At 34.4% G+C, this 144,179-nt stretch overlaps 10 protein-coding genes across 19 annotated transcripts; 8 read left to right on the forward strand and 2 right to left on the reverse strand.

Annotated features, from left to right (window-relative positions):
* Positions 1-12,869: 12,869 nt before the first annotated feature.
* Positions 12,870-13,704, forward strand: LOC125856730 (uncharacterized). Its single transcript, XM_049536354.1, has 2 exons — positions 12,870-13,344; positions 13,421-13,704. The coding sequence occupies exons 1-2, from the start codon at positions 12,901-12,903 to the stop codon at positions 13,574-13,576; spliced, it is 600 nt and encodes a 199-aa protein (XP_049392311.1). The 5' UTR covers positions 12,870-12,900; the 3' UTR covers positions 13,577-13,704.
* Positions 13,705-25,499: 11,795 nt separating this feature from the next.
* Positions 25,500-27,451, forward strand: LOC125856726 (uncharacterized). Its single transcript, XM_049536348.1, has 4 exons — positions 25,500-25,882; positions 26,721-26,855; positions 26,950-27,117; positions 27,234-27,451. Exons 1-4 carry the CDS (start codon positions 25,529-25,531, stop codon positions 27,258-27,260), a joined length of 684 nt encoding a protein of 227 aa, XP_049392305.1. The 5' UTR covers positions 25,500-25,528; the 3' UTR covers positions 27,261-27,451.
* A 4,512-nt stretch (positions 27,452-31,963) lies between these two features.
* On the forward strand, positions 31,964-32,654 carry LOC125856744 (uncharacterized). The gene is made up of 2 exons (XM_049536370.1): positions 31,964-32,221; positions 32,299-32,654. The coding sequence occupies exon 2, from the start codon at positions 32,411-32,413 to the stop codon at positions 32,555-32,557; it is 147 nt and encodes a 48-aa protein (XP_049392327.1). The 5' UTR covers positions 31,964-32,221; positions 32,299-32,410; the 3' UTR covers positions 32,558-32,654.
* A 2,823-nt stretch (positions 32,655-35,477) lies between these two features.
* LOC125856688 (putative disease resistance protein RGA1) lies at positions 35,478-38,442 on the forward strand. The gene has a single exon (XM_049536296.1). It carries the CDS (start codon positions 35,850-35,852, stop codon positions 38,319-38,321), a length of 2,472 nt encoding a protein of 823 aa, XP_049392253.1. The 5' UTR covers positions 35,478-35,849; the 3' UTR covers positions 38,322-38,442.
* A 176-nt stretch (positions 38,443-38,618) lies between these two features.
* Positions 38,619-40,640, reverse strand: LOC125856120 (sodium/calcium exchanger NCL1-like). Its single transcript, XM_049535683.1, has 6 exons — positions 40,627-40,640; positions 40,300-40,543; positions 40,000-40,151; positions 39,605-39,842; positions 39,049-39,372; positions 38,619-38,949 (listed from the first exon to the last, which is right to left on the reverse strand). The coding sequence occupies exons 1-6, from the start codon at positions 40,638-40,640 to the stop codon at positions 38,719-38,721; spliced, it is 1,203 nt and encodes a 400-aa protein (XP_049391640.1). The 3' UTR covers positions 38,619-38,718.
* A 478-nt stretch (positions 40,641-41,118) lies between these two features.
* LOC125856121 (sodium/calcium exchanger NCL2-like) lies at positions 41,119-42,328 on the reverse strand. Its single transcript, XM_049535684.1, has 3 exons — positions 41,926-42,328; positions 41,191-41,389; positions 41,119-41,122 (listed from the first exon to the last, which is right to left on the reverse strand). Exons 1-3 carry the CDS (start codon positions 42,326-42,328, stop codon positions 41,119-41,121), a joined length of 606 nt encoding a protein of 201 aa, XP_049391641.1.
* A 4,588-nt stretch (positions 42,329-46,916) lies between these two features.
* On the forward strand, positions 46,917-69,804 carry LOC125856679 (mediator of RNA polymerase II transcription subunit 13). 6 transcript variants are annotated; one of them, XM_049536279.1, is made up of 24 exons: positions 46,928-47,038; positions 47,533-47,680; positions 51,565-51,638; positions 51,731-51,870; positions 51,948-52,034; positions 53,297-53,384; positions 53,517-53,600; positions 54,058-54,135; positions 54,258-54,337; positions 55,647-55,725; positions 55,859-56,173; positions 57,786-57,845; positions 57,934-58,192; positions 59,482-59,733; positions 60,230-61,621; positions 62,272-62,545; positions 62,616-62,748; positions 63,787-63,874; positions 63,961-64,039; positions 64,523-64,818; positions 66,370-67,474; positions 67,824-67,952; positions 68,034-68,195; positions 68,697-69,804. In XM_049536279.1, the coding sequence occupies exons 2-24, from the start codon at positions 47,657-47,659 to the stop codon at positions 69,305-69,307; spliced, it is 5,889 nt and encodes a 1,962-aa protein (XP_049392236.1). In that variant the 5' UTR covers positions 46,928-47,038; positions 47,533-47,656; the 3' UTR covers positions 69,308-69,804. The 6 variants fall into 6 exon arrangements, with proteins under 6 accessions (XP_049392233.1, XP_049392236.1, XP_049392237.1 ...); XM_049536276.1 differs by having other exon boundaries at positions 46,917-47,038; positions 47,530-47,680; positions 67,824-68,195; XM_049536280.1 differs by having other exon boundaries at positions 51,941-52,034; positions 67,824-68,195.
* Positions 69,805-71,042: 1,238 nt separating this feature from the next.
* Positions 71,043-71,736, forward strand: LOC125856729 (uncharacterized). The gene has a single exon (XM_049536353.1). The coding sequence runs from the start codon at positions 71,119-71,121 to the stop codon at positions 71,734-71,736; it is 618 nt and encodes a 205-aa protein (XP_049392310.1). The 5' UTR covers positions 71,043-71,118.
* A 2,699-nt stretch (positions 71,737-74,435) lies between these two features.
* Positions 74,436-97,342, forward strand: LOC125856690 (12-oxophytodienoate reductase-like protein). 5 transcript variants are annotated; one of them, XM_049536303.1, is made up of 5 exons: positions 76,152-76,419; positions 78,096-78,236; positions 78,498-78,661; positions 78,944-79,054; positions 79,152-79,912. In XM_049536303.1, the coding sequence occupies exons 1-5, from the start codon at positions 76,406-76,408 to the stop codon at positions 79,718-79,720; spliced, it is 999 nt and encodes a 332-aa protein (XP_049392260.1). In that variant the 5' UTR covers positions 76,152-76,405; the 3' UTR covers positions 79,721-79,912. The 5 variants fall into 5 exon arrangements, with proteins under 5 accessions (XP_049392257.1, XP_049392256.1, XP_049392260.1 ...); XM_049536301.1 differs by lacking the exon at positions 76,152-76,419 and adding an exon at positions 77,675-77,806; XM_049536302.1 differs by lacking the exons at positions 76,152-76,419; positions 78,096-78,236; positions 78,498-78,661; positions 78,944-79,054; positions 79,152-79,912 and adding exons at positions 95,044-95,142; positions 95,228-95,368; positions 95,933-96,096; positions 96,365-96,475; positions 96,562-97,342.
* Positions 97,343-97,515: 173 nt separating this feature from the next.
* On the forward strand, positions 97,516-98,633 carry LOC125856712 (uncharacterized protein At5g39865-like). Its single transcript, XM_049536335.1, has one exon. It carries the CDS (start codon positions 97,572-97,574, stop codon positions 98,616-98,618), a length of 1,047 nt encoding a protein of 348 aa, XP_049392292.1. The 5' UTR covers positions 97,516-97,571; the 3' UTR covers positions 98,619-98,633.
* Positions 98,634-144,179: the final 45,546 nt, after the last annotated feature.

Consider the following 144,179-nt stretch of genomic DNA (forward strand, 5'->3'; position numbering starts at 1 on the left):
GATTGTCGGGTGGGGAGGTAGGTGGTGGAGTGGGGTGAGAAAAATATTTTAATTTTAATATTTTTTTTTGGAATAGTAATAGTTTAGTCTTTAGTTTTTAACTAATATTACTAGTTTATTTAATTTTTATCAAGGTAAAAATATTTTATTCATGTGAAATGTCAAGTGGCAAGGTTTTACAAATAAAAGAGAGTATATTACACACATCTATGATGTGTGTTTCTCAAACTATCAAGTGATAGTTTAAGTATGACACTCATGTTCCCTATAGTTTATGTATGAAATTAAAAAAATAAAATAGTTTAGGCGTGTTTTTGATACTTATCTAATTTATTAATAATATATTATCGATTTAATAATTTGATAACAAGTCAGATTTTATTTTTTATAAGGTTATCCATCTTATAACAATTTCAGGTTTTATTTTAACGATGACTTGGTAATAGCTATGGATAAATCTTATAGGTTTATTATGATTTACTACTTAGGTTGTGCAAATATCGCAAAAATGGATCTTGGTGTAATACTTATTCTAAATTGGTGGATTAATTCAATTTAAATATGCAACTTGATATCAGGCACAAATTACTTGATAAAAAAAAAATAGTGCTTGAGAGGGATAATTAGTAAATAATAAAAATTGAGATGGGATATAAGTAGAGGCGAATTCAGGATTTGAAGATTTTTGGTGCATCAATATTATCTTACCTCAAATATGAGCTCTAAGATAAACTTAAAATAAAAACAGTAAAATAACACTCTAGCTGGATTCAAACTCAGGTTTTGCGGGTGTATCCTCTAACTTGTACCAGCAGCACAAAGACACTCCTATGCTTGTCATGGGTGCATTGTCAATTATATCCTAATTTGTGTCAGTTTCTCAGAATAGATATACATATATACATGACTGTTTTCCCGAAGTTACTGGGTGCACGTGCACCCCCATCTAGAGGGTTGGTCCGCCTCTGGATACAAGCAAGGGAAAGAGATTTGTTTATGGCTTTATTGGAAGTTCGCTACTGATCGAAGTTCAAAATTTGAGTATCTTTCTATCAACTTTTTTAATATAACTTTCTAATGAAATTTTTTATTGTCCTAAGTTTGTTTGTGACTTTATTGAAAGTTCGCTATTGATCAAAGTTCAAAATTTATCGTTTATTGCTTAAAAGAAAGTACTAATTTTAAACATTAAAATATGTCCTTCATTTGGTATATCTTGTCACACATTTAAGATATATTTGTAATTTTTGTATTATATTATTCATTACATATGTTTTTATAGAATTTTTACCATTCTAATGAATGTTAAAAAAAATTATATGGAATACACGTTTTCAGAAACTAATAAACCAAAATTGAGATGTAATTGATTTTCGTTCTTTTACATATTATATACCCTCTCCCTGTTATTTTATTACTACCAAATGATGGTTTATGTGATATTTATTAAAGGGATATAAATATTATAATATGTATAATGCCACAAATTTATATATATATATATATATATATAATAAAGAAGAAATATAAACAAGGTCACGTGACACGTCTCTTTGGTCTTCATTGGCATTTTGTTCTCCTTTGTTGATATTTTTTCTTATTTAAATTAATTATTGTATTATAAAAATAAATATATTATAAATAAATATTTTATTAATGGAGAAACATTTACATCAAAAACTCTTCACATTCTTTTTTTTCTTTGTTTGCCTCACTTTTAAATTCTAATCATAAAATGATAATATTTTTTAATATTTGAAGTTTTTTTTCTCTTTTTATTTAATTTATTTACATGGAATAATTACCACGACTTACACCTCTTTTATTTCTTTTTTTAATAATGCTAGTATACGTTTCGCACATTGCGCGGATATTTTAAAATGAATAATTTTTTAATTTAACAATGACTAATATGAATTATTATTGAGCGTATATATATTATATATGTTTTTCTTAGTATTATTTTCTCTCTTTTTTTTTGGAACATTGTTTTAAATATAAAGATGCATAAAATCAACTGTATTTTAAACTAATAAAATCTTATCATATTTCTCATGGATTATTAGAATTTTGTCCACAATGAAATTTGTACATAGATTTTTAAAAGAAAAACCTTTAATGTTGAGATTAAAAGGATAGTTACAAACCACCTTATCTATAAAAAGAAGTGTAGTTGAACTAATCTTTACTTATCAATTAATTTATAGATGTTTTAAACCTGTTATACTTAGTAATAAATTAATTTTAAATGCATTCATTTTTAGAGATAATCTGATTTGCAATTGGAGGCTAGGGTATGTGCTTGAGAAAATAGGCAAATTAGTTTTACAAATTTAAATATTTTAAAAACAATTAATTATAATGCTTTTGGAAACGACACATCGTATAAAAAAGTCCTAATTTGCTATAATGGTCTACAATAATCAAATTCTTGACATAATGAAAATAATAATAATAATAATAATAATAATAATAATAATAATAATAATAATAATTATTATTATTATTATTATTATTATTATTATTATTATTATTATTATTATTATTATTATTACTAGTATACGTACCCGCGCGATGTGGATAATATAAAAGAAAATAATTATGTTGTATATTATTCTCGAACATATATTATACATTTGTCTATATGAAAAAATTAGTTTAAATTAGTATTTCTCAATATTATGCCTTGAAGAGGACTCGAATCTCTACGCTCTTTAATGAATGCCACATTTTCATTCATGAGCTACTCTTGTGTAATTGTTATGGCGATAAACATAGGAAGTTTCTCATCACTTCTTAACACATATTGAATACTTGAATGGTATATTTGTAATTTTCATGTCCATACAATAAAAAAATAATTTTTTCATTGACAACCATAATGTTATGTAGCCCGAAAATTATGAACAAATTTGTTAAGAGCATCAAATGTTATATAAATTATTTAATACAGAATTAAATGAATAATGGATACGAAATGCTAAAATACAATAATTAGATAGATTGTCTCAAAATGTATATTTTAGTCGCGTTATATATATATATATATATATTAGAATAGAAGAACTAAATAAAAAGATATGACTCAATTTTTATTATTATTATTATAGACGTACTTTAAAAATAAAGGAACAATAGAAAATCAATATTATTAATTACCTTGCTTTTGACGGGAATCTAATAATAAATAATACGTTACCACGTGATTTAAAAATTTGAGTAGTGTATAATTATTTTGGTAATATGCACGTTTTTTTTTTTGAGAAACTATATGCACGTTTTTATTAATTTCATCATCATCATTATCCTCGTAATTTCATTTTTCATCTTTTTAGTTTAACTTTGGCCCATAATATTGTATTCCCGTTTTTTCTTTCAAAACTGAAAATATTTTTAAAAATTTATCATTTAATTTTACCGCATATATAATCAGTTAAAAATAAAAATATAAATTAAAGATGGCCGCTAAGTGTGATTATATATATATATATGAATAAATCAAATATTTTAAAAAAATAATATTTATATCTTGATTTAAATGAATAAATCACTTTATAAAAAAATTATACAAATTAAGTGTTATAAGATTTATATAATATTGTTGTTCTTCTTTCTTGTACTTTCACTTATTCCTTTGCAAATATATTCAATTTTTCTTCTGGCATCAAATAATATACATATTCGCCCCCAAAGAAAAAGATGAAGAAAAAAAGAATTGAAACACAAATAACATTATACATTTAAAGAATAGATCCATTAATTTTTTTAGTTAAATTTATTTATGTATATATTAAAAATCTAGATAATGGATAGAGCAGTTTTAGATAACCACTTTAAATTTAAATTCAAATTTAAAAAGTAACTATTATGTCATAATTTTAAAAAAATAATATTACGTGGATCGGTTTGTTACATTTTTTTCAGTTTTTTTTTCATTTTATATTTGTTTATATTATTATCACTATTATTATTATTATTATTATAAAAATCTAGATAACGGACAAAACAAATACCACTTAACTACTCTGCCATGTTTCTTTTAAAAATAGTAGTACATGTTTTTTCAGTTTTTTTTTTCATTTTAAATTTTGTTATTTTTCTTTTTTTTATCGGATTTTAAACTTAATTTAATAAATTTATTATTATTATTATTATTTATTTTGCTATAAATAAGGAGGTTGTGGAGAAATAGTTAGAAGTACTTTTCCAAAAAAAAAAAGTTGGGTTGGTTACTTTTATGTTTTAAAAAATAGTATTACGTTTTCTCCAGTTATTTTTCCTTTTATATATTTGTAATTTTTGTTTTTATTTCGGATTTTAAAATTTGATAATTATTATTATTATTATTGTTATTATTATTATTATTATTATTATTATTATTATTATTATTATTATTATTTATTTTGCTATAAATAAGGAGGTTGTGGAAAGATAATTAAAATATTTTTACAAAAAAAAGTTGAGTTGGTTACTTTTATGGTTTAAAAAAATAATCTTACGTGTTTTCAATTTTTTTCCTTTTATATTTGTAATTTTTATTTTTTATTTTCGGGTTTTAAATTAATTTAGTTAATAGTTAATTTAATAATTAAGATACTTATTTTTATTATATTATAAATATTATTATTAATATTAATATTATCATTGTTTTGCTATAAATAAGGAGGTTGTGGAAAGATAGTTAAAAATATTTTTCCAAAAAAAATATCACACACGTTTAAATTTTAATGTTAGTATAGAAAGAAACAAAAGAAGTCATTACACTGTGTTTAAAATACGTCTCATAACACCAATATGTTCCAAATAGATTAGGATTTTTTCAAACTTGAATCTCCAAATAAGATGGTGAACAAAAATTACATGACGATCTAACAAACCACAATCAATATAGTTCTTTTACTACACATATGACACGACACGAAATTGTCAAGTTATTTGTTATTTTGTTCTTTAAATTTATATGCAAGATTTAATTGATATAACGATTTTTTAAAAAACAAAAAAATCCATTGATTAAGCTTTACTTAAATTGATTTACCAACATATAAGTATAGTGTTCAACATCCTTATATGTATCTTCTTCTTCTGGATTTGTGTTTTAATTAGTGATAATATCCAATCACATATTTAACTTCTTATTTTGTCAAAAAAAAATCGAATCACTGGTATATAATAATCATGCAAGACCACAAAACAATATATTATACATATTTGTATTTGAATAAGGAAATCAGCAAACTTAAAAAATTGTTTTTTTGTAAAAATTAAAAACACAATAGATAATTAAAATTATTTTTAAACTTCTCGTACTCTATTCAAACATATTTTGTGAATATAATACTTTCAAACTTCTCATGAGTTTCTTCTTCTAGTGAACTCTCATTTTAAATTAGTGATAACATTTCATCAAAATATATCAGTGGTACAGATCATATGAATGAATATCTTAAACTTGCAAACTAATCAATAAAATTAATATGAAAAATTGCAATGATTACATAATATATGTTGAGAAAGTGCAAGGAAAAATAAATTTATCACACTAAAATGATACGCCGAATAAATTCTCGAAATCTAGAAATCTAAAAATCTAAAAAATAATGTTAAGTCTCAAGAAATCTAAAATAAAAATCAAACTAAATATAAAATCAGCAAATGGATAAAAGCAATATCCATAAATGTACCTTTATCCAATTGTGCCGAATTATCAATCTGCATATCAATCTGAAAACATTGATGGATTTGACTTTCTGAAATTTCTTAATTGTGTATATATAGAGAAAAAAGAGGTAATAGATAGAGCAGTTTTAGATAACCACTTTAAATTCAAATACAAAAAAATTACTACTTTTTCATTTTAAAATAATAATAATTTAATAATATGTAAGTTGGTTACTTAATTTAAAGAATCGGTTATAATTTTTTTAAAATAAAATATATCTTTATAACCGTTTCTTTTAGTTAGTGGGCAGTTTTACTATTTATTTATTTAAAATGATTGATGCACAATGGTTTTTTTAAAAATAAAATTAATTGGAAAAATTTAGAGATATAATCAAAGTGACAATGTTTTTTTTCTCCTTTTATACTGTTAATTTAAGTAAGTTTTAGAATGTGTTAATTTGATGTTTGGTCTTCCTGCACTTGGCAAACGTGGGTGGTAATTATTTTTTTTTGAATTGGATGACATTTATCTAACTATACCACATTAATTTTAAAACCTCTTTTGTAGTTTTATTTTATTTCTAAAGATTATATATCTAAAAAAAGTACAGATAAGTAATTCTACAAAAAAAGAATTATGCATCCTATTTTTTCGAACTGTTTTAAAATTGTTTATCGTTTAGTTGTAAAAACTACTTTTAAATCATTTTAAAAAACAATAAAAAGTTAAGGTAAATTTAAATTTTTGAATTTAAAAAAAAAACTGTAAAAACTGCTTGTTGATTTTTTCTTTATTTTTGTAGTGTTTGTAATTTTTCTTTTTTATTTTTAGATTTTAGATCAATATAACAATTATTAAATTCTTTTTTTTTAAGCGCTGACACGTAGGCGTTTTTCCTTCTCCTTTTATATATAGATAGATTATTAGTATTATTATTATTATTATTATCATCATCATTATTATTATTATTATTATTTAATATTTAATTAAAAAATTATCAAATAATTATATGTCAATATCTTCAAACATCAGCAAGTGATATAAAATTCCTTTATGAAAAAAAAAAAATATGACGTATCAATTTGAGAGCATAAAAACTCAACTCAAATAAGTCGTTAAAAACAATTGTTTTTACTATCCAAAAAAAGTTTTTTCCTTTTAAATGAATCAATTAAATTGAAGGCAATAGTTAAGCACGTTTAGAGTACCTATAGAAGTTAATGATTAGATCTAAAGATAATTATAGTGGGTCTAATTAAATAATAACATATCTTAAAAAAATTAATTTAAAATGAATTAAAATAATTGTACATTCTTTATTTTCCCTGATTCACCAAGGTTTATTAGTTGTTTATGATAAGTACAAAACATAGTTTCGACTCTCCTTTAGCCAACTCAACAAAAGAACAAATTATGTCGTTAATTTCAAGTCATGACACCTTCTCAACCTATCAAACACATTTTTATACAGTTTAAGATATAAATTTAAAATCATATAGTGTTAGAAACTTTAAAATCCCATAAAATTCAAAGAATAAAGTTTCAACTAAAGTTATCCAATTTTTACCTATCTAGGTGCTAAATCTCCCGCTAATGGTGATCCTCTTGATATTGAATTTCTCATTGATAGGACTACACTCGATAGAGTATTAATTTACTCTATTTTGTCTATTATTACTTCGTGTTATACAAACCAACTGAAATTTTAATAACTTACTTATTGATAGAAATAGAATTTTTTTTTACTCAATAGATTTTGGTGCATCAAAAATTTAAGGAGAATTATACAAATAATAATAAGGAAGAGCATCTTGTGGGTCAGCAACATAAATCAGTTATAATATTTAAAAAAACCTTTGCAAATATTTTAAGCATCTGCCAACAAACTATATAAAATAAAATAAAGCAACTGAAGCAATATTTTTATTCTATATGAACAAAAAAAATGGAAGCATAGCATAACTATCAAGTTATATTGTATGACAATCACATACTTTACACCTGCAATAGCCACAATAACTATAGTGAATGTTAGAAAGTTGGAGCTCTTATATAAAACATGCATAGAAATAATGCAAGAGGAAATTAGTAAGCCTTATTAACAACGACTCCAAGTTGAACTTTTTCAATAAATCTAATTTTTTAAAAACATTATGATAATTATCATTTTCAAAAATGAAGTAAAAAAAAAGGAGACCTAAGATGGAGTTACGTAATTTTATTTTTTATTTTATATTGTATTATTTATTTATTTTTTGTAAAATTGTATCTTTTTGAGTGTTAACAATTTTTATTTTATTTTCAGATTTTTAAATTAATTTTAATAATTCCATAAATTTTGCATATTTTCTTAAAAGAATTGTAGATTATTTGTTTTTATATAATGCAAATATTAAAGAAAATAGGATGGCAATTCTTGTTTTCAGAATTTTTTTAAAAAAAATAAATAAATGAAAGAATTGATTAATATTTTTTTAAAAAAAATTCTTCAAATTTAATAAATGTTTTTTTTAAAATGTAATAATTGATTACTTAACTATTTTTTTGAAAAACAATGTTATTAGTATTTTATTATGTTAAAAGAAATACAGTTTGTGAAGTTTGTTTTATGTTTGACATATTTAAATAAAAAATATATATAAAAATGTAAAGTTTAAATAAAAGTTTGAACTAATTGAATATCCGAAACGGTGTATTTATTTAAAAATATTAAATCCTAATTTTTTTGTTGTTGACAGTTGGCTTTAACTGGAAAATTACATTTTAAAATCAAATTTTGAAGAACAGAAAGATGCAGTTTTCTTAGTAATTGCTGACATGTGGATTTCTTTTTAAAAAAAAACTTATTTTTTTTTTAAATTGACTTTTTAAATACTGAAATTTTGAGATTTATTGTGGCGCTGACATGTGGCATTTTTTCCTCTCCTTTAATATATAGATAGATTCATGACTCTCATAATTTTCATGTCCATAACTAGCTAGGGGTGTGCATCGGTCGGTTCAGTTTATTTTTATGTATTATTAGTTCGATTTATCGATTTTCGATTTTTTTAAAATGCACTAAATCAATAAGATATTTTTTATCGGTTTTCGATTTCTCGATTTTTGGTCATTAACGGTCCGGTTTTCGATTTACACTACAAGAAAATGGTGAATTACATGGGGATTTTCCTAGGGCTTAGTATGAAAATTTGCAGGAAAATAAATTTCCTGAAAATTTTCATACTAATCCCTAAGAAAATCCTCATGTAATTCACACTTTTCCTGTAGTGTTATCCAATAAGAAAATTAAATGTTCATAAAATAAATATATGATTTCTCACTTCCCTAACAATTTGGCACGAGATAGTGAGACAAGCAAATCAGCTGTAAATACTTTGATATAGTGAAACAAAAAATATAATGAGAAATTGCATCAATAAGAGTAGATCTGTAGATGTAGTACGAAGGCTACAATAACATGTTACAACCAAAACATACTATGAAATTTCTGATGTGAATTAGAAGTACTATGACGTGTGAAGTGTGTAGTCCGTAGTGTAGAGCACTGATATAGTGTCTAGTTATGTTAAATTATTAATAATTAATATTTATGAAGGGTATAGTAGTAACTTACTATCGTCTTAATGGATTATCGGTTTACCCAATAACCCAATACTAAAAACTGATACCAAACCAATAACCCAATAATTTTTTTAGGCAAAAGTACTCATTACCCCCCTAAACTTGAAGCTTTTTATACGGTGTACACCTAAACTAAATTCCGTTTTAATTATCCCCCCCGAACTTGTTTATTCCTCTGTCGCGTACACCTTTTCGTCCACCTGCTCCTATTGTGACTACACGCGTACGACAACTGGCAAAACTGATGATGTGGATTTTCACCTGGATAAATAATAGCCACCTAGATAAATTAATATTGCAAAAAATAAATTTCTTAAATTTAAAATTCATTGTTTAAAAGTTATATTTGAATAAGGGATTATTTCGCGGAACTCCTTTTGGATTTGAGTTTTTCTAGACGTGAAGTTGGTCGATTAAATTTCAAATTTGTATGAAATTCTTACCAAGGAAGTGTTAATCTTTGTTTCCTTTACTATTCATTTACATTTTGCCCTATTTTTTGTTTAAAATATGCCAAATATTAAAAGTCATTGTTTAAAAGTTATTTTTGAATAAGGGCTAATTTCGCGGAACTCCTTGAATTTCAAATTTGTCGAAAATTCTTACCAAGTAAATGTTAATCTTTGTTTCCTTTACTTTTCATTTACATTTTTCCTTATTTTTCATTTAAAATATGCCAAATATTAAAGAAAAAGGAAGACTTTACGTTTTTTTACCGTTGTAGCTTTGTGATGTGACAAAAAATCACTTCCTCACGCGCCTAGTAGAGTGTGTTGTCAATTTCTACGCCAGGTGGACAAAAAAGGTGTACACGACGGAGGAATAAACAAGTTCGGGGGTAATTAAAACGGAATTTAGTTTAGGTGTACACCGTATAAAAAGCTTCAAGTTCAGGGGGGTAATGAGTACTTTTGCCTTTTTTTTATAAAACCATTAAAACCTTGTTAACCCAATAACCCAATAGCATTGACCCAATAACATTTTTTCAGTTTGATTTTTGCACACATCTATCCATAACTATCAAACTTTAATTTGTAAGTTTATGATGTCTTATGACATTCATCTATTTTACCTATATAAATTCATATTTAGTTTCATGGAGATTCACATTCAAGATTATCATTTCTCTTCTTTATTATATTGGTTTGTAAATTAACTAACATGTACAAAAAAGAAATACATGAATGTAAGAAATTTTTCATTCTCAAGTCTTTCTTTTCATTTCCTATATTTTGCCTATATAAATTCACATTTAATTTCATGAAGATTCAAATTCAAGAATATATTTTCTTTCCTTCACTATATTAGTTTATGAATTAACTAATATGTAACAAAAAAAAGGTACATGACAAGATAAAATATATTTCATTCTCAAGTCTCTTTTTATTTTTATACATTTTTTTTTATGAGGAACTTGTTCCTATCACAATTTTGAATGAGTACTTTCTTTACTTTTTGTAAAATTATTTTCCTTATCAAGTTGAATGGATATTTTCTTTACATTTTATAGAAAAAAAATTCTCATCATGTTTTAGAGATGTATTTTTCTTTATATTTTGCAAAATTATTTTTCCTATCAGGTTGTCGAAAAGATATTTTCTTAACATTTTGTAAAAGTATTTTTTATCTTATCGTGTGTTAGAAAGGGTATTTCTTACTTTAGTTATATTTTCTAAATGTATTTTCTTATCATTAACTAACAAGATTACAATACATTTGTACAAAGTATACTACATAAATAATCTCGAATTAGTGCAGTGCTCGGATGCTAGGGCATGAAATATCGAAAATCGAATTATCGAATCAAATAAAAAAATGTTGTTAGTTGGTATTCGGTAATTGGGCATTTGAGTTTGGATTTGATATGAGACATTAATACCAGGGGCGTATACATGAGGGGGTCATCGGGTTCACGTGAAGCTATGGTCCCCTCCCGAAATCATATATAGTAGTGTTATATCTTTTAAAAATTATTTAAATATAAATGTGTGAACTCACACTCGAAGTATCATATAATGTCGTACGATGATGATTGAGTGCACCTCTGTAGGTGAGGTTAGAAATTTGAATCTTTTATCAACATGTCCATTACTCGTTAGTACAAGTCCAAAGAGAATGTTAAAGAATAAACATAAACAACCCAAATGCATGTCTTTTAGTTGTATCAATTTGTTTTGTTTTTATGTCTTCTCACTTATTGATGTTCTATTATATCGTGTATCCACATAAAAAATAGAAATAATTGGAGAAATAGTATTAACTTTGTAATACAATTGACTACAACTTCAATACGGTATTACCGAATACCATATCAAATAGAAATTTAATTTACGGATTATCGAATCGAAATTTAAAATTTTGATATTTGATATCTACTTTTAACTATCAATTACTGAATTACCGAACTCTAAATTTGATAATCCCGAACCGAATATGGAATACCCACTCCTCAATTGGGTCAAAACCGCCTTAATCGGGGCAATTTACGTAGTATAAAATAGGCGCGCAGTGTGAATTTCAAATTGAAGCTCAAACAGACAGTAGCAGTCAGGAAGAAGCAATTTTCTTGTATTCAAAGGTAAAATGGCGAAACCCAAAAGCCCTTTTCAATACAATTCACTCCGTAATCATTTGTTGGTTTCTCCTAATTCACTACTCAAACATTTTTCTTTATTGATTGAAATGTGATTACAATTCGATTGATATTACGTTTGTTGTGTGTTTTCTTATTCGGATCGGATTAATATTTCACAAATCACCATAATAATTTGAAAATTTTGGTGGTTTTCTCTCAATGTGAATACAATAATAACTGATTTTGAGATTTCGTTATATTTGTAAACTAGGTTAGGCTGGATCATAGACTGGGATAGAAGAAAGACCTAGATGTTAATATTACCTTTTTGATTGATCCAGATAATTTGATTCTTCTTCTTCTTCTGTGATTATTTTATTTTTTTCGAGTTTTGCTATGCTTCTTGAGGTTGTAATGGCATTAGTGGAAGGAAACATGAAAACAGTTGGCTTAAGAAAATTTGGTTTGATTGGAAAAATCTCATTCTTTTGTTGATTGAAGATTCAATGCAGGCTAGTAGCATTGTAGCAAAATCACATTGTTATAGTTATTTGGGGAATACAGAGTATTAGTAAGATCACTATATATCAGAAATTCGCGAAAATAGTCTCTATTTCTTTGTGAAGTGGGGGTAAGGTCTATGTACACTCTAACCGATCTAAACCCCACTTGTGGGATTATACTAGGTATGTTGTTGTTTTTGTACTATCAGAAATTCATGGAAAGGTGAGTTCTGATAGTCAAGTTTTTATGTTGGAACTGTTTTTTTCCCTTTCTGTTAATGAATAAATGTTGACATTATGGTATAATTCTCCCGCGAGTTGGCAATATGATATTTCATTTAGTATGTCGTTGTTCGACTGATATGGTAGTCTGAGGGATGATAATTTGGTTAAATAGCTTTTTACAGTGAGATGGTTAATTTGATTCACTTGCATTTGGATGATTTTCTGTGGCATCATGGAACCCTGATAATTGTTTTATCTGAAGGTGTTTGAATTGTTTATATTTTGGGAAAGTTTACTTTCTACATCTCATGGAAGCTGTATTTGAAGAGTATGCTGCCTTTGAGAAAAAAGTGAAACGAAGCGTCTATATTGACAATCTTTCACCTTTGGCTAAGGAGTCTGTTATCAAAGCTGCACTTGATCAGTTCGAAAATGTAATTCAAGTCACGTTAATTCGAACCTACCTTGAACTAAAAGGGATGGGACGAGCTGCTTTAGTTGAGATGCAGAATGCAGATGAGGCAAAAATAATCATCTCTGAGATACGAAATTCCCCTTTCATGATCTCGAGCATGCCAAGACCTGTTAGGGCACGTCCTGCTGTAGTTGAGATGTTTGATGATCGCCCAAGGAAACCTGATAGGACGATAATGTGCTACTGGTTGAAATCCAATGAACCTGATTTTGAAGTGGCCACGAAGATGAAGCGTACAGTTAGGAAACATGCAAAAGAAGCCAATTTCTTGCTCAAGGTGAATATTTGCTCATAAAATTGATTTCATGGTTATAATACATTGTTGTTCTAAATAGTTCCTTCTCTTCACGTAGGGTCAATTAGAGGAGGAAGAACAACTAGCAAAAGAGCAGTCAGAGTCCTTGAACGCAATCTACAATAAGTATGAACTCGTTCAGCATGTCTTTAACAGTGGAACTGCTACGCGATTGGCAAAGCATTATAAAATGCGTACTGATGTTCGCCAGTAATCAACATTCTCATCTATAAACTTGTAGAGATATAAAGATTCAACTGTTAAACCAAATGACATATTTGCCTTTTGTTAAGTACTTCATTTCCAGGCAGCACAAGGGCCTTTATATGTGCTATCATTCATGTGCTCTTGAATTGTAATTGTTAGCCTCAAACTTCGATAGTTTCAATGAACTCAAAAAGACAGCAACGAAATCACACACAGACACGATCGATCGATTTTGTTTTGTAAGAAATGTAAGCAGAAGAAGGGAAGAATTCGATTCAGAAAAATGAGAGAAAGTCTCTCTATTTATAGCCAACAAAAGGGTGAAGGTCACAACTCTTTGGAAAAAAGACAATCTTTCAGAAAGGTCACAATCCTTTGGAAAAGGCATAATCTTTCAAACGGTCACAACCCTTTAGAAAAGACACAACCTTTCATAAGGGTCACAACCCTTCGGCAAAGTCACAACACTTCATTTCCTATTCACACCTTTAAAATCCATCAATCCCCCACATGAATAGGGAATGACTATTGTTAAAACATATGCATGAAAAACTGTGTGATTCGAAGTAAGGATTGATTGCATATGGATAAGTGGTGTCCCTTTGAACTTTCCATAGTGAACATCTATCGGATATACTCGGTCAATCGGTAGATTTGATATCTTTGAACCGTCGAGCTTTGGTGTATATTCTTGAACTATTTTTGGTTCTCATTGTTTTGTTCATTTAATCCATGAACACGTCTTGGTTTATAAGTGCGTAGAGAACTAGCCTTACCGGATTCTCCTTGAAGCGGCTTACACTTCACACTTACATATGTGATTTCTAAATGTATTATTCTGTAGAGATACACCATTTGATATACCCTGTATCAAACTTAGAAACCATTAAAAAGTCCTAATGCTTTTATCTTTGTTACTGAACATTATCTTATCATGAGAATGGATCATAAAAAATATTTTGACAAGGTTGAACCATCATTAGTGACTTTGTTTGATCTCCTTGAACTTAGATCTTGGGATCTCCAGTCTCCTAGGTAGAGTTACCACCACAATAACTTGTCCTCAGCCATAGTCCAATTCTCTTTGATAATCTGTCAACTCTCTCTCTAGTCAGATCTTTTGTAAGTGGATCCGACACATTATCTTTTGACCTTACATAGTCAATTATGATAATTCCACTAGAGAGTAGTTCTCTAACGATATTATGTCTATGTCATATATGACGAGACTTTCCGTTATACATCATGCTCATGCCATACCTATTGCAACTTAACTCTCAATGTGTATGCATATTGGTGATTCAACTTTGAAGTCATTCAACTTCTTTCAAGAAATTTCGAAGTCATTCAACTTCTTCACTAGCCTTATTTAGAGTGATAAACTCAAATTTCATAGTAGAGCGAGCGATACATTTCTGTTTGAAAGATTTCTAAGAGATTGCTCCTCCACCAAGAGTAAGTACATATCCACTCATAAGTTTTACTTCATTTGACCTAGTGATTCAATTTGCATCACTATATTCTTCTAATGTTGTTGAATATTAGTTATAATGCAAAGCATAGTTTTTTAAAATATGTTTTAAATACTCTAAAACTTTTTTCATTGTTATCCAATAAGTTTGATTGAGATTACTTGTGAACCGACTCAGTTTACTAATAGCATATGCTATATCTGATCGCTTTCACTTCATGATATACATTATACTTCTCAATACTCTAACATAATTCAAGTGTGAGTCATTTTCTCCTTTATTATTTTGAAGTACAAACTCACATTTATTGGAGTCTTGACAATNAGTTTTACTTCATTTGACCTAGTGATTCAATTTGCATCACTATATTCTTCTAATGTTGTTGAATATTAGTTATAATGCAAAACATAGTTTTTTAAAATATGTTTTAAATACTCTAAAACTTTTTTCATTGTCATCCAATAAGTTTGATTGAGATTACTCGTGAACCGACTCAGTTTACTAATAACATATGTTATATTTGATCGCTTTCACTTCATGATATACATCATACTTCTCAATACTCTAGCATAATTCAAGTGTGAGTCACTTTCTCCTTTATTATTTTGAAGTACAAAACTCACATTTATTGGAGTCTTGACAATATTGAAATCCAAATACTTAACCTTGTCAAGTACCTTTTCAATCACAACAGCAACTTCAATGTCTTTCATATCGAAGTTACTTTCTAGCATATGTTTAGTAGCATTTGTGTCAGAAATGTCTCTTTTGATAATCAACATGTCATCAACATAAAACTAAACAATGACCTTGTGATATTAAGTGTTTTTAATGTAAAAACACTTATCACATTCATTAATCTTGAATTCATTTGCCAACATAGTTTGGTCAAACTTCGCATGTCATTATTTGAGCACTTGTTTTTAGTCCATGAAGTGACTTAACAAGTTAACACACTTTCTTTTCTTTACTAGGAACCACAAAGCCCTCGGGTTGTTCCATGTAAATTCCTTCCTCCAATTTTCCATTTAAGAAAGTTATTTCACATTCATTTGATGAATTTAAAGGCCATATACCACAACTACCGTAATTAACATCCGAATTGATGTAATCCTAGTTAGTGGTTATTATGTGTCAAAATAATCAATGTTCTTTATTGTCTAAAGCCTATGCCAACAAGTCTTGCTTAATATTTTTAATAGTTCCATCAACTTTCTTTTCATTTTGTAGATCCACTTTGAACCTAAAGGTTTATTTCCTGGAGGAAGATTAACCAACTCTCAAGTATGGTTGCTCAAGATTGAATCTATCATATTTGTAACACCCTGTATCCTAGACAGACCAGAATGCAGATTTCAAAAATTGCAGGTGCCACCGACGGGCACCACGCACGGACCGTAGGTGGGTTCCGTGGATGGCCACCTGCAGCTCCCTTCCCAGAACCCCAGAAATTTTCAGCCAAGTCTTGACCCACGCCAGGACCTACGGACCATAGGAGGGACTACAGTCCGTGGTTCAGACTCCCCAGATTCCAGTCTCTGAAGCCAACTAACGGTTGACCAGGACGGACCGTGGGTCAGTCCACGGATCGTTGGTGGTCCCGACAGCTTTTAAGTCGGGGGTCGTTTGGTCTTTTTCCTATGCGTTGGACCCCTAAACTACGTCGTTTGACCCCTAAACTACGTAGTTTTGCCATTTTTAGCCTAGCAACTAAATTAGAACCTACCCTAGTCAATTCATTCTCCAATATTCATCCAATTAGAACGAAAAGAGGAGAAAGCAGTTGAGCAACCCTAGTCCAAGAACGCAACAGGTTTTCATCAGTTTCATCCTCAAAATTGAAAGACTTCTCCATGAAATTCGTCACCAGGTATGTGGGATTTCACTAATGGGTTCCTTTCACCCATTAAGTCTCTAGAATTCAGTCAGATTCTTCATTCCCTTATCATGTTTAGACCTAGGGTTTCTAGAACTTCAGAATATTGTTGTGATTCTGCTGTTAGACTAATCCAAATCAGATTATCATGTTTTCATGAAATTATTGCTTAGTTCTTGCATGAAACTCAGAACCCTAGTTGTGTAGATTCGTTTAGTTCATTAATTACACTTGGTAGGCCAGTTTATTCAGATATACATGCCCCAGTTAAGAATATTTCATTATCAATATATTAATGTTGCATTTTCAGTTAGCATGTCAGTATCATGAGCTATTCAGTATTATAGATATTCAGTCATAATGTGTTAATTACATAATAAGTTGGAGTAGGCTTAATACCGAGTGGACTAAGGGTCAGTCATCCTCATAGTCCCAGAACTACGTTCCCCGTAGGTAAGTCCCCTCTGTGGCATTATACTTAGTGATCACGCCAGTCATGCCTCTTTACCCTTGGCAAGGTATATTAGGTCTTCTCGATGGGGTGTATACATTGGACTCCACATTTAGCTCATGTGGCTTTATGTCGGTTATTAATAGCTCCCACAGTCAGTGTATTGACCAGGTTATCAGTTACAATTCAGTATTCAGTTTCAATATGTTATAAACTTGGTCACTACATTCAGTTAGTTCATATTCAGCATGTTTGAATATTTTTCATGTTCATCTTATATCATTGATTAGTATGCTCTATTTCAGTTAAGTATATATTGTTCAGCTTTATCCTATCCTGCATGCTCAGTACCTTTCAAGTACTAACACATGCTCTGCGCTACATCTTCTCGTGATGTAGGTTCAGGTCCTCAGCATTCAGATCACACATAGATCAGTTTTCGATCTCCAGTTCAGCAGTATCAGTGGTGAGTCCTCATTCTTCGAGGACGATTGACATGTTATATTTCCATTTTCAGTCGTTAGTTTCAGTTTTACTAGAAGTTTGCTGGGGACATGTCCCAACAACTCTAGTCAGTTAGAGGCTTTATTTCAGACATAGTTAGATTCAGTTTAAGTTGAGCTTGATCTTTCAGTTGTCATTAAACTCAGTTATATATATTCAGATTTAGAATGGGTATTCCACATCATTTCCCCTTTATGTTATGTTTTAAGCTTCCGCACAAAACTGTCTATTTTTCAGTAAATATTTAAGTATGCTTATGATATGCTAGCTCAGGGTTAGCTTGGGGTCACTCGTGATCCTAGGTCCCGTGTCCACGTCCTGGGGGGTAGCCTCGGGGCGTGACAGTATTATTGACAACTTCTTTCCAAAAAAGGATGAGTCCATAGACGACATTGCTTCTTCGAATATATGGACTCATTTCCAAGAAGAAAGTTACAAAATCAAATCCAAAGGAAGTAAATGTACTTTGACATTTACTACGCCTTTGAATCTCTTTATTAAATACATTCTCATTTGGTTCATTCCAAGGTTGTTTTGACCCTTTACTTGACTATCCGACGGTTCGGACTTATGAACCATAAATCAACGTGCTTTACTATTTGTAGCATATCCAATGAACATAAAATTCACAATCTTAGGTCCTATTTTTGACCCTTTTGGAAATAGGAACTTGAATTTTTTCTGGACACCCCCACACTATGAAATATTTTAAGTTGAATTTCCCTCATTTCCATTTCTCATATGAAATAGATTGTATTGGAAATTGTTAGACCACTATCTTTCAAGAGTTATTGTTTGTATATACTTTAAGAGGCGACAAGAAATTCTCTATCAGGATACAACAAACCAAAACTTTTTGTTGCTCCCTTAACAAATAAAAGTTTTTTGTTGCTCCCTTTCTTAACAAATAAAATTTTTTGTTTCTCTCTTTCTGAACAGACAAACTTTTTGTTGTTCTCTTTTGCTATATTGATAGCATCCCCTACAAATTTTGTGGTAATCTTGAACTTATAAGTAGGACATTCAATATTTCCTTCAAAGTTCGGTCTTTTTCATGTCTGCAATTTCATTAGAGTGAGGTGAGTATGTGTAGTAATTTGATGGATGATTCCATTTTCCAAATATATTAATGCAAAAGAAGATTCATATTATCCACATCTACCACTTCTAATCATGACAATCTTTTTATACAACTGGTTTTTCAACAGTTTTATATTGCTTAGATGTTTCTATTGCTTCATCTTTACCATTCAGCAAATAGATATAACATTATCTAGTGCAATTGTCAATAAAAGTTATGAAACACTTTTCCCACCACGAGATGGTGTTGACTTCACATCACAAATGTCAGTGTGAATCAATTCTAAGGGATTAAAATTTCTTTCAACAAATTTATAAGAATACTTAACATACTTAGATTCAACACAAACTTGGCATTTTTATTTATTGCACTCAAAGTTAGGCAAAACTTCTAAGTTGATCAGTTTGACTCAAGCAAGTAAGAACAAACAGAAATACTGAGTTTGAAGAGACCTTCCGTGAGGTAACTTTTTCCCACAAATATTTTGTTCTATACTTTTCATAACTTTCTCAAATACAGGCACTGTTTTAGAGTCAACACCTTGTCAGATGTCCTTTTCAAAAGGACAACATTCAATTTGATTGTTATAGAATTATCCATGACCATAGTCTCATCGGTCCAATAAGGCAATATGACCCAAATGTTTATTTTACAACACAAACATGACAAATCACTTTTCACCAATTTTCATGTCTATACAAATAAATTTACTTTAATAGACATATCTTTTAATGAAAACAATATTTTAAGTGACACATTTTCATCAAAGAACACAATTTTTTTGAACGAGTAATATAATTTTGTGCTTTTATACTATATACTAGTAAAGAGAGACTCAACGACCACAATATTAAATATACTCCAATATTTTGTGGGTCTAACATAATACAAGTTTGTCATTAAATTTCATATCTTGTGATAAACAAGTAAAGAACCCCCCACATTTTAAATATGTTCTCAAAAATATTTTTCCACATATTTTTTCTCATACTTTCAAATTGTATACCATCAAAATACACATTGGCAACACAAAGCCTTCTTTTAGAGATTTAATCCATAGAAACACCTATTGCAGGCACAAAAATCACTAATTTTATTTCACTAGTGTTTTTTTTCCTTGTTGTCACAATTAGACAGACCACTTAGTATTTAGAATTCTAACAATAAAGATTCAATCTTTATATAACTTATTTCTAGTTTAACAATGAATTTTTTTTATTCTTCTAATCATTAACCGAATGAACCTTGAATTCTGATGAAGTTTATATATTCTTCGAATCAGTTTCACATTCAGACACAATGGTAAACCAAAAAGATTTTAATCTCTAGAAACCTCAAATACAACACCGTTTCTAGCTAACGGAGATGATTTTATATTTTTCAAATCATTTAATCTTAATATTCCTGATGAAGATTTTGTACTCTTCAAGTCAGAATATTCATTCAAACAGAGTATTTAATAAATTGGTGAAGTTTCTATATTCTTCAAACCAATGCACAATTTAATTTGTTCGATGAAGTTCTTATATTTTTCAAACCAAAGGAGTAAAAAATCAGATGATATGAGTCTCCAATAGTCATACACAATTAAATTTCACATTGACTAGAAAATTACAAAAAAAAAATTCCTCCTTTAAACAGAATACATATTAATAATAATAAAGATATATATTTTGAGATCATCACATAATGACCATCTATCCTAACATTTGTGAAATAAATCTCATAACTTATAAAGAATAGAAAAAAAAATAATCAAGGGAAATAAATATAGAAACTAATTTTTACTCCCATTGAATCATATTCTATTTGTCAGCAATGATTTCATGCAAGTCACTTTTCTTGCTATTTTTTTCTTTCTTTCCTAGTTTCTATCACATTCCAATTTTCCTTAGAAGACATTGAATTTCAACGAGAAACTAAACTCATGTTCAAATATTGTTAGGAGACAACATTTGTTCATTTACTTCTTCTCATAGTTATATAAACGAAGAGTATATGAGAAATAATTAAAGTGCACGTCTTAGCCTTTATGCACAAAATAGTTTTTTTCTCATTGAAAAGAAAACTAAAGGGGTGCAATGCTCGAATGCACTTGGGAAGAAAATAAAAATAATCTTACTCATCCAAGGAAAACTTACTATAGAAAATATACTCGAACATATTAAACTAGTACTAGCCATCTCAAATCTCTTTTATCATATGATAAAATAATTCTCTTTTTCTTCTTCTTCCTCCCCCCCCCCCCCCAACAAAAAGAGTATAGAAAATAAAAGTAATTTCCTTACCACAGAAAATACCAACAATAATAAAATTCTTAAGCTTGTGACCTCCTGTATTCAGATTAGCAAATTAGAAATAATAAAAGATGAAAAGAAAAAGAAAAGAACTATTTGAGTCCACAAAACCCATTGTGTCTCCTTAAGAAATTTAATCCCGTCAAGTACCCGAGGTTGTAGATTAATTCCTCCCAAGATAAAACGAATTAACCATTAAAGAAGTAGTGGTACCTCAAACTTTGATAATTTCAACGAACTCAAAAAGATAGCAACGAGATCATACACACAGACATGATCGATTGATTTTATTTTGTAATAAATGTATGCAGAAGAAGGGAAGAATTCAATTCAAAAATGAGAGAAAGTCTCTCTATTTATAGCCAACAAAGGGTTAAGGTCACAAATCTTTGGAAAAAAGATAACCTTTCAGAAAGGTCACAACCCTTTGGAAAAGGCACAACCTTTCGAACACTCACAACCCTTTAGAAAAGACACAACCTTTCATAAAGGTCACAACCCTTTGGCAAAGTCACAATCCTTCATTTCCTATTCACACCTTTAAAACCCAACAAAAATGCCCTTTAACTTGATCTCAACTGACATATATGCCCTCTGACTTTGAGTGTGCACAAACAGACACTCAAACTTGTATATAATTGAACAAGTAGACACACACGTCCTACGTGACATCCTACATGACAATTCGTGGTTCTACGTGTATTATGTCATGTAGGACATGCACGTCTATTGTTCAACTTTATACAAGTTCAAGTGTTTATTTGTGCACATTCAAAGTTAAAAGGGTACATATATCAGTTGAGTCCAAGTTAAAAGATATGTTTATGTTTTATGCCTATTGTTTTTTTATGGAAAAAGCTTATTGTAAGCAATGCAAAATTTGATGTGTCACAACAACTTAAACTTGATCATTGGTTTGAGCACAATGTGCATCTACTTTATATCAAAACCAACCTTGGAAATCAAGATTTAAATATCAACAAAGACAAAATTACTAGATAATTTCTTTCTCATACCTAAGCACAATATACAAAAACCTTTTGTTAAAAATAAAATATTTATAACATCAGTAAAATATAGTAATATCATTTAAGTGCACATAGTTTTTACAATCAGAATAAATAGTTATTAAAATGATTATTAATGAAGTCAGCAATATGGCAGAAAATTCATGTACTCTAATTGTATATGTGTTAGAAATAGAGGCCAGATTGGAAATTTAGCTATTTAGGTTCACATACACTTGTCTTTTTTGCCAACAACACTAGGCTTACAAATGGTTAACAAATCCATATCCTATTTATTGTACAAACAAAAAAAACTCATTCTTTAACTTAGGTATAGTTAACTATAAATATCCTCAATGTGCTTCTAACGACTATCAAGTCTTCTCCTTTCTATATATTTTTATTCAATGATATTTTCTCTCTCTTTCTTGTGAGGATCTTGAGTATAATAGTAACTTAGTTAAATTTCAAATTCTCTTATGATATGAACAGTTAAGAAAGAATAAACCCAACGAATTTATTAACTTATTTGGATATCAATGTAATATTTTATAATTTAAGAGTGAAATGTGCTTAAATAAAGTGAGATAAACAATAAATCATCTACAAATTTAAGAGGAAAGGTTTATTTTTAAATTACGGTAAGATGAAAGTTTTATTTTTAACGCACAACACAATCATGAGAATGCACACATAAAAATATTTAACGTAAATAATATGGAAGTTCTATTTTTAAGAATGAATAACTAACGCTTGCAAAGAAAATATGATTAAGCCATATGTAGCCCCTTAAAGTTGTCCGCATAATTCACTTAGATACCTCAACTAGGACTTGTACCTATTGAACACCTCTACCCTCTCAGATTTGAACCATTTGAGCATTTTTTTGAGAACAAGCTAAAAGTAGAAAATGTGTGAAATACACTCGCGATGACATGTCAATTAGACTAATAAAATAATGACATGTGTTATTTTTGAGTCCAAAAAAATATTTAAAAACTATATTATAAAGTAAAGAAAAAAAATTATTCTTAAGTAAAAACAAATGAAAAAAAGTTGCAACTTAAACCACCCCACTTCCCCTGCTATCCATGGCAGTCCAAAACTAGTCTTTCCCTCTTTAGTGTCATCTTCTTCACCACAACATTCCCTCTCCCTCAGCCTATTTTTCAATTATAACTTTCTTCTTTGTCCTGATTTAGGTAGAGAAAAATGAAAAAACACTCGTTGGAAAATTATTGATTTGATTGTCATTGTCGGGGAAAATAAAGTTATCTCGGATTTCTTTGTGTTTCATAACCGATTAATTTTTTTGGTTGAAGAACATCTTTACATTCTGCCAATTAATATACATCAATTTAAAGTAAAAACAACATATTCAGGACAAACAAAAAACTTTATTAAAAAATTTGAGCAAAGCAAATAATAACTAGAAAGATCCTCCAATAAAATTTACATAATTGGATAATTTAACACGAAATCACTACATTAACAGCAAAGAGACAAACTTCAAACTTAAAGTCCTCTACAATTAATATGATAAAAATGACGGTAATAATGGTGAAATGGTAGTGGCAATTAGTGATGGTGCTGCCAATTCTAATATGAATGGCAACGGAGCTAAAAGAAAAAAGCAGCAATGCAAGTAATCTGAAGTAACCGGTGAAAAAGAGGAAGAAGAAGGGTGTGTAGCGATGGAAACAACGATGAACTAGTGGTGTGGTGGAGGAAGGGATGACAAAGAAGATGAAGAACATGAAGAAGAAATAATATGTTTTTCCACAAAAAATGCCTAATCTAATACGTTTTCACGCACTTATAAAACGTGAATCACAAACAATGTGACACCTGGCAAAAAATGTTAAAATGGCTTAAATTTGGAAGGGTACATGTGTTCAATATGTACAAGTCCTAGTTGAGGTGTCTAAATGAATTATGTGGACAACTTCGAGAGGCTACAGATGACTTAAGCCAAGAAAATATAAAAAGTTAAGTAAGTTGGAATGTATTTTTTAAATAAACAACTTATTATTATAAATTAGGCAATGCATATTATTTTGAATACAACAATTTAAATAATTACTAAGAAATAATCCAGCATAACTTATTATTTATTATTGAGGAACTTTCACTTATAGACACTCAAAAATAGCCTAATTACTCTCCATAACTATAGTTTGATAATTACAATTCGTAGCTACATGTCATAGGGAGGAGAGAGGCGAGCGAGACTGGAGAGAGAGGAGAGAGGCGAGCGAAAGAGGGCAAAGAGTGGGAGAGAGGTGAATTGTATATGTATATCGGTTAGACAATTGTATATTATACATATGTNCGAGCGAGAGAGGGCAAAGAGTGGGAGAGGAGTGAATTGTATATGTATATCGGTTAGACAATTGTATAATATACATATGTATTTGTATATATGGCAAGCGAGATTGGGAGAGGGAGGAGAGAGGCGAGCGAGAGAGGGCAGAGACTGGGAGAGAGGTGAATTATATATATATATATCGGTTAGATAATTGTATATATGGCAAGTGAGATTAGGAGAGGGAGGAGAGAGGCGAGCAAGATTGGGAGAGGGAGGAGAGAGGCGAGCAAGATTGGGAGAGGGAGGAGAGAGGTGAGCGAGAGAGGGCAGAGAGTGGGAGAGAGGTGAATTTTATATGTATATCGGTTAGATAATTGCATATTATACATATGCATTTGTATATATGGCAAACGAGATTGGGAGAGAGAGGAGAGAGGTGAGCAAGATTGGGAGATGGAGGAGAGAGGTGAGCGAGAGAGGGCAGAGAGTGGGAGAGAGATGAATTGTATATGTATATCGATTAGATAATTGTATATTATACATATGTATTTGTATATTCTGGCAAATTATACATATACAAACGTGACTAATTATACAAACTCCAAGTCAGCCCACATAATTAATGTATAATGTTAGTCGCAATTGATAATTATAGCAAACTATAGTTATGATAAGTAATTAAGTGATATAAGTTTACTTAACTGCGTAATTTTCTCTTTAAATATAACATGTAACTATGAATTGTAATAATCAAACTATAGCTATAGAGAGTAAATATACTATTTTTAAGTGACTATATGTGAAAGTTCCTCTTTTAATAAATATACGTCAAGTTAAAATACTGTGAATTTAATTTTGAAAGTAAAGTTGGAGTGGGAAAAGGATTGTCAAAAACTATATAAATACGGTAATTACGTATAATAAACCAAAAGTTTAGTTTTGGGGTTTTGTCAATTCGTGGTCATGTCTCCACCGCCATCGCTGCTGCCATCTCCACCTCCACAGCTGCTGCTCCTGCCACCACCACAACCGTTGGTAACATCAGAAGATGAGAGCAGAAACGAATCGGATTTGGAAAATGTAGATGAATCGGATGAAGAATTGGATGAAGATGAAGAATCGGGAGAAGAATGGGTGGATGAGGAAGATAGTGACTCTGTATGTTCTGAGCCACTATCTCCTCGATCGGATGACAGCTATGACAACCCGAGTATAGAAGAACTAATTGAAGAATTGTATACCCCTATCCTTCCTGGTGAGGAAAAAAAGGATAGAGAGTTTTGGAAGAGGTACTTCCAACAGGTCCGTGAGAGTGAGGTATCGTCTTTTCTCTCCATCGCTAACTTCTGTTTGTTGCTATTCCCTGTTTTTCACTCCTGTTGTTGGCTTCTGTTCTGTTTTTCACTGATTGTTCACTTTCCTCCTTAACTTCAACCCTCCATTACACTAGATTCTCAATTCACAATTATCACAAATATGTACAAAAATAATATATGCAAATATTGGACTATTACATTCATCACAAGTTAAGTTCAAGCGGTAGAAACAGTAGATTCTTTGTGGTCTGGTCTTTCTCCAAATTACCTCCTGCATATATTCTTATTTCTAACATGACATTTCATGTTTCAATATCCAGTCTCACCTCTCCATTAGGTAAAATAGTATCTTATTCAACTGGCTAACTCTATAATTTGTTATGTCTTAGCTGGATTTTCAATGAAACTTGGCTGCTGGCAAGACTATGATAGTTAAAGGAACTCAAAAGGGGTTTAGGAAAGATAGTGAGGAAAGACATTAATGGATATATAGTAAAACATTCCTAACTTAAGGACTTCAAGAAAAGAGTTTATAATATGCCTGCTCATGTTTTCTAGCATAACTTCGTCGTGCTTTTTTGGAAGTTGTCATATGGATGCCAAGCGTGAGGTTGAAATGCTCAACTTTTCTGCTTCAATTGTTTTCGGCTTTCAACTGTTACCATCTTTAGGCCCTAATAGAAGAAAAAGGGGAGCTGGCCAAAAGTGAGAAAAAATTGGAGCATTCCGCACATCAGATTGTTTTTCCAGCTTTATATTTATATATACATGTGTCTTTCTTTTCGCTTTTTATTGTATAATTTTGGTCTAATTTATATATGTGACTTGTACTTTGATAGGGATTTGACATTAAAGATTATCCTGGTTTCTGTCGATTGGCTACCGTACACCCCAACTTTTTAAAAGGTCCTGCTAATTTTGAAATGTTGAAGGGATATGCTGGAGAGGCACTTGGGCAGTACAATGAGAAAAATGTATGCTCTAGTCACACTTCCCATTGTCTTTCTAGTTGTTTTTTTTCCTTGTTTTCTCTAGAAAGCTGAGAAAGTTTCTGTGGATTCATTTTAGGACACTAAATATGAGGTCAAGGATATTCTCAAGGTTAATGGATCTGGCTGTAAAGACATCAATTTCTTTATTACCTTTACGGTTACGAATGACGAGAAGGAATATTTTCAAGCTAAGGTGGTGTGGCATCTAGATCAATCTTTGGATTTCCCGATCGTTAGGCCAAGGGTAATGAGATCGGCTATGTATTCCTTTTTACTTTTCTTCAAGTTTCATAACTTTAAAGAATTAATGACTAAATTTCAGCATCTGCAAGTTATTAACTCTCTTGTGCTTTTATGTAGGTGAAGGAAGGTCGGGACATAGAGTAATATGTGAGGTGTGTGCATCATTTTGGCTGGGGTCAAGCTTTAGCTTTGCTGTTGTCAATGTTGTTAGTAATTGAAAGTGGATTATCTTAAGTCTATAGTGTAAATGTAAAAGGGAGGAAAAACAATTGTTAGAATTTATGGAATATTGTTGGTTTAAGCTTAAGACAATATAATTGTGATGTTTTATTATTCTATATCCTATTGTTTTGGTTGAAGCTCAAGGAAATAGTATTTGTATTCCTTGTATTGGTCGTCTCTTTTTTATATTATTACAGAGTAGAGATATGTTGTCTGGACTTGCCACTAAAGTTGGATCCTCCAGAATTGGTTCTGTTCTTGAGATCCTATACAGATGCTTTGGAGAGTCTGAACAACATAGAAGTAGAGTAGCATGAATAAGTTCTTTGATGGTTGTATTTGTTATCTAGTCTGAAATATAGACTTCATCTATTCCCAGAAATATACGGTCTTTGTGGAAGAATGAATTTAACCAAGTTAGACTGTGGCAAATTCTTTCACTACTTGGTAAGAATTATAGAAGGTGAGTTGTTTGGTCGGGTGTATAAGAATAGTAAGGGCTTGTTTGGAAAGCTACCCTGGTAATTGGATTTGGCTTTCGCGTAATTACACTGTATTCTCCAATTCACACGAAGAGGATAGGTGCACAGTGTGAATTTCAAATGGAAGCTCAAACAGACAATAGCAGTTAAGAAGAAGCAATTTTCTTGTATCCAGAGGTAAAATGGCGAAACCCAAAGCCCTTTTCCATTCAATTTACTACTCAATACATTTTTCTTTATTGATTGAAATGTGATAACAATTCGATTGATTTGACGTTTGTTGTGTGTTTTCTTGTTCGGATCGGATAGATATTTCACAAATCACCATAATAATCTGAAATTTTCGGGGGTTTTCTCTCAATGTGAATACAATAATTGCTGATTTTGAGATTTCGTTATATTTGTAAGCTAGGTTAGGTTGGATCATAGATTGGGATAGAAGAAAGACCAAGATGTTAATATTCCCATTTTGGTTAATCCAGATAATTTGATTCTTCTTCTTCTGTGATTATTTTATTTTTTTCGAGTTTTGCTATGCTTCTTGAGGTTGTAATGGCATTAGTTGAAGGAAACATGAAAACAGTTGGCTTAAGAAAATTTGGTTTGATTGGAAAAGTCTCATTCTTTTGTTAAGATTCAATGCAGGCTAGTAGCACAGTAGCAAAATCACATTGTTATAGTTATTTGGGGAATACAGAGTATTAGTTAGATTACTATATATCAGAAATTCTCGAAAATAGTGTCTATTTATTTGCAAGGTAGGGGTAAGGTCTATGTACACTCTAGCCGATCTAGACACCACTTGTGGGATTATACTGGGTATGTTGTTGTTGTACTATCAGAAATTCATGGAAAGGTGAGTTCTGATAGTCAAGCTATTATGTTGGAACTGTCTTTCCCCTTTCTGTTAATGAATAAATATTGACATTATTTTGTTCATTATGGTATAATCCTCCTGCGAGTTGGCAAATTGTTTGTCAAGATGATATTTCATTTAGTAATGTCGTTGTTCGACTGATGTGGTAGTCTGAGGGATGATAATTTGATTAAGTTTCGAGCTGATAGTTGTTTACAGTGAGATGGTTAATTTGCTTCACTTGCATTTGGATGATTTTCTGTGGCATCATGGAACCCTGATAATTGTTTTTTTCTGAAGGTGTTGGTGAATTGCTTGTATTTTGGGGAAATTTACTTTCTACATCTCATGGAAGCTGTATTTGAAGAGGAGTATGCTGCCTTTGAGAATAAAGTGAAACGTAGCGTCTATATTGACAATCTTTCACCTTTGGTTAAGGAGTCTGTTATGAAAGCTGCACTTGAACAGTTCGGAAATGTCATTCAGGTCAAGTTAATCCGAACCTACCTTGAACTAAAAGGGATGGGATGAGCTGCTTTAGTTGAGATGCAGAATGCAGATGAGGCAAGAACAATCATCTCTGAGATATGAAATTCCCCTTTCATGATCTCGAGCATGCCAAGACCTGTTAGGGCACGTCCTGCTGTAGTTGAGATGTNAGAACAATCATCTCTGAGATACGAAATTCCCCTTTCATGATCTCGGGCATGCCAAGACCTGTTAGGGCACGTCCTGCTGTAGTTGAGATGTTTGATGATCGCCCAAGGAAACCTGATAGGACGATAATGTGCTACTGGTTGAAATCCAATGAACCTGATTTTGAAGTGGCCACGAAGATGAAGCGTACAGTTAGGAAACATGCAAAAGAAGCCAATTTCTTGCTCAAGGTGAATATTTGCTCATAAAATTGATTTCATGGTTATAATACATTGTTGTCCTAAATGGTTCCTTCTCTTCACGTAGCGTCAATTGGAGGAGGAAGAACAACTAGCTAAAGAGCAGTGAGTGTCCTTGAACGCAATCTACAATAAGTATGAACTCGTTCAACATGTCTTTAACAATGGAACTGCTACGCGATTGGCAAAGCATTATAAAATGCATACTGATGTTCGCCAGTAATCAACATTCTCATCCATAAACTTGTAGAGATATAAAGATTCAACTGTTAAACCAAATGACATTTTTTGCCTTTTGTAAAGTACTTCATTTCCAGGCAGTAGAAGAGCCATTTTATGTGCTATCATTCATGTGCTCTTGAATTGTAATTAGCCTAAAATGTACCACTTTACAAGATGTCTTGTGACCCCGCAGTCAATTAACCTTTACTTTTTTGAGCTAGTATAATTTTTGCTAATATTGTATTGGCATAATACATAAAAATGTCTTTTGACTTAGCCTCAACTGTGTCCTCCGACTTTTGGTGTGCATAAGTAATTACTTAAATTTGCATATAATTGAACAAGTAGACACACGTGTCCTATGTGGCATCCTATATGACAATTTGTGGTCTTACGTGTATTATTTCACGTAGGATTGTTCAATTTTATACAGAGTTAAGTGTCTATTTATGAACATTCAAAGTAGGAGGGCCCTAGGGGTGGGCATGGTATGGTATGGTATTTTAAAGTTTTGATACTGAAATTTCGGTATTCGGTTTTTAAAACATTATATCATTACCATACCAATTCAATTCGGAATGGTTTGGTATTTGAAGTTCGGTTTCGATATTTTACGGTATGGTAAATCAATAACCATAGTTTGTGCAACTTCGACTAATATATACTTGTATAATAGAGTATTATGACTTTGACAATTAAAAAAAAATCTCAATTGTATCATACTAACACATTAAACATGTAGAAAGATATATTCAAAATAAAATACAAACAACTCCTTTTGTTGATCAATTAAATTTCGAATACATTTCCAACAAAATAACACATTACACATGTAGAAATATATATTCAAAACAAAATACAAACAACTCCTTTTGTCGATCAATTAAATTTCGAATACATTTCCAACAAAATAACACACTACACATGTAGAAATATATATTCAAAACAAAATACAAACAACTCCTTTTGTCGATCAATTAAATTTCGAATACATTTCCATCAAAATAGAGTAATCAAAGTTTCAACTTCTAAGCATTTAGTATATACTAATACTAGGTTGCATATTTGTTAGTATTTTAATTATATTTATGTGCGTGCGTGCGTGCATGTTATTTATGTAACTATATACTTCAGTATGGTATACGGTAGAGTTTTTGGCTAAAATCATCCCTGAAGAATGACCTAAACTTAAAGTACATCCTTGTGTTATATAAGTGAACAAAAAACATCCTTGAACTATCCAAAAGGTTACAAGATTCATTCTTCTGTCTATATTTTTAAGAAATTCACACCACCAACAAAAAATGTGTCAAGTCGAATGAATATATGTACACATGGTTAATCTAGTCAAGTTAAGTGAATTTTTTAATTTTTAGAAATTAAGGGTTTAAATCATATTCAGACAAAATATATTCAAATTCTAAATATTCTTTGTAAAAATATGGCCAAATACTACTCCAACTTCAAAATTTTCGAATAAAGTAATTATTTTTTTATTTTCATAACTAAACGCCTACGTAATTTCACTAAATTTTCAGCATTTCTGTACATTGTAGAAAATGTAAACTTCATTGTATATATAGTACATACACCCTAAATATTTTATTAAAGTAAACCTCTAAATAGTTGGACATAATATTTTTAAAATGAATTTTTTTTACATAATCTTTCTAATCATCGGAACCTACTGTATAAATATTTCAAAACTTATGTATTGTTGCAAGTCAATTTACTTGATGATGCAAAAAACATATAAACTAACAACACACAAAATTTAAATTTCGAGAATGAAAGATTCATTTCCTATCCATATCCTTATTCTTTTTAGGTAACTTTGATCTTCTCATCGTGGTCAAGACATGACCAAATTAATTTTTTTATTATTGGTTCAATAAGTTTTTTAACAAAAATAGATTGAAGGATGATTTTTGTTATTTTTTGGATAGTATAAAGATATTTTTTGCTCACTTAGATAATATAAGGATGTATATTAGATTTGAGTCATAGTTGAGGAATGATTTTAGCCAATAACTCGTATTCGATATCTCGACATATCGTTTCTAAATACCAAATACTCGAATACCAAAAAATAGGGGCCAAAGCGGAAATTTAGCTATTTAGGTGGAGACACTTGTCTTTTGCCGACAGCACTAGGCTTACAACTGGTTAACAAATCCATATCACAAAAAATGGCATTCTTTAAATGGTAAGTCAGTGAATAATATGATTGATACCCCTTTTGTGAAATCAAAGGATTTTCACAGGATCTTGATTCCCACTTTTTGTCTTATGTATGAACTTCTTTGCAGCTGTCGAAGCAGAAACCTGTTTTGAAAGTTTGGTGGTTGGTCAAGGACAAATCTTGGATCCCTTTTGGGTATGAACTGAGGATTTGGGGTTTTCTATATATGGATTTGGTGTGGAAAGGTGATTGCTTTTTGGGTTAAATTTATTTGATGAAGTGAGGATTTGGGGTCTTCTATGAATGGGTTTGGTGTAGAAAGGTGATTGCTTTTTGGGTCAAATTTATTTGATGAAGTGAGGATTTGGGGTTTTCTATAAATGGTTTTGGTGTAGAAAGGTGATTGCTTTTTTGGGTTTACTGAATCTTGGATCATGGCGGTTCCATGGAGTACAACACTGTGGATGGCTAAGATGGTGTGGATGGCATTGAGTGGTTGGGTAGTCTCTTGCTTGACTATTGCTGATGAGGTTGCTGCCTCTTTTCGAACTGGTGATATTGGTCCTTTTCATGTTGGTTGAGTTATATTGTACAGAAACATCATCTTCTCCTTTGTTTGTGAATTGTTGCTTGCTTCTTACAGATTTTGTAAATTTATGGATAAATATCATTTACAGTAAGTTTTGGCATCTGTTTTAGAAGAATATGGTTTTTCAGGTCACAGTGGCTTGATAGAGCTGAAGCTTCAAGTACCAATGTCTTTAGTACTTTATCTGCAAATATTTCTGTTTTGGCAGCAAAATGATTCAGTTCTTGATGATTTGTGGGCTAAATAGACTTCATGATAAGAATACTACTATGTATTTCCTCTTAGATAATTCATTTGTCGCAGCTACACCTGCATCATGTATGTAAAATGCAGCCATAATTCTGCTTTGGTGGTGCATTGAGTGGCTATAATACATATTGCAATTTGAGATTCTGGTGTGCGTCCCATATGGAGGAAAATGTTTTTCATGGAAAATATTGTTCTCCCTTAGGAAATTGATTATTCCGTGTTTGATTGGATGGCAAAACAAATACATGGCATAAGCTAATTGTACAAGGTGTAGGACACGTTATAAAGATAATGTTTCTGGTGATAGTTTTGGATGTTAACTGTCAATAGTGATGTTTATGTATTGATCATAACAAGTGAAATTTAGTAAGTGTGGGGATATTTGTAAAAGGAAAATGACTTCCACCTATAAGTGTCGGACGTCATTTTCCTCATTTTGACAGGGCATTTTTCTGGAATACCATTGTACATTTCAGTTTTCACATCCTACTAAGTACAGCCCAGATTTGTTTGCAGCTGCAATAAGGTTGACCTGTTACTAGTTGTCTAAATTAGTGATTGCAGTCTCACAGGTTCGAGCCGTGGAAACAGCCTCTTGCAGAAATGCAGGGTAAGGATGCGTACAATTGACCCTTGTGGTCTAACCCATCCTCGTACCCTGCACATAGCGGGAGCTTACTGCACCAGGCTGCCTTTTTTTGGCCTCTGATACTTGTTGGCAGCATTCTGGTTGCGCTGCGACTAGATTGCAGCCTTGAGTAACTGATTTGGCTAGGCTCATTATTGTCTACTTTGTGCTAAGAAGGTTCACTAAGTTTATTGTGGCCAAATAATGATTGTGTTAGTTTGGAACTGTGAGATGCCATTACCTTGTTTCTGTTAGTTATGGGAGGTGGCAGGTATCCCTTGGAAAGCTGGCCCGGACACCATAGTCATAAAAAAAAAACTGTGAGATGCCATTTTTTCAGTCTAAATCTAAATGAGCTAGTCAGATTATGTGGCTCTAGTATGAGAATCTGTGTATTATGAATGTGGTTGTCATAGGTGACAGAAGCTGCAATCAAAGAGGGATACATCCAATCTTAAACCAGTTTACCTTGTATATCACAAGTTAACGATTGTATGTAGAAAAAGTCCTGAAGGTATCAGTCTATGTACATAGAAAACTCTATGATCATTGAATTAACTGCACCCACTGGTTTCATACAGGTTAGATAAAATTCAACTCAAGATCCAATAATGGTAAGCTTAAATAATGCAATAGGTAGCTCTGTGTTCAATGAATATACATGCGCACGCACAATATCCGCTCCAACGGGGAAACGGAGAATGGTATGACAGATTAATAACTAAAACTGAAAATTATTCCAAGTGATTTGAGTAAAATTGACAGTCTGGTTCTGTTGGATGCTCAAATAAACCACTCATTCTTTGCTATTTTTAGTCTCCTTCAAAAAATGTCCAGTCTTTTTTCATCCAGGGGATGCAACCTGTACACATCAACCATCCACTATGACCTTAACCAAGTTAAGTCTTTTTTCATCAAAATGAAAATAAATGTGTATCTATCACCTCAAATCCAAAGACAGAAGGAAAACAAGAATATCATTCTAATAGAATTTCTTTCCATGAATTCGACTACACGTTATCTGCTCAGTGGGGAATTCATGATGCTATGATGGTTCTAAAATGGCGGTTAGATGTGTGTTTTATTCTGCTTGCATCTGCAGTCCTTATCATTCCATCTGGGCTTGCATTGCTTGATCTAAGATTGCAATGCATTAGGGGCACATGTTAAAGCTACATCTTTGGGAAATTTGATGATTTAGGAACCTCATTACTAAGCGATCCGTGATCCTTAGGTACATGTGATTTGAGTCAACTTAAAGGCTCACCAGGCAAAATCATCATGTTGAAGGTTTCTGGCTAGAGTATGTTGAAACTATAGCAGAAACAGTTGCTATACTACTTCAAACAATTGAAGGAAAAAGCATCAGAGAGGCGAATTGAGTTATTGCATCAACAGTTGGTCTAAAGAAATTGGCAACAACCTTAACATTATCTATTTTAGAATTTTCAATCGGGAAACATTGTTCAAATGTCATCAGAAAAGGAGTGCTCTAAAGAGTAATCTTGAATTCTGACTCGCTGTGTTAGCCTTTGGTCATTAGTCTCCCAGCTAAGGAATGCCCCGTTTAACCAGAATCATACTGGTGTGACACTACTAAGGAGCAACAACAACAACATACCCAGTGAAATCCCACAAAGTGGGGTCTGGGAAGGGTAGAGTGTACGCCCACTACCTCATGGAGGAGGACCCTACTATATCGAGCAAGAAGAAAAAATGAAAATAGGTATGTCCAGTAAGTCCATATTGATGTCTTTTCTAGTTAGCTCTCTTGCTATTTGTGTGGACCAAATAATGAGTGGAAATGGTAGGTACCAGACAATCAGATACTATAGTTTTTTTCTTCTCAGGCTGGTCCTACCTGTTTTGGTTACATTCTTGATTCTTCCAAGATTATCAGAATATATATATATATATATATATATATATATATATCAATTGATGACCTGAATTCTACTAAAACTCATAATTTATAGGTGTGACAATTCTTTATATTGGACGGTGTACATAACTTAAAACTCTATCCATGTGACACATGAAGCTATTTAATTTGCAAGAGTGGACGGCACCACTTTCTGGTTAATAAATTTCTGAGTCAACCCTTTGTTCATCATCACATATTTTCCTTAGTTGAATCATACTCCTCACTTGGCTCAAAACTAAGATTAACCTATAGTCCACCTACGGGATTGATCCGATCTCCCAACCAAGATAGATAGTCTCCCATCATTAATCTAGATTTACTTTTTTCTTATTACTGGAAATTATACAGTTGCAAAAGTAAAGACAGTAGTCTTAAAATGTTGTCTCTGTTAGTTGTTTGTGGTTCACAATCCTTTTATCAAAGCCTGCATGACTTTTCAAAGAGGTGTTGACTTGGAGAATGTAGATCCTACTCTTAGTATCGATGGCGGAATCTTTCTTGTTCAATATCATTGAACGAGTTTTGGCTAAAGTTTCTTCAATTGCTGTATATGAGATCACTCTAGCTTGGAATGTTAAGATAGAGCTAAGGAAACTCCAAAGTACTCTATCCACCATCAAAGCTGTACTTCTAGATGCAAACGAGCAACAGGCAAAGAACCATGAAGTGAGAGATTGGCTGGAAAAGCTCAGAGATGTTGTTTATGATGTCGATGATTTGATGGATGATTTATCAACACAACTGTTGCTGCAAATGCATTTCCAGAAAAGCTTTAGGAAGAAGGTAAGAAAATTCTTTTCAAGTTCAAACCCAATTATATATCGATTCAAGATTGGCAGAAAGGTAAAAGAAATCAGGGAGCTACTGAATGAGATTGCAGATGATAGGAGAAATTTCCACTTCACGGAACATACGTTTGTAATTCCAGCTGAGAATACGAGTAGAGAACAAACACACTCCTTTGTGAGGGCATCAGATATCATTGGTAGAGATGATGATCAAGAAAACATTGTAAAACAGCTGATAGATTCTCATGATGAGGAAAATATTTCTGTGATTCCTATTGTTGGACTTGGAGGGCTTGGAAAAACCACACTTGTTAAGTTGGTTTATAACAATAATAAGGTTGTTCAGAATTTTGACCTTAGAATGTGGGTTAGTATTTCAGAAGATTTTAATCTGAGCAAGGTAATTGAGAAAATTCTGAGGTCCGCAACGGGAGAGAGTTTTGACCACCTAGATATGGACCAATTACAAGGTTGTTTGGGAGAGGTGTTGCAACAGAAAAGGTATTTACTTGTGCTGGATGATGTGTGGAATGAAGATCAACACAAGTGGACGGATCTGAGGGAGTTGCTGATGAATTGTTCCAGAGGTAGTAAAATTGTTGTCACTACACGTAGTAAGATGGTTGCTTTGATTACTGGAACAGTTCCGCCTTATTATTTGGGAGGCCTTGCTGATGATGAATGCTTATCTTTATTTTTGAAATGTGCATTTGGAGGACAGGACAATTTGTTTCCTAATCTAGTAGAAATAGGAAAAGAAATTGTGAAAAAGTGTGGAGGAGTGTCTTTGGCTGTGAAAACCTTGGGAAGGTTGTTGTACATGAAAACAGACGAGAATGAATGGTTGCAAATAAGAGATAATGAGATATGGGAGATCGAACAGAATAAATCTGACATCTTACCAATATTGAGATTGAGCTATGAACAGATGCCATCACATCTAAGACAGTGCTTTGCCTATTGCTCCATGTTATCCAAAGGTCAAGAAATTCCGAGGGAGGATTTTATCAATCGGTGGATTGCTCAAGGATTTATACAGAGTTCAAACAGAAACAGGAAGTTGGAAGATATCGGTAATCAGTACTTTGATGAGTTGCTATCAAGGTTTTGCTTCCTAGATGTGGTACAAGCTTTTGATGGAGAAATATTGGCTTGTAAGATACACAATCTTGTGCATGATCTTGCACAGTCAGTAGCAGGTGCAGAATGCTTAAATGTAAAACCCAATGCTTTCGTGGTTTCTGAAAGAGTTCGCCACTTATTTTTCCATGCAGAAGATATGTCTAGGAAACACTTCCCCAGAATTTTGCTTCCTTTGCAAAAGTTAAGGTCTTTCTCTTATTCTTTTAACATTGGACCTGTAAACAAGTTCTTTGTCAAGACAATGTTGTCAAATTTCAAATGCCTTCGGATGTTAGTCTTGAACAATCTAGATCTTGAGGAGTTGCCAACTTCGATAGGTCACTTGAAGGAATTTAGATACCTTAACCTTAGCAACAGTGGTAATATCAAGTTTCTTCCAAGGTCTATGAGCAAATTAGTAAATCTGCACACCCTAAACCTCATTAACTGTGAGCAGCTTAAGGAGTTGCCAAGAGACTTTAGAAAGTTAATCAGCCTGAAGACCTTGTATTTGACTACACATCAGATATCAGCAGGGATCAAGAATCAACATGTTTTCACTTCTCTTCAATTTTTGCTTCTTTTCAAATGTTGTTTCCCAAAATTGCAGCCAGAACTGGTGCAGCATTTTACTGCACTTCGGGTTTTGCGTATCTATGAATGCCCAAGTTTATGTTCTCTTCCAAGCAGTATTAGATATCTGACTTCACTTGAAAAGTTATGGATCTGGAACTGTGAAGAACTTGATTTGATTGATGGAGAAGGAATGTCAGGCCTAACAAGTCTTCAATCCTTGCTTCTAATGGGGCTTCCTAAGTTGGTGACTCTACCATTGGAACTTAAAGATACTGCTCCTACAACATTAAAGTACTTCAGAATCGCCGATTGTCCCAACCTGATGGAGCTTCCAGAGTGGCTGCCGAATTGCTCCTCACTTCAGAGACTGTATATAGAGGACTGTCCTGTTTTGGCATCGATACCTCAAGGAATCTACAGCCACAATGCCAATCTCCATATAATCGACTGTCCATTGCTAGGTGGATGATGGTTATAACACAGGTGCAAGATTTATCCAACATTAATAAAAGCATGATAAATTCAAGAATCTTTGTTCATTCCCTTGCTTATATATTGCAAACAATTGAGTAACATGTCACATTTTTTTACTCTTTCTTCTCTTCTTTTGGTAATACTAACTAGAGATAGCTGCATTAGTTTGTTCTCCTTTGCTCACTTGTTGCTGTTCTTATGAGTTAGCTTGGACAAAAGCTGAAAGAAAGAGAACTTAAAAAATTACAAATACTAAAAAAGCATAAAAGAATCTGAGATTGATGAATCCAAATTATAGTAATTAGTGTAAAGCAGTAACATCACCACCATACATATGCAGCTATAAATGAGTAGAATAGAGGATTTTAATTACAAGAATAATTAGATTGTAACTATTGTAAAATATAAAGTAGTGCAAGTGCTATAGGATAAAACAAGAAAGCTACAATACAAGTCCAAAGTGGATAAGTGGTACGGGTGAATGCAAAAGAGCCAGTTACAGCACATATCACCATAGATACCAACACTTCAGGTGAGTACTCCCATCTCAAGTCTTTGGCATATAATACAGTTAACACAGTTGACATCCCCATAATGTTGTTCATGATCACCCCCACATAGATCTGCTTGTAAAACAAATTGAAGAACAGAATTGTCAAGAGTCTTAAGACAAAATTACAAAGAAAGAAAGTAAGTACTTTCGCGAGAAAAGATATGCAGACCTCGGAAAATGTCAAAGAAGAAGTTGTGCAACTCTGCTGATTTGCTGATGATAGTAAAGTTATTGCCGTTATTGCAGTTCTTGCATTGATAGCCAAAGGTCCTATGACAAATGATAGGAAGAAAGAAGGCACGCCAATTGCACTCGCCAGTCGTATAATGTTATCCATGATTGGATCTGCACACAGTGTCAATATAGCAATGCCCAAAATCACTTGTAACACAGACTTGCAGATGTCCCATTTTAACACCAAAGAGTGGTTGAAACGTCTATGGTTTCCTCTTTCTGCTTCATCCAAGAACTTGTCAACTTCTCCCCACATCACCTGTAGAAAATAAATTCCAACAAACCGTACCTGTCAAAATAACTAGTACAAGGATGGGAAACATTTCTGCTAATAGGGTTGGCAGAACTCAATAGCTTAATTTATCCAGAACCAGTAAGTTGATTTTTTCTTTTCTATAATTCAGAACCCATAAACTCAAAATCTAAACTCTGCCTCTACTAGTACATATATCACACACCATATAGGAGTATTTAGCCAGAATATATTTTACCTTATCATGATGTTCTTTAATAGTTTGTTTGGCATTACAAAGCCAATATGTCACACCACGGAGAAACTCATTTTCATCGATCATGTGATCATCATTTTGATCGAAGTCCTTCATGATTTCCTTTACAGAGGTTTTGTGGTTCAGGCGTGCCTGTCTGAATTTGACATTTTCCGTTAGCTTCTCCAGTTCTGACGGTATTAAATAACTGTTATGATCATCATCTAACTTATGGAAGAGCCTGTAACACAATCAGATGATAAAGATTAGTGAGATATTGATCCTTAGGAACCTGTGAAAAACTCTCATTTGGGACAGACTTCAGCTGGATGTACAGATCAAGATTCTGAGTTCTTTGAAAATATGGTTCAAAACTTGAGAGAATGAATATTGTATACCTTTTAATGGATTCGATGTTGGGGCTACCATCATCATTTCGAAGGCCTTCGGATTCAATTGTTTGGTTCTGAATTTGCTTCAAAGCTCGTGGTATGAGCTCCTCAATCTTAACTATATCTTTTTTGTGTCCCTCTGTGTATGCCTTAACTACCTGCATATATATGCAGTTGCAAAGTAAATCATTTTACTTGCTCAAACTAATCATGATCATATTCCAGCTTCTTTCTATCAACATTCTTCTAATTTGGCCAAGTAGAGTCTATATTAGTCACAAAGAGCAAAAGGAGGAGAAAATTTGCCTCATCAAGAAATTTCTTCGAGGTGGAATCGTCCTTAGCTTCCTGTATCAACTTCTTGGATCCCTCAATGAACTCTTCTTCATTTATCCTTCCATCTCTGTTTTGATCGAATATTCTTGACAGTGTTGACAGGGCAAAGTCACTGTCCACGTTAACCTTTCCAGATTCAAGCTGTTTTACCAGTTCTTCTAGTTCAGTGATTGTTATTGAATGGCTCCTATCTCTGTCTGTTTTGGTAAATAATCTGCAAAATGAAGTTATCTTGACTTACTTGCTTAACTTAGCATCAAAATGCTTCTACTTTAAATGAATCATAGTAGTATTAACTTGTAAGTCTTCATTGTATATGCAGATCACTTAAGAGTAAGAGTGGATAATTTAACTCATTATAAGGATGTCGAAAAATCTTATTACCTTTTAAGCGCGTTAATGTCAGGATGACCCCCTTTAAAGAGATTTCCTCTTGCTTGCCTTTGGATATGCTGCACAAATACTTGCACCAGATTTTGGTGTTTTATGTACTCTAAACTCTTTTGTTGAATCAATGGATTCCACATCTACACATATCAGAAACACAAACTTTAACATGACAGAAATGTAACATCAAAGCTAGTAGGTGAATCAAGATGTTTGTTGATCACCTGGTAAGTGAAATGTGACAGCAAAAATGTGACTGATACAATAAGAGCAACAAGAATGGTAATGCGCTTTCCTACAGATGAACTGATGATATCGCCGAATAGCATTATTGTGAATGGTGCAAGTGAGAGAAACATGATTCCAGCTATATAACCAGTAAGATTGTTTGTTATGACTCCTCTACCTGTAAGTAGCAAAAAAAAAGTTGTGATTCTCAAATCTTTGTTTTTCCTAAGTTCAAGGTAAATGAACATACCCTTCAAGTCCTCCAACTTCAAAGTAGAAGTGGAGGATTCTGCACTATTTGAATTTGTTGAGGTATTTTGTCTGCCAAGTATAACACATATGCCCCAGAGTACAGTAAGATTCAAAACACTAGAACCAACATTGGAACCAAGTGCAGAAGATACTGATACTTGAGCTTTCTCTCTAGTAACCAATAGTCCAGATGCTGCAAAAACCAAAGGCAAGTTAGAATTTTCATACAAAGGATTGTTTGATGACAGTATATGAATAAGAGCTTATGTTATCTGCATTGACAGCATTATTATGTTAGTTGAGCAACTCTGTCTTACTTTAAACTTTTGGTCTAATTTTACCCGAGACGTTAGGTTAAATTCTCATTTTCACTTTTCACCGCTAATGGATCTCTAATCTAAGCGTAATATATAACCATAGTAAAAAGATCAAGGGATAGAAATTAGGCACGTGAAGTCTAACCATTTCATGTTAGAATAATGTTAGAGGTAAGGCTAAATACGAAATGATTTACTAATTATAAGGGTATGCAAGGACTAACTGAGGAGATATTCAGCAAAAGAACAAAAATAGGATAATACTATATTACATAAATTGTATGAATTTAATTGTTAAGCAAAAACACTAGGTGATTTTTTGTCATATGTCCGAGTTTTGATGGACCTGATACCCTGTGGCCCGGACACCAAGATTATTAGAAAGGTAATTGAGTATTAGATGAGTAGTTACCAAAGGCCATAACAATTCTTGGCCAAGTTATAAGTGTGGGAAAGATACTTGCACCAAAAATACCAGTGTCAAGGATACTAAAGAGCCTGTTGCTTCCAATGGCCAATACTTTCTCACCAAGAATCAACAAGTACTGAAATGTGACAATCATGAATAAGTACCCTCCAATATTCTCTGCACATGGAAAAAAACCATATATATGATTACATTGATCCCCTGAAGGAAGTTCCTTCAAGTTGCCTAGACTTAGATAATTTGACTGATTCTTGAGTTTGTGTTCAACTCCATCTGAGATCCTTTCACTACTAATTTCTGAACCTTCATGTTCAAGAATTCGACCTTCGACAATGGGGAAAACCAAGATCAAGATTGTCACAAAGAAGAAAGAAAATGTAGCAGCCATTCTTGAGGGAAAAAAAAAGAAGAAGAATTGTACAAGTTTAAATCTTTTAAAGTTGACTAGAGAAATCAAGTTGCACAATAACACCTCATGCTCACAAAATGTTTTTCAATTTTTTTATTTTTTATTGCTTAAATGTTTTTCAAATCAAATTATTTTCCTCAAATTTGAGGAAAATGACTTACTTCAAAACAAAAACAAAAAAAAAACATTTTTGAAAACTCTTTTTCAACCTCATACCTCAACTTTTCACCCTAACTCAAGTTTTGAGTATCAATTTCCAAGACTAATCCGGGATTGAACTCCTAATTCTCGATTCGGGACCCAACTTCCGACCTCGATTAGAGACCCAACTCCCGATTCCCGAATCAAATTGGATCTCGTTTTGAGTGTCGGGTCCCGACTCAGGATTTGAAGTTAGATCCCAGATTTGGTCTCGAGTCAAGTGTGAGGTTGGGTTTCGAGTCGGATGTTGGAGTCGAGTTTTGAATCAAGAGTGAAGGTCGGGTTCTAGGTTAGATGTCAGGTTTGGATCCAATTCAGAAGTCGAGTCGCAAATTGGATGTCGAGGTCAGGTCTTGGTTTGGAAGTCAAGTTCCAGATCGAGAGATAGGGTCGCGTCCCAGGTTGGATGTCAGGGTTGAATCTTGATTCAAAAGTCAAATTTTGAATCGAGAGTCGGGGTCGGGGTTGGGTCCCACATTGGTTGTCGATATCGAGTCCCGAATCGAAAGTCAAGGTCGGATCCTACGTCAAGAATCAAGGTCGGGTCCCACATTGGGTGTCAGATCGAGTCCCGAGTCGGATATTAGGTGGAGTTCCAATTCAGATATTTTTTACTCTCTAGCAAAAGATAAAAGATATTTTTTATTCATCAATCAAACACTAGAAAACATTTTTCACTCACAAAACAAACCTGAGAAAATAAGTTAGAAACCAACTTATTTTCCAAGAAAACATTTTACTTCGTACAAAATATTAGGACCTATGGACAAAGAAGTACAATTTAATATACAAAAGCTAGCAGCCAAAAGGGATGTGACAGATGAATAATTCATTCAACCTTAACAAGAAATCTCGATTACGAGCCATATTAATATTTTGTCTGAAGGCTTTCCCCTTTGCTAAGTCACTATAAATACCCAACCCCATTGATTCGACATATATGAAAATCGAATTGATCCATTCATTCATAGAATTATTTACTTAGATGTACTTTACGATATATGTATCCAATTTAATTGGAATATTGTGTTACCCGGCTGATTATACAAGGTTTATATTTTGTTTATATACAGACTAATAAAATTGTAAGACTTTGATGAAAACATATTTAAGTAGGAAAAGTAAACAGGAAACTTATTATGATTTGAATTTTGAATAATATTGATATTGATCCTTGAATAATTCTTTATTACAAAAAGGAAATAATAAAATAGGTACAATTGGCAACTTGCAAATGTGGCTACAATTGCTAACATGGCTGGTGATAGTTGCCCATTGAATATTCACTTATTTGAAAATAATGCAACATGCCAATATATATCTTGAATAGACAAGAATATAGACAAATGGAATTTTATATAACTTAGATTTAAACTTATCTTATTATATTTGTAGTGTGATAAATAAATAAATATTTGGAACCTGTCCCAATTGGGTTTTGGAAAATGTCACAAAACACTTTTTGGTTTGACCTTTTTTTTAATATAATAATTTCATTTCCTAGATGTCCATATATTCTCAAATAAATTGTGGTCCCTCTTTTTTCAAGTTATATGATATTAACATGATATAGAGGTTCAAAAATAAATGAAGTTTGAATCTTGTGATCTTGATTAAAAATTGAGAAAAAGGATAAGTATACTCTCGAACTATCGTAAATAGTATGTAGATATCCTTCATCATACTTTTGAGATATTGGTGCCCCTGTTGTCCAAAAACTAGAGCATATATACCCTTTATACTAACGGACATACATGTGTCATAATCTTATCTACTGACCCGACATTTATTAAATATCATATCGATGGATAAGCTTGAGTCATGTGTCCCTATTTAGTCTTCTGTTAGAGTGAAGGGCATATATGTCTTAGTTCTTAGACGACAGGGGCACCAATGTCCCAAAAGTATGACGGAGGATATTTGTATACCATTTACAATAGTTCGAGGGGTATATTTGTCCTTTTTTCCTTAAAAATATGTATATCAAATTGCAAAGGGAAAAGGGACAAATATACCCCCGAACTTTCAAAAATGGTATGTCAATACCTTTCGTCATATTTTTCATCCATCAGAGCCCCTGCCGTCCAATAATCAGTGCACATTTGCCCCTCCCACTAACGGAAGAATAATTAGTGACACGTGGCGTAATCTTATGGCTCAACCCGATTTGACGAATCTTTTAACCCAAATCCTAAAAACCCGCCCATTATTTTCTTCTTCTCTATTTTCTCTTCTTCCTTCTCTTCCCCGTTGTTTTTTCCAACGAGCTTCAAACACCTCTATCCATCAAATCCTCTTTATCAAAGCCCACCATCAATGTATTCAAAAATTGGGAACCCAATACTCCTCTCAGTAAGTTCACTGCATCACTTGCAATTTCGATGGGTCAGTCATAGAAAATTAGAAATCGAGCTTTCGAGTTAAAGAATTTTTGGGTTTATTGTTCACTTAACTCACTGGAAAAGCTCTCTTTGGGTTACAATTCATTTTCTGGGCAAGTTACTGATGATTTGAACAAGTGTGTTAGCTTGAATTACTTGGATGTTGGTAATAATGAATTTACTAGGTCATTTCCGATTTAACCCATTTTTATGCAAATAACAGTGGGTTTATAGGAAAATTTTCATGGAATTCTGTGGTGAATATGAGTAATAAGTTAGTATTTGTGTGGGTAATGGGGGTATTGGGTGGGGTTAAACGTGTCATTGGGCAGATATTTAAATTTTGGATTTATTAATTGGTCAAACCGAATTGAGCCGTAGGATTGCGCCACATGTCACTAATTATTCTCCCATTAGTGGGAGGGGCAAATGTGCACTGATTGTTGAATGACAGGGGCTCTGATGGACGAAAAGTATGACGGAGGATATTGACATACCATTTTCGAAAGTTCGAGGTATATTTGTCCATTTTTCCAATTATAAAATAAAATGTATATCAAATTATTTTATTTTATGATTTTAAATGTGTGATCATATGAAAAGTTAGAATTAAAAATTTCTAAAAGAATATTCATTTTCAAACAAATTATAAAGAAAAATAATACAAACAAATAGAACTAGACAGAGCATCAAATCTCAATCATATGAAGAAATAACAATGAATTCCCTTTATAATTTATACTAGTCTATATTAGGAAAATCTATTATTTCATTCTTTTTTTTCTTTAATTGTTATGTACTAATTTTGTATTTAAATTGGGTTGATAAGACTCACCTTCCTTATTTTACTTTGTGTTAAAAAGAATAGCTCAGTGCCCTAAATTTCAGTGAATGCGAGTTGGCAGAAGGGACGCGGCTTTCTAGTCACATGACGATATCATTGTGTCAAGATTTTCTTTCATTCTTCGGATATAATTTGATCCTTTCACGATCAAATTTCAATTTATCGAAAGCCTTTAGTGACGTCCTTATGAGAACATCAAATTTTATTTGGATGTATAAACAATATTTCTTTATCCTTCATCATATAAACTACAATTTTTATTCATATTACAAGAAATTGTAGAAAATAGTATATTATATTTTTACTAATTGTTTGTTATCTCTAATAAATATGATTGAATCTCGTACTCTAGACAGATAAACCTATTAGCTTATAAAGAAATAACTTCATGAAAAAATCAAGAAGAGTGAGAATATTGAGAAGTAAATCTACGAAGAAGTAGTTAATTTTCTAGTTCTGAAATAAACAATCTTGATTTTAATCGTCAATTTTAAAAACACAGTTGTATATATATATTTATGGAATTACCTATATGATAATTGATGATAAGTAATTTTAAGCTTTATTAGTTGCCTATGAAACTGCAAACTCAATAGAGATATTTAGGTAAATTTTGAAAGTACCAATGAAAATCCTGATTGTTATTCTCTCTGAGACGAAAGACGATAGGTCTCTTCCTCGCAAATCTCAAACCCTACTTTTGGTTTTTAAAAGAGGTTCATCATTTCTATCTTCTAAAGATTACATCTGTGAGATTTTCTAGTAGCAAATCTCTATTTTGCAATTCTTTTAGTTGATTTATTACAATATTAAATAATTTATTCTACTTTATTTGTATAATATTTCGTATTTACTTTTAATTACAAAAACAGATCTAAATCATCAATATTGTAGTAATTATTATCTTAGAAGACATTCAAACTTAAAATAATAGATATTTTTTCAAATTTAATCATTTGATAATCTAACTTGTTCGATCGAAAAATGTCAATCAATATATCTCAAAAAATTAAAGATAATCTTACAAATTCATTATTAAAACATGAATTTATTCAAATTTAAGTGAATCAGACAAATTATAAAATTTCCATTAATAGTAATTATTTACATTCTACTTTGTATTTTTTATTTATTTTTGTATATTAAGGGGCTAGAATCAGCCGCCGGAGTATTTTGGGCGTTCATTCTGCTATTTGCTTACTACGGTGCTTCTCAGTTCTCACAATTAACATTTTACATCGCCTTCATCAGATCTGATTCTATGTATGTATCTCTCTGTTCTACTCGCTGCTTTTCGGTTGTGTTGTGTTTCTTCGTTTAATCGAATTTACTTCTTTTCTGTGCTTTCGATGTATATATATGTCATACGTGTTCGTTTTTGAACTGAATTTGGGGCTTTTTGGTTCTTTCGACTTTTTGGGATTTGTAATTATGAAGACCTTTTTTTAGGGTTGAACTGGTCTTACTATAATGCAAAGTGATAATTTTGTATTTTGGTGTTGCCCCTTTTGTTTGATTAATGGAATTTCGTGTTACTTGTAATGGATACTGGAAAGATTTGGAGTTAATGTTTCAATTGGGTTTGCTTGATTGCTCTAACATTAGCTAAAAGGAACCCTCAAGTAACATATGAATAGTTGTTTGCTCTGCACTTGTCCTAGAAAGACTAAAAATTACTTTTTTTTTGTTGATATTCATTGAGTTCCTTCAACTTTGGCTTACAAACACTAATCTATTGTTTTATGTTTTGTTAGAAGGAAGTGCAGCTCCTTTGTTGTGCAAGGAAATGCTTCGTGCCTTTGATACACGTCGTTTACTCTAAGATCCATATTGCAGAGAAGTGCACGTGTTTACTTCATTGGGCGTCTAAAGTATCTAGTGATGTGGACAAATGTGTTCAAGATCGTATGTTTCTTGCCTTCATATCGTTCTAACACCTGCCTTTGTTGTGATATTAGAATTTTTGTGAGGGTTAAGTTGAAAGTTTTTATGGTTGATTTACCATTTTGCTTGCTAAATTCTACAAGTTTGAAAACCCTAGTAATGAAATTGTGTTCATCTTATTAACCCATTTCTATGGAATTCACATAGCTAACTTAACATGCATTTTCTTATTTCCTTTCCTACTAGAGTGTTATTTTTCTTTGGGTAGAATGAACTACTCCTCCCAATATTAAAAAGAAAAAATAAAAAAGAAAAAAGAAAAGAAGAGAGAGAACAAGAAGCCCTCAGTTGCCTCCCTGACCTCTTCTTTCTCTAACACTTCTCTCCGACCTCACAACATGTACAAAATTTCTTCTTCAGTTAGCAATTGCTAGATGATAAAAGAACTTCATATTGCAGTCTCTTTCTCTTTACCATCGCACTCTCGTTTGCTTTCAGCTGATTTATTGAAAAACTTACTGCGTCCATGACTTCCATTTTCACCCTTTGTTTCTGATTTTCTCCTCCAGTAAAATCCTTCCCCTCCTTCCTCCATTCTGAGTTCCAGAACTTGTCCTATTCCATTTTCTAATATCAGTTTAAAGATTTTTAAATTTCTTTGACTGACGGCCCAAAAAGGCAGGAAACTCTCAACTCTCTTTTGTGGGAAATTTGACTATATATACACGTACCATGCACACCTAAGTTTTCATTGAGCTACCTGTTAATGCATCTTTTTTTTATTGCTTCTTTCTTGTATGTTAGATACGTGATTGTGTTATGCTGCCTATTGGTGCCTGGCTCCATCTTTTTTTCTCTGTATCACTATTGGAACTTTATAATGGCTCCTACCATTCATTTGGACTCTATGTAAAAGAATTAAAACTGACTGTAGGGACTGGTTAATAAATAGTAATAATAAGAGCCTTATTGCAAAATGGTTGTCGAGTTTTCTTTTTCTTCTTTCCCGGCAAAACCATAACAGTTAGTGGATATATCAATAAATAAAACAAAAGTCTTAGGTTGTCAAGGTTCAATGTTGTTCAGTAGGAAGAATTGTTGAAGAGAAACTGTAAAACCAAAAGTGTTAGCTGGGGAAAATGGTGCATCAAATCTGTTGCCATATTAGACACTTCTATAGTTGTACACAAGTACATCAGGGGCTTATAGGAGGAGTTCTATAATTTGGTACGATTGGAAGTTGGGGACAGAAGAAATATTAGATTTTGGAACTATGGATGGCTAGAACATGACCCCTCAATAGTTGGTTGATTGATGGAGTTGTCATTGCTCGTATATAAGTTTTAGAAGAAGCTTTGAAGATTCTTTTACCTGTTTCAAAAAAAGAAGAAGCTTTGAAGATTAGGACGTGGAAAGGTCATAGAGTTTATAAGGAACTGGAATATGTTGAAGGCTCAACTTCAGCAATAGATTCAGTGTTCTGGAAGAATGGGAAGAAGGGAAGTTCACAGTGAGCTCTGAATAAGATCTGCTGAACAATCCTTCTGAAGGGAGAACACAAAAGCCCTGGAAATCCTATGGAATAGCAAGGCTCCCCAAAAAGTAGCTTGTTCTGCACGGATCACAATACATGAGGCACGTCTAGACCGTGACAACCTACAAAAAGAACGGATAAATATGTAGCAGATGCTTTTTGTGGGTCAAAGCATGTGAAACCTATCAAACTTCTCTAATACACATTGGAAAAAGCTACTGGTATATCTGGTTCTTGCTCTTGAATATATTTGGGGTACAGTGTATTATGCCAAAATCAATGAATACTTTTGAAAACTGGCAGGTCAGAAGATTAACAAGGCAATGAAAACCTTTTGGAGTATGTTTCGGCATTCTATAGTATGAAGTGTGTAGAATGGTCATAATCTTAGATTTTTAAGGGCCAACTTGAGGCTGTACACAACTTAATGTATGTGTTCATATTTTTTGCTTCTTTGGTATAGGATGAATCCCTTCCTCAGACCCTACATGAACATGAGAAGCTTTGTGCACTGGGCTGCCCCTCTTTTTTTTTGTATATGATGAACAATGTATATGTTTTGGATTCACTTTGGACTTCATGGGCGTCTTTCTTTTTGTTTTTTTGCGGAAGGGTAACAATTGTATTATAGTAAAAAAGCTTAACACCCCCTATGGGGTAGCCCAGATGAGAAAAGGGAAGTGCTTCTAGTTTCTTGGGAGAAGTAGTGTATGCCAAAGAAATTTGGAGGGTTAAACATTAAAAGCTGCAGAAATTAGAATGTAGCTTCCGTTGGCAAACTAGTGTGGAAACTGGCTATGAGAAAGGAACTGCTATGGGTCAAATGGGTGGATGTTTTGTATGTGAAAGGTGGTCAAGATTTCTGAAACCATAAACCACCAGGAGGCTGTAGCTGGTACTCAAGGAAATTAAACTCACTCAAAGGTACAATGACCGGTTGGTATCAATGTGGTACATACTGCTTTAGAGCCCGTTTGGATTGGCTTAGAAAAGTAGCTTTTAAGTCAAAAATAAAAAGTCAAACTTAAATGACTTTCAAGTCGAAAAATAAAATGTAGGGTGAGGCCTACTTTTGGTTTTCAACTTATTTTAAGTTATTTTTAACTTATTTTAAGTTATTTTTAACCTTATCAATCACTTCCTAACTTATTGCAAGTTATTTTAAACTTATTTTAAGATATTTTTATATTTGCCAAGCACTTTTAGAAGTGAAAAACAAGCTGAAAAATAGGTTTGACCAACTTTTAAGCCAATCCAAATACCCTCTAACTCCAAATGCCAAGTATTCTGTTTCTAGTAGCTATAATGCTCTGTTAGGAGGCTTACCAAGGTTGTGGACTGCACAGTTAGTTTGGAGTTCTACTTTAGTACCTAGACACATATTCATACTGTGGATAGCCAATCAAAGGAAGCTACTCACAAAAGAAAGAATGACAAGAATGCATATGAACATAGATGATGATCACTGTTGCCTATGTGAGGAGGCACAGGTTGAATCTCAAACTTACATCTTCTCAGAATGCTGATGGTTCATCAGCTTGAAAGAGAATATTGAGCAATGGTCAGGGATTAGACTGCAAATAGGTGATCTTGAACAATTTTACTATCGATAAAAAGCAGGCACTGGAAACAACGAAGGAGACTGCAGTTGCAGTTTGGGATGCTATGATTTATCACACATCGAGGGGAAGGAGCTGGAAACAATTCCAGGTCAAAGTTGTAGATAAAAAGGCTCAAATATACAGATACAAAAAGAGATTAAAGAAAGGATTGAACATATGACGAACTCATAGATGTCTCTAATTTCTATTTGATTCAGCAGTTTTGTAGTTTGATAATGTTACTGTATTGTCAATAGAAATTTGTAACTAGATGTTTTTCTCTTGGAGGCCTTAGGGAGCTTGGTACCCTTCCTGGAAGGTGGTCTGTTTCTCTAGGGTGCTTATTAGGTGTATTTTTTGTTTGTTCAATGGTAATATTCAAAGTTTATTGCCATTTTTTTGGGAATCAATAGCTACCCAAGGTGCTGGTCTTGATCTTCTTCCTGGTGCTCTCTTAAAGGTGCTCCCAAAAGTTTGACCTCACAGATTGATCTAAAACCCAGTTCATATATAATGCATGCAGTACCAATGGAAATTCCCTATGCTGTTCGGGAAATTGATCAGTCCTCTAGATTTTTTACTTTTGAGGAACTCTCTGCTGCTTTGATGATATATCCTAACAAATATGTGGCTCTTAATGCATTTTTTTCATGCCATTTGTGCTGATTTTTCTGGAATTACTGGGTAGTATTGTAGTATTAAACTATACCTGAAGTTGTGATGCTTATTATGATTGAATATATTTCCTCTAAACTCATATTATTTCGCAGGGTGGCTTACATCAAATATCTTGGTTTCAGTTTCTTCCTCATGAATCTGATGTTAACTCTCTGGTGGACAAGAGGTTTTCTATTTGAGCAGTTTAAAGTCCATCTCCCTTGAAGGAACTACCTATGAATCATATTTAATTCTGTGTGTTCTTCAATCTGTTTAAAGGGTGAAGCTGGATAAGAAAGATGCTGCCACATGGCTCGTGCTCTCATCGCATCTACAATTGCAGAAGGAAGGATTTCTCAGCACATGGACCAATTCTTTTGTTGGACCTTGGGACCCATCTCAGGGTCTTTACAACCCTGGTATAGATGGTCATCAAAGTAGTAAAACTGTAAATCCCTTTTTAGTTGTTTAACTTCTGCTTGCTTTTAGTTTTCAGATGAGAAGATCAAGCTCTGGCTATTTTTCCCTGGGCAACATTCAGCTGTTGTTGAAAAGGCACAGTCAGCTATATCCAAATTAAGAGGTATGTTATCATTAAATGACACCATGAATATTGAAGGTTCTAAAGAGGGCGGGTCAGGTAGACCTAAAATTACATGAAGAAAATTGTCTTAAATAGCCCACAACTTTTAGGAATGAATGCAGGCTTTGCCTAGAATAGATAATACAATTGAAGCAAAGGATCCATGTAGGCACTGCCAACTCCTTTAGTTTAGATTAAGAATTTAATTGTTGTTGTTGCACTTGTGACTTGACTTAGGTCATGTTAGGCCAAGGGTAAAATTTGTTGGAATTGCACCAGGTATCTGCTTTGAGCACCCCCATTTAAAGCCTTCCCAAATTTTTCGAAGTATCTCAACTTTAGACTAAAGAGGAAAATTTTGACAAACTGCTCCTTCTTCTTATGATTATAATGCGTTGTGTTAGAGAGAGTCCCAAGTGTCAAAACATCAAGCCAATGAGCTGTGATAGTCCCACTACACCAAGGCTATCTGCTGTGAGTCCCAAAACTTAGGAATTCAAGATGAACCTTATACAATTCCTACACATATCTTGTAATATACGGAAGTATCAAGTAATCAAATGAATTTTAGGAGATGTCAAACAACTCTAACTCTCCTCTAATTAATGATTTTGTTTGTGGTAAGGGTCTTTTACTTCATCTTTTTTTTTTGGTTGCATAACTCTCCTCTATTTAGTGGTTTGTTTGTGGAAAGGATCTTCTAATTCATCTTTTTGGTGTAACTTCCTCTAATTAGTGGTGTATGACATGTATAAATATGGGACATATATGTAACAAAAAGCAATGTGAAAAATTAACAATTATTCTGCAGCAAATTGTTTCTCCCAATATTAATTTCTTCAGGTTTAAACTTCTTGTCTGAAGTTTTATAAAGCTCACTCACTAACTTCGGATTCGCGAGATTGAAGTTGATTATTTATGCGGTTAAACTTAAAAAAATTATATTACTCCAACTATTGCTTAGATGGGGGTCCTAGATGCGGCTGTGACTTACCCCCAAAATTTAGAGAACCTCCAATTTTAGAGAACTGGGGATTTGTGTCAAGAGACATGTTACTTGCCAATATTTATGGGCCTGAAATAGAGTGGAATACACAAACTACTCATATCACTGGTCCAACTGGTTTGGGATTGAGGCATTGTTGGTGGACTGATTGACCAGGTGTCATTGTTTGTTATTGAGTAGCCCTTGACTCTCAACCCCCTTTTTTGTTTTGTATTGTACTTTGCTTTTATAATCTTCAACTATCTTTCTGTTACAGTTCTGGCATCAGGTCTCTGGGTAGCTCCTGGAGATTCAGAAGAGGTTGCTGCTGCGCTATCTCAGGCCTTAAGGAATTGCATGGAAAGGTAATGATTATTATTTCACGTGCTTAGAGTTTTCCGCGATCTATTGTTGATTTACTTGTATATATGCTACTTGATATGACAGAACGCGATCTATTGTTGATTTACTTGTATATATGCTACTTGATATGACAGAACACTCAGGGGACTTTCATATGTTAGATATGGAGATGTATTTACAAAATACCGTCCATTTTCACAGAATGAAGAGTTGTTCAGGTATGTTTATCAATACTTACATTTTCTGTTGGCCTAAGTGGTTGAAGAACACGTAAATCAAGAAAAATGATTTTACTGTGAGTTCACAGCTTTCTTCGTTACTGTACTATCTTCCTAAACCAATATAGTCGTTCTATTTTATGTACTGTTACAAGTCTGAGAAAAAATTCTTTGCCAGTATTTTCTGGGTGTGGCACTTGTACCGGCTTAACATCTTTTTTCTTTGCCTAGTTCATTAGCTGCCTGGAATTCATTTTTTTAAAATTGGATACTTATCATAGTTTAAGTGTTATTTGTAGCATTGTTGGTCTCCTTAATGTACGCTAGTTGCTGAAGGTATTCTTCTGGCATCCCAAAAGGGAGATTGTATCTTATGTGGTAAATAAGCCAGGAATCCAGTTTTATTATGGTTGGCTCCTACATCTATCTAATTTGTAATCGGTGCGCTTTTTTTAAGGAAGGGGCAACCAGTGGTTGAGTTCGTATTTGCTGCTACCGAAGAGGCTATCTTTGTCCACGTTATTATATCTGCAAAGTAAGTTTGATTAGCCCGTGATTACATTCTAAATTTGAGGGAGGGGCTGCAATCTGTCCTTCTGTTTGACAATCTCTTATTGTCCCCTGTAATAAGTTTTTATTCTTTATGCTTTTCTATAGGCATATACGAGCACTTTCAAGTGGTGACATTGATAAAATATCAGAGAATACATCTAATGTCTCTGGCGAGGGGCTTCCAGGTTGGTTTCTTTGCAGAACTGAGTGCATTTACAAACAATTAAAGGCTTGGATGTGAATTTCGTTCATCACCCAATAGGTTCTTCCAGAACCTGTGCAATTCTTGCTATCAAAAACTGGTAACCTAATGGAATATAAGAGGAGCACCCAAGGGTGTGACCTAGTGGTCAATGAAGTGGTTGAGAACCCTAAGGACTTAGATTCAAAACTCATTGGAGACAAAAAACTAGGTGATTCTTCTCATCTGTCCTAGCCTTGGTGGACAGAGTTACCTAGTACCTGTTGCTGGTGGGAGGTGGCAGGTATCCCATGGAATTAGTCGAGGTGCGCGAAAGCTGGTCCGGACATCACTGTCATAAAAAAAAAGAGGAACTGAAGAAACAAACTGATTCTAAATATAGTTTCTTGTAGAAGTGCTAAACAATAAAGGAAATTGGGCATAAACCCAGTGGCAGAACATGCATATTGTTGTTGCACCCCATTATGTGATCTTACATAAAAATCAGTTTTAATGCCTTCAGTGTTGTGGAGAGTTGCACATTTTTGACTTTTTAATTTGTTATTTTGATTAATTTAATTTGCAAAGTCTGCATTTGTGTATTGAAATAATCCCTTGATTTATCTTGGTTTGTAGTCAATCTTTAGACTCTACAATAATGACCTCCAAATTGTCTTAAGGCTCTACAAAATTCTAAAAATTGATTCATGATGCACGAAAGGAGCAAAGATGTGGGGAGTGAGGTGGAGTGGGGTGGGGTTGTAACTTTCTCTTTTGTGAAGGTTGTGACACATATCATTTAGGATCAAATCTTCAGTACTCCCTCTATTCCATATTAACTGTATTTGTGAGGCAATGCACACCTATTAAGAAAAACATTCAAGGACATAATTTAAACCATATTTTCCACTAATATCCTTTTGTTTATCCCCCAAGTTATTCTTTAAAAGTAGTGCAATATATCTCCTAAAAAATATAAAACTTTATTAAAGGAAAGGGCAAATATGGAAAAAGTTTCAAACATTTATCTTGAACTTTGAATAATTCAATTATTTTGAACAATGAAAAAAGTCCCAAAAATTCAGTCAATATGGAATAGAGGGAGTATTGTTTATACGGGATGCTCTTTTCTGGTGTCGGCACAACTTTTATGGCTTGTGAGTTGTGAAAAGTGCTTGAAACCTATCAAGATAGATATCTTCTGTATGCCGGAATTTACTTAAATGATGCAATATGATTAAGCTATAAATTTTGCTTAAATGATACACAATATTCATGGTATGCTGATATTTTTATTTTATCCCCTTTTCCAGTTATTGTCTCACCTCATGGAATGCGTGGGAGGCTTACTGGATGTTGCCCAGCTGATCTTGTGAAGCAAGTGTATCTCAGGTCAAATTTTCCCCTCTATTTCCTTCCTTTCTGGGTTGTTTTTAATTCCTTTTGTAAACAAAATTCTTTCAAAGTGATAGAGCTCGTCATAATGTGGTGCCTTACTGTGATTCATATTTTACTTGCCATGCAGTTCTGGCAAGTTTAGTGCTTCAAACGGTATTGTTGGGCTACCATGCAATGTATCTCAATCTAGTTATCAGCTTAAGGGACAGAATTGCTATGTTGAAGTTAACCTTGGTTCCACTGCACCGGGAAACAACAATATACAAGAAAGTTTAAATGTACAGAATAATTCATCAAGGCCTACCATAACAGAAGCCTCTGCAATGGGCAATGTTGTTCAGAGTAAAATACCAGATAACTGTGGAAGAGTGCTTATTTACCCGCCCGAGGCTGTTCTTGTCCCAGTGGTGCAAACAGCGTGTGCTAGATCATCTCTGAAAAGGTAAATTTGTTAAATTCTTTTTCTCTCCTTCCCTTTTTTTTTTTGGGATTAAGTATGCATATAGCTGATGTGGGAAGGTTTTGATTTAACTAGTTACTGATTAAAAAACAGAGTACACTTTTATAAAAAAAGATATTAGTAAAACTAGTGTACTTTCAATCCTGTTGAAGGTCTGTCAATGGAGTGCTGGAAGACAAGTCACAAATCTGCGACCTTCCACATCAATGACAGAAAAATACTATATGTAATTTGACCTTTTCACCAAAGTAATGGCCAGATAACCACTCCATCCCCTACAATAGGTTCCGTCTCTTTATATTTGTTTTGAGACTAGTTTGAGTGGCTGATGGATTATGGTTACTAAGAGCCTCTTTGACATTGTTGCGAAAAACTATTTATTTCTAGAAACGCTTTTTTAAAATAGCTTTTCAGAGAAGTGCTTTTCAAAAAAAAAAACAATTTGTGTTTGGCAAATTCATTTGAAAAGTACTTTTGATAAGCAAATAGTGTTTGACTAATTTTTTTTTTAAAAAAGTGCTTTTGAGAGTCAAATTACGTAAAAGGACAAGTATCAATGTGCTTTTGATATTTTATAGGGAGAAACTATTTTAAATATCTAATACAAAAACTTTAATTAAATTTTTATTTTAATTGTTACTTTCATTATTTTTTAAAATTTTGCAAAACTATTGTTGGAAAATATTGAAAAGAAGAATCTTTTTGTTATTTGTTGTTACCTATTATTTTGGATTCAATCTTTAGCTATTTATCCTTTTTTTTGGTTATAATCCTTTAATTGAATTTTTTTTTCAAATTAAAATAAAATAATACCTAAATTAAGAAAAGAAAAATTTGTTATTTGTTACTTTTTTGGGAGGGCTGAAATCTTTAATTGTTACTTTTTATCTTTTTTTTAATCCTGCAAAAATATTGTTGTTACCTTTATTTCTAATTCTGTAAAATAATCCATAAAATAATATACAATATATAAACTATAAATACAAATAATTATATATGTTACATAAAATAAAAAATAAATTTTTTGAATGAAACTTAACCAAACTTATGAGACATGTTAATTAATTAATAAGAGATGTATTGGTAAATATGACTATATGTAAGGGATATTTTAGTCTTCAAAAAAATATTTTTCTGCTTGTACTTCTGCTTTTTTTAAGAAGCATAAATTTTTAGCTTCTTCCAAACAGCAGGAAGTTGCTTCTGCTTCCCTTTTTTAAAAGCAGTTTTCAGGATTTGCCAAACACTTGATTTTTCAAAAAAAGTGTTTTTTTCTCAAAAAAAAAAGCACTTTTGTCCTCCCAATAGCAAATGCCAGACACTAAGTTATTTCAGGAAGTCTTTATATGAGGTTTATACTATGTTAGGATATGATGAAGCCCAAGTTTCTATACAGGAATCTCTTCTGTTGATCCAACCAGTAAATACTGGGATTGGGATTATACACATGTGACTATTTACTCAAAAAAGGGCATTAGTGCTGTTTGTGTTGACTAGGGTGTGTTTTTAGTTCAAACTTGCTTGAGAATTAATATTTCATTTTTTTTCCTAAAGAGTTCTGAAAAAATTACACATTTTTATGTTTTATTCACAGATTCTGGCTACAGAACTGGATTGGGCCCTCATTGTCCTTTACATCCTCCTTTATGCATTGGTACTCTCAGCTTATTCTTGTTGGCAGTTCATTCCGTATCTTTTTTGGTTAAACTTACATCTCATACATCTAATGCACAATATTGCAGTTTTGATTTTCATTGCGATGCGAAAGTCAATTCGGTGGATGGTTCTTGGCTTGATGCAAATGTCATACGCTCTAATCGGCGTTATAACAGTAGCAGTAACAGCAATAGTAGTAGTGTTAGCAGCATAAGTACCTCTTCTAGTGATAGTGATTACAAGACTTCAGGAACTGGGGATCTTGAAGCAGACGCTGATTCTTTGATGTGTAGACAGTCTGGATTATCTTCTTTGGATCGATCTCAAAATGACAATCTTAAGACGGTGTGCTTCTTGTATAAATTGAGTTCTCTCTATAATTTGTATCTGTATGAACTGAATGCACTATCTTATATTTGAATGTGTAGTCCTTGATTTGATCTTAAATTCTTTAACTTGCTATGACTAGTTATCTGAAGACTATTGTTATAATGACTTGCTATCTCCTCATTTTGAATTTTTTTTCAAAGAGGTACATGTATATAAATATGTAAGTGTCTTGTCTATCATTTTTTGAGTAAGGTAACCATTTGTATAAAGTCTTGTCTATCATTTAAGAATCCATCATATAGGGCTTTTCTTTCTCAAAGGACAGCGTGTAAAGCAGGACCTAGATCTTAGCTAATTGTAGCAAGTAAATTAAGAACTTTTGTTAGCTTTCTTCTATTTTTCACGTTTATTTATTTAGTATGATGATGATATGAAATGAGCTTAAGCGAAGAAGTGGGAATTCTTATAACCGACCCCAACTTGTTTGGGACTGATGCATAGTTGTTGATGTGGTTAGCTTCCTTTTGATTTCCCATGTTGTTGAAACTGGACTTGACCAGCAGGTGCCCGGACCCAATAACTTTGGCTCGGACCCTATATATGTGTTAAAAAACCATAAAATAAGGCCCCCAAGGCCTAGCTTGAGTGGCAAAAGGTGGAGGATTTGTGGCTTAGGTCGCAGGTTCAAGCCCCACACCATGCAAAGCAAAGCCCGATATTTAAGTGGAGAAGGGTAGAGGGGCGGGTCCATTATCCACCGAGTTTAGAAGGCTGTGATTGGTCCAAAGGGCGGGTCACAGATGGATTTCTCGGTTAAAAAAAAAAAACCATAAAAGAAGTACAAATAATAGATTTTGAATCCAGTAAATCAAATGGGCCGAGGTAGAACCCAAAACACAAACCCATAGTGTTCATATCCTGGGTCTGCCTCTTATAATTTTTTTTTGCATGAATTTTGAAAGGACAAGGAAAGCTTAAAATAGGAAACCAAATTTCCTACTTGCAGGTTAAAGCAAAGTTTTCTGCAAAAAAGTTTTGCACTGCTTTTGGCACTAGTTTCCTGCTTACTAATCACACAAAACACTGCAAAGAAGTCTACATTCCACACTTCCCTTTTGATTGTTGGCAACCAAATGTAGCCTTAGTGCTTCTCTTCTTGCTTGTTACTAAAAACATGCACAATTCCAGTTATTTATAATGATAGCATGTGCTAAGTGTTCTTTTGATCTTCTACACTCGATTCTTATGGTGTGTTCTTTCGTTTAAAAGAATTGGCAACTATAACATTTCAAGTTTCTTTGCAGGGCTTAAAGAGGTCGCGAGCTGGGATTTCTGAGTCATTTAGTCAGGGAGGAGCAGTGATTAATCAATCAACAAGTGATTACGCCTCAATGGATGTTAATAATTCTGCAATTACTGAAGGAAATGATCAGATTGGGCTTCAGTGGGGTTGGGATGATGGTGATAGAGATGCAGGGATGGATATTCAGGCACTTCTCTCAGAGTTTGGAGATTTTGGTGACTTCTTTGAGAATGATGCTTTGCCATTTGGAGAGGTACTTATATTGTCCACGAATGATAATTGTGATCACATCATCTCCATCATATATGTTATGAATCCTTTCAAGACCCTGATAATTCCTCAACTTTAAAACGTACAAGTTAAATCTCAAAATCTGAGAATTGTCAGAATTTAATTTAATGAAATTGATGGGCTTACACTTGTGGGATTACACTGGGTATGTTTTTGTTGAAATTGCTGAGCTTGTTTTTGTGAATCTGCCAACCTTTTTGTATCAGATGGAAGGCTATGCTAATCTATGAAACTCTGGAAACCTAAGCACTTATCTCAGGTGTAGGAATGATCCAGTAATTTCATTGCAAAAACTCAACTAGTTGATTCCTTAGTGGATATTTATATACAAGACTGTGATGGCTAATAAATGCCTGCATATTGCGAGATGAATACGAGTTACCTTGTTGTAGTAGATATTCTTCTTCTGTTGCTTTTCTCGTCAGGAAACGAACTGATTTCTCCTTTTATTCTTGAAGCCTCCAGGAACTGCAGAGGCTCAGGCTCAGGCTCTTATGTTTCCTGCAGCAGATAGTGTGGATGTTAGTAGCAGCCCATGTCCTTCGATGATGGATGTGCAAGATCAGATTCTTTTGCCAGTAGGTTTTTCATCCTTTGATAGCTTTAATCAACCACCACCTCCAGCAATTCTGGATGATTCACTGAGCAAACATCAGGAAGTTATAAAAAGTGCTGCAGTTGCTAATCAAGTAAACAGTGCTTCAGCATCTATTGCTGGTGAATTCAATCACTTAATTAAAGCTGAAGCTCTCATGTCATTCGCTCCAGAGTATGGAGCAGTTGAAACCCCTACAGGGGAGAGCTCCCATTCGATTTTCAGGAATCCCTATGTTCCGAAGTCTCGGGAAGTGGAGACTGCGAATTCAAGCTCAAATAGCTATGTCTACTCAGCAACCCCACCTTTGTCGCCTTGCTTTGATGCATGTGAGGAGAAGTCCGGTGTGACTGTAAACCTCAAAACAGGTACCGGAAGGCATGATACAAGCTCCATTGTTCAATCAAAGAAATATTACACTCATATTGAAAGTGGAAAAGAGAAAAACGACGATAAGGTATCTGGTTATGTACGTAGTTGTGCTACACGTGAGACTCAAGTAGCACAGTCTCCGTTTTCTGGTTTCAATTCGACAAATTCTGTTAAATATATCCACAATAAAACCGATAAAGCCAGTGAAGGGCTACTAAAAGCAGGCAGCTCTAGTCAATCAATAAAAACTGTGCTAGCAACAGAAGTTGAATGCCTTATGTGCCAGGCATTTATGTGTAAGATACGGCATACACTATTATCTTCAAGTGGCTGCCTTCCTGTAGGCATGAGCAGGATGTCAGGGAGTAACAATAGAAACCAGTCACAAGGTGAAGCAGTGGTCACTGTGGACAATATGTCAAGCAAATCTGAGATGAAGAAAGAAATAATACCAGTTAGGATAGCTGGCGATATTGATGGAGGATTACTGGATGGGACCCTTAATGCGCCAGTTGGTGTGTGGCGCACTGTTGGAGTTTCTAAGGGAATGAAGCAACCAACAGCTGGTTTAGAATCATGCCACTCTGTTCAGCATAATTCTTTCATTGAGGATAGTATGCTAGCTTATGGGCTAAGGCAACCCCTTCAGGAACTCCTAGATGGGATGGCTTTACTTGTGCAGCAAGCTACATCTTTTGTTGATGTTGCACTAGATGCTGATAGCAATGATGGTTCTTATGGTTGGCTCGCACTGCAGGAGCAGTGGAGGCGTGGCTTTTCATGTCGACCATCCATGGTTCATGCAGGTTGTGGGGGAGTATTGGCTTCCTGTCATTCACTGGATATTGCTGGTGTGGAGCTTATTGATCCACTTTCAGCCGATGTAAGTGTTTTTTTGAAGTAGAAACATTTTCTTAGCCTGCTTTATCTACTTCCCTAGGCTACAATGGCTTATTTGTACTTGTGGTGTGTGAAGTCTCGTGAGAATGCAACAATACCACGGATGACCTGTTACTCATCATTGTGATACTGTGGATAGATTGGGGTGTGCTCTCTGATAATCTTGAGGAAAAGAACAGTTAAATGAGATTGTCATAAATCTCCTTGAGTGTAGCTGCATAGAGATGAATGAATTGCAGTCTGTCTATCCGTGTATTGTCATCTCAGTACTTTCCTCTAGATGAGGGTGATTACTTTTTATCAATGACATATAGTGTAGAAATTTGTTATTTTCTTTAATAGTTTCATCTCCCCAACGTATAGTTTTCCTTTTTATTAAATTTAAGTGTCACATTTGTTAGCATCTGAGTCAAAGGACAGTTCTTCCTCATTTGTGATTTTGTTTCTTCTTCTTCATATTGATTAGCATGTGACTGCTCTTATTGTAGCTTCCATGGGTAAACACCCGTAACAAATTGTAGTTTGAATGGTCAGAAGATGTATTTTACATGTTGCTAAGTTTTGCACATTACATATCTTTGGGTTTTTCTCTCCTTTCACAATCATACTTAATATGGAAACCTCTTCGTACAGGTTCAGGCATCATTCACCCTCACTCTGCTGCAGAATGATGTTAAAGCAGCTCTGAAATCTGCTTTCAGTACTATGGAAGGTCCTTTATCTGTTGTTGATTGGTGCAAAGGTCGCAGTCAATCAAATGATGGGGGAATATCTGGTGACGGTTTTTCTGCAGAGTCCACTGCAAGTGCAAGTGAATGTCGAGATTCTTCGAGTACCATATCATTGTCTGTGGGAGAACCTATAAGTCCATCTCAGTCCTCTGCTGGTGGATCATCTAGTTTGAGAGGTATGGATTATCATGGTCATAATGTCACTGTCCCACAATGTTTTTTGATAAAATCTTTTTTTGTTCTCAGATGGAATTAGGGTGGATGAGGCAAGTGAGCGAAGATTAAGCCAAGACACTTGTCTATCAGATTCGGAGCAGCTACCAGGCTCAAGGCTTAGGCCAACATTGGCTGCAGTTCCATATCCTGCTATACTTGTTGGGTATGTTATTTTTTACTGAAGTTGGTTTATCCTTATCCATTCCTCCTTCTGGATTAGTGCACATTACAGGTTGTGTTTACTCCATATTTCAAGGTAGTAAATTTCTTTATTTTTTATATACTGGTCTTATTTACCCCTGCTTTGCTATTAGGAATCTCTATAAGAAAGGCATGGCCTTTTTTGTTGTGAGATAACTTTTTATGCTGTGATATTTGAATTTGACTTTCATAGAATGAGTGCTTATTTAACCGCATACCTTGTTGTGCTGCAACTTTTTGGAGGGACTTCAATACCGAAATCCAGATGTCCTCTCTGGGATTACTTCTCCAAGAATGAATATTTTCCTTTTTGCATCAGAGTTTCTTATCTGCTTTATGATTTTAGTTCATAATCACTCTTTCTTATTTGCCTTTTCATATCAAGTAGTGTTAGAACGACAGATAGAACCTCCTAGTGTTTGTCTCAAGAATTTGCAATGACCAACTTGAGTATTACAAAATGCAGGGCCTTACTGTCTTGCCCTGAAATGTTTCCACTATATTCTCTTTTTTGATTGACATATTAGGTTGATATGAAGTCAGCTTCACAACGAGCAGGTTCAACTCGTGCACTGCATAAAATGAATATTTTTATGGAAACTCCTCTCCCTACTTTCTTGTATTTTTTTTTTCATTTTGTATTCACAATACAGTTTGGGACTGAGGCATAGTTGTAATTGTTATATTTCGTATTCGCAATGGTGTGTGTGATTGCAATATAGCTCTACAATTGTCACCACTTACTAGTTCTAGAACTTTCTAATGGATTACTTTTAAGGCTTCAACTTTGATTACTCAATTAAATAAAAGCATGATGGAGCTGCATTTGGTTCCTCCTATTCACTTTTTAATGTAAAGGGCTCACTGATTAATACAAAAACAAGTGTAGAGGACTTTCCAGACATTGTATTTGTGATACTAAATTTATTTGAACTACTTTTTCTATTTCTGGCCTTAATTTGCTACTTGAAGGGAGAAATAATGTCTTTTGACATTGCAGATATCAAGACGATTGGCTTAAGACATCACCTAGTTCTCTTCAGTTCTGGGAAAAGGCACCTTTTGAGCCTTATGCGATGCCCAAGCATGTAAAGTTTTTAATATCTTCAGGCTGTTCTCTTGCTTATCTCCTCAACTATTATTTTTCTTTAACTATTTTCCCCAACATTTTCAGATGACGTATCACGTTGTCTGCCCAGACATCAATGCTCTAACAACAGCTGCAACTGATTTTTTCCAACAGCTTGGAACTGGTTAGTATTCTTAAGGGTCATCCTAATCGAAAGATAGTATAATGGTTACGTTTATGTTGCTGAAAATAATATAATGGATGCTTTGTGTTTTAAGAAGATAAAAATTCAGGTATCCTAAAAGTGTAAATCTGCACTAATTTCACAAATTGGCCAGTTCTTATTTAATGTTACTGCATTTGGTAACTCAATCTGCACGTCTCTTTCATTTTGAAGATGTGGACGAGTTACTAATTTGAAATAATGTTCTTTTAATTGCACGAAACGATGAAATCAGAGATAGAAATATGATATTGAATTAATTAGAAAAAAAAGATTAAATTATTGCTTCTTATATAAATTCAGCTTCGTAACTGTCCTTGACATAAATAATATGTTTGGGCCATGAAATTTTGTTACCTGATATTTTTTGAATGATTTATCCGCAGTCCAATAAACTGTCAGTTCCAATTTCTTTTTTTGATGTACTATGTTTTTCTCTTTTAGTTTATGAGACATGCAAACTGGGAACTCATTCGCCTCAATGTGTGGGAAATGAAATGGAGATAGATTCCGGCAAGAATGCATCTTCTGGTTTTGTTCTGATTGATTGCCCCCAGTCAATGAAGATAGACAGCAGTAGTGCATCTATGCTGGGATCAATCAGTGATTACTTTCTGTCCCTTTCCAATGGATGGGATTTAGAAAGCTATTTGAAGTCTCTCTCAAAAGTTCTCAGAAATTTAAAGCTTAGTTCATGCATGACCATGAATCCAAAAGAAGGAAGTACTGGTCCATGTACGGTAAGTTGTGATCCTCTTTGTTTGTCTTTTTTATTCCTTTTCTACTTTCTCCTCTCTATCTCTCTTTTGTTCTCTTTCTTTTCCCTCTTTTTTCTCTATAGCACTAAAACTGGAAGATGCATCTTTAAAGTGAACTTCGTTGAGTCCATCATTGATTGGTGGAGATAATTGATTTTAGATGTTAGGGCAGTCTACCACTTTCTCTTGGTAAGGGGACATTTTTGTACACTTGACCTTCTTTGGCAAAGCAAAATGGGAATAAAGATTAAGCCAAAAGAGTGATTCCGTGTTAATTTTTTGGCACATGTACTTCATAAGTAATTTTACTTCTGGATAAGAGAATGCAAAAGGAGAAACTAGAAAGTACAGTCAAAGTAGAACCTTTCCCACTGCCTTTGGTGCCTCCACTACATAGCCTTTGGTGCCTCCACTACATAGCCATTTGTTTTTCTGTGATTGGGCTTAACAATAATGTTTATGATGTCAAACCTTGGGATTGGGAAGTGCTAAGTTGATAGTGAAAGAATGACTTGCACGATGACCTGGTGTCTTGGTGTGCTATGATATAGTTACCCCAATGTGTATTTTCTTTTGTACTGGTCGAGTAGGTCACTGTTACCTGAGGCTAGTGAAACACTCTGGATGAGCAAATAGAATAAGGGATATTCCTATATGTTTTGTCTAGATAGGGATTAATATCTTATAGAAAGATACATCTGTTATTCTCAAAAAAAAGAAAGATACATCTGTTAAAGGCATTAGTCAACTTAAAAATGATAAAAATCTAAAGTAGAGCAGAAGCAGAAGTGATTGGATTCACTAGACACGCCAATAGCTCAGAAGTTCTCTATATATAAGAATTTATTCTGAGTTCTAACCAGTTCAAGTTTGAGAAGCTTAAGTAATACACACTTTTTTTTTTTTTTTGGGAAAAGAGAATGAGGTAACTCTGGCTAATGCTAAATGGTTCTTGTACTTCTGATTGCGTTTCTGAAGCAATAATTACTGATAGTTCTCTTTTTTCTTAGTTTAGGGNTTTTTTTTTGGGAAAAGAGAATGAGGCAACTCTGGCTAATGCTAAATGGCTCTTGTACTTCTGATTGCGTTTCTGAAGCAATAATTACTGATAGTTCTCTTTTTTCTTAGTTTAGGGTATCTACTTATTTCATTATTTTTATTCTAATATACTGATATGAAATATCTTTACTATAACCCTATCAACTTTTATGCGGTATCAGTACTATATAATGGCCTTGAATGAGAACTTGACATGCTGTTCTGTTGGGACTTGGGTCCAAATGGGGCGGAAAGAGATAATTGGAATTCATATAGCCGACCTAACTAGTTCGGGATTGAGGGTAGTTGTTTTAAGGTTATTTTCTGTGCTCCAATTTTTGCATATTTCCATAGTTGCTAATCCTTACAATATCATATTCTCGAAGAAAAAAATCTTAGAAAAAGAACATATAATATCTGATCTAAGCAGAGTATTATATGTTAAGGTAGTTTAGAGAAGCTTATATCTTATTGTATATTTGAATGTCAAATCAGGTGGTATATGTGGTTTGCCCTTTCCCTGAGCCTCTTGCGGTTCTACAGACGGTGATTGAATCTTCTATTGCTGTTGGATCAGTGGTTCTTTCTTCAGATAAAGAGAGGCGATCTACGCTGCACAATCAAGTCGGGAAGGCCTTAAGTTACTCAGCAGCTGTGGATGAGGCCTTCTCAAATGTTTTAACACTTTCTGGGTTTTGTATCCCTAAGCTGGTATTGCAGATTGTCACTGTTGATGCAATTTTTAGGGTTACAAGCCCTGCTCTGAGTGAGCTTGTCATACTGAAGGAAATTGCTTTCACAGTTTATAACAAAGCCCGCAGAATATCTCGAGGGACCCCCAGTGACATGGTTCAGTCGTCATCCATGCCCGGCAGATCTCATCCAGTCTTAATGCAAATGAATTCCCAAGTTCCAGGGATGTGGAAGGACTGTGTTGGTCCTCGAGGCATAGGAACTTCCCTTCAGAGAGAGGCTGACCTTGATGCAAGCCTAAGGCCTGGTAGTTGGGACAACTGGCAAGCATCAAGAGGGGGAGGTCTCGGATGTGAGCCAAACAGAATCGGGGATTTTTCTTTTCAAGATGAAATTCGTTATTTGTTTGAGCCCCTTTACATTCTTGCTGAACCAGGTTCATTGGATCGTGGACTTTCATTTCCGATGTCGGGTAATCTAATGACTGAATCTTCAAAGCTTTTGTTGGATGATGGTACAAGTGGAAGTTTTATGCAGAGTTCAGCTTCTTCAGGTGGTGGAGACACTGGACTGAACACTCAGTCTGAAACATCTGTACCAGATGGTTTTGGATCTGCACATCAAAAATCACTTCCAAGCCTGCATTGTTGTTATGGTTGGACTGAGGATTGGCGCTGGATGGTGTGTATATGGACAGATTCCAGGGGAGAATTGCTTGATAATCATATATATCCATTTGGGGGAATAAGTAGTAGGCAGGATACAAAAGGTCTGCAATCTTTGTTTGTGCAAATTTTGCAACAAGGATGTCAGATACTTCAGTCATGTCCACCTGAGGCTGCCATTGCCAAGCCTAGGGATTTTGTCATTGCTCGTATTGGATGCTTCCTTGAGCTTGAGTGCCAGGGTAAACATTTGTCATCAATATCTTGTGCTTACTGTCTACTTTTGTTACATCATGATACTCATTGGTTTTGAATTTTGATGAAACTGACTTGCTGTCTCCCCCTTTAATTGCAACAAAGTTTCAGCTGATCTATTTGTTTTCTTTTTTGGTTTGGCTTTGGAACACAAACAATTTAATTCTAATAAATCTGTGTGGGATAAGATTATATGTCACTTTGATGAATGTCTTGATAAAGTGTAGCCTTTGTTGGTTTTGTTTTGAGTGACTAAAATGAAGTTTCTGCTTGATTTATCATTTCTGTAATGTTGCTGAAGTTGCTTATCTTATTAATGCAATTTTCTGGACGCAGAATGGCAGAAAGCCTTGTATTCAATTGGGGGATCTGAGGTAAAGAAATGGTCCCTGCAGCTAAGGCGATCTGTGCCTGATGGAATGACTGCAAGTAGTAATGGGACATCCTTGCAGCAACAGGAAATAGGTCTGATTCAAGAAAGAGCACTTCCTTCCTCCCCTAGTCCATTGTACAGTTCTCACTCAAAGGCTTCCTCTTTCATGAAAGGTGGCTTAGGTCAACCATCCACGAGGAAGCAGTTAATTGGTGGACAGGGTGTAGTGGACAACTCCAGGGGCTTACTTCAATTGGTGCAAAGCATTAGTTTTGTCTCTCTTTCTATTGACCATTCCTTACAGCTTATGATTCAAGCGGACTCAACAAGTCATGGTACAATTCCTCTTTTCCTTTTCCTTTGTTTGTTTTTTCAGATTCCCTTTTCTCTGATTGAGTTGACTCTCCTTTGGCATTCTTTTGGATTATCTTATCTAACCACATGGGCTGTAGAGGAGATACTATTTCTAAATACTTGACCTATAAGAGATTAAATGCATTAGGCTACTTGTAAGCATAAATTCTTTAAGATACACTCCTGGGAGGGGGGGGGGGATTGTTTCTCTAGTTGGAAGTGTTGAAACTTGAAACTATATTATGAGGAAGTGAAGGGAGGAAAAACATAGGTTAAGGAATTGTGGTTGGGATATGGGTTACCAAGGGAGTAAAGTGGGATAGGGTAACCATTGCACTTCTGTGTCAGGTTCTTCTTTTGGGTGGTGGTGGTGTTGGGGCTTTCCATATGAGAATCCATTAAAAAATATTTTCTTTTGATTTGTCATCAGTAGACATTTTTATACCTCTGTTTCATACTTATGCATGGTGTAAATTTTGCAGGGACAAGTCAAAGTAGTGGCATTATGAGTCAGCCAGGTTATCTTGAAGGTTATACTCCCGTTAAGTCCCTTGGTTCTACGTCCACCTCCTACATTCTAATTCCGTCACCCAGTATGAGATTCCTACCTCCTGTCAGTCTTCAGCTTCCCACTTGCCTGACTGCTGAATCACCACCACTCGCCCATCTTCTCCACAGCAAGGGATGTGCCATTCCCCTTTCAACAGGTTTTGTGGTTTCAAAAGCAGTACCTACAATGAGGAGAGATGTAAGGAGTATCTCAAAAGAAGAATGGCCCTCAGTTCTTTCTGTCAGCCTTGTTGATTACTATGGTGGCAGCAACATCATCCAAGAAAAGTTTTTGAAGGGGGTTGGTAAGGTTGGGGGAAGGGGTACAGGCTCGGAAACAAGAGACGTTGAAATAGCGACTCACTTGATTCTTGAGAACATAGCTGCAGAGCTCCATGCTTTATCATGGTTGACTGTAAGTCCGGCATACTTGGAGAGAAGATCTGCTTTGCCTTTTCATTGTGACATGGTATTAAGGCTTCGAAGACTGCTTCACTTTGCCGATAAGGAAGTTTCTCGGCAACCTGTGAAAAGCCAAGTTTAGGATATGTGTAAATTGCAGCATACACAACTTGTTCAAGCCGTCCATCTTGTGAGCATGGGTCTTTGTTTCATTATAGAAACGACTGTAAGCACAAAATGCATATACTAGTTCGCTGGAGGACATCCTTTCTGAGAAGTGTTACCTTGGGATGAATCAGTAGTTGTAGGATAGTAGATTGTTATTTTGTACATAATGTCATGTAAACTATTACAGGGATCCAAAGAGAGTTGAGTACACAATTCTTTTGTCCTTTTAAAAATACTACCAAGTGATTGAATACTCATTATCTTTACAACATTCCAAGGCACTTGATGACGGGATGGTTTTACTAGACAGCAGATTTGTGACTCTAGTTTATTTTTTTTTTCTTGCTGAATAGCAGTGCTTAGTGCATGGGAAATGGTATCTCAAGCTAGGTTAATTTGGAGAAATGATGTGTCACCTGTATTTTGAATCCTTGAAAGTGGCAAAGTTTTGCCCTTGTATTTTTCATTTAATTTTCTTTGAGGGGATTTCTCTGTTCTCTAGTCTTGTTTTTCATTTTACTTTTGCTAAATATAAGCAAAGATGGAAGGCATGAACACTACCAATCTCAAACTAATACTAATGGTACTATTTATCATTAATGACAAGCTTTAACAGTCATACAATTGCTATATCATGTTTAAGACCACAAGTTTCAGAAGTTGGTATAAGAATACAAGTGTTTGTGGTATGTTTAAGAACACAAATTTTAAAAGTTTTTCATTCTTTATTAGTAAATGTGATTATGACTGGAGTAAAAGATGCCGAATTTTACTAGTGGATTAAAATGTGTTTTGTTTATCTAAAAAGATCATTTGGTCATTTCAAAACTCAAATGGGCAACAAAAATGACAATTAACGTAGCATATTGTAAATTTGATTTTATGTGTGAGAAAAAAAATATAAAGTGACACTTGACTTTGTACCGAATTTTCAAGACACCTTAACTATGCGAGCGTTTTATTACTTCATTAAACAATCTTGAACTGATTTTATTACATCATTTTTTGTCCACCTCACATAGAGAGTGTGTGCACTCTCTCAAAGAGAGTGTGCAACCTAAAATAACTAATACAATTTTTTTTCCCTCTCTCTTCTTCTTCAAAAAATTATTGTCATCTCCATTGAAGCTTCTCATTTTCAATGTCACCATTTTTATCACAACTTCCCTTTTTTTTTTTATTACTACTATTAGTTTTACTCTCTTTAATTTTAAAACTTTATCTTAATATTTTCTTACATTTCGAACAATTTGATAAACCCATTAGATTTCAAGATGATTAGGAAGTATCATATAGTTTTTTTTTATCCGATTTCAATTAAGTTCTTTCAAATTTTGGGGAATTCATTGATTCTATTAAAATTATAATTTCTAATTTTGAAGTTATATGAAAAGGAGTAATTGATGATATCTTCAATATTTTAATATTTCTTTGAAAAATAATTAGTTTTGTTATCAATAATTCAATAAAGTCTAGAAAATTATATGGATTTTTTTAAATAAAAAAATTCACTGAAATAATTAATTTGACTGGAGAAGAAGAAGAAAAAGAAAAGAAAAAAAATGGGAGAGATGTACAACTTGACGCGGGGTGAGGTGGGAGGTGAAGAAAAAGAAAGAAAATTGAGGGATGAATCACTTCAAAGTGGGGGTGAATGATGAAGTAGAATTTAGAGTTTTGGGCTAAATTCATCCCTTAACTATGCCGCTCGCCGTGGTCCTCGCCGTACTCAGGTTGTTGATTGATCTTTCAGAGGGATCAGTAGATGGTTACTAGAATTCAGAAATGAGTTTGATGATTTCGCGACTGAGGCAGCATTTGCCTGCTGTACTCTTCAAACAATCTGTTCGATCCAATGTGGCTGACTCCTATTTTGTTAACTCAACTATTTTTACTCGACACTTCTCTCAGCAAGTAGAGATTAACCAGAGAAAGCTTCCAGCAGATTATGATCCTGTGACTTTTGATCCTACTGAGCATCGTAGTCCTCCATCAGAAAGGGTATGGAGGCTCGTTGATGAAGTATCAGGACTTACCCTGGTCGAAGTTACAGAAGTGTCTTCGATTATTATGAAGAGGTTCTGCATGATAGAGCAACCAACGGTTGGAGTTATGAAGGTAGGGGCTGCTGGATTGGCAGCAGCTATGAAGGGACCAGAAGCAGCTAAGGAGGAAAAGAAACCGGAGAAAACTGTTTTTGAACTTAAACTGGAGACATACGAGTCAGCTCAAAAGATAAAGATAATCAAAGAGGTCCGCAGTTCTACTGATTTGGGACTCAAGGAAGCGAAGGACTTAGTTGAGAAGACTCCTGCTATTTTCAAGAAGAGAGTATCAAAGGAAGAAGCGGAACAAATAATTGACAAGATGAAAGCCGTTGGAGCAAAAGTTGTTATGGAATAATAAGTACTCCCTCCGTCCCTATTTAGTTGTCCATATTTCCTTTTTTAGTTGTCCCTATTTAGTTGTCCATTTTGACAAATCAAGAAAGGACAACAAATTTTTTCCTATTATACCCTTATTTACACTTCTTGAAAATTGTAAAAGTGTATGTTGTTTCTCTCCAATTTATTTCACTTGAATTCAAAGAAATGGTTGTAATTTTGAAGTGAAAAGTTGTCATAAGGGTAAAATTGTAACTTCACTGTGCTAATCATTGTTGCCTTAATCTGTGTGCCATTTCTAAAGTGGACAACTAAAAAGGGACGGAGGGAGTATTTGGTTTGATATCGAGTTCTTGGTTATTCTATGTTGCCTTGGTCCTTCCACCAACTGCACGAATCTCAAGATGGCGAAGACTCAACCCTCTTCGAGAAAAAGAAGAATGGACAAGGCCATCGAAGATCCAGACAAGATATGCACCTCTTCAAGAATGATGAAAAACAAATCCATCAACCAGTGGCGGAGCCAGAAAATTTAACAAGGGGGTTCAAAATCTGAAAAGTAAACACACGAACTAGTGGAAGGGGGTTCGACATCTATTAAACATATCTAAAAAATAATTTTAACCATGTATAAATAGTAATATTTTTCGCCGAGGGGGGTCGGATGACCCCCCTCATTACATGCTGCCTCCGCCACTGCCATCAACTTTCATATGGTATTTTGGCCTGAACTCCTCGATACTCAATCAAATCCTCTCTTTTGATGACTAAATGTGTTTCTATAGTCCCATATTTAATAATGCCCATATTTTTTGAAACTAAAAAAAAAAAAAAAAATCCCTTAACTATGACTAAGACTTAGGTTACATCCTTGTACTATAATAGTTAACAAGAAACATCCTTTTAGTATTTAAAATATAACAAAATTCATTCTTCTGTCTATTCCAGTTAAAAAATTAACGTTTCTTTTCCTAAAAGTTATTTCTCTCTCCCATCTCCCTATTTTGCCCATCTCATATCTGTCCCATCGTCTTCCATATTTAGCAAAACCAAGAAGGAAACTAAATTTTTTCTGAACTTCACAAATAATCAAGATCAAAAACAATTTTTCTTTTTAACAAGAGTTGAAAACAGGGCAGAGGGCAATACACAAACAAGGTAAAGGAATAAAAAATCATTGAAATTTTTTAGTTTTTCTGATTCGAAAAATATTTGCAATTTTCTATTTCTCAAACTAAACCATCTTCATTCTTAAAAACACTAGATATTGCGGGTTGCAACATAACAACTAACCAGAACAATGTTGATTCGAAGAGGTACATCCCAAGCAATTGGCGAAGAACTATCCATAATTAAATAAGATCAACGAAATTGGAAGTTGCAAAGTGAACATAAGTGGAAGTAGTTGTTTTATGTTATGTTAAACTTACTTGAACTTCTTGTATTAACTTCATTATGTATGTTCTTCTTCACATCTTGAGCACTTCAAACTACCAAATAACCACAAAACAAGCAAAAAAAAAAAAGAAACAAAATAGTAAGAAAAAACATAAACCTGCAAAATTGTAGAAAAACAACAAAAATACTGGGTAAACCAGCAGCAAAACAATAAAAAATTGCCCAAAAAAAATAATCAAAACAGTGGAAAACTGAAAAGAAGAAAAAAAACTCATGGTTTTAGTAAAACATGAAGTTAATGTAACAACAAAGACACCATAAAATAAGCAAAAAACAGCAAAGTCTGGTGTCATTAAATCACCATAAAGCTAAAACATTTTTCATTAGTTCCATGCACAAGAATATAACAAATGAACAACAAAAACTAGTGACATATCATTAGTTTGATACATCAAATATCCAAAAAAAAGATCCAAAGCAAAAAATGTATTTTCTTCAATGTTGCAACTTCATAGAGAAAATGGAAAGCTCTGACGTTGTTGGCTGGCTTGAGATGTACCTCTTCTAACCTGAAATAAGAAATTAAAATTGCAAATATTTTTCGAATAAAAAATATTAGAAATTTTCAAAGATTTTTATTCCTTTACCTTGTTTGTGTATAGCCCTATGCCATGTTTTCAACTCTTGTTGAAGAGAAATTTGTTTTTGATCTTGATTATTTTGTGAAGTTCAGAAAAAATTGAATTTCTTTGATTCTGCTGATGGGAGAGAGAAATAACTTTTAGGAAAAGAAACGTTAGTTTTTTTAACTGGAATAGACAAAAGAATGAATTTTGTTATATTTTAAATACTAAAAGGATGTTTCTTGTTAACTATTATAGTACAAGGATGTAACTTAAGTCTTAGTCATAGTTAAGAGATGATTTAGCCCAAAACTCAAGAATTTAAGATGAAATCAAAATTAAAATAAGTCAAAAAGTAAGAAAGAGAAATAAAGAAAAAAATACATTTTTAATTAAATTAACACGTGTCATGTAATGATTGGTGTGTCAACACATTTGCTTCTTAAGATTTGAGGCCGATGGAAAAATAATATAATAATATATGTTCAAAATTGTTTAGTGAAATTATAGGACGGTTGTAAAGTTAATATGTCTTTTTTAAAATCGGAAATAATTTCGATGTTGGCTTTTTGTCTTTCTCTTTATGCAAGTATAAATAAAAGGTAACCAACCACATCATTACTAATGTTGGATTTTATGAAAGCAAACTAGCCTCACTTGTTGTCACCATTAAATTTGAATTTGTGCCAAAATATTTCGAAATTTGTACCTAGGCCTTGAACTCGAGATTTCTAGAGCTAGGTTATATTTTGTATTTGCCAATTGATCTAATAGTCTCCAATGTGCCAAGGCTTGAGATGTTGAAGCTGTTTCTTGCTCCAGTAAAGCTCAGACATTTTTTCAAATTCTGCAAATCAGTTTTTAAGCTTCAAACTAAACTTCACTTTATCAATCAACCCATAAAGCATTATTCTTTACTTCCCAGAATAGACTACACATGTAACCAAGATGTTTCCAGGTCAAATAGGATTATTTCCAAGCTAAGCAAAGAGGGTCAGGTTGATGAAGCAAGGAAGCTGTTTGATAAAATGTCTGAACCAGATGTGGTGTCATGGACAGCGATGATTTCGGGTTATATAAGATGTGGGAAGATTGATAAAGCAAGGGAATTGTTTGACAGGACTGATACAAAGAGAGACGTTGTAACTTGGACAGCTATGCTTGCTGCCTATGCGAGGACGAATCGGATTCTTGAGGCTGAGATGCTTTTCAATGAAATGCCTGAGAAGAATGTGGTTTCATGGAATAGTTTAATTGATGGGTATGCAAGAAATGGTAGAATTGATAAGGGTTTGGAATTGTTCTGGAAGATGCGGGAGAGGAATGTGGTTTCTTGGAACATGGTTATAGCAGGATTGGCTCGGAATGGGCGAATCAACGAGGCAAGAGTGCTTTTTGATCAGATGCCTGAGAAGAATGTGGTGTCTTGGACTACAATGATAGCAGGCTTGTCAAGAAATGGGAGAGTCGACGAGGCTAGAACACTTTTCGATAGGACTCCTGAACGCAATGTGGTTTCTTGGAATGCAATGATTACTGGGTATACACAAAACTCGAGACTTGACGAAGCATTTGAACTGTTTGAGATGATGCCAGAAAAGATCGTGTCTTCGTGGAATACAATGATCATGGGATTCATTCAAAATGGGGAACTCGGCAGAGCTAGAATATTGTTTGATAAAATGAGTCAGAGAGACGTGGTTTCTTGGTCAACAATGATTAATGGCTACATGCTAGAGAGGAGAAGTGAAGAAGCACTAAGAAATTTCTGTGACATGCAAATGGATGTTTGGGTGAAACCAAATGAAGGAACTTTTGTGAGTGTTTTGGGTGCTTGCAGTGACTTAGCCGGTCTTAGTGAGGGAATGCAAATTCACCAAGTAATTAACAAAACAATATATCAGAAGAATGAAGTTGTCATATCAGCACTTATAAACATGTATTCAAAATGTGGAGATGTAGCAACTGCAAGGAAAATATTTGATGATGGCTTGAGAGGCCAGAGAGATCTGATCTCTTGGAATGTTATGATTGCAGCATATACTCACCATGGTTTTGGAAGAGATGCAATCAATCTCTTCAAAGAAATGCTGCAACTGGGGTTCAAACCAAACGATGTGACTTACGTGGGATTGCTTGCTGCCTGCAGCCACTCAGGTTTGGTGGAGGAAGGGTTAAAGTACTTCGATGAGCTTTGTAGAGACGATTCCATAAAATTGAGAGAGGACCATTATACATGCCTTGTAGATCTCTGCGGTCGAGCTGGAAGACTCAAAGAGGCCTTGGATGTTATTGAACGGCTTCCAAGAACAGAATCAGCGTTCATTTGGGGAGCTCTTCTTTCGGGTTGTAATCTTCATGGAGATTCAGAAACAGGAAAATTGGCTGCAATTAAACTATTAGGGATCGAAGCTAAAAGTCCGGGAACCTATTTGTCGTTGTCAAAATTGTGTGCTTCAAAAGGAAAGTGGAAAGAAGCTGCAAAGCTGAGGACACAAATGAAGGACATAGGATTGAAGAAGCAACCAGGTTGTAGCTGGATAGCTGTTGAGAACAGAGTTCATGTATTTTTAGTTGGTGATACATCTCATTATGAAACTGAGGTTATTCACTCATTACTTGGAAACCTTCATATGAAAATGAAAAGGACTGGCTGTCCACCAGTAGATGATTCTTCAGAGGTAGAAAATTGTCCTATTATCTACTAAGTTTTTGTTCCCTCCTCTTCTTTTCCTGTTCAAGTCATGAATATCACTACTAGTGTTCTTCTCCTAATACTGTCGTTTATAAATGTTATTTTGATTATATGATTCCCTATACGGTATGCTGGTACCCCATTTTTTTGTTTTTACAAGGTAAGCTCATGCCCGGGCTCACTCGTGAAAAGGTTCTAGCGGTAAGATAAGGCCTTTTTCTGAGATAACGTCTCTTGAGTTTAATTATACCTACTAGTAAGCACAGTAAACCCTCCTTCATTCAAGGAACCAAGGTCAAATCTCAAGTTAATTCGTTTTAGATTTGCTCTTCTTGATGACATTCAAATAACTACTTGTTGGTGTTTTGTTTTTGGCAATATAATATGTATCTTCCCTCCGAGGAGACGACAAATTAAGAATTAGTGATGATGGAGACACTTTGCTTGCTTAAGATTTCTCTTCATCTTAAGTCAATTATATACTGGCAAATCTTTCAACTTTGTAATCAGTCGCCCCTCATGCATTAATATGGATTTTTTTTCTCCACACAGATTAGAATAAATCAATAAAAGAAATATATATTTGTTGAAGTTTGCTTTAAGTTACTGCAGTAGTTTTTAGCAAAATAAGTTGTTTAGTTTAAGATGAATTTGAATTTTGAATTCTAGTTAGGTTGTTAGAATTGTTGAGATATTTAGTTTGTTTTAAATTTCAAATTATGCAAATTATGTATTTTATGTTGGCTATTTAAAGCCCTCAATGCTTAAAAAGAATATTGAAAACCATTTCAATCCATTAAGAGATTTTTCAAACAGTACTTTTTGTTGCCCATTTTTAAAAAACACCAACAATATTTAGTTTCAACTTGCATTAATATTTCATCTATCATTATCTGTGTGATTATTATTTTACTAGCTTGGACTTTGGAACACATGCTTTTGTACCTCCTTTGGATAAGCCAAAACTTATTTATTAATATTCACTAAAAAAAGAAAAGAAAACATTAGTGGATGAGTTGGATTTTGCAATAGGGATGCTTTATTTGACCCAATTCTTGAACTATTCAGCAGTGTTACCGAGTTGTCATACAAAGTCATTTTTAAATCCAAGTTGTAGAAGTCACGATATACTAAAAATGCTATTATAAATAGTAGTATAAACTATAAAGTTGGCTGCCCCTTCAAGTTAGCATAATTATTAGTGAGAATACCTATTTAAAAATTGGCATAACTTGTCTATAAATTTGGATACATAGTAGCTAGTTTTCTGAAGCAAATAAGAAAAGAGAAGATCATTCAGAGATGGCATCAAACTCCACCTCAGTTCCTCTCCTTACTCCTTACAAAATGGGGAGTTTTGAGCTCTCTCATAGGTACTGTTTAGTTTTTGTTTTATAACCATTTGGTATTAGGAACCCACTAGCTAGACTAATTTAGTATTGGTGCCATGTGGGGGCCATTAAAGGGGGAAGGATTAGGATCTCCCTCAAACCTGAGACCTCTAGTTAATGGTGAAGGGATTCCATCCATCTCACCACATTCTGTGGTGGTAATTGTGTGAATTCCAGTTTACATACAAATACTTCTTGGTTTGTCGTGCACCTTTTCCTTTTGCATGATTGAGAAACTGAAACATCTATTGTATTATGTTGTGATATGCAGAGTAGTGATGCCACCAATGACAAGGAACAGATCATACAATAATACTCCACAGCCACATGCTATTGAATATTATGCTCAAAGAACCACTAAGGGGGGCTTTCTCATTTCTGAATCAACTAGTGCTTCGGACATCTCCAATGGGTAAAGAGTTTTAATTTCTGTGTATATGTTTTTCTGTTTATGAAAAACTTATATCTTAAATATTTTTATTACTGATGCCGTTTGTAGAAATTTGTAAGCCACTAAATATCATGCACAACATAGAGTGTTAGAGAACTCCAAATTCTTGAATTTTGAAATAGAATGTGTTCAGACGAAAAGATGTACGTACCTTATAATTCATAAAGCCGATCCTAACTATGTACATTGAGATTGAGATTTTAATTATTGTTGTATTTGAAGGTCCCCAAATATGCCTGGAATTTGGACTGAAGATCAAGCAGAGGCATGGAAGCCTATTGTTGACTCTGTTCATGGCAAAGGTGGTGTCTTTTTTTGTCAGCTTTGGCATCCAGGGCGACTATCTGATTCAAGTCTCAACAATTTCCTTATAGCTTGGAATGCAGGTAATAAATTCATTAAATTAACTTGGATTTGATATATTGCTAGCTAGATTCTCACGTTTGCTGAGGGTAATTTGGCCTAGCCTCTTTATATGGACTTAGGCAATCCTGGTCTCTCGAGCTAGCTAGCTTATTGTTCTGCCTTTCTGAGCTAATGGTCGACAATTTTCTTTTCTTGAGCTTATTTTTGCGATTGAGTTATGTTCAAGATCCATTCTTTGATATATGTTACGAATGGAATAACAATAATGAATGCTCTTGTATTTTGTTCTTTACGATGTGTAGTACCTGACGATGGTGAGTACTTCAGACCAACACCAAAGCAACTAAAAGCTAATGAACTCCTTCTCATTGTCAACGATTTTAGAAATGCCGCCCACAATGCCATTGAAGCTGGTAACTTATCCATTATTTTAACACAACTTTAGGACATTGCACAACTTTTACTTGATAAATGGTCACTTGATCAACATGTTATCATTCCTAATTGAAGGATTTGATGGAGTAGAGATCAACGCTGCAAATAGCTACATAATCGATCAATTCTTGAACGATCAAGTCAACGATAGGACCGATGCATATGATGGAAACATTGAGAACCGTTGTAGACTTGCTCTTGAAATTATAGGAGCAGTTGTGGAAGAAATCGGACCAGACAGAGTTGGCGTAAAACTATCTCTGTTTTCCAAAGTGTTCAGGAGAAAAGACTCGAACCTAGAAGCTCTGTTGACTTATTTGGCTAGTGAACTCACTAAGCTCGGAATTTTATATCTACATGTGTTTGAGCCAAGGGACGAACCTCGTTGCCTAAAATCAATTAGGAATGCATTTGAAGGGACACTTATTGCTTCAGGTGGATACAATAAAACTGAGGGAGATGAAGCAATTACTGAAAGTTGTGCTGATTTGGTGTCATTTGGACGTTTGTTTTTGGCAAATCCTGATTTGCCTAAACGTTTCGAAGTGAATGCACCATTAAACAAGCATGATAGGAGCACTTTCTATAGGACTGATCCAGTTCTGGGCTACACTGATTATCCATCACTTGAAATTGCTTGTTAGGTTATTATATCTTGGTGAAAAATAAAAGAGCTTGCTTCTAGTTGATAAAGGGGCTGTTGTTTTCTCAATAATAGGAAACTTACTTTGTATGATGTATGCAAGAGGTTGTGTACTTTTATCCTAGGTTGCTTCCTTGGACCTTTAAAAATGTGCCTTAAAAAATATACACGAGTTCGACAACATTTTTGAAGAGTGCAAATAACATAACTTTTATCTTGTAGTTTGGTAAGATAAATGATGATTTATTAGTAAACTTCCTGGATGTTGGAGTGTGTCAAATTATGAAAGTTAAATGAGCCAGATTATGCCCACTCATATCTACCTATATTCTTAGGGAAGCAATGGGGTGGGGCGGGGTGGGTTTAAGGCTATGCGGGGCGAGACGGGATAGATTTAAGGTTATGCGGGGTGGGTTGAAGTGAGTTTTAAAAAAAAATAAATGTAGGGTGGGGTGGGTTGTGGGTATATGTAATTTTATGTGGATTCAAACTTACTTTTAATTTTTTACATGTTATAAGAGTGATAGAACCTTATTTATTAAGATAATTTCTTTAAAGCTACTAAAATATTCAAGATAGTAAATGAAAATGGTTAAATAAACAATAATACAATTTCTTACATGTTTCCCAATTGACCTCTAAAAAATAAAGTTTTTGTTGTAAAATATAAGTAATATACTACAAATAATAATATAGACAAAAGATATATGGGGAGTAGAATGTAGAGATTATTTTATTCAAATGTCTTCATGTCTCTCTATGTCTCTTTACAATGGTGAGAGAACAACCCTATTTATAGGTTGAGAAATCACTCCAAAAGTCACCTTATTAAGTGTCATAATAAATAAATACATTCTTATCCAAAAAGGTTCATAGAACCTAGGGAATACACATAGATGATAAATATAAGTTTATAGACAAACTCAATGAACAATCCACTTAGTTCAATGGATTTATAACACTACCCCTTGGATGTCCATAGATAATGTGTCTCATTTAAACCTTACTAGGAAAAATCCAGTGGGAAAAAGCCTAGTGAAGGAAAAAAAGTACACACATCTCATAATACGCTTTGAGTGCTGCCTCATTAAAAGCTTACTAGAAAAATCCAATTGGGACAAAATCATGGTTAAGGAAAAGAGTACAACGTGTATTTCACTCCCCCGTTGAAAGTTTTACTAGATATCTCGGAGATGATGCATTCCAATCTTATATCTCAACTTCTCAAATGTTGATGTTGGCAATGCCTTAGTGAATAAATCTTTAAGATTATCACTTGTACAAATCTTTTGAACTTCTATCTCACCATTTTGTTGAAGATCATGTGTTAAGAAGAACTTTGGTGAAATGTACTTTGTCTAGTCTGCTTTGATGTATCATTCCTTCAATCGAGCTATGCATGCATCATTATCTTCATACATGGATATCTCTTTTTAAAGAAAAATCACATAGTTTCCGGCATCTGCATAATCAATAATCTGTATGTGCACCTATTGCACTAATACATGATTATTTTCAATCATTTTCATGAGATCAGAATTAATCTTTCTTTATGTTACGCAATCTCACAACCATTAGGGTACTCAATGTAATTGCTTTAATTTTTTCATGGATTTTCATATAACATTCATCGTCTAGCTAGACATGAAAAACATTCATTACACATATTCAAGTATTTCATCTATTTTCAGACTAAAACAAACTTCATTGCATCCATCACAGGATAATATATCTCCATTTAATAATGTTAGGACTTTTACGAATCCCTTTATGCCCCAAGGCACAAGCCGTACTTTATATCTTACAGTTATACTTTCGCACAATAATTTATTTGTACCTCACTGAGATTATATCTTGATCCATGAACTATAAGTCCAAAACATCACTTTTCAAAGTGAAACATAATATACTTGAATTGTGCATTACATTTGGCCAATCATGTCTCTGTCCACATTATATGACAGATTTGAACTCAAGATCCTCGTCATCATCTGTAGCATTGAACGCTACTTCATATCAAAGATACCATCAATAGTCTTTTAACTCGATTCCAATACAATATAATTTATCGAGATCTCTTCATATTTCATCATTTCAGGTACCTGGACCTTTGCCAAGGTTTTATGAAATGTTATGTCATCGTACTACTTTTAAAGTACTTGCCTTATTATCATGACCATCTTGATCATTTTCTCATCTTCTTCCTTAAGAAGTTTTTCATATGGAATCGATTGGTCTATCACGCTTCAAACGTACCATAGATTCTGTCCTTTAAGGACTTCTCATTGGAGCATTTGCAGCTGAATTATAACATAGGGCCAGCAAATTCATCTAGCAATTAATTTGCAACATTATGCAAATGAATTATCTCTTGAACTTCAAGTTCACATTTAAAAAAAAAACGAGGATCTAGATAATTCATCTCATAATTTTCAGCTGTCAATCATCTCTCCCTCTAATGTTAGAAAAACTAACATTCACCCCAACCTCATTTTGAGATCCATCTTCTGCGTGGTTGAGCAATTAAATCAGATACCGCACATTCAAACTTTAGATGAAAATTATTTAATTTCTGACCTTGAACCAATTATGATGGGGATACCTTGTTGGTTTGATGCATATGTGTGTTGCTACATGTTAAATAAACTCATCTCATATTAAATCTTATTTGGGAGTTTTGTTCTCATACCCATGGTTTAGCTATAATTGGAGGCATACAATTTCTGCTAAACCAACCAGAATTATCAACATAATTTCATAGTTTGGAATTGTGTTCTTAATTTAACAATTCGAGCAAACAACCTTTCAAAAACCAATTTGTAAGTTGACAACAAAGCACATGTAACTATCCCATAAATGCAACTATCATATAGTTGCAAACGGTCCACATGACAGGTGAATGGGCCCATATTTACCTTTTTATATGTTCCAAAAATCTCAGGGAGCACAATCTCAACCTTAGCTGGTACAATGATGCAATGATCATTTTATCATGAAAACAAGCAACACAAGAAAATTCTTGAAAGATCTTCTATTTCTTCATCATATAAACCACACGAATTCTCAATTACTTTTGCATCACATTTAATCGGAATGGCCAACCGGTCATGCCAACGGATCTTTATTTTCTCAAACCTCCCGTAGAGATGAGTTGTGACATATATCATTATTCTCAAACCTCTCATAGATTTGAGTGGTGGATATATCCAACCCATAATGATTTATCACATGTTGATCCATTCTCTTTCAGAATGATCGAGCATTCACGATGCTTATCACAAGTTATATTCTCTTCAAGGAATGAACTAATCATTTATATGTGCTTCATAAATTTGCGTTATAAATACATTGTCATGCCTTTGCATGATCCACCTCAACATCACTTTGAAAGGTAAAATTTACCACCACTTTATTTTTATTTTTTTTGATGGAGGATTTTTATTTATTAGGCCGCACAACGACCACGGGTCCAATGACCTTTCATACCATTATGATGATAAAAATTACCTCCACATTTTGAAGGATTATTTAGAGAAACCCATAATGTTCTTCCTTTTATAATTACCACAATGATGACTATTTAATTATGTACCTCAATGCCCTTATTCATACATTTAATCATTTGTCTTGACACACCAACACCACTACTTAGAGGTGGAAAGGGGGACGGTCGAAGGATGACAGAGCAATCACGCCTTGCTCCCTCCTGACATCTATTGGGAGGGAACCTCCTTCCAGACTTATTATTCATTGCTACCACATTCATATGATAGAATGGAGCAACTGGGCGGATTTCAAACTTATTATGTACTGCTACCACATTCGCTTCAGTGAATGGAGTAAATACAATGGGACAAATTTCATGACTTCTTATCAAAGTCTTAGTCATCATTATATCATCATATGGTGCATTGAGACTCAAACTCAATGTATTACCCATATAAGGTGTGTTAGGCCATAATTCTATGGGACTTGAACCCAATCCTTATTATCATAGTGCATCAAAACTTAAATTGATGTTTTACCCTCTTGGTATGATAAAACATAAATCTATCGTCCTACTGATGCTTATCGTGACCAACGACACTAACCTATGGTACGAGTGTCTATGATCGTCGATAATATAGTAACCCAACCAAGGGTTGGGGTCGTGTCCCAAGGGAGTGGTTTTGAGAATTTATAGAAAAATAAAATTTAGTTCTAACTAGTCGTAGCTAAAGATATTAACGATTAAAAACATAGTAAATCAAAGGGGGTGACACAAAAGTGTCAATTAACAAATGGGGGTTTTGTCACAAGTGTAATAAAAACAACAAAATTTAAAGAGGAGATCAAGTATGGGGAGAAGTTCTTGGGGTGTGACCGCAATATAAATTGATATTAATCGCTGAGTACATGCTTTCGATAGGAAATTTGTAAGTTAATAGTGACTAGGCTAAGCTTTAGATGGAAATAAGTTCCCTCTCGGGTAACTTACCCCGTTTCAAATGGTTTCTCTCGGACACCCATTTGCCGCATGAAGGCCAACCTACGCCTTACCCCGTTCACTCTCTCGAGCTGAGTGTTAGGATATGGGACTAGGGCTCACCCTCTCGGGCTGAACCTCTTGTCGACCCACTCCTTAGGCCATCAGTCTAGCGGTCTTGATTTTGCGACCTCTCTCTCTTGCAAGCCAAAAACACGAGTGGTTTTGTATTTGCAACTACAAACCCATTAAATTAAACCACAATAACTAGGTGAAATCACCATTAAAATACATCTAACCTATCAACAAACAAGACCCAACAATAAGATCAACACATATTTGCTAAATCATACCCCAAGAATGGGGGGTTTTTAGCCACATATCAAGAGATAGAAATTTATACCTAAATGAGTTTGCATTCAAATGGGTATGTGGATTTCAGTCTTGTTACAGGCCAAGAATGAAGAATCCAAGAAACCTAACTCCAAATCTAGAAGATGAAACCCTCTTCTTCTTCAAGTCTCCAAAACCCTCTCACTTAGAGCAAAAAGTACTATTCTATATGGGAATTATAATAATTGTTCGACTCTCCTCTAAAAATTAATAAAGAGTTTAGTATGTATAGACTTCAGAAAATAGTGCTGGCGGATTGCTCGGCAAAGTTAGTTGGAATCACCGATTAACTCGGCGATTCACCCTTTGGTGTAGTTCGTCGCCGTCTTGCACCAACCTTCAGCATCGTTGTGCATAGTACTACTTCGCGGAACTTCTCGGCGATGCGCCGACTGCTCCTTTTTCTGCTGCCTTGATCCTTTCCTTCAGGGCTCATCATACTGGAACAAAGGGCGGAGTGCGTCCCTTCGGCGAATCGCCGAGTGTGCTTGGCAATGCTCAGGCTTCAACTTCTTCATTTTTTTCTGCCTTTTTGTTCCTTTTTGCGCCTCAGTGTCCATGCTTCCACTAAAACTTCAAATACCTGAAACCTAAGTGTTTTCATCAGATATTTAGAATAAATAAGAATTTGAGGTTACTATTTCTATTAAAATAAAGCCCTAAATGAGTCCAATTTGTGTACTAATCAACACCCTAACTTAAACTTTTGCTTGTCCTCAAGCAAACTCAAGTTCAGCTGTTCAAAAAGGGTGTCTCAAACAGTGTTACACAAGCCTCAATCATGAATGCACACAACAAGACTCAATTTACTTATGCAAGGATCAATTGTGTACGCAAAGATTCAAGTTGCGACACACCATTACCAAAGATTTTCATGCTCGCAATACTTGCTACTTGTGCAAGTTCAAACTCAACAAAAAGTATCTAAATGCCCTCACATAAATAATGATTCCATATTCACACACAAAGGTTAATCAATTCAAGATCAGGAATCAGATGCAACGCTCACACTCAAAAGAGGAACACAATGCATGTTTTCACCCATAGGCTTGCCCTTATTTTTTGATTGATCTTCGGTTTGGCTTACTCAAGATCAAAAAGGTCTTTCTAAGGCTTGTAATGGGGATGAGTGCAAATGTATGGTCATTTAGGCTCAGTGACTTTTTCCTCGTGAGATGTGGTATTCTCAAGGCATTCCCTTCTTTTCCTCTGTCAATTCTTTTTCTAGTACTTCTAAGTCATCTTTTTATTCACCTCCATTGATTGCTTGGAAACCCGATTTCTCTTGTACTTTATTCCACAACCCTTTTTTTTTTGAAGGGGTTCCATTATTATGCAACACCATGGGTTAAAGGAGACTTTTCTTGCACTTCTTGACTTCTTCTTTTCCTTTTCACCACACCCCCAACTTAGACTTTTGGCCTAAGTTGGCTATTCGCTAAACCACAAATCAAGAGGATTATAAGTAGTGGATCAAGTAAAGTCTAAGGTTCATCAAGGTTCTTCCAAAGAAAGGTAAGGCTCAAAGGGTGTTCAAGAGAGTTTCATACGCTAACGGGTAGACCACAAAAGAGGTATATGTCAAATTTGTCTCACACACTTCAAAAGTTGCCTAAGATCATTTCAAGAGCACACCTTACTAAATCAATCAGACTAACGGGGTAACTTCTATGTTTATTTATGCGAGGTTCAAAGTAAGCTCATCATACAAGGCATCGACACTTAAGTCAAACATGACCATACACTTTCGCTAGTGTGCAACAGTTATTACAAAAGAATCAATTCGATAAATGACTAATCACAACGCGATACAAATAGTTCACATATTGTCTATGCAACTTCATTTGGTCTCATTGTAGCCGTACATTCATGTTCGTTCAATTGAGAGCACTATTCAAATCATCGATATTCATCGAAATTGAGACTCAATTTTTGCAAAAGAACAGCCATATTCAACTCACGAGGGGTGGAAAAAATGTGAGAAAAATTCAAAATTTTTCAGAAGGGGTCAAAATCATTTTATAATTAAAAATAAAAGAAGCCTTCAAACTCAAGCATCCACAGAAAAGCAGTATTTAACATAATTTAAAACAAAACAACCCAAATATGAACACACAACATATCTATCAACACAAAAGGTGTGGGCCTCACCCCACCACAATTAGAAGGTATTTGTCCTCAAATGCAAATAACAAAAATATCCAACAAGTCAATCAAAGAAAAACAGAGAGGGAGTTAAGGGGGGAGGAGGATCCTGTTTATGCATTCGCTTCATCTGCATGTGCATTGGTGTTTGATGCATCAACTTGATGTAAAATAATAGCTCCCGAAGTGTTTCCATTCTGGTTTGCATTGTATTCATTTGCCATAGTTTCTGTAGCGATGTTAGCCTCACCCATTCTATCCACGTCATGAGCCGCCAAAAATGAATCTATGGCTGTGTAGAATCCGCATCTCCACGGAGGAATGGTGGGATCAATAGGAATCCTCCTTTTGGTCCTAGCTTCCTTGGTATATTTCCTTTGTCTGGCTAGCTCTACTTTTTTTTCATCTTCTTTAAACTCGCGTGCTCTTAAGTTTCGGGGTGGTTCATTTCTCCTTGCGACTTTTGGTCTAGTCATTTCGGCAAAGACTTCTAATACAAGTTAGACAGTCATTTTAAATAGGAGAAAAAAGGGTTCTAAGTGCAAAATTGCTTCGCCAAACTAGTTGGCGAAGTGCTTATCTAGCTAGGCTATTCGCTGAAAATGATATACGAATGATATAAGGGCGGAGACAAAAGGTGAACAAATGGTTCGTTCGGCGAGTTGTCGAGTGCGACTTGCGATTTAGACTGACCGTCTAAAGCCCCAGATCAATCAATACTTATAGCATCCAGTCAAAGGCGAAATGAGGACATTAAGCGAAACGCCGAGCAATTCGGCGAGTTTTGTTCATTTCGCCGAACAACTAAACGTGTTTATTTTCAACCCATTTCTCTCAAATTTCACCCTGCAACCCAGATAATGCAATTTCAGGCTTAAATAACACAATTTCAATGAAGATCCATAGAAGTTTCAGATTTACCCCCACGTAAAAATCCAACTCAAAGCACAGTTGAATGGGAGTCCCTCAAATCACGCGATAACTACTGAATCATAATCAATAATACATACAATCCCAGTAACTCAAAGACTCAGTATCGATTTTATACTATCAATCATTAAGCAAATGAGTACAATTTTTTATAAAATAACTAAAGGGTTCGATTACCAACCTTTGGTGCTGGATTAGATTGTATTGACGTGCTAGGCAACAATGCGATCCAAATCCGTGCACAATTCAACTAACTAAAATATTCCGAAAGTGCAAGAAATAATAAAACTAGAGTGCATGTGTGAGTTTGGGAAAGTGAAAAAGTGACGGAACGAGAATGAAGTTTGAGTTTTTTACACATTTTTCGGAAAGACTGTCCAGTTTTTGTTCATTCGGTGACATTAATTCCGATCACCGACCCTCTTGGCGATTCCCAGAGTGTTCACTTGTCTCGCCGAGTTTTACAGATCCAAACCCAAACTGGGTTGGATCAAACGACGGAGTGCGTCGGGGTCGCCGAACCATTTGGCGTTTCGCAAAATAGATCTTTCATTTGCCAATCTGTGCTTCTCATTCAACTTCCATGCTTTCACCTGCGCCATAAACACACCATTATTTTATCAAAATAAAACAAAGCAATAAAGGGATTTGGGTTGCCTCCCAAACAACACCTTAGTTAACTTCGTGGCACGATGCAAGTCCAACTTCAAACCTCATTCTTGGGGTAGCCATAATATCACTAGGTAAACCCCCTTGTTGTCTCAGATTGAGATGAGACGAGATATGACCCATTTGGGTCTCTAACTGCTTGGTTGAAACTGAATGAGAGGTGACAGTCTAGCTAAGGGTAGACACGTCTTCTTTCATGCCTTTCAACATTTTGTCTGACCTTTAAACTTTGTTTAGGATACGCGAGAGCATATCCTCGGACCTACCACTTTCTGAATCCTTTGGCTTCTGACGCTCGTGGGGAGGCACATATCTATCCTTCTCCCCATCCTTCCAATTTGGATTACGATCCCTCAATTCACGATCTTGATCCTTCCAGCCGTCATCTTTAACCCATCCTTGGTTACCACCCTACCTTGGGTAGTTTGAACGATAGCTCCCGCCTTAGTTAGCTAGAGAATTTACTTCTTCGTCATACATGGCTTCAAACTTCATTTCCTCAGGATTCTCACCCCCGACTCCCACAGCATTGATACCACGAGCACCAGCCCTCATGACATTTTTGGATAAAATGTCAAGCTGCGTCATGATCTTGGCCATGTTTTGGTCTCTCTTATTGTCTTTTTCAACCTACTCCTTAGATAGCTGAAATGTGACCAGTGAGACCTGGTCTTCGCAGGTGTACCACACCTTGTTGATGGTTGTCATGCCATCAAGAAGTTGAGCTGCTACTACAGATGGTTGCTGCATTAATCCTCCGGGCGAGAGTTGGTCAGCTACACCTTTGTTTACCGAGTCTAGACTCTGGTAGAAGTATTGAATGAGCACATTATCAGGTAGACCATGGGTTGGACATTGTAGCACCAGTTTTTTAAATTGGAGCCAAGTTTCGTGCAGAGGTTCTCCATTCAGACGCTTGAAGCTTTGGATGCTATCCCGAATAGTCATCATCTTCGAGGGAGGGAAAAAACGCATATTAAATGTGGTAACCAACTCCTCCCACGAAGTGATTGAGTTACGTGGCAACTTAGCCAGCCATTTGCATGCCTCACCCATCAATGAAAAATGGAATAGCCTCAATTGAACTGATTCCTGAGGGATGTTTTGGAACGAGAATAGTCCACACACATCTACGAAGTTTTGAAGATTCTCGTGGGAGTCCTCATGAACTAATCCGCTGAAAAGTCCCTTTAATTGCAAAAGTTGCAACATGGTGATTGTTATGTGGAATATCGCATTGCCCTCTGCTAGAGGTAGACAGATAGCTCCAACACCTCCCATGAGATGCTGATCATTAATATTGGGCTCTTGGACATCCTTGAGGTTGCCGATGTCGTCTTGGTGGCCTACCTGGCTACCGTTGCTACCATTAACACTCATGCTTTCTGAAATATTTACACAGTAAATAAAACAAAACTAAAAATTACGTAAGTAGACTACCACTAAGAAGAACAAGAATTCTACTAATCTAAAAATTCTCAAATAACACCACTCCCAGGCAACGACACCATTTTGATGCTTATCGTGACCAACAACACTAACCTACAGTACGAGTGTCTACGATCATCGATAATATAGTAACCCAACCAAGGGTTGGGGTCGTGTCCCAAAGGAGTGGTTTTGAGAATTTATAGAAAAATAAAATTTAGTTCTAACTAGTTGTAGCTAAAGATATTAACGATTAAAAACACAGTAAATCAAGGGGGTGACACAAAAGTGCCAATTAACAAATGGGGGTTTTGTCACAAGTGTAATAAAAACAACAAAATTTAAAGGGGAGATCAAGTATGGGGAAAAGTTCTTGGGGTGTGACCGCAATATAAATTGATATAAATCGTTGAGTACATGCTTTCGATAGGAAATTTGTAAGTTAATAGTGACTAGGCTAAGCTTTAGATGGAAATAAGTTCCCTCGCGGGCAACTTACCCCGTTTCAAATGGGTTCCTCTCGGACACCCATTTGCCGCATGAAGGCCAGCCTACACCTTACCCCCACTCACTCTCTCGAGCTGAGTGTTAGGATATGGGACTAGGGCTCACCCTTTCGGGCTGAACCTCATGTCGACCCACTCCTTAGGCCATCAGTCTAGCGGTCTTGGTTTTGCGACCTCTCTCTCGCGCAAGCCGAAAACACATGAGTGGTTTTGTATTTGCAACTACAAACCCATTAAATTAAACCACAACCACTAGGTGAAATCACCATTAAAATACATATAACTTATCAGCAAAAAAGACCCAACAATAATATCAACACATATTTGCTAAATTACACCCCAAGAATGGGGGTTTTTAGCCACACATCAAGAGATAGAAATTTATACCTAAATGAGTTTTCATTCAAATGGGTATGAAGATTTAAGTCTTGTTACATGCCAAGAATGAAGAATCCAAGAGACCTAGCTCCAAATCTAGAAGATGAAACCCTCTTCTTCTTCAAGTCTCCAAAACCCTCCCACTTAGAGCAAAAAGTACTATTTTATATGGGAATTATAATAATTGTTCGACTCTCCTCTAAAAATTAATAAAGAGTTTAGTATTTATAGACTTCAGAAAATAGCAGATTGCTCGGCGAGGTTAGTCGAAATCGCCGATTCACCCTTTGATGTAGTTCGTCACCATCTTGCATCAACCTTCAACATCGTTGTGCTCTGTGTCATTGGGAGACATAGTACTGCTTCGCGGAACTGCTTCGCGATGCGCCGACTGCTCCCTTTTCCGCTGGCTTGATCCTCTCCTTTAGGGATCAGCATATTGGAACAAAGGGCGGAGTGCGTCTCTTTGGCGAATCGCCAAGCGTGCTTGGTGATGCTCAAGATTTAGCTTCTCTGTTCTTTTCAGCCTTTTTGTTCCTTGTTGCGCCTAAGTGTCCATGCTTCCACTAAAACTTCAAATACCTGAAACTTAAGTGTTTTCATCAGATATTTAGAATAAATAAGCATTTGAAGACACTATTTCTATTAAAATAAATCCCTAAATGAGTCCAATTTGTGGACTCATCACTTACCCTCAAACATTTTTCATTATGGTGCATCTGGACTTTAACATTGTGTTTTGCCCTTTTGGTGCGATGGGACTTGAATCCACCGTCTTACCATTAATCAACCGTATAATAGACCAAGGTACAATATGACTCACCCTTTGAGTATTTCAAAATAATCAAAATAATATGCAAACTCATGCTACTAAAACTTTTTACCTTCTTCTATTTAAGGAATTTTGTGGAGCATGCCATATTCAACCAGTAGTAGTATATGCCTTTGGTTCCTGGTAAATGTTAGTGATCGAACACTATTATATTCTAAATCATAAAAAGATTCTACAAAATACATATCTGATTTTATGCATATTATACCTTGATTCCAGTAGTTATCATTTTTCCTTCTTGATTCTGATAACGAGATCAACCAAAACATGAGCTAAAGAAAAACTAAAACTCAATCTCAATTGACTAGAGTCTCGTGCTGATAACGTGTTGTAAAATATAAGTAGTATACTACAAATAACAATATAGACAAAAGATATATGTATGGGGAGTAGAATGTAGAGGTCATCTTATTCAAATGTCTTCATGTCTCTTTACAATGGTGAAAGAACAACCTTATTTATAGCTTGAGAAATCACTCCAAAAGTCACCATATTAAGTGTCATAATAAATAGATACATTCTTATCCAAAAAGGTTCATAGAACCTAGGGAATACACATAGATGATAAGTATAAGTTTATGGATAAACTCAATGGACAATCCACTTAATTAGTTCAATGGATTTATAACAGTTTTAAGTTATTATCTATTAAATTAATATAACTTAATGAAAAATAATTTATTTTTATGAATTTTATTTTTAGTATCAAAGTCAACTAGGAAAAGAAAATATTAAAAAAATTATGCGGGGGGGGGGGNGGGGCGGAGTGAGGTGAGTTGAAAATGAAAAAGGTAGTTATGCGGGGTGGGTTAAAAAATTTGCAGGTTAAGCTCAACCCGCCCCGCCCATTGCCATCCCTTAATATTCTAGACCATTGTCATGTATTTTTCCTATTTCTCATGCGGTGTTTGGTATCCATATTGGAGCCAATGTTATCAGAAGCAAAAAGCCCAAAGAAACTCTAAGGTTCGTTGAGGCTTTAAGCCCAAAGTGCAAATAAAGTGTGAGTTTTAATGAAGAAAAAAGTATAAAGGCTGACAAAATACAAATATATATGTTTAACCCAAAACTAATTTATAAGCATGAATGAAAAATAAATGAAAAAAAATAAAAAAATAATCACGATAAAGTGAAAATATAAATTACTTAGTGTCATCTCTACCTAAGAGGTTTGTCAGCAAGGAAAAGTATGTCTTATAACCTTGATGATGACATTGAAGCGCACATTAAGCGAGGTGAAGCGCTAGCCTCGCTTCAGGACTTAAGCGCGCTTAAAACGTGCTTTTGATAACACTAATTAGGGCTTCAACTAATCTGGAGATGCATTAGGCTCATTATCGGGAGATTACTCCCTTACAAGATTATTCACATACCAAAAACTCAAATCCGAGACCTCTAGTCCATCCCACCGTATAACTATAGAATCAAGTCTTCTACACATTAGCCTCAATAAATTGTAAAACTTCAGATTTGTTCAAATTTAAGCTGATCTGTATAATTACATGATATATATCATATGATTAATTTAAATATTTGAGAACATGAGCAAATATTTTTCAAAATTTGAATTGAAAATGTCAATCAGCCCACCCATCTCATTTGACCAGCCAACATCTATGTTTTTCAATGAATGTGGTTTCATGGAATAGTTTTATTGATTAAATATCTTAATTTCTTTCTTAAATTTATATGATCAGCCGCCCCTCATGCATGTTAAATTGCGTGGGCAAAGACCAATTATCTTATTAAAGTTTCAACTTGCATTATACATTTCATCTGCAAGATAACTAGCTTGGATTTTGGGACACATGCTTTGTTGGACAGCCAATATTTTTAATTGTAAGTCTTTTTTTTATTATAAAGAATTGAACTCAGCTCATACATTGCTATTTCTTAATCCTTCTGACCTGAAATAATGAGTCGGTATAACCTCTCTCGAGTTTAGCCATAAGAATACACCGAACTGTGTGATAGGAGGAAAACTAAGAATTTTGTGCTTGCAAGGATGAATTGTGGCCTGTGGAAGCAACAACTGATCTGTTGGAAAGTTCCTATATAAGTTGTCGGAAAAAAACTTTTCTTGGAATGCATAGTTCAAGTTGAGTTCCCTTTTATACCTTCCAAGACATCGAGAGGGTAGGTATAGTGGTGTGCATCGGTCGGTTCTATATATTTTGTTTTATCGGTTGTCGATTTTTAAATATACTAACCAATAACCAAATCAATAAAAAAAAAAATTTCGATTTTTGATCCTTAATGATTCAGTTTTTGGTTTAACCAATAAAAAATGCTCATCAAACAAATATATAACTTCTCCAATAATTTAACGCGACGGGATGGTAATGTAACTTCACATAATGCACATAAAATAAAAATAGTAGTAACTAGCATGAAAAGAACTATACATGTCTAACACAAATAAAAGAACGAGGCAAACAGTGTGAATTGAAGGCTAAAAATCAAAGGTAATAACCACTAAGGTATTGATTTTAATATTTATGTAGGGGTAAAGTAGCAAATCACTACCGTCTTAATGAGTTATCGGTTTACCCAATAACCCAATATTAAAAAGTCTAAACCTAACCGATAATCCATTAACATTTTTTTTATAAAACCATTAAAAATCCGTTAACCCAATAACCAATAGCAATAAACCAATTAATAACATTTTTATCGGTCCGGTATATTGGTCGGTTCGATTTTTGCAGACCCCTAGGTAGGTAGAGCACTTTCGCTTTTTTAAGCTTTGATTTTTGGCATAAAACATAAAGGCATAATACATAGATATGTCCTTTAACTTTGCCTCAACTCATATTTTTGTTCTCCAACTTTGGGTGTGCACTCGACACTTAAACTTATATAAAGTTGAATAAATAGACATGACACGCGTCTTACATGGCATCCCACATGACAATTTGATTTCTATGTGACATCCTATGCCACGTAGGACTCATGTGTCTACTTGTTCAACTTTATACAAATTTAAGTGTCTCCTTATGCACACCCAAAGTTAAATGACATATATGTAAAACGAGGCTAAGTTAAAGGGCACATTTATGTATTATGTCAAACATAAATGTGCCCTTCAACTTGGCTTCAACTTGCATCTATGTCTTCCAAGTTTGGGTGTGCACAAGTAGACACTCAAACTTCTATAAAATAGAACAAATAGCCATATTCGTCTTACGTGGTGTCCTACATGACAATTTTGTGTCTTACGCATGACATTCTACATATAATATGCCACGTAGGACGAGTGCGTCTACTTGTTCAATTTAGACAATTTTAAGTGCCTACTTGTACATACCCAAAATTAGAGGACTTAGATGTCAGCTAAAGCCAAATTAAAGAACATATTTATATGTTATGCCCTTGATTTTTCCATCCACTTGAAATGGTAAAAGGCACTTAAAAATTAATTAAGCACTTTTATATTCTTAATTAGGTCACCTATTCTGAATAGTTTTCATACAAGTTGTTAGTGGTTAGCATAATATTTTAGTGAGAGTAGACATTTAAATATTGACCAAACTTGTGTATAAATTTTGATATTTGCTAGTGGTTTTTAGTGAAGCTAACAAGAAAAAAAAGTTCATTGAGACTGAGATGGCAGCAAAGTCCAGCCCAGTTCCTCTCCTTACTCCTTACAAAATGGGAAGTTTTGAGCTCTCTCATAGGTACTGTGTAAATGTAAATTTGTGAATTGTGTTACTAGAAAGTGCTTTGTTTTTGTGTGACTAAGAAATTGTATTTTATGTTCAGAGTAGTGATGCCTCCAATGACAAGGAACAGATCATACAATAATACTCCACAGCCACATGCTATTGAATATTATGCTCAAAGAGCTACTAAGGGGGGCTTTATCATTTCTGAATCAACTAGTGCCTCTGACATTTCCAATGGGTAATATCTCTCTCTCTCCTTTTTACTATATGATATCTATTATTTGACGGTCCGTAGTTCCATCTACGGGGTGTAGACATGGTCCGTGTAAATCAGGCTAATAGTCAAGTCTCAGTACTTTGATCTACGAGTCAATCTACGACCCGTCAACAGAACTCGTAAAAATCTGGCTGAATGCCAACTGTCTCTGAATTCATTCTACGGACACTATCTACGGTCCATGGTCCGTAAACACCATTAGTAAAAGTCGGAAGAATTTCACTAACTCTGAACCTGAGCTATGAGCCTCATCTACGGTCCGTGGTTCCTTTTACGGCTCGTAGATGTGGTCCGTAAAAAAGCAGATTTTTCTGGAAATCTGCATATTCTGAAGTTAAAATATCTGGGGTATTACAATAACCATCTATTTTCTGGTAAATACATTACAATATGTTTTTTCATACTTTCAATATTCAATTGTAGCTAGTCTTACACCTTCTAATCGACCTGAATTGCGTACTGATGATGATTCATAACTGTTAGTATATATGAGATTTATTTTTTTAGTTATTGTTGTATTTGAAGGTCTCCAAATATGCCTGGAATTTGGACTAAAGATCAAACAGAGGCATGGAAGCCCATTGTTGACTCTGTTCATGGCAAAGGCGGTGTCTTTTTTTGTCAGCTTTGGCATCCAGGGCGACTATCCAATTCAACTCTCAGCAATTTCATAATGTTTTGGAAAGCAGGTAATGTATTTAATATAATGCTAGCTAGATTCTCATGTTTGCGCTGATGGTAATTATGCCTAGTCTCTTTATATGGACTTAAGCAATCCTTGTCTCTCGAGCTAGCTAGCTTTTATGGTTCCGTCTTAATGAGCTAATGTTGAACCATTTTCAGTTCTTGAGCTTATTTTTGTGATTGAGTTAAGTTCATGATCCATTCTTTTGATATATCTTACTAATGGAATAACAATAATGCATGCTCTTGTATTTTGTTCTTTACGATGTGTAGTACCTGACGATGGTGAGTACTTCAAACCAACACCAAAGCAACTAAAAGCTAATGAACTCCCTCTCATTGTCAACGATTTTAGAATTGCAGCCCGCAATGCCATTGAAGCTGGTAATAACTTATCCATTAATTTAACACAACTTCACCACATTGCACAACTTTTACTTGATAATATGTTGTTGTTCCTCAAAATGAAGGATTTGATGGAGTCGAGATCAACTCTGCAAACAGCTACATAATCGATCAGTTCTTGAATGATCAAGTCAACGACAGAACCGATGAATATGGTGGAAGCATTGAGAACCGTTGTAGACTTGCTCTCGAAATTATAGGAGCAGTTGTGGAAGAAATTGGAGCAGACAGAGTTGGTGTAAAACTCTCTCTATTTTCTGAAGTGTATGGGAAAAAAGACTCAAACCCAGAATTTCTATCGATTTATTTGGCTAGTGAACTCACTAGGCTTGGAGTTTTATATCTACATGTGTTTGAGCCAAAGGACGAACCTCGTTGCCTTAAATCAATAAGGTGTGCATTTGAAGGGACACTTATTGCTTCTGGTGGATACAATAAAACTGATGGAGATGAAGCAATTACTGAAAGTTATGCTGATTTGGTTTCATTTGGACGTTTGTTTTTGGCAAATCTTGATTTGCCTAAACGTTTTGAAGCGAATGCACCGTTGAACAAACATGATAGGAGCACTTTCTATAAGACTGATCCTGTTGTTGGTTACACTGATTACCCGTCTCTTGAAATTGCTTGTTAATTTGGTTATAATCTTTGTGAAAAACTATGTTTTGCTCGGACTCTTAAAAAATGTCGACAGGGGACTATTGGATCCTCTAAAATTAGTGCAGTCCGAGCAACGTAGATGAAAAATAATGTTGTTTGCTTCTAGTTGATAAAAAGGGGGTATTGTAATGATTTATTCAAGAAGTTAGTTGTGTACTTCTATGTACCTCTAATATTTGCCTATAATCTTGATCATTGTCTAGCATTTATTTTTTGTTTATTCATCATGTGTCGAGTTTTTTCATATATCCAGAGTTTGAACCCGAGACATCAGGTGGGGATCCTATTCATCCATTACATATTTTCCTAATGAAGTATTCACAGAACAAGTGGTAGGCTATCACTCTTTTATTTTCCCAATTTATATAAACCAGCTCTTCTCACTTCCATTTATTTCACTTTTCTTCCCTATACTATGCTTCACTTTTTCTTGGTGTATTTGCATAAAGATTCAATCTTTTTGGTGTTTCAATTAATGGGTTGCTCCGTTTCTCGTTCCTATCATGACTTTGCTACCAGAAATGTATCAAACTCACATTCAGCTCCAGTTTCAACAACACTCTTCCTACCGACACCTCTAATTCACTATCCACCTCTTTGTAAAGGGGACACCAATCACTTAGTTTCACTCACTTCCTCTACCTATGGATCGCTTGATCATCGAGTTTTAGACAACCCCACCACATCTGAGGATGACCCTTTATCTCCTGATGCAACAATCAACACTTGGGAGCTAATGGAAGGCCTTGATGACATAGATTTTCGTATGGTTCCATCCCCTGTATATGATATTCAGAAAGAATTGGTGAAGTCTAATGAGCACCCGAGTACGAAGCCATTATGGAAGCATTTGTCAGAGGAATCATTGTTGGCGAAAATGGATCCTAATGTAGCTTTAAGTTATAAAAAAGCATTGTACTCTTCCAAACAATATAAGCATGATGAGGATGATAGTTCAAGTTGTTTGAGCTCATTTTCGCGTAATACTGATCACATCTACTTAAAAGGTACTGAAGATAAGGTTGTTGTGTATTTTACTAGTCTGAGGGGAATCAGGAAGACTTATGAAGATTGTTGTTCCGTGCGTATGATCTTCAAAGGGGTTCGTGTATGTGTAGACGAAAGGGATATCTCTATGGATTCATCGTATAGAAAAGAGTTACAAGATGTGTTACAAGGTAAAACACTAAGCTTGCCTCGGGTGTTTATAAGAGGGAAGTACATTGGTGGTTTAGAAGAGATTAAACAACTTCATGATACCGGAGAATTGGCTAAGCTTTTAGAAGGGTTCGCAGTTATGAATGATGGATTCACTTGTGAAAGTTGTGGTGAGGTGAGGTTTGTACCATGTCCTAGTTGCAATGGAAGCCAGAAATTGTTCCAAGAGGAGGAAGGGAAGTCGATGAGGTGTCCACGTTGCAACGAAAATGGATTAATTCGTTGCCCGGGCTGCTGCCCTTGAATGCAGCTAGCTCTTGGACTGATCACTGTTTAAACTTAGGGTTCTTTGTTATTACTGGTATATATTTGTATATGGATCTGTCTAGGTGCAAAAGTATATTGTAAACACTTGCATTAAGTTATGTACTCTCAACTTATGTCACTCGGACACTTCAATAATAGTGCTTGTTGAATCCTTCAAATTCCAAAACAGTACACTTTTAAAGGATCCAACACGAGTATATGATAACTTGTCTACATCATTTATTGTCGGTGGCTACTAATCTTGCCTTACTATGGAACCAAGTGGCAAATGCAAAAATGCCAAAATTCAAGAGAAACATTTAGTTATGACCCCATTTCTTAATAATAATGATAAGGATGTTAGATAAGACAGCTGCAATACATTGGAGCTGTGTTTAAAGATGCATTTTGAGCAAATTGATGAAAATGTTATGAGCAAACATTACTCAAACAGTTAAATTTTTTGTAAAATGTTAAATGATTATTTAATGTTTTATCAATCTCGAACAGCTATATTTGCACAACTACTAAACAATGGGAAAAATTCCAAATAATGGCCTAAAGAGAAATATTTGCATAAATCAACCTTTAATAAGTTGTCTCAAGTCATAAAGAGGATGTTGGTATATTTATTAGTATTTAATTATTTGATATTATGTATTCACTTACTTGACTATTTTGAATCTACCGCGTAGGGCTCGCCATTAAAGGAAAAGTTGGCCGACTCAAGTATATTTGTAGCCTAAAGCCGAAATCAAATGGAGGCCTTAAACTTTATTTCATTTATTTTTATGAAGTTTATTATAGCCGGTTCAATTAATTTTTTTTAAGACATAGTTTCTAGATGTGACAAACTCCTTCTAATAATTCTTTTGAAAAGTTCACATTTTCTACAAATAATACTCAATATTTATTTTAAGAAAATACCTATAACTTATTATTGCTAAAGAAAATGGGTCCCCTTAAATTTGGGAACTAATGCACTTGTTTTTTTTCTAAGCATGTAGAGTCGATCCTGAGTTCTTCCTACCAAAAATTTCTCCATTTCCACAAGGACTCATTAATTATAAATGAAGAGATCCTATTCATTTTACCATATATCGTTAATAATATGAGGATGTCATTAACCAAATACATAATGTTTAGGAGTTCCAATACTATTACATAATACACCATTTAACGGAAGGCATGATCATAATCATCGAAATGAGATTTACGATTCGCACCCCTAATGTATGCTCTCTTTTGTGACTTACATCGTATTTTATTATTTTTAATAATTTACAAGGCGTAATCTTTTTAGTCTACAAGGATAAAATAGAAAAATTAACAAGTTAGCATATTTGTTAGAATTATAAAATATAATAATTAATAGTTAAATTACTCTCTACCAATAACATGATTGTTCTAGTCATTCTTTCTTAATACATGTATAAAGCCATACAAATAAAGATTAAAACAAACACTTTCATCTACTAACAAACAAAAACCCAACAAAAAAGAAAGAAAAAAGAGGAGCCCACAAAAAATCTGAATTTGATTTTAATAACTTATATAAATCAGAAGAAAAAAAAGTGTAATGAGTTGATGGAATAGCAGCAATAACTTAAACACCACAAATACCAATTGGTTGAAAGAAATAATTGTTTGATCAAAATAAAAGAGATTTATCTTCAAACATTAATGGTGTCCCCTCCAGAGATATTAATGTTGAGACTAAGGGTGTGTTTGGTATGGGGGAAAACATTTTCCATTTTTATCATGTTTGATTGGCTTAAATGTTTCGAAATTATTTTCCAAATCAATTCATTTTCCTCAAATTTAAGGAAAATGACTTTCCTTTCAAAATTAAGAAAAACATTTTCCAAAACTCTACTTCATCCTTTATTTTTTTTTAATATTGCTTTTGAAAAATATTATAAATATATGATTTTTAACTTTTACGCCACTCCCCCCGCCACCCCCAACCAAACAAGGCCAATCCCACCCATGCCACCCCCTCCCATGCCAGCCCGTCTATTTTTTTATTTTTTTTTAAAAATCATTTTTTACGCCACCCTCACCCCTACCCACTCCCGTCTAAATTTTTTTTTGAAAAAGATTTCAAATTAATTTTTTTTTCATTTTTACGTCACCCCTACCCCTACACCCCCCCTCCCACACCAACCCCTCTCCCGCTACCCCGTCAAGTTTTTTTTTATAATAAAAATTAATTTTGAAAAATATTTAAAAAATTTTTAAAAATCATTTTTACGCCAACCCTCATGTAACACCAGTATCCGAAAATAGACCAAACCAACAAATTTCTAGAAGTTGCAGGTGCAACACACGGTTGCCACCCACGAACCGTAAGGTGACCCACGTTTCATCCTGGTGGTCCGTGGATGGTCACTTGCAACCTTCCCCAGAAACTCAAACAAAAACTATTCTAAGGCATGACCCACGGCTGGACCCACAGACAATAGGTCAGACCACAGATCGCGGTTTAAGTCTGTGAATCGAGGCCTTAGAACCTGGTCTCTGAAGTCGATCGACGGACTGACAAGGCGGATCAGGGATCAGTCCTTGGATCGTCGATCAGTACGTAGGTCGAGACCCTCAGAACCTAGTATCTGAAGTCGATCAACGAACGGATTGTGGATCAGTCCACGGACCATCGATCCGTCCGTAGGTCGAGACCCTCAGGTACCCCAAAACCCATTCTCTGAAGTCGATCGACGGACTGACAGGACGGACTGTCGATCAGTCCCGTTGGTGGCTTCAGCAGCTTTTAAGTCAGGCGTCGTTTGGTCTTTTCCTTATGCGTTGGATCCCTAAACTACGTCGTTTAACCCCTAAACTACGTAGTTTTGGTCAGTTTTAGCCTAGTAAATTAATTAGAACCTACCCTAATCAATTATTCACCAAAATCAAGTGAAACTTAGAGCAAAATAGAGGAGAAAGTTGAGCAGCCCTAGTTCAAGAACGCAACGAGTTTTCATCTGTTCCAGCCCGAAATCAAAATATTTCTCCATAGAATTCGTCACCAGGTATGTGGGATTTCACTAGTGGGTTCCTTTCATCCATTAGGTCCCTATATTTCAGTCAGAATCTTGATTCCCTTAATATTATCTAGACCTAGGATTTCTTGAATGTTAGAAATTGTTGGGTTTTAACAATTAGAATGATCCAAATTAGATTATCATATTGTTGCTTAGTTTCTTGTATGATATTCAAAACCCTAGCTATGTAGTTCTTTTAGTTCATGAATTACACATGCTAGGTCTGTTATTTCAGATATACATGCTTCAGTGTATGAATGTCACATGATCAGTTATAATTGTTGCATTCTAAGAGTTTGCATGTTAGTATTGAGCTACCCAGTACTTCAACATTTCAGTCATAATATTGCTTATATACATTCTAATTGGGAGTAGGGTTAGACCGAGTGGACTAAGGTTCAGCGTACCCAAATAGTCCCAGAACTATGTGCCCCCATAAGCTTATATGTCCCTTCTGTGGGGATTACATTTTAGTGATCACGCCAGTCATGCCTCTATACCTATAGCAGGGTATATTGGGTCATCTCGATGGGGCGTATACATCGGACTGTAGTTTTATGTCGGTTATTAGTAGCTCCCTTACAGTCAAATTCTATTGCATTGACCATGTTGTCAGTTACAGTCAGATTTCAGACTCAGCATGTTATAAAGTTGGTCATTGCATTATGTTAGATCATGTTCAGTATTCTCAGTATAGTATTATGCTCATCTCTTATCATTGCGTAGATATATGTTTTGGTTCAGTTATGTTTATTGTTCAACTTTATTCTATCCTGGATGCTCAATACATTTCAAGTACTAACACATACTCTGCGCTACTTCTTCTCGTGATGTAGGTTCAGGTTCTCAGCTTCCAGATCACGCATAGATTGGTTCCCGATCTTCAGCTCAGCAGTATCAGTGGTGAGTCCTCATTCTCCGAGGACGACAATCATGTTTCTTTTGCTTTTAGTCTTTAGTTTTAGTTTTGCTAGATTTAGCTGGGGCATGTCCCAACACTTTTAGTCAGTTAGACGCTTATTTCAGACATAGTTAGTTTCAGCTTTAGCATTTGAGTTTAACCTTTCAGTTGTTCTTAAACTCTCAAGTTTTATATATATTTAGATAGTTATGGGTATTCCCCATCATTTCATTTCAGTTTATCTTATGATTTAGCTTCCTCATAGTATTTTGTTACTTCAGTTTATTTAATATTCTTATGATATGCCAACAGGGTTATCTTGAGTTCACTCGTGATCCTAGGTCCCATGTCCGTGTCCTGGGGTAGCTTCGGGGTGTGACAAACTTGGTATCAGACCATTAGGCTTAAGAGTCCTAGGATGTCTGAAAAGCCGCGCTAAGTAGAGTCCTTTTCATGGGTGTGAAGTGCACCATATCTAATGAGAGGGAGGCTACAAAGTGTTTTAGGAAAAATATCTTCACTTTCTTGATATTCTTATCGTGCGTAAGGTATTATCTAATTCCTCGTTTCTAACTCGACGTTATGCGCTTTCAGATCATGCCTCCTCGTAGAGCTTATGGAAGGAATGTGAATGCCCGCAACGCTAATGTAGCTCCTCCAATCCTAGATTAGGAAGTTTCGAATGCAGAGTTACGGAACGCAATTCAACTTTTTGCTCAGAGTGTGACCAACCAGAACAACTAGCAGGTTCTAGTTCCTGCAAATGCTAGTGGTGGATCAGCGGTAGCTAGGGTCCGTGACTTTGTTAGGATAAATCTGCCAGAGTTTATAGGGTCGCAAGTTGGTGAGGATCCCCAAAACTTCATAGATGAGGTCAAGAAGATCTTCGGAGTGATGCAAGTGACTGCAAATGATAGGGTGGAGTTAGCATCCTATCAACTTAAGGATGTAGCTCACATATGATTTACTCAATAGAAAGAAAATAGAGGTACAGATGCAACTCCTATCACTTGGGAGTGTTTTAGTGAAAATTTTCTGGACAGATTCTTCCCAAGAGTTTTGAGAAAGGCAAGAGCTCAGGAATTCATGAATTTGAGGCAAGGTAACATGACGATCCAAGAGTACGGACTCAAGTTCACCCAACTCTCCAGGTATGCTTCTCATATGGTTGCCGATTCCAAGGCTCAAATGAACAAATTTCTTTATAGGGTATCCGATTTAGTGAAAACATAATGTAGAAATGCTATGTTGCAGGAAAATATGAACATATCTAGGATCGTGACTCATGCTCAGCAGGTTGAAGGAGATAAGCTTAGGGAACATGCTAAGGATAATAAGAAGGCTAGAATAGACAACTATGATTATTCTCAACAGAAATCGGGTGGTGGAATTCGCTCGCAGTTTCAGCCAAAGTCTTCAACTCCAACACCATCATCAGCTAGTGTTCCATCTTCCAAGTTTCGACAGGATCAGAAAGGTCGGGTATCAGGCTCTAAGTCTCAGAGGAGTGTTTCAGGCACCAAACCCTACCCAACTTATCCAAAATGTGGTAAGAACCCTTCGGGCGATTGTCTTGCAGGAAAGGAACTATGTTTTGGGTGTGTCAGTCTGGTCACAGGTTGAGAGATTGTCCTTTTGCTAAAACGGGTCAATGATGCGACAATGGTAGGGCTCAATCCATAACTTCAGCAACACTAGAAGGTCGCCTGACTCAGCACCGTAACTCATCTGGTACAGGTGGCGGACAACACAAAAATAGGTTGTATGCTCTTTAGGCTCGCCAGGATCAGGAAGATTCTTCTGATGTGGTCTACTAGTACGTTACGAGTTTTTAACTTAGATGTTTATGCTTTGTTAGATCCAGGGGCTACTCTTTCCTTTGTAACTCCCTATATAGTAGTAAACTTCAATGTTAGACCAGAAACTCTCTCAGAACCCTTCTTAGTCTCTACTCTAGTCGGTGCCCAGTTATAGCTAGACGGGTAGACAGAAATTACCCTATCACAGTCTATCAGAAAGTCACCTTAGTAGATATTGTAGATTTAGAAATCGTAGACTTCGATGTCATTTTAGGCATGGATTGGTTACATTCCTGTTATGCCTCAGTCGATTGTAGAACTAGGATCGTTCGTTTTCAGTTTCCAGACGAAACAATCTTAGCATGGAAGGGTAGTAACTTAGCGCCTATGGGTCAATTTATTTCTTACCTTAAGGCCAGAAAGATGTTCTCTAAGGGGTATCTTTATCATCTAGTTCGGGTTAAGGATTCAAGCTCTGAAACCCCAACTCTTGAGTCAGTTCTTGTAGTTAACGAGTTCCCAGAAGTGTTTATAGAAGATCTTCCCGGAGTTCCTCCTGAAAGAGAAATGGACTTTGGAATTGATCTCCTTCTAGATACCCAGTCTATTTCTATTTCTCCTTAAAAAATGGCTCCAGCTGAGCTTAAAGAATTGAAAAAGCAGTTGAAAGACCTTCTAGAAAGATGGTTCTCTCAGGATGTGCATTGACTATAGGCAGTTGAACAAAGTCACAATCAAGAATAAGTATCACATCCCCAGGATTGATGACTTGTTTGATCAACTTCAGGGTGCTAGTCATTTCTCAAAGATAAACCTCAGATCCGGTTATCATAAACTTAGAGTCAGAGATAGTGACATTCTGAAAACAGCCTTCAGAACTCGGTATGGTCATTATGAATTTGTAGTTATGTCATTTGGACTAATCAATGCTCCTGCAGCTTTCATGGATTTGATGAACAAAGTGTTCAAGCAGTATTTGGACTTGTTCGTTATCGTCTTTATTGATGATATCCTCATTTACTCTAAGAATGAGGAAGAACATGCGACTCATTTTAGGGTTGCCCTGCAAACTCTCAAAGAATACTAGTTATTCGCTAAGTTTAGTAAATGTGAGTTTTGGTTGCAATCAGTTGCTTTTCTTGGGCATATTGTGTCTAGCAAAGGGATCCGAGTGGATTCTCAGAAAATAGAAGCAGTGAAATAATGGTCCAGACCTACCTCTCCTTCAGATATCAGAAGTTTCTTAAGTTTGGCATGTTACTACAGAAGGTTTGTGGAAGGATTTTCATCCATAGCTTCTCCATTGACTAAGTGGACTCAAAAAAAGGTTAAGTTCTAGTGGTCAGATAATTGTGAGAAAAGCTTCACAGAATTGAAAACTAGGTTAACTACAACTCCCGTTTTGACTCTACCAGAGGGTTCAGACGGTTATGTGATCTACTGTGATGCATCCAGAGTCGGCCTAGCTTGTGTACTGATGCAATGATGTAAGGTTATAGCTTATGCTTCTAGACAACTTAAGGTGCATGAGAAGAACTATCCGACTCATGACCTCGAGTTTGAAGCAGTGGTGTTTGCACTTAAGATTTGGAGACATTACTTGTATGGTGTTCATGTAGATGTGTTCACAGACCATAAAAGACTTCAGTATGTGTTCACCCAGAAAGAGTTGAATCTTCGCCAGAGAAGATGGCTTGAGTTCCTTAAGGATTATGATATGAGTGTACATTACCATCCTGGTAAGGCCAATGTAGTAGCAGATGCCCTTAGTAGACTATCTATGGGTAGTGTAGCACATGTTGGGTAAGAAGTAAATGAACTAGCAAAAGATGTTCACAGGCATGCTTGTTTGGGAGTTCGGCTTATGAGAATATCAGATGATGGTGTAACGGTTCAGAATGGGTCATAATCTTCATTGGTAGCGGAGGTTAAATAGAAGCAAGACAGTGACCCGGTATTGCTTCAACTAAAGGGTGCAGTTCATCAATAGAGAGTTGAGGTCTTCTCCCAAGGAGGAGATGGTGTGCTTCGCTATCAAGGTCGCTTATGTGTTCCTAAGGTGGGTGAGTTGAGACAACAGATCCCTGCAGAAGCCCGTAATTCCAAATATTCTATTCATCCAGGCATCACTAAGATGGACTGCGATCTGCGGGAAGTAGTTTGGTGGAATGGTATGAAAAATGATATAGCGGATTTTGTGGCTAAGTGCCCTAATTGCTAGGAAGTGAAGGTAGAACATCAGAAACTAGGAGGTATGACTCAAGAGATCAACATTCCTACTGGAAATGAGAAGTGATCAACATGGACTTCATTACAGGTTTACCTCGTACTAGCAGACAACGTGACTCTATTTGAGTGATAGTTGACAGAGTTACTAAGTCTGCGCGCTTTTTGGCTGTTAAGACTACAAATTCAGTGGAGGACTATGCCAAACTTTACATTAATGAGATAGTCAGGTTGCATGTGGTTCCTTTGTCTATCATTTCAGATAGAGGTCCTCAATTTACCTCTCATTTCTAGAAGTTATTTCAGAAAGGTGTTGGTACTCAGGTTAATCTTAGCACAACATTTCATCCACATACAGATGGTCAGGCAGAGCGTACCATTCAAATCTTAGAGGACATGTTGAGGGATTGTGTGATCGATTTCAAGGGTAGTTGGGATAATCACCTTCCTCTTATAGAGTTCGCCTACAATAATAGCTACCATTGCAGCATTTAGATGGCCCTTTATGAGGCATTGTATGGGCATAGATGTAGATCTCCAATTGGTTGATTTGAAGTAGGTGAAACAACCTTGATAGGGCCAGATTCAGTTCATGATGCTATGGAGAAAGTGCAACATATACTTAGGACAGGCCAATGTCGTGCCCCGTTTTTCTCAAAACGGGTTTGGGTGCACGACCTAACAACTCTTTTGGGCTTTGGGAAGATGAAGAGTCGCTACCTAATGAATTAAGGCGTGTTAGGGCACCTATCTAACCTAACTAATTCTAACTAAAGGTCAACGAACCAGAGATCAGGCTAAGGGTTCAAATTACCTCGAGAGGAAGGTGCTAGGCATCTTTCGAGGTCCACAAATGTGGGTCCCGGCCGTATGTCATGTAATTTATGTGGGGGTTACAAGTAGTATTTGAGGTCACTTCATTTATTATTATTTAATTAAACATGCTTGCTAGGTGATAACTAATATTAAACAATTAAGGCCAACTCATTTATTTATTTAATTAATTAAGCATGCAAAAACTAGGTGATAACGTATTACTAAATAATTAACACAAATAAAATTTAAAAGAGATAGCGAGAAGATAGAAAGTAGACAACTATATAAGTAAATATCATTTTTTATTTAATTAAACTACCCCAAATAAATATAATTATAAATAGATAAAGGGAGAAAGGAAACGGAGACTCTGAAGGACTTTACGAATCAACACTCGACTTTTCTTTATTTCGGTCGGTTACTCGTAGGGACAGACAAAACCAAGGTTTGTCGTTAAGACCGAGTCGATGTCATCATCTTTGTAGGGCCTAAAATACCCCTACCCCACCACCGCATGCTTTTCGTCTCTACAAAGTGCCAATCGTCCCCGCTTAAGGTCCAAGAGGCATTGGACTACTATTAGGGTGGATTTAGACAAAGATAAAATATATGATTCCTAATAGGCCCACCTAGACACCAAGTCAAACAAATAGGACAACACTTAGCACGTAAATCTCATATTGGCCTCTAGGTTTTTTTTTTATTTAGCATGCTGGCAAACACACATAAAGTGAAACGTCTCATGCTTAACTGTGTGCATAGACAAGCAAACACTCAATATAACATATAGATTAAATTTAAATGGGCAAAAATATTACAAGTTAGGTAAAGCTTATTAGACTGATTTAATTAGTAATTAATTTAAAATGGGCACTTTATAATAATGCAAATGGGCAAAAGTATTTGAAAGCAATAGCAAATTATTAATGCTGAAATGTTTATTTCAAGTGGCAACAGTTTATTAGACTGATTTTAAAGGTTGCAGAAAATTATTACAGAAAGCCGATTTTAGTTACCAATAGATTTTTAAAAAGACAGAAATATTATTGCAAGAGAGTGATTTAATAACTCTATTTTAAATGGTAGACAAATTTAATATCACAGTTAACATGCAGGAGAAGATATTGATTTATTTTAACTAAAACAAGGTATTTAACTACATGGTTAATTTTACACTAAAATTAGGCAAGCTTTAAGTAGGTGAGTGGTGACAAGTAATTGATTTTATTTTAGACAAATCTTGAGTGCAAATATTAGAATGGGAACGATCAAACAGAACACACTCCTATAGGCATGCTTTCTAACAACAAGTAAGTTTGCGACAAAGTAGCAATTAGCACATAAACCCCCTCCCCTTGGACGATCCCCAAGATTATTTCATATATATAGAGAGTGTTACTACAAAATTATTACAACACCAAATAAAATAATACAAATATTATAAAAACGAATGAAAACTAGATCCCATCTGAAAGACTCATCCCTAGCGACTCCTTGAATTGTAAACCAAGTCCGAACCTGCTAAAGTGAGATATAGACAAATATATGGCATACAATAATATAATATAATAAAACAATAGCACTAATTACGGGCAGATTCAACATATGCGCATGTTAATTTTATACATATTCGGCAAAACAAGCATTTAGACAAGTAAAACATAACGACAAATATAATATCTCACAGAACGAGGAGAGAGCAAAAACTGACCCAGATGTTCCATTTTTATTTCATTTTTTCAAACACACAACAACAATCATAATAAAATAATACAAGATGAAATTTAAACTAATGAAGAAAAGCTAACCGATTATGCAGAAAGTTTTATCGGCAATTAAGTATTTTAGCAAAATATCCAAACCGAATCAGCTACAGAGCTACACAGCAAAGCGAGAGCAGTTCAATGCTTTAGGCTTCTTTTCTTTTAAACCGTAAAGTATTTTTTTTTCTTTTTAGTGTTAAGAATGTGTAATAAGGTTTAACCGTGTGATGGTTCTAGCCTTTTTGTTTTATAATGAGACAAAGAGCCACTTTATATAATTGCAAAATAGAGCATGCAAAGGAAAACAATAAATTGAGGAGTCAATTATAATTTATTTCCTTAAACAATCGGGAACCGAATCAAATTCTATATAATTTATTTTATTTTTACCAAATATAAAAGCAAGTGAGAATCTGCATACTAAAAAAAATGTTAATATTATTTAATATCGACAAGCAATTTATTACCATATAATCAGACAAATCAGAAACGGGCAAGAGACAATTATGGAAATAAAATCAATCTACTGGATCAAGCAAAGAATCAATTCAATTTAAACAAATTGCATTACCTTAAAGAAAGCCATAAATCATGGTTCAAGCAACTAGAGTTATTGACCATTTCTAATAATCAATTATATGCGAGAAAACATTAACAAATTAGCATAATTAGGAGATTAGCATAATTAGGAGAAATCAAAGCAACATTTAATCGGTTAATTATGCATTACCAATTTCAGCAATCATATTATCATCCATTTGAAGGCTTAAATCATATGACACCATATCATTATCAAGCTAACAAACAAGTCCACAAGAACAAGGGAAATCATAACTAATACAGTTCACATTAAAAATGGAATAAACTTTCATAAAGTGAGCATGCATAACATCATTTATACATCAGAAAATCCATGCCAAAATGTGAATGAAAAGAAAAACAACATTTATTAAAAAATGAGATATTAATTTTACAGAACTATACCTGGACGGATCTGTTAGAGGTCCGTCTTTTAAACCAACTCAAGATTTCAAAATCTCCAGCGGAGCTCGCTTGTTTGGAGTTTATTAGTGCTATTTGCCGGCGTCACTGACCTCACATGGCTGCTGGTTCTCACTGAAAAGAGAAGAGAAACGAGGCAGCGCTGGCTCTACCTTTTCGCAGGCGATTGCTGCTTTCTCGCTGCTTGCTGCTGCTGCTGTTTGCACCGACTGGAGCTGCTGCCAGCGATGGAGGCTTGCTGGTAGTTCTCGCCAGCTGTTGGAGTTGTTGTCGTTTGGATCCTGCTATTGTCACCAGAAAAAGAGGAGACTGACGCTGGCCTGCTGCTCGGAGTAGCGTCATTGCTGCTGTCCGGTGGCTTCACTGGTCGAAGCTGCTGCACGTGCTCGCCTGGCTGCTTTATCTGCGCCGACTGCTTGCTGTTGGTGGTCCTGTGAAAAGAGGAGAGAGAATAGAAGAAGAAAAGAGGAGAGGCGATTGAGGACTGGTGGTGTCGGAGTCTCGCTAATTGGAGCAGCGAAATGGCAACCGCCATTGTTGTTGTTGTCGATGGAGGAGAAAGACGGAGAAGAGAGAAAGGGGCGGCGACTGCTGATTTTTTTGGAGGAGGAGAATGAATAATGTTTAGGGTTAGGTTCTTTTGACTATTAAAATAGGAAAGTAAGGGAAATTGATCATGACCCTTGGATTATGATTAGATGAGCGGCTAGGATTTAATTTAAGGATGGACAGACGAGATTAAAATAAAATGGGTCTTGAGAGTTGAATTGGAATGACCAAAAATTGAAATAAATATTGGCTAGAATTGAAATGAAAGGTGGCTATAATTGAAATAAGATTGGAATTGAATAGGCTAAAATTGCAAGGAATTAGAATAAAATAGGTTACAATTTAAATGATTTAGAGCAATTTTAAAAGAAATGCTATCCAATTTAAATACTACAAAATTATAATTAAAATTACTTAAAATTTTTAAACATTTGAATTATTTTGAATTTTACTAATAGTTTAAAAATATTTTAATAGTATTTACAATAATTTTTTTATAAAACATGCATACTAAATATAACTTTTAGACAAAATCGATTATAATTTTAAACTCGACACATTTTTTTAAAAAATAATTATTTAATCGAATAGCATTTTCGAAAATTGCTAAAGGTCGGTTAAAATTGGGTGTCGACAGCTGCGCCTTGGTTGCTTGAGAATGAAGGATAAATTGTCGGGCAACCAACGTTGACTTAGTAGCCGATTTTGTTCGACCGACGAGAGATGTCAGTGGGATCAATTGAAATAATATATAGTCGGAGAGGGTACGACCGAGACTTTGGTATTAAGCTACCTACATATCTCTGGTTATACGAGAATCAGGTCGTGTGTAGTTCTAGACTCAGGAGCAAACGAAACTCCTAAGAATTGAAAGAGTGGTACGGTATACGAACGAGAGTGACATTAGCTTGAATGGATAAGATTAGAGTAGCGAGAAGAGCATGATGGAGTGATTTCTAGATTAAGGGTAGAATCTGATGAGAAGCGGTAATATGAGTAGCCAGGGATTAAATGGAAAATGGTGATACGAGTAGCAAAGAGTTTGGTAGGGCCTCTGTTGTGATAAATGTAAGCACGATAATTGTAGCTGAGAGGGAGATTGATCTCGCCTGTAAAATGTTAGTCTCTGCAAATCTGTAGCTTGTAATATTATTAAAGCGAATATATCAAACAAACGATAGAGGTAGACATGATGCAATTTCCCATATCGACAATGATGTTTGCCATAAGACTATGAAAATGATGTCTAGGGCCATGATATAGAAAAATTATATCCTCAGGTCATGAAAATGTTGTCTGCGGGCCATGAAAAATGATGCCTTTAGACTATGACACCTTTAGATCATGATAAGCAGAAAGTAAATCTGTAGGCCATGATATGATGTCCGTAGGCAATGAAAGATGCCTTCAGACCATGACGCCTTCGGAACATAAGTAATGAGTAAAGAAATTGTATCTGTAATTCGGGCATCTGTTGATACTTGTAGCTTGATTGGAGTTTATTCGGGCATATGTAATTCTCGAGCACAATGCAATCTCGGGCATAATGCAACCTTCCGGCACAATGCAAATCGGGCACAATGCAATCTTTGGGCACAGGCAATATCGGGCACAATGAAATCTCAGGCACATGCAATATCGGGCACAATGTAATTCTCGAGCACATGCAATATCGGACACAATATAATTCTCGGGCACATGCAATATTTGGGCACATGTAATATTGGGCACAATGCAATCTTCGGGCACATGCAATATCGGGCACAATACAATCTTCGGGCACGTGCAATATCGGGCACAATGCAATCTTTGGGCTCGTGCAATACCGGGCACAATGCAATCTTCGGGCTTATGCAATATCGAGCATAATGCAATCTTCGGGCTCAATGCAGTCTCGGGCACATGCAATCTTCAGGCATAATGCAATCTCGGGCATGTGCAATAATGTAATCCTCGGGCACAAATACAATCTCGGGCACATGCAATCCCGAGCTCAAATGCGATCTCGGACACAATGCAATATCGGGCACAAATGTAATCCTGAGCACAATGTAATCTCCGGGCATAATATAGTTTTTGGACTCATGCGATAATTTGTTTGAGGGCATAAACCTTCGCCTTTTAGAAGGATTGAGTGTCATTTGTTAACGAATTCAGAATATTCTAGCTTTGACCCTTCGTCCTATTGTATGGAGTGGGTACAGTTGAATACTGATTTGTCGGGCTCAAAATAACTTGGTCCTTCATCCTACCGGAAGGATAGTATGCCATTTGACTGGTGATTTGGGCTCAGTATAGAGCAGTTTGGTCCTTCTCATTGTTGGAAGGTCAATGTGCTATTCGTTGGTGATTTTCGAGTTCTGAATAATGTAGCTTGGTCACTCTTCCTATTGAAAGGACGGAATGCCATTGATTAGCGATTTATCGGATATATCGACACATTGATCCTTCAAGTGGTGTTGAAGTTGCTTCTTATATATGTACCTATATTTTCTGCGTTCAAAGAAAAATAATTAGTTAAAGGGAAGGTTGATTTGTATCCCTGATTTGGCACAATATGCTCCTCTGATGTCTGCTCGTATGTCCTTTGAAATGTTGTCGTAAATTTTGAGGTCCTCCTCAAAATTTTCTGCCCCAGTGTTGAATTTCTGCTATTCTGATTTTGGATGTAGATTGTAGCTTGATTGTTGTGAATTTTTGAGATCCTCTGAAAATTCTGTCCAAGTCTTGATTTGCAAGAAAATATGTTTTTGAAGGAATTTTTGAAACCCTTTCAAAAATTTTGCTTCAGTATCGAGATTTAGCAAGAAAAATACTCTTTTATGAAATTTTTGAGACCCTCTAAAAAATTTTACCCTAGTTACTAATTTGCGTGAAGAAATGCTTTTGCAGGAATTTTGAGTTCCCTACAGAAAATTCTGCTTCAGTATCATCACTTGCAAGGAAATGTCCTTTTGATGAAATTTTTGAGACCCTCTCAAAAATTCTGCTCCAGTTAACAGTCAAAAGGGAAAATGGAATTTTTATTATGATTAGACCGAACTCCATAGGAGCGCCTACGTATCCCCTCTTAAACGGGAATCAGGTCTGACGTAGTCTAAATACAAGAACATGAGACATTAAACAGAGCATCCTTAAGCAATACTGAAATGATAGATTTTGACTAACTTTATTGCCTATATGCTAACATGGGTATTTTCCTTGTCTAAATGTAGAAAACTTGAACTTTGAATGGCGCAAGACTTATTGGATACTGCTTCGAATGAGCTTCGACATGTTCATTGTTGGGGTTCCGCTGGCGCGAAGTCCTCCAAGCATATGATTTTGGTATCAATCAATTGCTGAATCTTGTCTTTCAGATCACGACATTCTTCTATGGTATGACCCTTCATCCTTGAGTGATAAGCTCAAACCTTAGTGGGTTCAGTCCACCTTGCACATGTATTAATCCTAATTTCACTGATAGGAGCGATGTGACTTGCAAGCCTCAACTTTTCATAAAATTTATCTATAGGCTCAGTCAAAGTAGTGTAAATTTTGACGGGCCTCTTCTCAACATTGAATAGGTTTTTGCGAATATGTTTTTGAGTGAGGGTTTTTATATTGTGAACAAGATAAATAGGATTTTGATAGGGTAGAGGAGACTTTTGATATGGAGGAATTTGAAATGGTATAAGTGGCGCACAATACCAAGGGACTTGGTGTAGAAGTGTTTGATATTGGGGAGCTTGTAAGGGAGGACTCGGCAAACTCGGAGTAAGATATGGAGGTCTGGAAGCATAAGCATGATGTTGAAGAGGATATGGGTAATTTGGAAAGTGAGTGTTCTTTGGAGGCATTTGAATGGAGCTTGGTTGATTTTGCAAAGTGGGGTAAGTTGGTGGGGGATTATCTTGGAGAGTGGCTTGACTTGTGACATGCGACTTATTTATGTTTGTCTCTAAAGTGGGATCGACAGAGAGAAACAACTTGGCCAACCCGCCCATATCAGACACTTCTTCTTCTAATTCCCTTATCTTCTTTTCCAAACGTGAGATCAACTTCGTTTGAAGGATGCTTCTTTTCAATAGTCTTACTCATAATCTTCTCATTAGTCGCTGTCCTCTTCTCTTTGTGGTTCTCATTTGGAAGAGAAGGAATATCGTCCTTTGATCGTGTGTGGTAAACCATGGTCTACAGATCAACCGTTGGGGAAGGGTAAAAAATAAAAGTAAAAATAAAAGAAAACCCAAGTTAGAGCGTTGCATTAATTGAGATAGGACCCTCGTTGAGCCAGAGGTAGGCCTAAGACGACATATAAGTAATACACAATAATTAATTCAAACCTTATTTGCCAATTGGAGTTTAGAGTTAGAGAAATAAAAATGATCTTTATTTATTATAAAATTCGAACAATACATCATAATTGAAAAACAAAAATTGAAATAAATTAAGGGAAAGGGGGTAACAATGGGAAAGTCGTCCTAAATTCTGAAAATCTTGAAGATATCGGTTCCAAGAGGTTGGCGCCAATTGACTTCTTGTATAGGGAGTGACTTCATTCTTGATCTTCAACACGTTGCATGCCCATATGTTTTCCCTTTCATCAGTGAGCCCATAGTATCCTTTCCCACTCACTTCTTTGTCTTTAACCTCCTTTAGGATCCATATGTAATACTCAAGTGTGCATAAGGCCTGCTGTGCACCAATAGGAATGGTCAACACTCACTCCCATCTTCGGAATATGATGTGGACTTGCGGTTTATCTAGTCCAAATTTATACTAGGATAGCTCCATGTCGGATCGGAGTGGTATTACTTGAGTTCGTCCAAATTGGCGGAGTACTCGAAGAGGAGTGTATGGTTGAACACCTTTTAAGCCAATGAGCTCAATGAAGTATCGGTCATCGCCTCTTACTATTGCATGAGGGGTGGACAACCAATGGAGCTTCCATTGGATGCGGTAGCTCTCGAGCTCTATCAAGAATATTTGCCAGTCTACGAATCCTACAGGGGCGGTGAAAGCTACTATTCTTTTTGGGTGATTATCAATCTTGTTGTCATAACCCAAAAAGCTGTCTACCACGTCGGGCCATAGGTAGAAGTGTTCAATAGCCCATAATTGTAGCAAAAGGTTGCATCCCTCGAAAAATATTCGACCATCGACGCAAGCTGACAGACTCCTCATTATTTCCGCCAAGATCATGGGTACTAGGGTTTTCCTAGGTTTGCCCTCTCTTTGGACCGAATCTCGAACCACGTAACCTAAGCGTGTGTCAATCATTCCCGTTATCTTAGGAAAAAACCAGGGATCCTAATAGGGCAATGACAAAGACATTTAGACGATATGTTTCCCATTCCTTGACAGAGCACTCAAACTCATCAATAAAAGAGTAATAACTATCCACTCGGCCAAAACGTGAATATAGAAAGTCAAAATGAATCCACCCAAGGTCTAAAGAAGGTAAGGTTGGATTTGACTTCATTCTGAGACTTTGTAAGAACTCCCTTGACGGTACTATCATTTCACACTTGTGGTATGGGATGTCAATGAAATCACTTATCTCCCCAATCGTTGGTGCCAAGTCAAAATCCACAAATTTGAAGACCATCCTCACAGGGTCCCAAAATTCTAGCAAGACCCTAATCAGGTGAGAGTTTGGTATGACAAAGATGAAGTAGGTAAGACCGCCCAACAACTAACGAATTTCTCTTTCGCGATCTCTCTTAATATCAATCCACCAACTCCTTAGCTTGTAGTTTACATCTATGACCATTTGCGGGTTTGGGGAGTTGAAAGCATCCATGACTCTGCAAACGAAACAACAAACAACTTCTAAACTCCATTTTGGCAAAGTTTGGCTTAATTTAATTAACGTGATCACATTGACATATAATTATGCAATTTGTCTAAAGGGTGCTGGAGCCCCTTAGACGATAGGGTGGCTACTAATTATGTGGATTGACGCCAAGGGTCAAACCACCTAGGGTTTATACATCATGTATGACCTAAGTAAGATTTCTAAGAGTTGACTTGACACAAACTTGAAAGGGATTCTATGCGAGAAGGCTCGTGGTTTCCCGGTAGTAAAACTATCCGTTCCGTTCACGCATATGCCAACTCTCTATAATTGGGTGTTTGAAGAGAATTGGAGTAATTGTGAGAGGTGCAAAGGCACAACATCACGGTAACAAAATAAAAAAGAAAAAAGGAAGAGGGTCCCAATTGGAGGATGTATGAGTGGAATGACAATTTATCAAAGCAGTAACATTTAACACTTAGGTGGAAAGCAGTAACACATAGGCAGTTTTATAAAAATCGGTATTAAATAAATAAATACATGCATAAATAAAAGGGAGTAAACATATAAACATATTGGAGAATAAAGCAAATAATAAAATAGGGTATGAGATTAAGCATACGAGTAAACAAATAAGGGGAAAGGAAGGGGTTTAATATGGTAATAACAAATAAGGAAGAGGGAAAAGGGTGGAACATGAAAAATAAACAATAAATAAGGAAACCAATAAAAACTAAGCATGGTAATCACCCAAATAAGTAAAGAAGTAACCAAATAAAATAAACCCCACACATATCAAATGAAACAAGTAATGGTAAAAACCTAATATCCCCAGCAGAGTTGTCATTCTGTCGCGTCCCATTTTTCTCAAAACGGGTTTTGGTGCACGACCTAACAACACTTTTGGACTTTGGGAGGATGAAGAGTCGCCACCTAACAAATTAAGGCGCGTTAGGGCACCTACCTAACCTAACTAATTATAACTAAAGGTCAACGAACCAGAGATCAGGGTAAGGGTTCAAATTACCTCGAGAGGAAGGTGTTAGGCATCCTTCGAGGTCCATAAATGTGGGTCCCGGCCGTATGTCATGCAATTTATATGGGGGTTACAAGTAGCATTTAAGGTCACTTCATTTATTATTATTTAATTAAACATGCTTGCTAGGTGATAACTAATATTAAACAATTAAGATTAACTCATTTATTTATTTAATTAATTAAGCATGCAAAAACTAGGTGATAACATAATATTAAATAATTAACACAAATAAATTTTAAAAGAGATAGCGAGAAGATAGAAAGTAGACAACTATATAAGTAAATATTATTTTTTATTTAATTAAACTACCCCAAATAAATATAATTATAAATAGATAAAGGGAGAAAGGAAAGGGAGACTCTGAAGGACTTTACAAATCAGCACTCGATTTTTCTTTATTTCGGTCGGTTACTCGTAGGGACAGATAAAACCAAGGTTTTTCATTAAAACCGAGTCAATGTCATCATCTTCGTAGGGCCTAAACTACCCTTATCCCACCACCGCATGCTTTTCTTCTCTACAAGGTGCCAATCGTCCCCACTTAAGGTCCAAGAGGCATTGGACTGCTATTAGGGTAAATTTAGTTAAAGATAAAATATATGATTCCTAATAGGACCACCTAGACACCAAGTCAAACAAATAGGACAAACTTAGCACGTAAATCTCATATTGGCCTCTAGTTTTTTTATTATTTAGCATGCTAGCAAACACACATAAAGTGAAAGGTCTCATGCTTAAGTGTGTGCATAGACAAGCAAACACTCAATATAACATATAGATTAGATTTAAATGGGTAAAAATATTACAAGTCAGGTAAAGCTTATTAGACTGATTTAATTAGTAATTAATTTAAAATTGGCACTTTATAATAATGCAAATGGGCAAAAGTATTTGAAAGCAATAGCAAATTATTAATGCTAAAATGTTTATTTCAAGTGGCAACAGTTTATTAGACTGATTTTAAAGGTTGCAGAAAATTATTACAGAAAGCCGATTTTAGTTACCAATTGATTTTAAAAAAGACAGAAATATTATTGCAAGAAAGTGATTTAATAACTCTATTTTAAATGGTAGACAAATTTAATATCGCAGTTAACATGCAGGAGAAGATACTGATTTATTTTAAGTAGAAATTACTTATTTTAGATAGAGGATATTCATAGCAGACTAAAAAAACATACTAAAAATTTATTAGAAGCCTATAAATATGCTAATTAAGTGATTAACATGCTGAAATTTTATTAGCAACCTAATATAAATTTATTAGCTGGAAGAGTTAAGTTACTAAAACATGCTGGAATTGTTCAAACTAACTAGTTAGCATCATCGATTTTATTGTTTTAGTCCTATAGGCATGATTTCTAGATAAGAAAAGAGAAGTCACTCGAAACCAATATGCATAATTTCTACACCCAAATAATATATTAAGAATTATGTAACTCCTATAGGCATGGTATCTAAGTGTGCACAAGTTGAGATTTATTTTCTTAGGCATGTATTAGAGCTATTTAAACCTATATGCATAAATACTACACTCAAATAAATGTTTTAAAATTATTTAAATCCCTATTGACATATTTTCTAAAATGGCAGAATTATTGTAAAAATAAATTAAGACAATAATCACACGTTATTCATTCATTATATGTAAGGAGCTTGGTTTAAGAACATGAAGAAAGGATCAGTCATACATTATTTATATTTATTATTAGCGATGAAGAAAGCGACCATAAAAATCAACTAAAGCAAGGTATTTAATTACATGGTTAATTTTACACTAAAATTAGGCAAGCTTTAAGTAGGTGATTGGTGACAAGTAATTGATTTTATTTTAGACAAATCTTGAGTGCAAATATTAGAATGGGAACGATCAAACAGAACACACTCCTATAGGCATGCTTTCTAACAACAAGTAAATTTGCGACCAAATAGCAATTAACACGTAAACTCCCTCCCCTTGGATGATCCCCAAGATTATTTCATATATATAGAGAGTGTTACTACAAAATTATTACAACACCAAATAAAATAATACAAATATTATAAACACGAATGAAAAGTAGATCCCATCTGAAAGATTCATCCCTGGTGAAACTTGAAACCAAGTCCGAACCTAAAGTGAGATACAGACAAATATATGGCATACAATAATATAATATAATAAAACGATAGCACTAACTACGGGTAGATTCAACATATGCGCATGTTCATTTTATACATATTCGGCAAAACAAGCATTTAGACAAGTAAAGCATAACGACAAATATAATATCACACAGAGCGAGGAGAGAGCAAAAACTGACCAGATGTTCCATTTTTATTTCATTTTTTCAAACACACAACAACATTCGTAATAAAATGATACAAGACGAAATTTAAACTAATGAAGAAGAGCTAACCGATTATGCAGAAAGTTTTATCGGCAATTAAGTATTTTAGCAAAATATCCAAACCGATTCAGCTACACAGCAACACAACAAAGCGAGAGCAGTTCAATGCTTTAGACTTCTTTTCTTTTAAACCGTAAAGTATTTTTTTTTCTTTTTAGTGTTAAGAATGTGTAAGAAGGTTTAACCGTGTGATGGTTCTAGCCTTTTTTTTATAATGAGACAAAGGGCCACTTTATATAATAGCAGAATAGAGCAGGCAAAGGAAAACAATAAATTGAGGAGTCAATTATAATTTATTTCCTTAAACAACCGGGAACCGAATCAAATTCTATATAATTTATTTTATTTTTACCAAATATAAAAGCAAGTGAGAATCCGCATACTAAAAAAAATGCTAATATTATTTAATATTTACAAGCAATTTATTACCATATAATCAGACAAATCAGAAATGGGCAAGAGATAATTATGGAAATAAAATCAATCTACTGGATCAAGCAAAGAATCAATTCAATTTAAACAAATTGCATTACCTTAAAGAAAGCCATAAATCATGGTTCAAGCAACTAGAGTTATTGACCATTTCTAATAATCAATTATATGCGAGAAAACATTAACAGATTAACATAATTAGAAGATTAGCATAATTAGGAGAAATCAAAGCAACATTTAATCGGTTAATTATGCTTTACCAATTTCAACAATCATATTATCATCCATTTGAAGGCTTAAATCATATGACACCATATCATTATCAAGCTAACAAACAAGTCCGCAAGAACAAGAGAAATCATAACTAGTACGGTTCACATTAAAAATGGAATAAACTCTCATAAAGTGAGCATGCATAACCACATTTATACATCAGAAAATCCATGCCAAAATGTGAATGAAAAGAAGAACAGCGTTTATTAAAAAATGAGATATTAATTTTAAAGAACTATACCTTGACGGATCTGTTAGAGATTCGTCTTTTAAACCAACTTAAAATTTCAAAAGCTCTAGCGGAGCTCGCTTGTTCGGAGCTTATTGTTGCTATTTGCCGGCGTCACTGACCTCACATGGCCGCTGGTTCTCGCCGGAAAGAGAAGAGAAACGAGGCTACTGTTTGCGCCGACTGGAGCTGTTGCCAGGGATAGAGGCTTGCTGGTGGTTCTCGCTAGTTGCTGGAGTTGTTGTCATTCAGATCTTACTGCTGTTGTCGAAAAAAGAGGAGACCGACGCTAGCCTGCTACTCAGAGCAACGTCATTGCTGTTGTCCGGTGACTTCGTTGGTCGAAGCTGCTGCACGTGCTCTCCTGGCTGCTGTATCTGCGCCGAATGCTTGCTGCTGGTGGTCTTGTGAAGAGAGGAGAAAAAAGAGAAGAAGAAGAGATGAGAGGCGCTGGAGGACTGGTGGTGTCGGAGTCTCGCTAGTTGGAGCAGCGAAATGGCAACCGTCATTGTTGTTGTTGTCGATGGAGGAGAAAGTCGGAGAAGAGAGAAAGGGGCGGCGACTGCTGATTTTTTGGAAAAGGAGAATGAATAATGTTTAGGGTTAGGTTCTTTTGACTATTAAAATAGGAAAGTAAGGGAAATTGATCATGACCCTTGGATTATGATTAGATGAGCGGGTAGGATTTAATTTAAGGATGGACGGACGAGATTAAAATAAAATGGGTCTTGAGAGTTGAATTGGAATGGCCAAAAATTGAAATAAATATTGGCTAGAATTGAAATGAAAGGTGGCTATAATTGAAATAAGATTGGAATTGAATAGGCTAAAATTGCAAGGAATTAGAATAAAATAGGTTACAATTTAAATGATTTAGAACAATTTTAAAAGAAATGCTATCCAATTTAAATACTACAAAATTATAATTAAAATTACTTAAAATTTTAAAACATCTGAATTATTTTGAATTTTACTAATAGTTTAAAAATATTTTAATAGTATTTACAATAATTTTTTATAAAACATGCATACTAAATATAACTTTTAGACAAAAACGATTATAATTTTAAACTCGACACATTTTAAAAAAAATACTTAGTTAATCGAATAGCATTTTCGAAAATTGCTAAAGGTCGATCAAAATTGGGTGTCAACACCCAGAGTCGCCAAAAGTCCTATGCAGATGGAAGGAGAAGGGAATTATAGTTCCAAGTTGATGATTGAGTTTTCCTGAAAGTGCCACCTATGAAGGGGGGTGTTGAGATTTGGCAAGAAAGGAAAGCTTAGTCCTAGATATGTAGGCCTATACAAGATCTTGAAAATAGTTGGTAAAGTGGCTTATGAGTTAGAGTTGCCAACAGAACTAGCAGCAGTGCATCCAATTTTTCACATTTCGTTGTTGAAGAAGTGTGTGGGTGATCCAACATCTATTGTACCTTTAGAAAGTGTGGATGTGAAGGATAGTCTCACTTATGAAGAGGTACCAGTTGAAATCCTTGATCGTCGGGTTCGAAGGTTGAGAAACAAGAAGTCGCTTCAGTTAAGGTTTTGTGGAGGAGTCAGTCCATAGAGGGAGCTACTTGGGAAGCAGAAGCAGCCATGAAGGCCAAGTATCCTCATCTCTTTCTTTCTGATTCCATTCAAACTTAAGGTAATAGTTCCTCTTCAATTTTTCAGTCATTCATGCGCAAATTCAGTCTTAGTATCATGTTCCTTCAATTATACTTGCATTTTCAGCGTATTTGCATGTTCTTGGAACATAGTTTAGTCAGAAATCAGTTTCTAGTAATTAGTGGCATGGTTTGCAGCTCATACCTCCATATCCAACTAGTTTAGATTTCATTTGAGGACGAATGTTTCCAAGGAGGAGATAATGTAACACCATGTATCCGAAAACAGACCAAACCAACAAATTTCCAGAAGTTGCAGGTGCAACCCACAGTTCCCATCTATGGACCGTAGGGTAACCCATGTCCGTCTTGGTGGTCTGTGGATGGCCACCTGGAACCCTCCCCAGAAACTCCTCCATATCCACCTAGTTTAGACTTCATTTGAGGACGAATGTTCCCAAGGGGGAGATAATGTAACACCCCATATCCGAAAACAGACCAAACCAGCAGATTTCCAGAAGTTGCAGGTGCAACCCACGGTTGCCATCCACCGACCATAGGGTGACCCATGGCCCATCCTGGTGGTCCGTGGATGGCCATCTACAACCCTTCCCAGAAACTCTGACAAAAACTATTCTAAGGCATGACCCACAGCTGGACCCACGGATCGTGGTCAAGGTCCATGGATTGAGGCCTCAGAACTTGGTCTCTGAAGTCGATCGACGGACTGACAGGATGGATCGTGGATCAGTCCACAAACCATCGATTAGTCCTTAAGTCGAGACCATCAAGACCCCCTAGAAACTGGTCTCTGAAATCGATCGACCGACTAACATGACGGATCGTGGATCAGTCTAGGAACCGTTGATCTGTCCGTAGGTTGAGACCCTCAGGACTCCCCAGAACCCATTTTCTGAAGTCGATCGACGGATTGACAGGACGGACCTTGGGTCAGGCCATGGATCGTCTATCAATCCCGTCGGTGGCTTCAGCAGCTCTTAAGTCAGGGGTCGTTTGGTATTTTCCTTATGCGTTGGACCCCTAAACTACGTCGTTTAACCCCTAAACTACGTAGTTTTGATCAGTTAGCCTAGTAAATTAATTAGAACTTACCCTAATCAATTATTCACCAAAATCAAGCGAAACTTAGAGCAAAATATAGGAGAAAGTCAAGCAGCCCTAGTTCAAGAATGCATCGAGTTTTCATCAGTTCCAGCCCCGAAATCAAAATATTTCTCAGTGGAATTCGTCACCAAGTATGTGGGATTTTACTAGTGGGTTCCATTCACCCATTAGCTCCCTATATTTCAGTCAGAATCGTGATTCCTTTAATATTATCTTAGACCTACGGTTTCTTAAATGTTAGAAATTATTGGGTTTTAGTTGTTAGAATGATCCAAATCAGATTATCATATTGTTGCTTAGTTTCTTGTATGATATTCAAAATCCTAGCTATATAGTTCTTTTAGTTCATGAATTACACATGCTAGGTCAGTTATTTCAGATATACATGCTTCAGTTTACAAATGTCACATGATCAGTTATAATTGTTGCATTATAAGAGTTTGCATGTTAGTAATTGAGCTATCCAGTGCTTCAACATTTCAGTCATAATATTGCTTATATACATTCTAATTGGGATTAGGCTTAGACCGAGTGGACTAGGGTTCAGCGTATCCGAATAGTCCCAGAACTACGTGCCCCCGTAGGTTTATAAGTCCCATATCTGGGCATTACATTTTAGTGATCACACCAGTCATGCATCTATACCTCAGACAAGGTATATTGGGTCCTCTCGATGGGGCATATACATCGGACTCCACATTTAGCTCATGTGGTTTTATGTCGGTTATTAGCAGCTCCCTTACAGTCAAATTCTATTGCATTGACCATGTTATCAGGTACAGTCAGATTTTAGTCTCAACATGTTATAAACTTGGTCATTGCATTCTGTTAGTTCATGTTCAGTATTCTCAGTATAGTATCATGCTCATCTCTTATCATTGCGCAGATATATGCTTTGGTTCAGTTATGTTTATTGTTCAGTTTTATTCTATCCTGCATGATCATTATCTTTCAAGTACTGATGCATACTGTGCGCTACATCTTCTCGTGATGTAGGTTCAGGTTCTCAACTTCTAGATCAGGCATAGACCGGTTCCCGATCTTCAACTCATCAGTATCAGTGGTGAGTCCTCATTCTCCGAGGACGACATACATGTTTCTTTTGCTTTTAGTCTTTAGTTTCAGTTTTGCTAGATTTAGTTGGGGCATGTCCCAACACTTCTAGTCAGTTAGAGGCTTATTTCAGACATAGTTAGTTTCAACTTTAGCATTTGAGTTTGACCTTTCAGTTGTTGTTAAACTCTCAGTTTTTATATATATTTAGATAGTTATGGGTATTCCCCATCATTTCATTTCAGTTTATCTTATGATTTAGCTTCCGCACAGTATTTTCTTACTTCAGTTTATTCAGTATGCTTATGATATATCAGCATGGTTAGCTTGGGGTCACTCGTGATGTCCCGTGTCCACGTCCTGGGGGCAGCTTTGGGGCGTGACACCTCACCCCTCCCCACCCCCAATCTGGCCACCCCGTCATAAAAAAAATTTGGAAAATATTTCAATTTTTATTTTTTTAAAAATAAAATTTTGGAAATATTTTCATATTTCGAAAAAAATCATTTTTACGCCACCCTCATCCCTACCACCCCCTACTCCTATCACCCCCCTTCAAAATATTATTTTTGGAAAATATTTCAAATTTAAAACTTTTTTCATTTTTACGCCACCCCTACCCCTATCCCTACCCGGCCCCACCCCCACCCAGGCAATTTCCATAAAAAATAATCATTTTTGGGAAATATTTCAAATTTTAAAAAAAATCATTTTTTACGCTTACCCCCCACCCCCACCCCTACCCAAACCACCCCATCAAAAGAAAATTAAAAGAAATTACTTTTTTGAAAAATATTTCAAATTTTGAAAATTTCATTTTTATGCCACCCCCTACCACCCTCCTCCCGTACGCGCGACTTTGTCTTTAAAAAAAAATTGTTCTTGAATTGTTTTTTCCTGGATCAGATCCTGAGTCAAATCTCTGGGTCAGATTGTCTTGTCCTAGTTTGGATGTTGGGGTCTGGTCCTAGTTCAATTATCGAAAGAAATTATTTTCCTAAAGAGTATTTTTTAGTCTCAAGCCAAAAATAAAAGATATTTTCTTTAAAATATTTTTCATTCACCACCCAAACATTAAAAAATATTTTCAAGAAAATATTTTCTGCTAAGCAACCAAACATGAGAAAACAAGTTAAAAATCCACTTGTTTTCCAAACAAACATTTTGTAGGTAAACATTTTCCTTCCTACCAAACACAACCTAAAGCATAAAAAGGTACTAGAAATGTATAACTGTTCTTTATTTTAATGGAAAAGAAACGACAAATGACATTTACTATATATTCCTTTTATTATTTTTTATTTAAATCACTTTTTTATTTTTCTTTATATGTAATTCCCTATTTTATTTTTGTAAATAATTGAAAAGGGAGATTTTTAATGCTTTTGCAAAGAAAGAAGAAGATTAGGTGCTAATTATTAAAAATGATAGAATAAGGTGTAAGTAAAAAAAAAATCATACATTAAGAGTGCAGATCACAAATTACTCGAAAATTTTTGTATATAAATTTGAATAACCATATTGAAGTCATGAAGTAGTAATTCTAATTGAAGCAACAAAGATAATTAGCAAAATGATTTCAAGGGCATTTAGACTTTTATATGCTTTGCCACAACTGCATTGCATTGTATTGTCCAGTACCCTGTACCTGTACATTCAAATTATTATACACGCGCTTTTTAACAACTTAAATATATAGATGAGTAGATTCACGTAATTTAATATCGAACTATATATATATATATATATGATCATAGTTTTCTTTGCTGATTATATTTATCGTCGGTGCCTACTGCCTACTAATCTTCTTGCCAATTGTAGATGACAAATATTGGCCCATTCCTCAATAATGATAAAGATAAGGAAAAGCCAATAATATTGGACACTTCCCACAGTCTAAAAAATTGTAAACTTTAAACGACAATATAATATTTTATCAGTCTTAAAAGCTATATTTTTGCCTAACTTCTAAACAATGGGACAAATTTTAAATGATGACCTAAAAAGGCATATTTGCATAAATCAGCTTAATGAGTCCACCACGAGTCAAGATACTTGGTCCTTTGACTATATTAATAATAAGAAGATTAGTAAATGCTTAAAGTAAGAAACACAAATGTTTATGTGGAAATCTCTTTACTCAAGGGAGGGGAAAATCATGACCTGTACAGACTCCAACAATTACAAAGGATGAAACTCTTAATCCTACACCCCTTGTAACGCCTCTTTTACAAGACTCAAAGCAATAGCCCTATTGTCCACTATATTAACTACCTCTAGTTAACATAGACTTCAAACACACAACTTTGGCTAATTTTGGCCATGAACTCAACTCCGCAAAGATTACAACGGAAATGATTTATATTCCGTTATAACATAGGAATAGATCTTACAATTTACTAACTCAAAACACAAGACTTAAAATACAATAAAAGACTCTGCAACACTTGATCAGGTCCCTTGTTGAATTCGAGCAATGTTCTTCGTTGAAATGGCTTTTGATTTGTGAATGAACTTGCTTGCAAAAACTAGGTTGTTTCTTGTCAAAGGGTTTAATGTATAAGATCGAAAAAACAACCTAGTAGCATGCCATTGGTCGAGAACTCTGCACCTCTGTTACCGTTCCCACATACCACAACAGCTTTTGCAGCTGCACTCCACTAACTTGCCTTGAACGATCACAGCTCGAAGGATCAGGTCCCTCTACCCGATCATACTGTTCCATATAGTTTGTTAAATAATTGAAACATCAAAATACAACATACTATTAGTATAGTATTTATTAATTTAACTATCTGGCATTTCGTACTCACTGACTTGACTATTCTAAATTCAACGTGTAGGTCTATTCAAGGAGAAGTTCTTCCTACCAGAAATTTCTCCATTTTCATTATAACTCGTAAATTACTGATGAAGAAATCTTATTCATTACACAATATCCTCAATAATACATAATGTTTAGGATCTCCAATACTTTTACAAAGCACACCATTTAACAAAAGGCATGATCATAACCATGAAAATGGAAACTTTTGTATATAAATTTGGATAACCATCTTGAAGCCATGAAGCATAGTAATGCCAAGAAGACCAATGAATATCTTGCAGCAATTGACATGACACTCTCCTTTGCTGAAGCAGCAATTCCAATTGAAGCAACAGAGATAATTTGCAAAATGATTTCAAGGGCATTTAGACTTTTATATGCTTTGTTACGACTGCTACATTGTATTGTATGTGTCCAGTACCTATGCATTCGTATAACAAGTATAATCTTTAGATGAGATGATTCACACAATTTAATATCGAACTATATACACACCTGTCCAAAAGTTGTTCCCTAGCAGGAGTTGGTGGCAAGTCACCAGTGAATTTTATGCCCCAATTAACTTGGGCACCTCCATATTTGGTCAACCATCTTCTAAAACTAACCACAAGTGCATCTGCCTTTGTTGGTACATAACAAACTTTTTGCCAATTCTGTGGACCCTTTTCCCTTAGCTTGTGCTCCTTAAAAAAGGAAATAAATATTTCAAATTGTAAGTCTTTTTTTAAAAAATTGACATTCAAAAATAAAATTTGAAAATATTTAACTACACAACAAATTGTTTCTTTAAAATATTTGAGTATTACTTTTCTATGTTGCTTGAACTCTTTACAAGATAATGTCGGGTATGTATCAGATTCTAAAAAATAGTGCGTGTTAGTGAAAAACTTACAAGATAACAAAAAATACAAGATTACAATTAAAAATAAAAATGAAGAAATAAATATCTTTAGGCTGAGGCGCAGATATTTCGCTTTCTTTAAGGAGATTCAAGCCCACTGCAGCAAATATTTTTCACTGGTCCAGCAGTAGTCCTTCTTGACTTGTCCCCTCCAGGATACAACAACCTTCACAAAGTATAACTCAACAACTCTGGACAAGAGTTGAGTCCAAAGCTCCACAAAAAAGAACATCTCCCTTCAACTAACAAAACTCTCTTTTTGACAAACTTTATGCACTCTATATTTTCCTTGTGTGTAGTGTGTCCCAAATCAAATGAAGACCACCACTATTTATATTAGAAGAAATCTTCCTAACAATGAATAGAAAGATAAATAGTGTAGTAAATAGTGAAGATAATGGTGTTAGGAGCTACATAGGTTACAAAGATAATGGAGGAACTAAGAATGAAATAATGAGAAGGGTAACCAATGCCTCTAACGTGCAAATGCAAAACTGCCCAAGATGTTGACCACAACGTTCACTGGAACGTTATAGGATATATGACATCTGCCAGTAAAGCCAAGAATAATTGGCATTAACATGACCAATAAAATGCTTAGGCAGCATTAAGTCACAAATAAAAAGCTACTTTAATATAAAATAATATTAAAATACTTAATAACCAATAATTCCCCACTCATTTTAATATTAGAAAGAGACTATATCAGTTGAAGGAAGATTACTATGCATAATGAAGGTGTGTTCTGCATTGAACCTCCACTTAGTGAAACAGTAACTTTTACTCCAAAGTCGTAATGGTCTCAGATTTGAACTATGACTGCTTGAGGGAAATAAAATATCACTGCTAACACAAAATAATCAAGGTGTTGACATGAGCTTTAAAGCCAGCACGTTATGGCCATGTGCTATCCCGGTTTCATGAGGGCTTTTGAGAATAAACCAATTCTCATAGGAAGCGACCTACTTCCACACATCACATAGGTGAAATCTGTCTAGAGTGCTCCTGTAAGCTTAACACTTCACCCATACGGGCTACATATATTCATTAAGAGTTTTATCAACTCAATCTTCACAAACTACAGGAAACAATGCACTCACATCATAGGAAGGGAATAAAAAGATAGTGCATTTTTCACAACAAGTCATCATATGATTAGTTTTTCCCTCGGAATCTGGTTATAGGATCTCTAGTCCCCAGATTGGGTTTCCTCATATATGACTCAAGGATTTATAGGCTTCAATCCCATCCCCCTCGATGTGCTCCAAATCTTTTCTCTCGTTAAGGCCTTAGTAAAAGGATCTGCAAGATTATCACAAGATTTGACATAATTAACATTAATGGTACCATTTGTCAAATACGATCTTACATTACTGTGTTTCCTTCGTATAGGTCTAAATTTACCGTTGTAATAACGGTTTTGAACTCTACCAATTGCAGCGGTGCTATCACAATGAATTAAAATAGGAAGAATTGGTTTTTCAAAATAAGGTATTTGAAATAACAAATCTCTTAACCAATTCGCTTCCTCACTAGTTGAAGCTAAATCAATTAGTTCAGCCTCCATGGTAGAGTTAGCAATAATAGTTTACTTTTTTGATCTCCAACAAATAGCACCACCACCTAAAGTAAAGACATAACTAGTGGTAGAACAAGAATCGCCTGGTAAAGTGTTCCAATCTGCATCACAAAAGCCTTCAAGTACAATAGGATATTTTTTATAGAACAAACCACAATTTTTTGTTCCAATTAAATATCTCATAACTCTTGTTATAGCATGCCAATGTTCATTACCTAGCTTGCTTGTAAACCTGTCAAGTACTCCTACTGTATATGCAATATCAGACCTAGTGCAATCAGTCACATACCTAAAACTTCCGATTAAGCTAGCATATTCCTTTTGATTTATTACATCATTTTCACTTTCAACAGGAAATAAGTGAACACTTGAATCAAAAGGAGTTGCAACATGTTTGCAATCAAGAAAGTTATATTTTTTCAAAATTTTCTCAACATAATGTGACTGGTCAAGAAAAATTCCATCACATGTTCTTGTTATTTTTATTCCAAGAATAAAATTTGCCTTACCAAGATCTTTCATATCGAAATGGCTTCTAAGAATATTTTTAGCTTCATCAATAATATTCATGTTAGAGCCAAAGATCAATAAATCATCAACATATAGGCAAATAATCACATGTAAATTATTCCAAGACTTATGATATATGCACTTATCACACTCATTTGTTTTAAAACCATTTTCGATCATGCAGGAATCAAACTTTTCATGCTATGTTTAGGTGCCTGTTTCAAGCCATATAGGGATTTAGTAAGTTTACATACTTTGCTTTCTTGGCCTGCTTTAACAAAAGACTCGGGTTGATCCATATAAATTTTCTCATTTAGGTCTCCATTTAAAAAAGCAGTTTTTACATCCATTTGATTAATTTGCAAATAAAAAATTGCAGCCATAGCAATTAAAAGTCTTATAGATGTAATTCTTGTTACAAGTGAAAAAATATCAAAAAATTATAGGCCTTCTAGTTGTTTAAAACCTTTTGCAACTAGCCTAGCCTTGTATTTATCAATAGATCTATCCGGTTTCAACCATTTTCTTAAGACCCATTTGCAACCAATAGTTTTACAACCCAATGGTAAATCAACTAACTTCCAAGTTTTATTAGAAATCAGTGATTCCATTTCATCATTTATTGCCTCTTTCCAAAATATAGAATCATGTAAGATAATGCTTCTTTCAAAGTGAGAGGGTCATCTCCAACATTAAACACATAAAAATCAGGACCAAAATCTATTTCTACTCTAGTTCTTCTACTTCTTCTTAACTCAAAATCATCAATTTCTTTATTTTTTAAAGTAGAAGTAGAAGAACTGGGTAGTGACAATATTTTGTTTAATCTTTTGACCCCCACTATTTTTAGTATCAAAAGGAAACTTATTTTCATGAAAAATAGCATTACCTGATTCTATCACAATACTATCTTCAAGATTAAAAAATCTATAGGTTGTACTATTTAAAGCATAACCAAGAAAAGCACAAGTAGTAACTTTCTTACCCAATTTTGTATTCTTGGGATCCATTGGCCTCACAAAGGCTAGACAACCCCAAACTCTTAGATATCCCAAAACTTGGCTTGTAACCTTTCCACAATTCAAAAGGTGTCAATTTAGACTTTTATGAGGCATACGATTCAACACATAACAAGCAGTTAAAATAGCTTCACCCCAAAAATTTAAAGGTGCATGTGACTCAATAAGCATGACATTAGTCAATTCAACCAAAGTTTTATTTTTCCTTTCCGCTACTCCATTAGATGAAGGAGAGTAAGGAGGAGTAGTTTCATGAATTATTCACAATGATCTAACAAAAGAATTAAACTTATTTGCTCATATACATGGCCTCTATCACTTCTAATTCTTTTTATTTTTCTTCCACACTGATTTTCAACCTCATGGAGATAAGTTTTGAAATTTTCAAAAGCATCACTTTTTTTTATCATCAAGTAAACATATGTAAACTTAGAAAAATCATCAATGAAAGTGATAAAATATCTATTACCTCCACGAGTTAAAATTCCACCAAGTTCACAAATATCAGTATGAACTAAGTCTAACAAATCAGTTTTTCTTTCAGCTTGAAAATAAGGCTGTTTAGTGATTTTTGCTTTACTACAAGCCTCACACTTTTCAAAATTCTTTTTAATCATTGGGATTAATCCTAAACTACTCATGATTGCAACATAACGATCATTAATATGACACAAACGAACATGCCAAAAATTAGTAGAAGAAAGAATATAAACAGAAGTAGAAACTTTATTCATTTCAACATTTAGTTTGAACATCCCATCACAAGCATACCCTTTCCCACAAAAATACCCTTTTTCACAATTACATGTTGATCAGATTCAATAATCTGTTTAAAGCATGATTTATTAAGAAGAAAACTAGACATCAAATTTTTCCTCATAGAAGGAATATAAAGTACATCTTTCAAAGTTAATACCCTTCTAGAAGTAAAACACAATTCGACATCTCCCGTTCCAAGCACTTGAGTTGTGTGAGAATCACCAAGCATGATGGTTTTGGGTTCCTCAAAATGAGTATATTTTTTAAACCAGTCTTTATCATAACAGACATGACGGTTTGCACTAGAATCAGCCCACCATCCATCAACACTCTCAACCATGTTTATGTCGGCAATCATTGCCACAAAAGGTTCTTCGGTAACGTTTACCTGAGGGTTAGGACCACATTTCCAAAATCTGCAAAATCGAGCAATATGCCCACTCTTGCCACAAACAAAGCATGGTCCCTTATCTTGAACTTGTTGATTTTGTGCTTGGTTATTTTCACCATTATTTTTCTTGGGAGGTCTACCATTGTTTTTCTTGAACTTTTTCTTCTTAGGCTTCAAAGAAGTATTTTTGTGAGTTTCAAGAGCAGCATTATTTGAAGTAATCAAATTTACCTTCGTTGTTCTCTTCTGTTTGTATAAGTGCATCTTGGCCTCTTGCCTCTTCTTCCATGCGGATTTTCATTATCAAGGTTTCAAGGGAGGTTTCCTTTTGTTTATGGTGCATAGTTTTTTGAAATTCCTTCCAAGAAGGTGGAAGTTTATCTACTATGCCACAAACAATAAGGTTATCTCCAATTTTTACCTCCTCGGACCTTAGCTCTCCAACAATCATTATAAAGTCTTGAGCTTGGTCTACCACTGATTTGTTGTCCACCATTTGATAACGAAAAAATCTACAAGCCGCATATTTTTTCACTCCAGCCTCTTCGGTATCATACTTACTCTGCAATTCTTTTCAAATTTTCTTTGCACTAGAGTAAGTTCTATCATAATAATCACAAAAAATTATCAGATAGACAATTAAGAATATAATACTGACACTTATAGGAATCACCATCGTACTTTTCCACTTTCTCTAGATGAGAAATAGTTTCATCATCATTCATAGAGGTGATGTCTACTTTATTAGGATTCTTCTCAGTTAACACATAAGAAACATTGAGAAGACTTAGGTAGAAAAGTACTTTACCCTTCTATCTCTTAAAATGGTTACCATTGAACCGAAATGGGTTGTTAAGGTCTCCCATCTTGACATCCGCATTTTTTTTCAATTGTAGCCATGGTGAATCTCCTTAAAATTGTTAGTGAAAAACTTACATGTTAACAAAAAATACAAGATTACAATTGAAAATAAAAATGAAGAAATAAATCACTTCAGGCTGAGGCACAGATATCTCGCTCTCTTTAAGGAGATTCAAGCCCACTGCAGCAAATATTTTTCACCGGTCCAGCAGTAGTCCTTCTTGACTTGTCCCCTCCAGGATACAACAGCCTTCACAAAGTATAACTCAACAACTCTGGACAAGAGTTGAGTCCAAAGCTCCACAAAAGAGAACACCTCCCTTCAACTAACAAGAACTCTCTTTTTGACAAACTTTATGCACTCTATATTTTTCTTGTGTGTAGTGTGTCCCAAACCAAATGAAGACCGCCACTATTTATACTAGAAGAAGTATTCCTAGCAATGAATAGAAAGATAAATAGTGTAGTAAAGAGTGAAGATAATGGTCTTAGGAGTTATATAGGTTACAAGGATAATGGAGGAATTAAGAATGGAATAATGAGAGGGGTAACCAATGCCTCTAAGGTGCAAATGCAAAACTGCCCAAGATGTTGACCACAACGTTCACTGGAACGTTATAGGATATATGGCATCTGCCAATAAAGCCAAGAATAATTGGCATTAACATGACCAATAAAATTGTTAGGCAACATTAAGTCACAAATAAAAAGCTACATTAGTACAAAATATTATTAAAACACTTAATAACCAACAGTGCGTTATTGGAGAAACTGACACGAGTATAATAATATTTTTAGAGAGTCAGATGAAAACTCAAATTCTTGAATTTTCGAATTCTTGAAATCTTGAACTTGAACACTTGAATTCTCGAATTCTTGAACTTTATCTTGATCTCGACTTCTTCAAATCTTGAACTTGAATTCTTGAATTCTCGAATTCTTGAACTTGTAGCTTGTAGAGAAATTGCGGCTTTTGATCCACGAGCTTTCTCTAGCTTCTTGTTCGAATTCTTGGTTCTTTTTCTGAATTATGAGGATCCGTATTTATAGTTTTAAAATAGAGGAGTTGTGCTTAGAAGAGGACTCCCTTCGACCAATTAGATTTAAGTTACGTGGCATATGGGTTTTATGAAGTGGACTTTAATTAAATTCATATTTATTGGATTTAAATAATTAACCCAATTATATTAATCCATAATATTTATTTGGACTAATATATTCATGAATTTAAAATCATTTTATAAATTTATTTTTTTAATAAATTTTAAATGATTACAAATGCCCCCTTCTTCAAGTCATGTCGAGATATTTCATCTTTCAAAGACTAGGCTTGAAGAATTTGAATACTTCAACTAGCAAACTTGAAGAATTTGAAGACTTCAACTTGCAGACTCGGAGATTTTGAAGACTTCATCTTGAAACAAGTTTTATTCATAGGGGTTTGCCCCCATTGAGTCACCACCATTTGGTGCAAGTTTGAAGTTTGATAAAATATTACTCATAGCTTTAACTTTCATATGACATCTCAAGTGGGAACATGTGATTTTTTGACACTCATGCAACTGAACTTAGAATATGGTTCTAAGTGCTTACGTACCTCGGTGAAGAGGATTAAGTCACAACGTAGTTCTGGGAGAGTGTTTTTTTTTGTGTGCCATACACAGATTATACTCTTGCGAACCAAGAGTGACATGCAGTTTAGGCTCGTACCTTAAGGATCATTTCAAATTGAATATTTAACTCTAATTTGAAGAGTTTTATGACATACAATTTAAGCTCGTGTTTTAAGGAGCATTTCAACTTAAGGATTTGACTCAAATTTGAAGAGCTTTATGACATAGTTTAAGCTCGTGTTTCAAGGAGTATTTCAGCTTGAAGATTTAACTCAAATTTAAAGAGCTTTGTGACATGCAATTTAAACCCACGTTTCAAGGAACATTTCAACTTGAAGATTTAACTCAAATTTGAAGAGCTTTGTGACATACAGTTTAAGCTCGTGTTTCAAGGAGCATTTCAACTGGAAGATTTAACTCAAACTTTAAGATTTAAGTGACATACAGTTTAAGCTCGTGTTTCAAGGAACATTTCAGCTTGAAGGTTTAACTCAAATTTAAAAAGCTTTCCAACTTAGAGATTTAGCTCAAATTTGAAGAGCTTTGTGACATACAATTTAAGCTCATGTTTTAATGAGCATTTCAACTTGAAGATTTAACTCAAATTTGAAGAGCTTTCAAACTTAGACATTTAGCTCAAATTTGAAGAGCTTTCAAAAACTTAGAGATTTAGCTCAAATTTGAAGAACTTTGTGATATACAGTTTAGGCTTGTGTGTCTAGGAGCATTATAACTTGCAATTTAGGCTCATGCGATGAGGAGTATGATAACTTGCAGTTTAAGCTCAGGCGTTAAGGAGCATTGTAACTTGCAGTTTAAGCTCATGCGTTAAGGAGTATTGTAACTTGCAGTTTAAGCTCATGCGTTAAGGAGCATTTAGATATACTTTGACTCTTCAAAGTCATCTTCGGATACAAACTTGCGCCCACTTTGGAGTTCTTCTATATCTTCATCTTCATGAGGTCCATAGACAGGAGATCGTTGATCTTCTCTCAAAGTCATGCTTAATTCCATATTATGTGCACGAGTTGCCAACTCTTCGAGTGTATTGGGCTTAAGGCGATCTTTGCAGTTGAGGCTCAGACTTCTCCAGCGATTGATAAAGTTAATAACTAGCTCATTTTCACCTTGACGAGCCTTTGTAAGTTCAATTATACTAACGACACGTCTCGTGCTATAGAATCGATTAAGGAACTCGTGCTCTAACCGTTTCCAACAATCTATAGAATTAGGTTCGAGATCTGTGTACCAATCAAAGGTATTTTATCTAATAGATCGAACAAACTCTTTAGCAAGATAATCACCATATGTCCCAACATCATTGCAAGTCTCGATAAAGTGCGCTATATGTTGTTTGGGATTTCCTTTGCCATCAAATTATTGAAGCTTAAGAGGTTCATAACCCTCAGATATTTTCAAGTTATCAATCCTTTGTGTATATGGCTTTGCATATATGGGAGAATTATTGGATGAAGACTCAGATTTGTCTTCAATAGCCTCTATGATAAAGTCCTTTAATTGATCAATTGGAGTCAAACCTTCAACAGAGATATGAATTTCTTTGATCTTTATTTGCTTTACGCAAGACTCTCCTTTGTCTTGAATTTTAGGAAGCTTCAGAGGTGATTGACTCGATCTTCTCTAAATCATGTTATCCATCTTATTTGTTAACTTCAACAGTTTAGCATCGTGTTCGTGTGCACACTTTGTCAACCCTTCAATCGTTTTTGTCAAGCTTGCTAGTTGCTCTTCTATATTGGAAGTCATTTTGATATTCTTTGATACTTGAAAAGTTGAGATGAGAGGTAGAGATTGTCCCACTGGGCATGCCAAAATTTGTAAACAATAAAATTTGCGTCTAGAAAATAATGATCAAGAACAAAAAATTATGCAACAATCATTTTATTATTTCAAAATGTGAGTGTTACAATCTCTATGATTCCTCTGAATTCGCCTTTTCGAATATAAATTCAAGGGCTATTGAGCTTGTTCTTGAATCTGGCGGTCTTGATCTTGATCGTTCTTGAACTTTAATCCTGGATTCAAGGGCCTTTGGAGCTTGTTCTTGAATCTTTGATGAACTTGGACTTTAACTTTATCTTGATCTTGAACTTAATCTTTCTTGAACTTGATCTTGATCTTTACCTTGATCTTGATCTTGACTTCTAGTTGAATTCAAGGGTTTTGAGCTTGATCTTGAATCGGTGGTCTTGATCTTGATCGTTCTTGAACTTGAACTTTATCTTGATCTTGACTTCTAGTTGAATCCAATTCGAGCTTGATCTTGAATCCGGCGGTCTTTATCTTGATTGTTCTTGAACTTGAACTTTATCTTGATCTCGACTTCTAGTTGAATCCAAGGGCTTCGAGCTTGATCTTGAATCCGACTATCTTGATCTTGATCGTCCTTGAACTTGAACTTTATCTTGATCTCGACTTCTAGCTGAATCCAAGAGCTTCGAGCTTGATCTTGAATCCGGTGGTCTTGATCTTGATCGTTCTTGAACTTGAACTTTATCTTGATCTTGACTTCTTCAAATCTTGAACTTGAACACTTTAATTCTTGAATTCCCGAATTCTTGAACTTGTAGCTTGTAGAGAAATTGCGGCTTTTGATTCACGAGCTTTCTCTAGCTTCTTGTTCGAATTCTTGGTTCTTTTTTTTGAATTATGAGGACCCCTATTTATAGTTTTAAAATAGAGGAGTTGTGTTTAGAAGAGGACTCCCTTCGGCCAATCAGATTTAAGTGGCGTGGCATATGGGTTTTATGAATTGGACTTTAATTAAATTCATATTTATTGAATTTAAATAATTAACCCAATTATATTAATCCATAATAGTTATTTGGACTAATATATTCATGAATTTAAAATTATTTTATAAATTTATTTTTTTAATAAATTTTAAATGATTACACTAGTATATATATAATCTCATAAGTGGAGATTGAGGAAGATTGTGTATAAGCAGATCTTACCCCTACCTTGAGAGGTAGAAAAATTGTTTTCACTAAACTATACCCTCAGCTCAACAAAGAACATAATAAAGTATTGGTGTAATATACCATAACTATAATAAATTATATATAAATGTATAACAGATTAATTGAAAACAAAATGACAAAAATAAATAAATAATCATTTAGGCTATGATGATACATAACGTGGCATATGATTCATTTTTATTGATATTAAAATATCAAACTAACATAAAGTAGTTCAAAAAAAGAAATAACAGAAGTGAAAGAGTCACAACAAAATGCTAAAGATAGCATGATAAATCATTTTGAAAAAATTAATAATATTATATTTAAAATAGAAATCAAAGAATAAGAAATTACAAGAATAATGTTACAACTACTAGTTAAATCAAAAAATTGTAAGAGGCTAATTAGCTGAAGATGAAGTAAATATATATCAGAATCAATGATTAGGTTATTGTCAAGGTGAAATTTCCATGATGGAAATAGTTTATACTCGCAACCAGCAAAGTTTCTGAAGGATGTCATTATCAATCTGCTATTACCTGGACTTACTGGAACACATAAATAATAGAAATATTCTATTTCTATCATTTGATGATGATTCTTCCTGCATCACAAATAAAAATAAATCTTAGAAGTACACTATCATAGTAAAGATCTTTTATATTAGTGATAAGGCACATATATCCCTCTAAATTATGATTAAAATTTCAACGACACATTTTAATTAAATTAAAGTCTAATTATCCTTAGATTCATTTTTTTAAAAAATTTTGTACATCTTTTTGGCTAACGTGACATCCAAACATATCTCATGCACCTCAACTACGTGGAGTCACGAAATGTGCCACGTAAGTGTAAAGGTGTACAAATTTAAAAAAAAATGAATTTGGAGAGGTAATAGAACCTTGGTTTAGTTAAGGTGTGTCTCTAGGATTTCGGCTATAGTCTATTGATACTAATGTCTTATCCTCTTATATTATTAATGTAGTTTAACTTGATATTTTTATTTATTGCACTCAAAGTTAGGGAAAACTTTTAAGTTGATTAGTTTGACTCAACAAGTAAGAACAAACAAAAATACTGAGTTTGAAGAGACCTTCCATGAGGTAACTTTTTCCCACAAATAGTTTGTTTGTTATTTCATAACTTTGTCAAATACAGACATTATTTTAGAGTCAGCACCTTGCCATATGTCCATTTCAGAAGGACCTTTCATGACATTCAATTTGGTTTTTATAGAATTACTCATGACCATAGTCTCATCGGTCCAATAAGGGCAATATGACCCAAATGTTTGTTTACAACACAAACATGACAGATCACTTTCCACCAATGCTCATGTCTACACAAATAAATTTATTTTAATAGACATATCTTTTCATGAAAATCACAATGTTTAAGTGACTTTTTCATCACAATTTTTTTGGATGAGTAACATAATTTTGTGGTTTTATACTAGTCATATCATATGCTAGTAAGGAGAGACTCAACGACCACAATATCAAATATACTCAAAAAAATTTGTGGGCCTCACATAATACAAATATGTCATTGAATTTCATATCTTGTACTTTCAAATTTAAATTAGATACTAAGTCTAATTTTGTCTTTATCACAAATAAAGAACCCCCTCCNCCCCCCCCCCCCCCCCCCCCCCCACACACATTTTAAATATGATCTCTACAATATTTTTCAAGTATTTGAAATTATTTTTCACATATTTTGCTTCTCATGCTTTCAAATTATATACAATCAATATACACATTGGCAACATGAACCTTTCTTTTGGAGATTTAATCCATAGAAACACTCATTGCAAGCACAAAAATCATTAATTTTATGCGATTAGTGTTTTTTTTTCTTTCTGTCACAATTAGACAGACACTTAGTATTTAGAATACTAACAATAAAGATTCAATTTTTATACAAGTTGTTTCTAGTTTAACGATGAAGTTTTTATATTCTTCTAATCGTTAGATGAATGAACTTTGAATTTTGATGAAGTTTTTTTATTTTCTTCGAATCAGTTTCTGATTCAGACAGTAAAAAACCCAAAAAAGGTTTTAATCTCCAGAAACCTTAAATCTGACATTGTTTCTAGTTAACGATGAAGTTTTTTATATCCTTCAAATCGTTTAGTCTTAATATTCCTGACAAAGTTTTTTTACTTTCAGTCTGAATATTCATTCAACAGAGTATTTAACAAATTGGTGAAGTTTCTATTTTCTTCAAACCAATACACTGTCTGATTTGTTCGGTGATGTTCTTATATTCATCAAAACAAAGAAGTAAAAGATCAGAAGATTTTAGTCTCCAAAAGCCAGATACAATCAAATTTCACATGGAGTAGAAAACTACAAAAGTTTTTTTTTCTCCTCCTCCAAACAGAATACATATAAAGATTAAAGATATATTTTGAGATTATCACATAATGACCATCTATCTAACATTTATGAAATAAATATCATAACTTATAATGGATAGAAAAAGAAATAATCAAGAAAAATAAAGATAGAAACTAATTTTTACTCCCATTGCATCATATTCTATCTGTCAACAATGATTCCATGCAAGTCACTTTTCTTGCTAATTTTTCATTTTTCTATTTCCATCATATTCCAATTTTCCTCAAGAAGACATTGAATTTCAACGAGAAACTCAATTCATGTTCAAATATTGTTAGGAGACAACATCTGTTCATTTACTTCTTCGTATAGTTATATAAAATAAAAAATATAGGGAAAAACATTAAAGTGCACATCTTAGCCTTTATGCACAAAATAGTTTTTCTCATTAAAAATAAAGCTGAAGGGTGCAATGCTTGAATGCACTTGGGTAAGAAAATAAAAATAATCTTACCTATCCAAGAAAAACTTACTACAGAAAATATCAACAATAATTTAAATTTCTTAAACTTGTTATCTCATGTATTCAAATTAGCAAAAAAAACTTAAGTATACATATTAAGTACCATAATTACGACTATATAGCAACAATTTTTTTTTCACCCAAATAGCATTAGTTTTTTTTCAAAGTTATGTTTTAATAAAAAAAAAAAAATAAATAAAAAAAAAAAAAAATATATATATATATATATATATATATATGCTCTAGCCGTTCCCCTTTTTTTCTCAAACTTTTCACCTTTCATGATTTGCTCAAATTGGTTATATATATTCTCTCCTAACAATAAAAGGTTTCTTAACAAAAATAAAAATCTCTTACTACTCATTTTGGACGCACTTCAATCATGGATACCAACAATTATTCAATTCTAATTCACCATATAGGACGTTGGGACGCATCAGGTAATATTGATAAATCAATATTTGATTGTTGTTTTTTAAGTGATTTTTCTACATGAAAAATCATGATCGTTATGTTATAGTATACTATGTTGGATATGGTTTTTTTTTGTTACAATCTAACAAACGACGTTAAAAATGGTGCAATTTTGAATCTTTTAATTAATGATTTTTTTTTTGTTGTTGTTCAGCAATTTCGATTTTTTTTTTTTGGGAAAGTTTTTCTTTGGTTTTGGTTTGTTTTCTAGGGTTTGTAGGTTAAGAATAGAAAGCAGTTTTAGTTCTTATAGTTAGTAAATTGGTTAAATGATCGTTTTTAAATATTGAACATGTTGGTCGTACATTGTGGTGTATTTCTGGTTTTTAAGATGTCATTCAGAATGTTAATGATGGTGTGCATATTGATTATATTTTGGTAGATAATTTGGATTGTTAAGTTATTGGGTGAAAACAATAGTTTTTAATTGATGTCATTCAGTTTGTTGTTTTTTGGTACATAATGATGGTGTCATATTAAGTCTATTTGTTAGAATATTTTAGATTGGTAAGTTATTTAGTGTAATTAATCGTTTTTATTTACTAAACATAATGGTCTGTCAGTTTGCTTAGATTCTGATTTTTATGGTGTTTTTCATAGTGGTGTTTTTGATACATAATGATGGTGTTCATATTTATTCTGCTTGATAGATCATTAGAATAACTCAAAAAATAACTTAATAGTGTAATTTATGAATTTTGTGGTACATATATTGAATAATTATTGGAGAGAACTCTTTAAATCAGGCTATATTACTTTAATACATTGAATTGACCAGACTGATTGATGAGATTGACTTTGAATATGTTTTGATCTAAGACAGGTAGATATGTTGATTACGATATTGAAGGAGTAACATATGATGTAAACACAAAATATGAAGACTTAATTACTACTATTGCTTCCCAATTAGGTGTGGACACAACAATATTTCATTTAGAACTAAAGTATGTCGTGAGTGGACCATCTCCACCAATGAAGATTCATAACGATATGGGTTATTACAAGGAAACAACCAGACAGACCACCAAGCAACGACCATAAGAAGGGATTCAACGAAGGAAAATACAAGATGAGTAAAGTCACATGTAGTAAATGTGGTACATCAGGGCATAACAAAAAGACTTGCCCCAAATTTGCTTATTATAATTAACATTGTTGTATTTCAATTATTATTGTTGATGTTTTCTTCCGACAATTCTGAATTTTTTTAAGACTGATAAATGCACTTTTATCTAAATTGATTACTCTTGATTAGTTTATTTGTATTATTGATGATTTGATTGACATATCTTTGATATTCTCATGTTTGACATACAGACTTGGTATTGCCGTGTTTGTCATACATTGTTGCGTTCTAGGTGACTTAGATAAATGCAACATGTTCAAAAAATTTGTGTTGTAACTAATGAGTGAATGTTAGTGTACATACAAAAAAAAATATAGTACAATTGGTGTGCTTATTGTGAAATAACACAAATAATGATAAAAATTGAATTGAAAACATTACTTAGAGTAAATATTTTTTTGTTTGGAACCAAAATTAATACACATCATTAACGTAAATTTTTTGGTATAATTTTGGAGTAGTACTGAAAAATGTCAACAAAATGGATGTAAATAATGGCTATCACGTACCAATTTGGTGTACTTGTGATGAAATAGGCACAAATATTGATAATAAATGAGGGGTATATACTAGATGATATTCTGGTATAATATACCGATTTGAAACATTGAATACACTTAAAGCTAGTTAAAGTGAAAAGTTTGATTTATATTAGACATCATTAACGTAAGAAATTATGTATAATAATAATAAAAATGTTAAAAATAATGGTTGCACTATAAATACCCAACACATACACAATTGGTATAGTTGTGTAAACAAAAATAGTAGTAAACATTGGTGTATATAGTGGCTGATATTCTGGTAATTTATACCTACATGAAACATTGAATATGAAACCACTACTTAAAGTAAATAATTTCTGTTATGAATGAAATGTTGGTATTACATGCCCACATCATATATCGAATCTTTTAACTACTATTTACGTTAAAACATGTAATAATGTTGGTATACAATATCTGACATGTTGGTATTATATACCAATCTCACACATGGTTATATTATATACCAAAAACATCAAATTTTTGTTGAAATGTTCTATTATAAACCAAACTCACAATAACTTCTCACAAGAAATTAACCAACATAATGAACCAAATAAAGGTGTTAAACTCCAAAATTAAGACAATATCCAACAATGATATTCTGGCAATATATACCAACATGAAACATTGAATATGAAGAATATGAAGAGTTTAGACGTTTGGCAGTTGAAGGAAATTTCCTAGAAACTATAACACACCTATGGCTACATCAACTTTATTGGTAACATAAAAAGTTATATAAAAAAAGGAAGAAAATAAATAATGATCCCAATAATAATCAATGAAACCTATAGATATAGGACTATAATAGGAGAGATAATATTGGAAAAATTTAATACCCTAATTATACTCCATATTAAATGCACGTTAATCAAAAAGCATGAGAGAGAAAAATTTGAAAAAATAAATAACTTAAAAACGAAAATTAATTAATTTGTTAGGTATGTAATTTAAAAACTATGTTTGTAATTAAATAAAAGTACATTGATATTTTGTTAATTAAAGTCTTAAGTAGTATATTTTTGTAATTTTCACAATAATAAAAGATGTAAAGAAAAAGAAAAGA

The sequence above is a fragment of the Solanum stenotomum genome, chromosome 2 (assembly GCF_019186545.1).
Source record: "Solanum stenotomum isolate F172 chromosome 2, ASM1918654v1, whole genome shotgun sequence".
Taxonomy (NCBI): domain Eukaryota; kingdom Viridiplantae; phylum Streptophyta; class Magnoliopsida; order Solanales; family Solanaceae; genus Solanum; species Solanum stenotomum.

Coding starts and splice junctions, on each gene's coding strand:
- LOC125856730 (XM_049536354.1), top strand. CDS start 12,901: ATGGAAGCTGTATTTGAAGAGTATGCTGCCTTTGAGAAAAAAGTGAAA. Junction 13,345..13,420: donor AAGCCAATTTCTTGCTCAAG/GTGAATATTTGC, acceptor CTCTTCACGTAG/GGTCAATTAGAGGAGGAAGA.
- LOC125856726 (XM_049536348.1), top strand. CDS start 25,529: ATGTCTCCACCGCCATCGCTGCTGCCATCTCCACCTCCACAGCTGCTG. Junction 25,883..26,720: donor AACAGGTCCGTGAGAGTGAG/GTATCGTCTTTT, acceptor GTACTTTGATAG/GGATTTGACATTAAAGATTA. Junction 27,118..27,233: donor TCCCGATCGTTAGGCCAAGG/GTAATGAGATCG, acceptor GCTTTTATGTAG/GTGAAGGAAGGTCGGGACAT.
- LOC125856744 (XM_049536370.1), top strand. CDS start 32,411: ATGGCGGTTCCATGGAGTACAACACTGTGGATGGCTAAGATGGTGTGG.
- LOC125856688 (XM_049536296.1), top strand. CDS start 35,850: ATGGCGGAATCTTTCTTGTTCAATATCATTGAACGAGTTTTGGCTAAA.
- LOC125856120 (XM_049535683.1), bottom strand. Junction 39,843..39,999: donor AACATCGAATCCATTAAAAG/GTATACAATATT, acceptor ATTGTGTTACAG/GCTCTTCCATAAGTTAGATG. Junction 38,950..39,048: donor CTTCTTTGACATTTTCCGAG/GTCTGCATATCT, acceptor TTTTACAAGCAG/ATCTATGTGGGGGTGATCAT.
- LOC125856121 (XM_049535684.1), bottom strand. CDS start 42,328: ATGGCTGCTACATTTTCTTTCTTCTTTGTGACAATCTTGATCTTGGTT. Junction 41,390..41,925: donor AAGAATTGTTATGGCCTTTG/GTAACTACTCAT, acceptor TGGTTTTTGCAG/CATCTGGACTATTGGTTACT.
- LOC125856679 (XM_049536276.1), top strand. CDS start 47,657: ATGTGGACAAATGTGTTCAAGATC. Junction 52,035..53,296: donor AGCTATATCCAAATTAAGAG/GTATGTTATCAT, acceptor TTTCTGTTACAG/TTCTGGCATCAGGTCTCTGG. Junction 68,196..68,696: donor AGCGGACTCAACAAGTCATG/GTACAATTCCTC, acceptor TAAATTTTGCAG/GGACAAGTCAAAGTAGTGGC.
- LOC125856729 (XM_049536353.1), top strand. CDS start 71,119: ATGAGTTTGATGATTTCGCGACTGAGGCAGCATTTGCCTGCTGTACTC.
- LOC125856690 (XM_049536300.1), top strand. CDS start 74,536: ATGTTGAAGCTGTTTCTTGCTCCAGTAAAGCTCAGACATTTTTTCAAA. Junction 76,420..95,227: donor CAGTAGATGATTCTTCAGAG/GTAGAAAATTGT, acceptor TTTTATGTTCAG/AGTAGTGATGCCTCCAATGA.
- LOC125856712 (XM_049536335.1), top strand. CDS start 97,572: ATGCTTCACTTTTTCTTGGTGTATTTGCATAAAGATTCAATCTTTTTG.